This window comes from Hippopotamus amphibius, chromosome 5, assembly GCF_030028045.1.
Source record: "Hippopotamus amphibius kiboko isolate mHipAmp2 chromosome 5, mHipAmp2.hap2, whole genome shotgun sequence".
Classification (NCBI taxonomy): Eukaryota; Metazoa; Chordata; class Mammalia; order Artiodactyla; family Hippopotamidae; genus Hippopotamus; species Hippopotamus amphibius.
In genome coordinates, this window is record NC_080190.1 from 126,745,051 (window position 1) to 126,889,229 (window position 144,179).

General features: G+C 39.8%; 1 protein-coding gene across 1 annotated transcript; it reads right to left on the reverse strand.

The window, feature by feature from the left end:
* Positions 1–21,710: 21,710 nt before the first annotated feature.
* On the reverse strand, positions 21,711–113,558 carry LOC130854289 (uncharacterized). The gene is made up of 19 exons (XM_057736997.1): positions 113,446–113,558; positions 110,887–110,965; positions 107,370–107,445; positions 106,521–106,597; positions 106,392–106,423; positions 106,095–106,224; positions 96,155–96,258; positions 94,181–94,357; positions 91,451–91,663; positions 84,912–85,089; positions 71,856–71,987; positions 65,073–65,272; positions 55,613–55,687; positions 43,154–43,286; positions 42,276–42,427; positions 39,212–39,366; positions 27,059–27,117; positions 26,693–26,737; positions 21,711–22,003 (listed from the first exon to the last, which is right to left on the reverse strand). The coding sequence occupies exons 1-19, from the start codon at positions 113,485–113,487 to the stop codon at positions 21,711–21,713; spliced, it is 2,352 nt and encodes a 783-aa protein (XP_057592980.1). The 5' UTR covers positions 113,488–113,558.
* Between the last annotated feature and the right edge of the window lie 30,621 nt (positions 113,559–144,179).

Below are 144,179 nucleotides of genomic sequence, written 5' to 3' on the forward strand. Positions count from 1 at the left end.
GAGGTCATAGCTAATGTATCAACACAACGCAGAGTCCGACCAGGTTGCTTGTATTTTCCAGCTGTATAAACTCAGCGACTTTTTTAAACAAGTTCAACTAACGTGACACAGTTTCACAGGGTATAAAATACAACAGGTAAAGCCATTCAGCATAAGGTGACTCAAGTCATGAGTATGAAAGGTGTCACTGGGTTTTTCTTTTTTCTTGCTTTTCCTTTTTTCTTTTAAGACTTCATTTTTTCAGAGCAGTTTAATGTTCACAGCAAAATTGAGGCGAGGTACAGAGATTTCCCGTATACCTGCTGCCCCCATACATGCACAGCCTTCCCCATGATCAATATCTGCCACCAGATGGTATCTTTGTTACAAATGGTGAACCTACATGGACTCACCATAATCACCCAAAGTCCATCATTTACATCACGGGTCACTCTTGGTGCTGTATGTGCTATGGGTTTGGACAAACGTATAATGACATGTATCGGTCATTATGGTATCACACAGAGTATTTTCGCTGCCCTAAAACCCTCTGTGCTTTGCCTATACAACCCTCCTCACCACCCAGCCTCTGGCAACCACTGATTTTTTTTATCTTCCTAGTTTTGCCTTTTCTAGAATGTCATATAGGTGAAATCAAACAGAATCTGTAGGCTTTTCATATTTGCTTTCTCACTCAGTTATATGTGCTTAAGGTTCCTCCATGTCTTTTCATGGCTTGATAGCTCATTTCAGTTTAGTGCTGAATGATATTCCACTGTCTACATGTACCGCAGTTTATTTACTCATTCACCTACTGAAGGACATTTAGGTTGCTTCCAAGTTTTGGAAATTATGAATAGAGTTGCTATGAACATTTTTGTGCAGGTTTTTGTGTTAATATAAGTTTTCAGCTCCTCTGGGTAAATACCAAACAGTGCAAATTCTGGGGTGTATGATAAGAGTATGTTTATATTTTTAAGAAACTGCCAAACTGTCCTCTAAAATGGCTGTACCATTTTGTATTCTCACTAGCACTGAATAACTTCTATTTCTCCACATCCTCACCAGCATTTGGTGTTGTCAGTGTTTCAAATTCTGGCCATGCTAACAGATGTGCAGTGGTATTTCATTATTTTAATTTGCATTTCTTTGATGACACATGATGTAGAGCATCTTTTCATATGCTTATTTCTCATCTGTATGTCTTCTTTGGTAAAGTATCTGCTAAAGCCTTCTGCCTGTTTTTAACCAGGTTGTTTGTTTTCCTATTTTTGAGTTTAAGAGTTCTTTACATATTTTGAAGGAGAGTCCTCTATCAGATATGTGTCTTTTTGACATATTTTTTCCCAGTTTTTGGCTTATCTTCTCATTCTCTTGACAGTTTTTCATGGAGCAAAAGTTTTTCACTTTAATGAAGTCCAATTTATCAATTATTTCTTTCACAGATTATGCCTTTGGCATTGCATCTAAAAAATCATTACCACACCCAAAGTCACCTAGGTTTTCTCCTATGTTATCTTCCAGGAGTTGTATATTTTTGTGTTTTACATTTAGAGCTATGATCTTTTTTTGCGTTAATTTTGTGAAGGGTGTAAGGTGTGTGTTTGGATTCATTTTCCTGCATGTTGGTTGTCAGCTGTTCCAGCATTATTTATTTAAAAGACTATCTTTGTTCCATTGTATTGCCTTTACTCCTTTGTCCAGGATCAGTTGACTGTATATTGTTCTATTTCTAGGCTTTCTGTTCTGCTCTATTTGTCTGTTTGTCTACTTATCCACCAATAGCACATTGTCTTGATTACTGTAGCTTTATAGTAAGTCTTGAAGTCTGGTAGTGTCAGTTCTATAACTTTGTTCTTTTCCTTCAATATTGTGTTGGCTGTTCTGGGTTTTCACCTCTCCCCATAAACTTTAGAATCAGTTTGTCAGTATCTACAGAATAACTTTCTGGGATTTTTATTGGGATGGCCTTGAATCTATAGATAAAGTTGGGAAGAACTGACATCTTGAAAATATCTAGTCTTTCTATCCATGAACATGGAACATCCCTCCATTTATTTAGTTCTTTGATTTCATTCATCAGTTTTGTAGTTTTCTTCATATAGTTCTTATACATATTTTGTTAAATTTATACATCAATATTTCATTTGGGGGGTGTTAATATAAACTGTGTTGTGTTTTTAATTTTAAATTTCATTTGTTGATTGCAGATATATAAGAAAGCAATTGACTTTTGTATATTAAACTTGTTTCCTGTAACTTTGCTATATCACTCAGTTCCAGGAGGCTTTTTGTTTGTTTGTTTTGTTTTTGGCTAATTATTACAAATTTTCTATGTAAGCAATCATGTTATCTGTGAACAGTTTTATTTCATCCTTTCCAATCAATATTTTTTTCTTTTTTTTGTTTTAATGCATTTGCTAGGACTTCTAGTATATAATTTTGTAAAGCAGTGATGAGAGGGGACATCCTTGTCTTGTACCTGATCTTAGCGTGAAAGTTTCAAGTTTCTCATCATTAAGTATGATGTTAGCTGTAGTTTTTGTAGATATTCTTTTTTAAAAATTTTATTTTATTTTATTTTATTAAGCTCTTTATTGGAATAGAATTGCTTTACACTCTTATACGAGCTTATGAGGTACACCAAAGTGAATCAGCTGTATTTACGTACATATCCCCATATCCCCTCCCTCGCGCAACTGACCCCACCCTCCCTGTCCTGGCCCTCTAAGGCATCACCCATCATCGAGTTGATCTCCCTTTGTTATACAGCAACTTCCCACTAGCCATCTATTTTACAGTTGGTAGTATATGTATGTCTATGCTACTCTCTCACTTCATCCCAGCTTCCCCTTCACCCCCCATCCCCCCAACCCCATATCCTCCAGTCCATTCTCTGCATCTGCATCCTTATTTGTAGATATTCTTTATCAAGTTGAGGAACTTACCCTCTATTCCTTGTTTACTGAGAGTTTCTATCAGGAGTACATGTTACATTTTGTGTAATGCTCTTTCTGGATCTGTTGGTATGGTAAGTTATTTTTCTTTTTTAGTTTGTTGATGTGATGGATCACATTCATTGGTTTTTGAATATTGAACCAGCCTTGCATACCTGGGATAAATCCCACTTGATTGTGGTGAATAAATAATTTTATAGATTGTTGAATTCAATTTGCTAATACTTTGTTGAGGATTTTTCATCTATGTTCATCAGAGGTATCGATCTATAGTTTTCTTTTCTTGTGGCTTCTTTGGTTTTAGTATTAGACTAATGCTGACCTCATAGAATAAGCTAGGAAATATTCCCTCTACTGCTATTCTTGAAAGAAATTGTAGATAATTTGTACAATTTTTTCCTTAAATGTTTGATAGAATTCATCAGTGAACCTATCTGGGCATGGTACTTTCTGTTTTGAAATGGTATTAAGTATTGATTAAATTTCTATAATAGATATAAGCAATTCAGATTGTCTATTTCTTTTCTGTGTTTGTGAGTTTTGGCAAATTGTGTCTTTCATTGAATTGATCCATTTCATCTAGGTCCATCATTTTTTAAAAATTTTTTTGGACTTCCACTTTAGTGAAAAGTTGAAAACTCAATTTTTACTTACTCCAATGCTAGAGCCTGATATTCAGATTTAATGAAGAATGTCAAAGAAAATAATCCTGCTGTAATATATATACTTCATTTGAAAGATAGCTTGATGTTATATATAAATTAACAAGGCATAATTAATAAACTTTTATTGAAATAATATTCAGAAGTTGGTTAAAAGGTCTTAGCAGGGAAAAATTAGAGATGTTTATAAAAACTCTGTATCCAGGATGATCCAAAACATTTTCAGTATTAGTTTTTCCTCAAAACCCAGACATTGCCGAAGTACCTTGTTGGTTTTGTCTGTTTTGTCAGTGCTCTTTAGATGTTGATGAAGATCAGAATAACATCAGCAGCTTTTCAGGCTTCATAATCATATGCTCCAAAGAGGAAACCCAAGTATCTGTATTTAAAAGCTCCACAAATGTTTCTACTGGCACCCAAATTTTGTTAACAATTCCATGTGCATTTGAAAGGGAGAAAGATTCTGTATTATCAGGGTGTAGTGTTTGATATATAAAATGTCTACCTTACTTATTATGTTGCTTAGATATTTTAATATAACTGCTTACTTTTGGTCCACTTGACCTGTCTTAAAATAAGAGTGATGCATTAAAGTCTCCTATTATTAGTGGGTTTCTATCTAAATCCTTGCATCTCCTTGTAGATTTGCTTTATATTGGTGGTTGCTCTGTATTTTGATGCATTAATACTCACAAATGTTTTATCTCCTTGTGGAATGAAATTTTTATGAAGTGTTCTTCTTAAATTTCATTTCATGCTTTTTGGCTTCGATGCTTTTTCTTAATATTGCAGCTTTTGTTACCTTACTATTTCTTTTTGCCTGGTAAATCTTTGTCCGTACCCTTTTTTTGTTAGGTTTTTTGAACCAGTGAATTTTAAGTGGTTCTCCATGTGCTTTACCCCACATTACACACACAACAGACTCAGATTATTAGTATCAAAACTACCACCTACTAAATGAATACTTCCTATCCTTCTAGGGTTATACAGTCAGATTACTGGTTTTAAAGTCACTTGGGACAGTTCCTCATTAGGTGGTCACATCATGCAGACACACAGGTTCATTCATCTCATTTTTTCACTTTTAGGAGTTACTTTTTTAATTAAATGTTTTTAATTACATAAAATATTTATATGTTTTCAAATCAAAGCATCAAAAAAGCTTAGTTTCTCTTCTGGACTCCTCTGACGTAGCCCCTCTCTCCCACATATGTAATTATTCATTATCTTATAGTTTTTCTTTCAACTGATTACTTTTCATATAAGCATATATATGTGTACATGTATGTGTGTACATATGTGTGTATACATATATACACAGATATATTCATAAAGCATGCCTTGCCTTAAATAAATAGTAGCACACATGTTTTTCTCTACTTTTTTTTCACCATATAATATATCCTGGAGATCATTTCATAATAGTGTATAGAGATGTACCCCAGTCCTTAAAAAACTAAGCAATTCTCTTAAAAAACTTATTCAACAACATCCTTCCCTGAATAGCATTTGGGGATGATACTGTGTAACTCCATTATTTTTCACACATCTTTTCTGGACCCTTGGTTTTCTTAGGCAAGTCCTCATAGTTGTATCAAATGCATTAGCTGTTACTAGAGTCGGGGTAATTTTCATGGTCCTTAGGAAACCCCTCATAAACCCTGGTATTACAGGGTAGTATTCACCATTTCTTTTTCCTATGTTCACCTATGATATCTAATTGTCTTATCAATACTTTCGAAATTTTGTCCATGTGTCTCTCTCATCCTCTTCATGAGACAGTGAAGGAGACATTTATATAGAGTCCCAATCCATGGATTAAATATATCCCCAAGCTAGCTATGAAAACTGATTTGAAAAGTGAACTCTGATTATACTAAAAACTAAGCCAAAGTTTTCAGTAAGTTTTTTTTTCAAATAGTATTTTGTAGTTTTGGTTGCCTGGCACATTAAAGAAGATCAGGGAATGCTCAGCAAAGGGATTAGTAAGGCTGAGTTTGGTGTTGATAGTTTTATGTTTTGGAAGCACAAAGAAGCACAGAGAAAAATGAGCTGAGACACAAAGATCTTTTATCCCTTGAGCTTCGGAGGCTGCCTTGCTCTTATAGAACAACGCCTCCAGCGCACCCTGATCCCTGTTGAAAGGTCCACTCATCAATGGCTATAAAAGATTTTGCTTTAGCCAGTCCCAAGAGAGAACGGTGCATCCTCTCTCTGAGTACCTAAAGCATTTTTTATCTATACTGCTTAACGGGGTGCTAACTCATAAAATTTCTGGCTTCTTACCTGTTTCATGTGTAAATGCCCTGTCTCTTCAATATGATTGTTTCTTATTTCATAGTTCTGCGCCCTTCAGAGGTCTTAGCAGAGTAAAAAATATTGTGCGTATAATAGAATATTTTATATGTTATGTATATGGTGTGTGTATATATATATAAAGTATATAATAACTATATAAGCACTTGCTGAACTACATTTACATAAATAATATCCTTTGAAGACCCTGTCTTTACAAAGAAGGAACAATTTGGTCTTCCTAAAATGCTATTGAGAAACTGAATGAAACATTTTGTTTGGGTTTTATCCTATCTTTTTCAAGCTTGATAGGGATTGTCTGGTCTCCCTACTCCAAATTTATATTTGAAGGTATTTCTCATTTCGTTTCTTTTTCTCATTTAAAAGCCTGTAGTGTTAAATGCCTAACCCTTTCTATTGAACATTATGAATAAGTGGTCTATTTATAAAAGTAAATTCTTACTTAAAGGTTGGTTTCATCTAAATCAAGACATATTAAAAATGCCCCAGCTGTTGTTTACTATTGTCAAAGAAGAAGAAAATAAATATTATTCCAAGGCTATTTTACATTTATTATTTAGAAGTTCTTTTTTGAATGTTACTTTCCTTTCTCTTGTCACAATATAGTTATTCTCTTCCCAGAGAAAATGGAACATTATGTTTCTTAGAACATCTTATTTTCCCCACTGCTTGTTGGACCTATATACATTTTTAAAATTTTATATATTATCTTTAGCTCTTTAGTGACTATAGTTCCATAATAACTTACAAAAAAGAAATACATCTACTTACCCATATAAATGAGCTCAGAGATGTAGAGAGTTGGAAAGAGTGTCACTCTCACCTTTACAACAAAAAAAGCCTAGACAAACTGTAAATTAATAACTTTTCTTGAGAACTAACCCGAAAAACTAACCTAAAATCTAGAGAGAGACAGGTTTCCACATAGAGAAACAGGACCTAAATATTTCCTTATCCAGATGCCACCAGATTTCAGGTAAGTCAGTAAAATAATTCACCTAGAAATTTTCAACTAATTGCTAAAGGCCAGGTGTAAACTATAATAAGAGTCTTCATCTTCTTGCAGACTTTTACTCCAGGAACCCCATTAGGCCTTTGCAGGGAAGATTAGGGAGAACACTAAGAAAGATTGCCTCCTGGTGCTCAGAGGAGGATGAACCAGTATTAAAGAAACACAAGGATTTCTGTTTCCACTAAAAAATCACCACACCACAAAACTGTACAATAAAAATCACAAGATTTCTGGAAAACGTTGAGGTTGGGGAACAACACTCAAAAACTTCATCAGTGACATAAAAAAAGGATAGGAACCTAATCAGAGTGGTAGTAAGTTTTATACATGTTACAATGGTTAAGAAATATGTAAGTACTACAACACATGTTGCACTTAACCTTGAAAAGACATGACATTTACTTGTGGAAGGCGTGTGTATGGAAAGAATTGCAGCTTGTGAGTTATGGTCAAGTGGTGGAAGAAGGGTTATCAGAAACTGGAAGGAAATTTTTAACACCAGATATAGACAGATGTGACTTATAACAGAGACAGTGAACTGAGATAGTGGTAGATGCTTGAGAGGGGTGTGTGTGTGTGTGTGTGGTTTCTACACTCCTATGGGACCTGCTTCAGCTGGGTGGAGTTTTCTGTATTCACCGAGTGTTTCCCGTGGATGTCTTGTACATAATATAAGCACACGCGAAACTCTAGTTATGCTCAAATTATTCCTTAATATATCAATCGTGTTGGAACAAATTCACATTTTCAAAACAAGTGTTATAGCCAAACTCATTATACTTTATTTCCATCTTAACATGTGTCATTACATCTACTTCTTATTCTAATTGCTAGTCTCCATGCTCATGATGAGGTGCCCTTCCCCTTTATGAAACCTATTCTTCCAAACGTGTTTTTGGATGTGGTTAAATCAGTGGGTTCCCCTGTCCTTCAAGGGGTCTGACGCTAACACTTACGCCACCTCTCTTCAGCAACCCAATGTAAAAAAAAAAGCGTCTGCCGGACACTTTCTCCTCTCACTGAAAAATGGACAATTTCCTTCTTTTTCTGTCAAAGTCCTACTCTTTATCCTGTCGCGCCCTCCGTCTAATCTCCTGTTTCTCTTCAACTAATAAATGTAAGGGGAAAGCCTCCCATCTAGAGCCACCATTTCTCTTCACACCACAGCAGACTCTGTAATTCCCCATCAGCTCTCTCAGTAATAGCCTCCTTTTTGGCAAATTCATCCCTTTTCTTTCCATTTTCAGGCCCCATTCCTGTACAACTTCTGGTTGCTGATCACTGTTTTATTTTCCCAAGGCAGCCACAGCAAAGCACTGCAGACTGGGTGGCTTAAAACAAGAGAAATGTGTTCTCTCACCATTGTGGAGGCTGGCAGCCTGAGTCCAGGTGTCAGCAAGGCCGTGCTCCACCTGAGACCCTGGATGGGGTCCCTCCTGCCTCTTTCTAGCTGCTGGTCGTGGCCATCACCCTCAGGTTCCTTGGCTCCCAGCCACCTCCCTCCAGTCTCTGTCATCACAGGCGTCTCCCTAGGTGACCGTCTTCTCAAGGTCCTGCCTTATTCCAGTATGACCTCTTGTTAATTTACATCTAGTCACAGCTGCAAAGACCCTATTTCCAAGTAAGGTCACATTCACAGATACCAAGGGTTAAGATTTCAACATCTTTTGGGGGATATGTCCATTGTTATGGTCACCTATTCTTTCTTGAAACTCTCTTGTTCATTTGCTTTCCAAATGCAGTAAAAATATTTTTAAAGTTCTGAGTGTTTACGCTGTGCCCTCCTCTGTGCTGAACATTTTACATCCATTTTATATATTCCACACAATCCTCACAAGTCTTAGATAGGTGCAATTATTTTTGCCCATTTTACAGAGCATAAAATTTTAAATAGCTGCTCACAAATACACAGCCGGTCGAGCAGCTCAAATTTGAATGTAGAAGATCTGATCCCAGCACCCATGCCTATCACACCCCTTTGACCAGCAACCCAGGATCACAACCACTGGGAACATTAGGGCTTCACTGCTCATCCTAGAAAACACGGCTGAAATAGAGTGATGGGAGGAAACCCCCAACTGCAAGGGTTTAGGAGAGAATGAGAAGAGAAAGAGGCAAAGCAAGAAGGGTAAATTAGTATTTCAAAAGGTTTGCAAAGAAGGGGAGGAGAAAGTTCAGTCGTTTAAGAGCAGAATGAGGGTCATTTTTAGAAGAGGGAAGACATAAGCACATTGGCAGACTGGAAGCAAGGGTTAAATAGAAGCATCCTGAAGAGGTGAGAGGAATAAGGCCGCTGATGAAACACCATCTTGAAAGACAGAAGCGGACATGATGAAGGCCACAAAACGCAGCGCCGGTCTTTGCAAAGACACCATTTCACCAGGTCAACAGAGAGGCATTAGAGAAAAGTGTTTTTTTCTCTCGTGTCTCCACTTGACTAAACACCTAACATCTATCTCAGAGCAGACCTCAGCAAACGCCCTTTTTCTCTTCTCCCCACAAAGGCTTTTGGCCTCTTAATTAAGGAGAGGGCCAAGCTGTTCATTTTCTGGCATTCTCCCAATAAATAAAACTTGATTACTTTCTGCGGCCAATAGTCTTTTTGTTCAATATGTAGCCATTCTGAGAAAATGTATTCCCTCTGAAAAGTGGTTACCTTCTTTCTGTAATTTATTCTGTGTTGGGGTTTTGGTTTCTGAAGTTTATTCTGTATTTAAGACAAACACTTCTTCCGGCTTTTCTCAGTAAGAATTCACAGGTGAAAATCTGGTGGTCAAGATGTAGGTGTCATTCAAAAATACTCCAACTTTTGTGACTGGGGAGAAAGATCCAGGTAAATTGTCCCCAGGAGCTGCCATCCACAGGAAAGCCGGTTGTGTCGGGGGCCCTGCTCAGCGCTGCAATTCCTGTGCGCCCGATGGAACCACGGAGAAATATCATCAAACTCCAAGTTTCAAGTCCACCAAAAGATAAACAAACAAACAAACAAATACAAGGAGAAGAAGAAGGTAAAGAAGGAGGATGGAGGGGAGGAGGAGAGAAAAGAAAAATATGAAGAAGAAAGTCATAGAGTTGTGCCAAAATCAAAATGACATGCCGGCATCCATTTAGCTAACGGCTAATAATTTGTAGCTCCACACAGACATCTAACCTGTAAGCACTGAAAAGGCCCAAGATAAGCATTCCTGCTCTTACGTGCACGCTCACTGCTGGGCTCCAGCCCCGCCCACCTATTCTGGGCTCCCTCTGCTGCTTCCTCCTACTCCAGCCTCCACACGTGCTTCTGCACGGACCCCATGCCAGCAAGAGCCGCCCACCAGCCATCTGCCAGGCTGCCTTCCTGCCCTCATTCATCTGAAAAAGTATCTGAAATCCCACCCCATCAGGAAGACTACCCCAATCTGTGGGCAGGGTTTTAAGAATCGGCCTCAGGAAAATAAAGACAAGCATGTTTTATACGTTATATAAAGTACTTTCATTGTGAACTCTTTCAATCTGTATGATAGCATTATAAGGTATTATTGCACCCATTTTACAAAGGAGGAAATGAAAGCTTAGAAACAGTAAGTGGTTTGTCCACATTTCCTAGAGAGTAAAGGTCAGAGTTGGAACTCAAATATCCGTCTTCTAATTCCTGCCGGTATAAATCGTTCTTAAAAAGGCACAAATGTATGACGCCCTCTATTCTAGGAACGTAAGGGATATTCAAATGCTTGTGCAAGTGCCCTGTGAGCTCATAATAAATATTAAACCTATTCATCTATACAATTAATTGCCTTCATACAATAGTAAACCAGAAGCAGGAAACTGCTTTCTAGGAGTGAATGGCTTAGGCAGACTTTTCCCAAGCAACACAGAGCACTATTTAGTGTTTCAATGTGCAAAAATGCAATAAAAAGCTCAGTTAAATCTCTGGGCAGGTTTTTAAGTAAATAATAACCATAGAAGATACATGGGATTCCTTTACGATGCCCTCAAGGTGAGAAAGATCACAAGGGAAATTTAACACTGAGTGCCCCAAGAGACACGCGCAAATATTAAACAAATTTCAGCCAAGTCATGCTTTCAACATGAATATTCAGGAGTGTCTCCTCTACGTCAGTCAATGGATAAGATTCAGGAATTGGCAACTGAATAAGGTCCAGTCCCTACAGTCTAGGAGCTCCTCTCTGTCAGCTCTCTTTAAACTTTCTGCCAAATGGACTCTCTGTTTTGATTTTGTCTTGGTCATTTTTCTGAAGTTGTCTCATTTTTCTCCAGCCTGGCTGTGAGTGACATTTCAGGTGCTCCTCTAGGGTTGCCTCCATATTCTATGGAGGGTCACTGTCAAAACTACTGCAAAGCCTACGTTATCTTGCAAGCCTTTTTGTGAAGGAAGAATCTTTCTCTACTCTCTATACCATCCTACAGTCAAGTTCACCTTCAAGACCTCTGACTGGTTCAGGGGAACATTACAGTTGCCCTACTGCCATATACAACATGAACCAGTTATAGAAAAGGGAAATTGTATCATGAGATAGTGTTTCAAAACTACTTGGCTGGTAGCTCTTAAATTTCATGGATTTGGTCACAAGACATATGATAGGTGCGAAGGCACATTTACATTGGGCCAGTTCTTATTTATCTTCAGCAGATTATAGAAATCACAGCCGTAAATAGAAGATTTCATAGAGGACTAGAAGTTTCAATAAAATAGAACAAAATGTGATAAAGGGGAGAACAGGACTTCTGGAATGATGTATGGAGGCCCACTCCTCCACAAAGGCAATAGCAAAAAATGACTGAAATCAACATTTCAAGAGCTCTGGAAATTAACCAAAAGCTTGCAACACTCTGAGAAGCACTCATTCAATGAAAACTCTAAACCTTGGTAAGAACAGAAGGGTTTGTCCACTGTAACTTGATCTATTTCCACTTCCCTCTCACCAGTTCCACAATATCCTTAAAAACCAGCAACCTTGCAACCACAGTAGCTGTGAAAGCCAACAGGAAGACAGTGCACATTCAGACACAGCAGAGTCAAGCTACTGAAAACCAAAAATAGAGAACATCGAAAACGGCAAAAGAAAACAACTCATTACATACAAGGGGTTCTCAATAAAATTAACAGCTGACTTATCCAAAAACCTCAGAGAGCAATAGGCCGACATCTTCAAAAGACAAAAGAAAAATTGTCAACCAGGAATTCTACATGCAAATTAAGACATTCCCAAATAAAGAAAAACTGAGAGAATTCATCACTAGCAGAACAGCCTTACAACAGAAACTAAAGGGAATCCTTCAGGTTGAATTCAAAGGATACCAGAAGTAACTCAAACCCATACCACCGAGAAAGTTAAAAAACAACCCACAAAATGGGAGAAAACATTTATAAGTCACATATGTGACATGAGACTCGTAACCAGAATAAATAAAGAACTCTTAAATTCATTAGTAAAAGGATAAATAATCCAATTAAAAATGAGCAGAGAATTTGAATAGACATTTCTCCAGTGAAAATATACAAATGTCTGACCAGCACACGAAAAGATGCTCAACACAGTTAGTCATTAGGGAAATGCATATTAAACCGCAGTGAGACATCACTTCACAGTCACTAGGATGACTAGCATCAAATGACAGACAATAACAAATTCCTGTGAGAAGGCAGAGAAATAGGAGCCCTCAGACACTGCTGGTGAAAATGTAAGAATGTTTCAGCCACTTTGGAAAACAGTGTGGCCATTCCTCAAAATGTTAAACCTAGTTACCAGGTGATACAGTAATTCTACTCCTAGGTATCCACCCAAGAGAAGTGATAACATAAGAGGGTGGATGTTCATACGAGTATTATACCAATAATGATTCCTATTAGTAGCTGAAAACTAGAAACAACCCAAACGCCCATCAGCTGATGAATGGTTAAATAAAATGTGATCTATCCATACAATTAAATATTAAGCATAAAGCATACTTCCAAATGTTATGCTAAGTTCTAAAAAGCCATGCATGGAAGACTCTATGTTGTAAGAATCCTTTTATATGAATTATCTAGAATAGGCAAATCTATGGAGATAGAAAGTAAATTACTGATTTCCAAAGGCTGGAGAATAGGAGGTTGGAGAGTTACTGCTACTGCATATGGGTTTTCTCTTGGGGTTATAAAAATGTTCTCAAATTAGAGCATGGTGATGGCTATACAACTGAGAATACACTAAACACCACAAATTGTACACTTTAAACAAGTGAATGTTATGGTATGTGAATTCATCTTCATAAAGCTCTTTCAGCAAAAAGGTAAGTGAAGATAACTTACATAGATGCACAGTCATATACTGTAGCTTGCAATAAGGTGCTGAGATATTTTAACTAGAAGATATTAAATACTACATATGGCAGAAACAGATACCCATGATTTGGGGTGTGGAGTAATGATTTAATAACAATCAAAATTTGCCAATTACTATGTTCTGCTAGGCCCTGTGCTACAAATTAGACACTTTTACCAAGTCCTTTGTCAGAATGGATCAAGAGAATCCCATTTCTCAGAATTTGTCATAAGGAAATAAGATAGCTTTGGTTAGAAAAAAGAAGAAACTAAGGTTAAAAAACATGTTTGTTACCGCACTGTTTATAATAGTAAAAACCTAGAAGCCATTTAAATGTCCAATAACAGCAAAGTGCTTCATCTACCTACAGTAAATACAGTGGTAAATTTCATATATGCAGTATTTAATCAATAAAAATTATAATCGGGAAAACTAGCTCCTTGTTTAAATAAGGGGCTACAAAATTGCTTATGTGCCACAATATTAATAGCAAACATTCAATGATTTATTGAGCATTTCAGATTCTGCACTAAACACTTTCCATGGAGTAATTCATTTAATCCTCATGGTAACCCTTTGAGGTAAGGGATATTCAGGCACATACAGATAAGTAACTTGTAGAAGTCACCACGATAGTAAGAGGTAAAGCCAGCCTTTGAATCTTGGCTGCCCGACGCCTCAGACCATGTCCTAGCCATGCGGCTGGACCACCTTTCCAGCCTAGTATCATGCTCCAGGGATATGGACAAGGACCAGAAAGGATCTTCCAAACGTAAATATTTGACTTGATGGCAGGATCAGGAGTATATTTTTTCACTCTAAACTTTCTAAAATTCATATGCTTTTTGGCTTTATACAAAGAAAAAGTGGGGGAGAAACAAAAATCTTGTATTCCTGCCATTATTCTTGTTTCCCAGCTCCCTCGGGATAAAAGATTTCATGTTTACCAGGAAAATGTAATGCAAATGCAATACCAAAACAAATAAACAAAAATATTCTCTATTCCATCTTAGAGAATGTATATGGTAACATGTCTTAGTAAGAAAGTTATATCAATTTTACCTTGAATATATCTGCACTGTTGGGGTTAAACAGCTGGTGTTTCCCAGATCCCAAAATAATAGGACCTGAACATCTCATTTCTCCATAGACATAAAGGGATACTGTTGCCGTGGTGCCGGCATTTTCAAGATCCCCAGTGACAACAATCACCTTCCAATCTCCCTCTGCAAAGGAAAAAGGAAATCAATATGAAATTGTGGAGGGAAACCATATTGATATTAGGAAATGAGGAATTCTACATAATCTACGTAGTTATGAAATGAATAATTTGTGAAGTCAAGAAGTATTAAAATCATTGCTAATCATGGACTCCCTTTGGGAAGGTAGCATGTGGAAAAGTTTTGGCAATATCATAGCATTTTAATAAGCAAATACGCAGTGTGCTTTTCATGACAGATATTTTGGAGGAATTTAGCGCTAGATGTTTGGCTGGAAGATTTAGGAGTCTATTTAGGCATCACTGTCAGATCTTTGGGTGGGAAGGGATGACAGAAATGCTGACAGCCCGACGTGAAGGCATTATTTACACTAGGAGTCACCCTGTCAAGCCGGGGTGAGTGGCACAGTTTGGAGATCCTAGCAGAATCATGGTGACAATGCGGAAGACCTAAAAACAAAGAGAAAAGAACTGAAATTTTTTTCAAGGAAAAATACTGGAGTCCCCTAAGGGATGGAATGTTGTGTGTAGGATCTAGCAAAGGAAGTTGGGTTTGGGAGAGGGAGGATGAAGAAAAGGTGTGTTTGAAATAAAGACAACGTATCATGTAAGCAGAATGGATAACAGCTCCTGCCCTGGTGGTGCTGGGAGCACAGGAAGGCTGAGCGGGCAGAGCATGACAGAAAACATCTTTTTCAAAGATCTACGACTTGTTCTACGATTGTTTAGCTGGAAAGACAAATTGAGATGGTATTTATTTGATCATCTTGTGCACTTTGGAAAATTACACCATCAACCCCGCAGCACTAAACCCTCTGACGCTGAGCTCACACCAGGCAGTCAAGCATAACAGCGGATGAGGTGCTGTCGGCTGGAAGTCTATGCAGGGCACACGCTCTACTCATCACGGGTCATCCCTGGATTGCAGGGGCAATTTAAAGATGTGTTTGTTGTTATTTCCAAAGGCTCCACGAACACACAGCCTCGTGTGTATTTTTTACCTTTTCAAAATGTGATTAAGACCCACCACCATCCTGGACACCTGAGTTCTCAGCAATGCCTCCTCAAAGACAGTATCTTCCCTTTCAATACATAACACTATTCTCCCCTCCTAATGTGTCCACAAAGATCATTCGAATATCTCCAATTGTTTTAACACAACTCGTGTCAAATAAATTTTACATAATGTTACATTTGATAATGAAGACAGAGCCTTGGTGCCAAAACACCCAGGAGCGCAGAACTGAGAGAGGAGCCCTCGGCCCCTTCTACCCCCTGGCAAGTGTGCTGTGAGGAACTGCAATTCATGTGGGAAAATAGGAAACATGCAAATTGCACACTATAATTCCATTGAGAATCCTATCACGAATCAATTCTTATAGAAAGCTTTCCCCCTGGGCTTTGATGCATAATTCAAGAGGTTAAAGAATCTTTTCACTTTTTTTTAAATCTTTCCCATCTCATCCTCATCTCCTTCCCTGCCACCTGAGCCTGCCCTGGGACCTGGCTTTGTGCTTTCATGGGGAGAAGTTCAGGAATGAGTTTGCACATCAGCTTGGATGTCTTGTTTACTAAAATAGAGACTGACAACAATGACCCATGGATTTACATAACACCCTTGTGTTCTTCCCTTTTGGAATCAGCATGTCACCAGGATGGGAGCTTTAAAGGTAGACTAATGAAATGTCAAATATAGTGATTTTTGTTGATTTTCAAGTTTTCTTGGGCACAATTTTCTTTTCTACCAGTGGACAAAAGTATTTTCCAATATTTCTATAGTATACTTTTAAAGTATGATCGCTTAACTTCTCTAAGAATGTGTCAGTACCTAAAATACAAAATAGGAACATTTGTAGAAAATAACATACAGGAACACTCTGAGTCTATATTTAAAAGTTCTACTGTCCTGAGAAACTGTTTATTTTTATCACAGTTAAAAATATGTTCATAGTTTTTGTATTGCTTATAATGTGCCACAGTTACAAGTTTTTTTTTCTGTCATTTGTGAAACTTTCTTCACCAAATGAGTTCAGGTATTGTCTATACAAGTTTCTCTTTTTTTTTTTTTTCTTTCCTTATAGCTGCTATCTATTCAACCCCAACGAATCACACCCCAAAATACTGTTATCTGCTAACCCCTTTAGAAATCATTTCTATTAACTCAAAACTCCCAAAGGAGAAAAAGAATTTCATGTAATTGAAGTCTAAATATTTATCTTATATTTACCAGTGTTTTGAAAGGCTTAAAAAATACCATTGCTGATAATCTACCTCAGACTGTCCCATTTCATTCTCTTTTTGTTGACTTTCAACCTTAAATTTGGGAAGATATTATAGCAGAAGCCACCATTTGAAGAAATCCTATCACAGAAAAAAGAAACGTTTTCTTGGAGATTTCATCCTAGGAGGTTTATTTTTCATTCATGTTAAAAATATTTTTAAAGTGTTCTAGATACACTGTATGATCTCTAAATAGCCCATAATAAATTTGGATTTCTTGTCAATAAGGAAGTAAGGTTTTACAGGAAACTGTAAACAGGTTTCACTGTAACAATGAAAAGCATATGCTCTGTCGTCTGACATTCTTATGCAGCTAAGGGCAATAAGTACAGATACAGTTGCACTAGAAAACCCTGAACTTGAGGGTACAATGCTATGCCAATAATTGGAATTCAATAATACTTGCTAACCAGCTGGGTTACAGATAATAAATGTTCATGTTATGTACAAGTGATGGACATTCAAGAAGCTCTAAGGGACCATGTGAGTCAAATTAGTAACTCAGAGTCAACAGAGTTTATAGATCTTACCTAACACCAAGTTTACTGGGGATTCACTAGCAAACCACAAGCTAAGCATCCTTCCTTTGGAAAGATCATAGACCAGGGTTGGCAAATTATGGTCCGCTGGCCAAATCCAGCCTGCCGTCTGTCCTTGTGATTAAAGTGACACTGAAACACAGCACCCTTATTTGTTTTTGTTTGTTTTTTATTTTTTTTATTCGCTGCGTTGGGTCTTCGTTGCTGTGTGTGGGCTTTCTCTAGTTCCGTCAAGCAGGAGCTACTCTTTGTTGTGGTGCACGTGCTTCTCATTGCAGTGGCTTCTCTTGTGGAGCAGGGCTCCAGGCTCGTGGGCTTCAACAGCTGTGGCGCACGACTTAGTTGCTCCAAGGCATGTGGGATCTTCCTGGACCATGGCTCAAACCCATGTCCCCTGCATTGACAGGCGGATTCTTAACCACTGCGCCACCAGAGAAGCCCCCCTAATTTGTTTATGGACTGTCCCCAGCTGCCCTGTCCTACAGCAGCAGGGTTGAGTAGTTGCCACAGAGACCATATGGCTTGCAAAGCCTAAGAAGCATATTATTTGGCCCTCTGTCATAAAAGTTTGCTGACTCCTGCCCTAGATGACCAATACAATTCAAAAACATCCTCTCCAGCCTGCATGACAACACCGGTTCAGATTGAACGTGTGAGATATAAACCATGCATGCAGAGCTATTACGCCCCATTGATTTATCAGCTCATGTAACGGTTTCCAAGCATGCCCCCATCCCTAAATAGGTTTATTTACAATAGGCAGCCTGGACAAACCAGGCGTATCCTGCTGTGTCATGCTGCATTATCTCCTTGATAACTCCCAACTCACCTGCTCTTCTGCAGTGTGACCGTTCTACTGCTCTGTAAAGAGGTGGAGTCTACTTCCCTCCCCGTGAACCTGGGTTGCCCTTGGCCAATACAAGGCAGCAAAAGCAACGTTCTGGGACTTGCGAGTCTAAGTCAGCCTGGATCTGTTAGAACACGTCCTTGAGGTCCCAGGAGGCACACAGCGAGGCCTCAGGCAGGTAGGTAACTCCAGGTGAGCACCCAGTGCCAGGAACCGACAGCACAGGTGAGCCCCCGGGGAAGTCCAGCCTTGCACACACACTGCAGGACTGTTGGGCTGAAATCATAGGAGAGGTTCCAGGCAAATTCGCCTAGTGAGCTGCATCAATCTAATGAAAGATAACAGTAAATCGATGCTTCGCGCCACTAAGTTTTGGGGTGGTTTCTCTTGCACAGAAAATGGGAACGGCTGTTGAGAGCATTTCACAGACAGGAGCTCTCATGATCTTTTTACTTATAGACACCGCCTGTGCTTTTCCCTGGAGGTCGGATTGTTAGCATGTATGCAAGGGATTTGACTGAGGAATCTCTTTCATTTCCCAGGTAAAGGGAAAAAATAGGTTGCAGGCCTGCTGTTAACTTTTTCCTTTCCAAATTTTCTTACTAATTAGGAGTTTATTTTCAGGAAGGCATGAGCCAGTTATTTTAGTGAACAAAGTCCCTGTAGCTGGTGGAGTTCAAAGCCCTTCCTCAGATCTGAGCATTTCATCTTTACTTTATTCTGTGCATTCTGTTACAGGGGTTCATGCACTTGACTTTGTGGCTCAGAAAATTGCTCCTGTGGTTGAATATAGAAATGTCTGTGTCTCCACGCGTTTTCGGTTACTTGGCAACTCTCCGCTGAATGAAGAAACGTAGGGAGGATGCGTGTAAATTATGCTCGTGCCATGTACTTGTCTGTTCACACACTGAGGGGAAAACTTTTCAAGCTGCCTGCCGAGAAGTCACACAAAGCACAGTAAAAATTATGGGACAGGAACACTTTGCCTGATGACGCACACACAGCAGCGCACGCCCCTGACACGTACCCGAGCATCACGGGAAGATGCAGTGAGGGTAACAAAACCCAGTGCACCCCCGTGGGCCTGGTTACGGCCAGGGAATGTGGGCTCAGCCTACAAAGACAGGTACCACCACATAGGAGACGCTTGCGGGGCACCTCCTTGGTGGAGGGGGAGCGGCTGGCAGGAGAGAGGGAAGAGAAAGAGAACTGCGGGCCCTAAATTAACCAGATCCACCCCCTCCCCAAAGTCCCCCACAGGAGGGGTTCCCCCAGACTCCAGGTGGTGAATCCAAGAATTCCTTCCACCCACAATCCCTTGGCTCCTTGAGAGAGGCCAGAATAAATCAAACTTTCTCTATCTTTCCTTCCACAGAGGTATTTTAACCTCACTTACAGATTGGCAAGCCTGTCAAATACTTCTCAGTTCTGCTCATAATACTGAGGCCCACTGCCCACAGCACCACAGCCTGGCCCCCGGGCCCCTCTCGCAGGATCGCTTTGCTTTGCTCCACCCTCCAGCGCTCCAGGGGCAACGTCCCACCTCCAGGCTGGGCCAGGATGGCCCTCCTCTACCTCTTCTCCTCCCCCACGTGGTGAACACCTTTCACTTCAGGCTCAGCTCCTCTAAGGCACATTTCCAGATGCCTTTGCTGGTCACTAGAATGAAGCCTTCTCCCCCTGCCTCTCCCGGACCCTGGGCACACTTCAGCTCTTAGACGTGTCAATGAACACCACCTTTCTGTGCCTCCCAGCCCCTGAAGGGCCCATTTTGATCTTCAATGACCCTGTGTCCCCAACGCCTAGTACAACACCTGGCCCACAGCAGCCTCCCAAACAAAACGTAAAAGATTCATACAACATCTGGGGGGCTGCTAAGAAGTATCTTGAAAAGTAAAGACCTCATGGGTGAGGAAGGGCATTCAAGGTATTATTAAGACTGTTTCAGCACAACATAAAAATAGTTCTCAATTAACAAAGAACAAGTCTTCCTGATGATATGTCCTTAGTGTCATTTTTTGTACAAAGGACAAGGACATTGTTATTTACCTCATAATTCATCTTATTAGCACAAAGATAATAGAAACAATATTGACCTTGTATGGCCCAAATTTGGAAGGCTGTGTAAGTATATTTCGGTGATATTGGCAAAGATACTGTAAACAAGACAAATTATTACTTTATTTTAATTTTGATAATTTTATCTCCAAACAATTCTATGTATATAAGCACATAAGTCCTTCAGAAGACAACCTCATAAGAGGATCATGAGATTTTTAAAATATTTTTAAGTACTTTACAAATATTTTTATTCTTCCAAGAGATAAATATTATTAATCCTATTATACACACAAAGCAATAGAGAAATTCCATGCTGACTACCACAGGAGTTGGGATAAATTTGATTCTGAATTAGAAAGAGTTATGCTTCCTAGAATAAAAATGGTTTCAAACAATGCTTAATTTTCTCCACTTTAAGTCCAGAAAATAACCATAGAACACTATCAGCAGTGAATCTATGAAGTATTTCATATTGTTATTGGTTTGGGGTAAATCTTTCGTCGTTTCTCTGATTCTGTTCAGTACGTATCGCTGTGGTAAAGGACACCCGGGTTCACAGGCTAAACGCAGGAGCAGCACAGCAGACCGTGGACATCGGTGCAGCCTGCTCCCCACTGCAGCCCCGACGCTGGTCCAGTGCAGCTGCTGCCAGATGCTCAAGACCCACGATACATCTCATCACCAGGGAAACGAGTTTAAAAATGAGCATCTACTGCTCACATAAGATGCACCAGGGTCTGTGTAAGTGCTTTATAGATGTAATCTTACCTAATCCTCACAGCACCCTGATCATTTCTATCATTGTCTCCTTTTTATAAGGAGGAACTGAGGCACAGAGAAATACAGTGATTTCCCCAAGTCATGCAGGGAGTAAGTGTGCCGACAAGATTTAGAATCCGCACTACTAACCAAGATGCTCAGTAGCCTCTCTGCATGCCGGAACCCGTTCCATGTCACTGCTCAGGTGGAATGACTGTTCTCTAGGGACATTTACCACGAATCCCCTGCCCCTCTGCATACTATATCCAGCCCCACTTCAAACCTTGATCCTTGTTGACAGGGAAAACAGCATCACAGTTAAATGGCCAGTTCCTATCAGGTGCCAGGTTCCCTGTGACAGGCCTCAGCCTGGATTCCAGCTTCTCATTAGGGGCATTTCTGCCCCAGCATATCCTAAATCTCCCTCAAACTTACACTTGCTTCTAAAGCTCCCCGCGCCCCTCTGCCTCAACTAACCACCACCTTACCTCGGCTAACCTAGAGGCCTTACCTTGCCTCCCTCTGAGCATTTGCTAACAATTCTGAAGTACTTCTCATCCCGACCTCCAAGCAATTTACTAGGTCCAAACTACCTTCAGAACCACATCACTGTGTGCCAGTCACTAGAACAGCAACCCATGATCTTCATTTTACTTAGAATTCATGCCCTGACTGATGTCTACATGAGCTACCCTCTACCAGTTCTGCTGCTGTGGTCATCTACTGCCGTGCAACAAACCATCCTAAAACTTAATGACAACACAACAATAATTACTGCTTTTCCTGATGAGCCTGCAGTGTGGGGTAGATGTGGCAGAGAAGGCTCCTCTCTGCTCCACACAGTGTCAGCCGGGGCACTCTGCCACAGATGCGAGGGTCTGCTTCCAGGATGGCTCTCACACGACTGGGAGCTCCGCCAGGGCTCAGGGCAGAAGCCTCCGCGCCTCTGCAAGCAGACCTTCCTGCGTGGTCTAGGGCTCCCCATCGCATAGGGGCTGGGTTCCAGGGACAAACATCCCCAGAGAGAGAGGCAGCCAGGCAGGAGCAACAGCGCCTTTCAGGACCTGTGGTGCAGAGCAGAAACGTCACTCAATGTAACTGCTGGTACACTCACTCAGGTCAGGGAGTCTCAAGGTCTGGCCAGGTGATTCCACCTTTTGATGGGGAATCGGCAAGGTTCTGGAAGAGTATACGGGACAGGAAGTGTTACAATCGCAAGCATTTTTAGCACATACGGTCTGCCTCATTCCAACACTCCTCAGCTCTTTTTTCCAACAGAACCACTATTCTCTAGTTCAGTGGATCCCACGGGGATGATTTTGCTTCCAGGGGACACTCGGTGATGCCTGGAGGCATGTTTTATGGTCAGAACTGGGGTTGAATGTTACTGGCATCTACTGGGTAGAGGCCAGGGATGCGCTAAACATCCTATAATATACCTGACAGTCCCTCACAACAAAGCAGTATCCAGCCCCAAATGTCAACAGTCTCAAAGCTGAGACACTTTGCCTCAGATTAAGTAAGAACCATTTGGTTAATTTATTTTGCCCCAAACTGTAGTATGCTATCTGTGAATTATCTCTAAATACAAACTGGTTGAGCGTAGGCTCTTTGCGGCAATGTGTCTGCATAGCTGTTGGATACTCTGAGTGAGGATGCTGGGCTTCCAGGATTTCTGTGTTATTGTCAAAGCCATTCCATTCCATTACTGTGCTGAATTATGGGTATTTTGTCTGAGTCAGGGAAAGGCGTGGACTGATGTTCTAGAATCAATGGTGTGTGAATGACTAGCCAAACACGGGCTATTTAATAGCAGGAGAAAATGAGGTGAAAGCCAAGCAGGGGCCTGGGAAGCCCTGCGGCCTCTTCCCAGCAGACCCACAGCCAAGGTTCCGGCACTGAACAGCGAGTCACGGCAAACACCTGGCCTCTGGTGAGGAGAGTGCTCTGGGCTCACCCTCCTCCACAGGCTCCAGGCCTCTCCCTGAGCATCAGCCCCCTGGAGTTTGATGATCCCATTTCAGGCTGTGTATGTCGGCCCAGTGAGGCAAAGCCCAGCGTGGCTTCTCCGGCATGTCCGCTGCACACACTGCAAGCACTTCTCTGAGATGCTGGTGCCTCGGGCCCCCCGGTTCCCAGGCACCCTTTGCACGTCCTCCTCTCCAGGAAACCAGACCGACACAGGCAGGAGATGCTGACATTGAGCGCATTCCTGTCCACACAACACAAAACACTGCACCGGAAGTGATCAGAGCAGGGGCGATCCCAAGCCATTAGGTTTGGGATGCAGGGTGATCCTATAGGAGAGTTCACGTTCTCAGTTACATTTAGCTGAGGACAATCATTAAATTTCTCTTTCTTCCCCAGAGCAGATGCCACAGGGGTAGTGAGGCCAGTGAGCATGTTTGGAAAACAGAATCAAGAAGAGAGGAAATATTTAATACGTTTACCACAGATAATCCACAGGTTGCTAATAATCACACTACATTGGCATTGCCTATAAACCATGAGTAAGTGCTCCAAGAAGCTCCAGTCCCTCAGGTCAGAAACCCTTGAGGGCCTGTAGGAAGCAGAGGCATTTAACAGGAAGCAGTTTTGTATAGTGGTTAAGAGCTGAGTTTCATTTACTAATTGCTTGACTTAAGACCAGTTTCTAATACTTCTGAGCCAGATTCTTCGGATGAGATTTTTAAGCCCTCACACTGCAACACCACTAAATTCCGAATAAATTGCAAAAACAAAAACAAACACGGAAACTTTTTAGTACATTATATCATCCCCAAGAAAGTTAAAAAATCCCCTAATGCCAAATAATAATAACAATCAAAGGGGCCATCAGCAGAAAGCGGTGGCGAGCAGTCCCAGTCAAGAAGGTGAGCTGCGGGGGGGTCAAGGCCCCCGGGGCCAGGAGAATGGGCGTGGGGGTGGGGGTCGGGCTCCAGAGAGGGTGGGAGCCCGATTGGTGACTTTGAGAGTGAGCCCAAAGTCACTGCACCCTTAGTGAACGGCTGGCTAGCAAATAACTGTTAGCCAAGGAAGTTCAGCAGAAACACAATTTGTCTCCACAAAGGTTCCGGGTGGAAAAGAGATTAATATGGATAATCACAATAATAATCTCCCCTGACAGAAACATCCTCTCACTTGGGTCTGGAGTAAAGTTGAAAGGTAAAGATCCAAAAATATGGCCTAATAAGTTAGAAAAATAACACAACAAAGCAAATCCAAAGATATACATGATATACACACACACACAAACACACACATTCTTCATGTCTGGGGGAAGTTAGAAGAAGTTCCTTTAAAGCAAGAACACCACAGACTACGGAGTCAAGCCATCTGGATTCAGATTCCAAATCTGCTATGTGCCACCTGTGTGACTTTAGGCAACTTCAAACAAACAAATAAACCAACGTCTCTGTCCTTTAGTTTCATCACCTGTAAGATGGAACCGTGATACTATCTACCTCATGGGTTCTTGTGAGGATTATGTCAGTGAATGTATCTAAAACACTCAGCCCCAACACAGCAAATCCTATACGTGTTCACTACTAATGTTCCCATTACTGCTTCTCCACATTGTACCAGGGACCTAGATAGCATCTTAGGGCAAGAAAAGGTGCACGGTTATTCACAAGTGACATGGCTGTTTTTCCAGATCATACAAAAGTATGCCGAGAAAATATACTAGATTGGAATTAATTTAAGTGTACTTATAGAATTAATATAAATTTATTGGCATTAATAACAGGGTTTAGTATAGTGGCTCGCTATAAGAGCGTTACACAGAAGGCACTGACAAGTTAGAAAATTTAATCCAACAGCGTACATTAAAAATATTATCTTGGGACTTCCCTGGTGGCGGAGTGGTTAAGACTCTGCACTCCCAATGCAGGGCGCCCAGGTTTGACCCCTGGTCAAGGAACTAGATCCCACATGCATGCTGCAACTAAGGAGACTGCCTGCCACAACTAAGACCCAGTGCAACCAAATAAATAAATAAAAATAAAACAAAACAAAACAAAATAAACAAAACATTACCCCGTGACCAAGTCCAGTCTAACTCAGAAATGCAGCTTTACTACAGCAATGATTTTACCTATAGAATTATAAAAACTTATGTTTCTAAGGTGACCAGGTTTGGGAAATGTGTCCTAGATAATTGCAGGAGTTCATTGAACGTGGCACAGAGTTAGCAATGGTACCTAACTGTACTGAGCACAGCTGACTCCTTCCTTTTCCTTTCCTTCTACCATTACATTGAAATCGCATCTTGGTCTACTTTCTTCCGACTGCAGCAGCATAAAAAGGCGTGAATTATGTAAACATGCTTCATACACTTTCAAAATCAAAGACTCAAGTTTGCTCTTCAAAACTTAACCACAGTGGAGCCCTGCCTCCTCAGATTAGACCACCTAACTTCTCAAGGTTCTTGCCACACCATAAATTGGCTTATTCATGTAACTGTAAGACTATCAGTGAAGTTCTAGAATCATATTGAAACAGAGCAGGGACCCCACTTTTGGAAACAATATCCCAAGACATATTAAAGATTATATTCTTCAGAATTTAAAAATGAAATAAAATAAAAGAGGAGCATTCACAGATAAATAATGACGGTGTCTCACGAACTAAGGTCTGTGACTAATCCACATTTGTGCTATAAAAAACAAAGATGTTTTAATGAGGCCATAAGAGTAAACTAAAACCACAGAAATAAGAACCAAAAAAATCTTATAATACTTTATTTTAATCAAAATTACACTGATAAACTATATCTACTGAACTCCTGGTAAACACCTCTGCAGTATAATGTAACTTCACTACATTCGGTATCACCTGTATTGATTACATGGCTAATATTATTAACAAAGGAATTTCAACATTTTCATGCTTAATTAGAATCTTCAGTTTAAAACTATTAGCCTCTATTATTCATATATGCCCTGCCAAGTTATGGAATTAACGGATAATTTTCTACTTAGAATGTCATTTCAAGGGCTTCTTGTAAGACACAGATCTTTTGAGACCTCTTAAAATTACGAAGAGATTCCAGAACATTAGTAAAATTCTGTCCATATTGGTACATGCACAGCCTTTCCTCTATAAATAACTAAGAAACAAAAGGTAAAATATAAGCCGAAATGCAAGCTCTAACAACCATAAAGCAGATACTAATCATCAGCGTGGACACGACGTCCGCAGGTCAGCAGCCACCCTAGTCAGCTCAGGGCTGCATGGACATAATAATGCAGCATTCGACGGCGCCTAGTTTCAAATTACCACACACAGCACAAACATTTTTGAAAACATAGAGATTTGCTGACATGCGTATTAGGAATCTGTATTTATCTACCTCACTCAGATCAGCTTTAAAGTGGCAGGTTAATTTTAAGAGGATCTAATAGCAAAAGCTAATCTCAGAAGACTTAAAAATAAAACTGAGAAACCAATATGCAAAGCTAGTGGTAAAAAAAAGTATAAATTAATAGAAATTAATCCTTTGAAAAATAATTATTTCCCCCATACATTTAAATTATTGAAGGGAAAATGCATTTGTGGCTAAAGTTGCTTAGGTTCATTTCTTTATAAATCAAACTATAATTTAATACCTGTTTCTGTATTCATTTTAAGTATTTTTAATCAATAGTTTAAACTCAGTAGGAATATATTAAAAATTGTACAAGGCAGCTAGTCTTAAAACAGAAATAATTATTTCAGATGATTAAAAGACAAAAAGTGGCAATAACATTTACCATTTGCTTCCTCTTGTATTTTAGGTTGATGATTTACTTGCATTTCTGCAAAAATACAAGTGAAGTGCAGTTAATAATAGATCTGTCTGATGACATTATAAGTGGGAGAAAAAAAATAAAGGGTGACTTTAACTCCTACACAGGAGCAAATCCTTGGGTTGATTTTTAACTTATGGGTGGTGTTTGCATTGCCAAGACACACCTTACACATGCTTCTACTTTCACTGTGAGGAACAACTGGAAATCTGATGCGAAGGGTAAGCTACCGAAGGGGACACCCTGGGGGCACCTGGGGATGTCCCGGGATGTCAGCTGTATGAAAATCATCTTGTCCTTTCTTCTACTGAAGCTGTCGTTAATCCTCACCTTGAAGATAAAGTTCGATTTCTGAATGAATTATCCCCTGAGACATAAAGGGAAGCCATCTGAGGAAAAGAAAAAAAGAAGGAAGAAAAAAGGAGAGAAAATTAATTTTTGTTTTTCTCCATTTTTACAATAAGTTTGATTCTGCATTAATTTTGAAAGTTAAAAGGTAACTATAGGAATAGCTTTTCATAAAGTTAAACACAATCCAATCTATGGTGTACTCATTACTGTGGGAAAATGATACCATAACTATGGTTTGAAGAATAAAACGTCTGAACTGCTAGGCCTGCTGGCCATCTGCTCACTCCTTGTGCATGAGCACTGGTAAAGGCAGCCAGGCCCCCAGCGGGTCACTGCTCACGACAGGGTTGTGATGAGGCCAAGGGTGGGCCTGAGACTCTGAGCTTGACCCCCGACTCGGTCAGAGAGTGGCCACCCCTCTGTCTGAGAGAACCTGGCACAGAAAGGTAGATGCCACTATTTCAGTTCATCCCAAGTGGAGTCTCTGTCTTGCTTTCACATAGCTTCCTTTAGTTGCTTTTCCTTGGCATCTCCAAAAAAGAAATGTGCTTACGGGGAGTAGTAGCTCATCCTGGACGTATCCCCCTAAGCCAGCCCAACCTCCGTGTTAGAAGCAACATGTGCAGAAGAAAGCAACATGAGCTCAGAAAACCAGCTTCACAGCTCCTGGCCTTGCAATGTGACCCCCTGGAAGCTCAGTCTCCTTGACTAGATTCCCTGCCTCGGAGCTGTGGTGAGGCTGCAAGGAATAGCCATGTGGAAACACTGCTTGTCCCACTAAGTGGTACATGAATGTGACCTTATCCCACAGTAACCGCAGGATGGTGATCCCACACACCTTCCACCCATCCACCCAGGCAGCAGACATTCAGCAAGAGCCTTCTGTGTGCCAGGCACCTGCTAAGTGCTTCAGACACAAGAACAAGAGTGACAAGGAGCCTGAGCAGAAGGAGCTTCCAGTGTAAAAGAAGAGAGGAACGTGCAAAGGTGTGACTGTGCAGTGTGGTGCATGATGTAAGAAATGCTTGCAAGAGCTACAGAAGCAGCGAAAGGGACAGACCATCTCTGAGTGGCCAGAATGGGGAAGGACAGAGAGTGAAGAACAAACACACTTCAACAAACAGGTGCTGACTGAGCTGACAGCTGGATGGTGAGCAGGTGCTTGACAGGCAGCAAGGTCAGGAGGGCACTGTGGGGAGAGAGGACAGCATCATGAGGGAACGTGATGGCTTGGAGAAAAGATACTGCGGGGCGGAGGCATAGGAGGCTGCTGGGAAAGACACGGCAGGGTGGAGTGGGGGGAGGAGGGCCGTGGGCATCACTGAAGTGGGGACGGGGGGCGGATCCTCGGACCTGAGAATGTCAAGGAATTCAGAGGCCGAGCTGTGGGACTTACTCGACCACACTGGCCTTGAAATCACTGGAGGATGCTCACAGGTGGGGTTGAAAGGGGGCCTGTGAGCTCACACATCCTACTCAGCTGTCGGGACTGCTCTTCTCTGCACCCTTCAAAGGCAAGGAGAGACCTCATTTCCTTCTGACCACTCAGCTCACTGCATTCTTTCTCTTCCTCCTCTGGAATCTAATAACATATCATTTATTTTATGCATTTATTTAGCCCCTTATTATGCTATCTTGCCCTGTATCCATCTTTGCAGCTAGACGACTGTTTCCATAGCTTCCTTCATAGGCCAGGACAAAGGAGGTCATCTTCGTGGGTAAGAACACAGGCTCGGGATCTGATGTGGAGTCAGACTGCCAGGCTCTGACCCCGATGGCTGACCCACGTCCTTGAGTTCTCCAAGCCTCAATTTCTTCATTTGTAAATTATAATGATCTACCTACACTATAAGGATGACGGATTAAACATACATATTTAAATTTATCCTCTGACATGTGCTGACATGTGATAAATGGTCAGTAAACACCAGTTACTAGTATATTTTCTCTCTGCCAAACACAGTGCCTTGCACACAGTTGGCATCACAGCAGATGTAATTCAGGTGATTGCCATCCCCCACCCCAGCCCCTTTTCAGATGTTTCATAAAGAAATAAGCCTTGGAGAGCAAGGTCTGTACAAGAGGACCTGCCTCCCATCCTAGCCGACTGCAGGAGAGATTAGTTAATCAGATGTTCTCTCTTAATATTTTGACCTAATAAGACACACAGAAACTGTGATCCAAGCACGCTGCCCAAGGAGGCTTCACAGTGCCGGTGTTGTCAAGACCAGCCAGTGCTCTGGAACCCGCGCCAGCTGTAAGCCAAAGAGATGGGTGAGAAGAACATTCCAGAAGAAGATGGTCTCCAGAGAGAAGGATGGAGATTTGAATCAAGAGACATCTTGAAAATCCAGAGAGTGACTGGCTGTCTGCTGACTCTCTAGTTTACAAAGTTGAGCTTTATTTCTTAAAGCTGGATTCCATGACAGACACTTTCAAAACTGCCATTTCTAAAATTAGCTTTAATGAATTTCTCATCCTTGCAACCAAACCAGGGTTTACTGACTGACCGATTAACATTTAAAAAATCATACTCTAGTCTTGTCTTTTGTTCAGTCCACTTATGGAAAATCTCTTCTATGATTTCTGTTTTTTCAGAAACTACTGGACTAAAGCAACATTCTGGTCCTGAAAGCCACAGAGACCTCTGAGCACTAGATATCTACTGAAAATAACTCCCTCTCCATGCCTCCAGGTTTTGATTCTTAAACACTTGAAATCATCAGAACTGTTAACTCTTAATTCCTTTCGGTGGCCATCATTTCTATGGAATTCCTAAAAAATAGTTTCATATTGCCATCAGATTTTCCTTGTGGACCATTTCTAACGAACAGAACAGGATAGATTTTAGCTGCTCTAGATGAGAGTCATTTGTAGGACACACATATTTTCTTCTGTATGTGCCTCTATCTACCTGCCCACACATGTCTGCACCCATCCTACAATTTCTACCCGGTCATATGCTGCAGAGGTAGCTGAGTGAACTAGCCAAGGCCAGTCATTGAGGACCGTGAACCAAATTCTACATCAGGACATGAATAGCCCCACAAAGTCAGTGCACAGATGGGAGTATTGGAGCAGTGAGCCTGGAGGGAGCCAGGGTGACAGTGAAGGAACGGAATCAAAACACCAACAGCAGGAGGTTTCTAGCCCAAGAACACCATACACATTATGCAGCCACAGCAGAAGCTCACTTCAATCGCCCCAGACCACAGGGAGCTCCTTTTCACTGGGACAACAAGGAAACACAAATACAGAAACAAACAAAATTTCTCTAGCCTTTCATGATGAAAGCAGACAGCCATGGAATGTGTTTGTGTGATGCGGCCCTAAGACACATGGGTTGTCTTTGGTGGGGGTGGGGGGCATAAGAAGGTGGTAGAGATTAGATTTTGCCTGAGATACATTTCAGGTCTGGCAACCACTCACTCGTATTGAAAATGGCAGAAGAAACACTAAATGCTTGTACGAAGGTTCTGTGTCTCCACCCCCATCCGAAAAATGAGCAAGAGTCATGCCTGCGCCTCATTCTGTCAGCTTCCACCAACACCACTTGTCACTTTCGTCCCAAGGAATGGCTCAAGCTGACAAAGAAGAGCACAGAAACCTGCAGCAGCACACATACATGCTCAGAACAGCAAGAAATGATTAATAGTGGCCTCTTTCAGGAAAAAAAAATCAGTAAAGTTAAATGATTGCTCTCTGTCTCATGATAATTTTTATTATTCTCTCTCCCCTATAAAAATAGTATTTTATATTTCTGTACTTTATCAAAATTTCAGCATCCTTTCTCATCTACGTTATTCATCATTTCCCCTCCTTTCCCGGAAATGGAAAATAAAATCATTTGTACATGGGCTGAACTATTTTGAAAGTAAACAAATACATAAACAATTTTTAATGACACATCTGAGGATGTTACAGAGGGAACTCAGATTAAGTGACCTCTGAGGTTTCTTCCAACCTGGGATTCCATTGTGTTTTCAATTAGTTCCTCCCTCCTTTCCTGACATTCCCTCCTTCCTTCCTTTTTTCTTTAAATACTGGCCAAGTCCCTACTTGGTGTAAGAAACCATGATGAACAATAAAAACAAATGTACGTGAGTGACCCTGCCCTCAGGAAGCTTATCATCTAGTATGTGAGACAAAGGCGTTCACAGCAACAGTGGCTGCCGTCCTGTGTCAGTACCACGCAGAGATCTCAGTAAAGGTGGGAGAACTTCCAAGAGAGCAAAGATAAGCTCCCTTCTGGTTGGACAAGAGGAGAAAGCTTCATGGCATGGACAGCACTTTACCCTGGGCCTTGAAGGACAAGGATTTCCTCAGTAAGCAGAGGAAAGAATAAAACAAGCTAAGACCTGCGAGGTAAGGCCTGGGAGAATGTCTAGGGAGGAAGCAGAACATCCTCTATGGGGAGAATTGGGAAGAAAGCCCAGAGAGGTTGACGGGGACGCAGGAGGGGAGCATTCATCTTAAACCTGGCACCAAGCTTCACACATGGCTGGCCCAGGTGTGCAAGTTCCCTTGTCAAGTGTAGTTGTGCCAAAGAAGGGTGCTGTTTACACAGGGCTGCCCCTGGTCTTCCCCTGACCCTCTGCACATGGGATGCCTTCCACCCTGAGATGTGTAGGACTTAGTTTATGAGTCACTCACACATTCGACCACTTAGCACATACTACCTGAGCACCTACTGTGTTCTGCTGTAGGTTTGCCCCACAGACACTGGAGGTCTTTGACTACAACCCCTTATGGTCACGGACCTTCCTGTGTGATTTTCTTGGAATAACCTTGAGAGCTGGCACAAAGCCATCAAGCAAGGAAATTGCTTTGTGAACAATCATGGTGGGATGGTGGGGAGGTGACCATCAGTCTTACTCCTGTTCAAGAATCTCTTGCATCAAGATGCAGCCCTGCTAGTGCTTGAAGCTTCAGAGATGAAGCATAGAAAACACACCTCCCCTGTGAGACAGTGAAGGCAGAGAGGTCCCCATGGCGGTTGACCAACCAGTAACTTCAGTTTTTCCAGACTGAGACATCCTGAAATTAAGCATGTTTTACTTACATATTTATACCAGTGGGACCTCAGACTTCTTTTTTAACTCCTGTGCTAATTCCAAGTGTCACTCTTTGGTACTATATAATACTTACAAATGAATATTCAGTGATAATTTTGTTTACACATGACAGTGAGATTAAGACATACTTAAACCTTTTATCCTAAAATTTGTATAGAGACACAAAAGACCCTGAATAGCCAAAGCAATCTTGAGGGGAAAAAAACAGAGCTGGAGGAATCAGACTCCCTGACTTCAGACTATACTACAAAGCTACAGTAAACAAGACAATATGGTACTGGTACAAAAATAGAAATGGAACAGGATAGATCAATGGAACAGGATAGAAAGCCGAGAGATAAACTATGGTCAACTAATCTATGACAAAGGAGGCAAGGATGTACAATGGAGAAAAGAGAGCCTCTTCAATGAGTGGTGCTGGGAAAACTGGACAGCTACATGTAAAAGAATGAAATTAGAACACTCCTTAATACCATACACAAAAATAAACTCAAAATGGATTAAAGACCTAAATGTAAGGCCAGGCACTATAAAACTCTTAGTGGAAAACATAGGAAGAACACTCTTTGACATAAATCACAGCAAGATCTTTTTTGACCCACCTCCTAGAGTGATGGAAATAAAAACAAACAAGTGGGACCTAATGAAACAAAAGCTTTTGCACAGCAAAGTAAACTATAAACAAGATGAAAAGACAACTATTAGAATGGGAGAAAATATTTGCAAACGAATCAACAAAGGATTAATCTCCAAAATATATAAACAGTTCATGCAGCTCAATATCAAAAAAAAAAAAAAAACCAATTAAAAAATGGGTAGAAGACTTAAATAGGCATTTCTCCAAAGAAGACATACAGATGGCCGAGAGGCACATGAAAAACTGCTCAACATCACTAATTATTAGAGAAATGCAAATCAAAACTACAATGAAGTATCACCTCACACCGGTTAGAATGGGCATCATCAGAAAATCTACAAATAATAAATGCTGGAGAGGGTGTGGAGAAAAGGGAAGCCTCTTGCACTGTTGGTGGGAATGTAAATTGATGCAGCCACTATGGAGAACAGCATGGAGGTTCCTTAAAAAACTAAAGATGGAATCACCATATGACCCAGCAATCCCACTGCTGGGCATATACCCAGAGAAAACCATAATTCAAAAAGACACACGCACTCCAGTGTTCACTGCAGCACTATTTACCATAGCCAGGTCATGGAAGCAACCTAAATGTCCATCAACAGACAAATGGATAAAGATGTGGTACATATATAAAATGGAATATTAGCCATAAAAAGGAATGAAATTGGGACATTTGTAGAGATAGGGATGGACCTAGAAACAGTCATGCAGAGTGAAGTGAGTCAGAAAGAAAAACAAATATCGTAGATTAACACATATATGCGGAATCTAGAAAAACGGTACAGATCAACTGGTTTGCAAGGCAGAAACAGAGACACAGATGTAGAGAACAAACATATGGACACCAAGGGGGCAAAGCAGGGGTGGGGTGGGGGGATGAACTGAGAGATTGGGATTGCCATATATATATTACTAATAAAAAAAGGATATCAAATTTTACACTTTATATGTAGTTTATTGTATGTCAATTGTATCTCAATAAAAGTCCTTAAAAAAAAAGAAAAAAAGTTATTATGATCCGGAATAAAAAAAAGGGGTGGGGGCATATTTAAAGCTTTTAGAGTCCATGTTCTAATTTCCAGTCCCTCCTTTCATGTGATTTCCCCCAGGCTTAGGTATCTTCATGAACACATGTGCGTCGGTTTAGTTGAACACACGTGCAATTCTAACCTATTCTATTCCAGGAAATGTGGTGGGGGCTGAATGTAAAACTAGAAGCCAATCGACCTGAGAGTAGGAAGAGGTGGGCTAGACATGAACACAGAATGTGATGAGGAAGTACCAGGTTAGTGCTTTGGTAAAGGATTACAGGGAAGCAGCACTTGCCCAACCCGAGGCTGCGGGGAGGGCTCCGGGCAGAGGGGATGCCGCTTTTGTTAATTCCCAGTAAAGACACCATGAGAGCCTGCGAGGCTCCAGGCACCAGGGAGGAGCAGGAGTGGCGAGCTCAGATGGTGCAGCACCAGAGGAGAAGGGCCTGGAGCTGCCCAGGGGCAGAGAAGAACCATCTGCAGCCTCCTGGCCTGACAGCCCCAACATGTGACCAAGGCTGGCTCCAGCTGCAGGACAGAGAGCCAGCCCAAGGGTGGGGGGCAGCCTTCCCACCCACCTCTGCTCAAACGCCTGCCTCAAATGCCTGCAGGGAGGTACGTTATCTTAATGGCGCAACAGACCCTCTTTCCAACAATTAGTAACAAGGCGGAGAGGATCACGAAATGCCTGGGGTGGGGGCAGCAATCCACCTGCGGAAAGTTTCCCGGACATGCTAAAGGTCTGTGCTGTGCATAGAGGACACCTTCTCAAGTCTTCTTTCCTTCCATTTTTACATAAAGGAAATGATCTCAATCTTTCTCAAAAAAAAAAAAAAGCCTCCTGACTAGAAATGAGGCTGGAACACTTTACAAGTGTTGGCTGCAACCTCAGCCCTGGGGTCCACTATGCAGCTGCCCGTCCTCCCTCCTCAGGGCAAAATGCCTCGGGTCACCCCACCTATCACTATGAGGACAAAGCTGGTCGCACGGCTCTGCCCTGACAAGTCCAGTCAGGTAGTTTTCTTAGACATCATTTATTTGTATTTAACTTTCCAGTTCCTGCACCCGTAAATCCCCTCCTACTTAGAATTGCCCGAGGTAGCTTTATTTCAAACAACCTGCTCACACACGCTCACGTCAATGCCACTTCCCAAACCAGTCAGGAGGAATGGAAGGCGGCCCTGGGGGCTTCCTGGTCACGAGGCTGCAGGACTTTGCTGCTAACTGTCTGCAAATCTAGACCCTTCTGGGTCAAGTGGGTGAATGAACATATTCATAAATGACACTGTTCCTATTAAAAGGTAGATACTAACTTCTTTTAAATGATTTCATTACTAAAGGTCTACACACACACATATACAGGCATGTGTACACAATACCATAACTTTGATGACAAACGGAAAAGTCTAGAGGTCCCTACTGTAACGCTAATAAATTTGCGGTGGATAGTGCATCGTGGGGTCCACTCGAGCAGTACCCTGCACTAAACAGTGCCACCCCAGGCTGATGTCCACTCAGAGCCGCAGGATGTGACCGTACTTGGAGACAGGCTGTTTGCAGATGTAACGGATTAAGATGAGGTCGGACTGGAGCAGGGTCGGCCCTCAGCACCAGGGTCCGTATCAGAAGAGGAGAGTGACGCAGAGACACACGGATAAACGCGACGACGGAGGCGGAGGCTGGAGTGAGGCCGCTGCAAACCCAGGAGCACCAAGGGCTGCGGCAGCACCCGCCCAGCAGCAGCGCCACAAGAGGCGAGGAAAGAGTGTCCGCCGAGACTTCAGGGCCCTGCCGACCTGGATTTCAGACTTCTGGCCTTCAGAGCTGTGAGAGAATAGGGTTCTGCTGTGTTCAGCCACCAGGCTTGCAGTGTTTTGTGACAGCATTCATAGGAAACTAATACAAATAGTAAAAAAAAGAATGTTTACTTCAATTCAGAGTTGGCTGAATGTTTGCCTGATGCAAATGCAAACTTTGCTCACTCCAAGCCTTATGTATAAGAGGTAGAAATGCAGTGCTGTATTGCTCTATCTACATTTCTGCACAAAAGGCAGAAAAATAAAATCTTCAGGTATAGAAATAAAAAAAGGCATAAGGAAGTGGGTCTTCAATGGAAGAGGAGATGCAAATCCTCGAAGGAGAAATGTCCTCTCTCTGTTGCTGGGCTTCGTATTTTGGCCAAGCCTCCCCCCTTAACTCATAAAAGGAACAAACCCTTGTTGGGCTTTCTCTCTGCCCCAGTTCAGCTGTGCTGTAAATTCTTGCCCTTGAGGAAGCTTCGAGGAACACGACTGAGATTTTCTTTCCTTTCCTCTCTGAAGTGCACCCCTGAGCATTTCTGCTGCCTGTGCCCCAGAACTCATTCCCGCAATGAGTGCACTCAGCAGCCCAGCTTGGCTGCCCCCCCCCCCCCCAGGGTGAGAGGAGATCAGGAGGTCCAGGTCCTGCCACAGCACCAGTCTCCTCGCCCGTCACAGCAGCCTTCTAGGCTGGCACCTGCCGCACAGGGAAGCTGTCCTTGACCCTTCACGCGCAGAGAGAAGGCTCTGATGGCACAGGAGACCCCGAGTGGCTTGCAGAGCAGTCTGTTTCTGTTGTAGAAAAGACATGCTGTGCCTGAGAGTTAATCTTGGTGCCGCTGCTCTTCTACTTCTTTAAGAATTAAGGAAGCAGGACCTGCCTTGTCTCTAGATGGACAGGCAGGAAGGAAGGATGGCCACAGCTCGCTTTCTTCATCAGGTGGTGTGTGAGTGAGCGCTGGCTGCCATTTCCTCAGGACGTACCACGATGTGCAGAACATGGAATATCAGCCTGTTATGTCAAGATGGTACGTATCTGTTATGTTACTTTCGGTTGCTTAACGTATTTTATCATTAAAGTTTTTTCAGCCACAACCCACTGAAGCTAAGTTAAGCTGTTACTTAGGTCCCTTCCTTCCAGACAAGGCCACACTGGCACAGTACAGACATGAGCTAAGGGAGTGCAGGAGGTGATATTGGGGGCAGGGGGGATGTGGTGGGCAGCCCCAGTGGTGGGGGCGGGGGGGGTAGGCACAACAGTGATGAACAAATCTAAATTATCTCCAGGAGATTTCACAGGCAGAAGGACTCAGCTGTAAGACGGGTGGACCTACTTAGATGGTCATACTAAGTGAAGTGATCCAGGCAGAGAAAGACGAATATTATGATATCACTTATATGTGGCATTTTAAAAAATGATACAAATGATCTTATTTACAAAACAGAAACGGACTCACAGACATAGAAAACAAACTTACAGCTACCAAAGGGAAAGGGGAGGGAAAAATTAGGAGCTTGGAATTAAAATATACACACTACTATATATAAAATAGATAACCAACAAGGACCTACTGTATAGCACAGGGAACTATACTCAATATCTTGTTATAACCTGCAATGGAAGAGAATGTAAAAAAAGAAAAAAAATATATATATATATACACCTGAATCACTTTGCTGTAAGCCTGAAACTAACACATTGTAAATCAACTATATTTTGATAAAAATTAAAAATAAAAATAAATTAATCAGCTGCATTAATGTGATAAAGTCTATCAGAACTTAAGAACCTAAGAAGAAAACGCTAGATGAATCACCCCCTCTGATGTGGGGAATAAACACAGCTGCCCACCAGCCCCCAGGGTGCCTGGTGCTGGGGGTGGGAGTGATGCTGGAGCCTCTTCAGTGCACTTGCCACTCAGCAGACGGAGTGTCTGTGCTGCGCTAAGTTCTGAGTAAGCACCGGAGGAGAGAGACACATTGCTACTCAGGACAATCAGCTCACGTGAGTGGCAGAACCTGAATGGGAACAGGGTGGGCGGGATCAGGACATGGAGCAGAGCAGGGAAGGGCACCCTGAATGGAGAGTGGCACGCCCTGAGGGCCAGAGGTAACACACTGAGATCTGCAAGAGGACAGTCAGAAAAGCAAATTGGAGGGGAAAGAAATGGGGTCAGCTGGTGTAAAGCCTTGAATGGAAAGATCATGAGGGTTTTGGTTTTGTTTTTGGCTTTGATTGGCAATGGGGATTAATACAGATTTTTGAACAGGAGGATAATGTAATTCAAACACTGCTTTAGGAACAGTATTTTCCCCCACATTTTTCCTTGAAAAATTTTGGGGCAAAACTATACAATATAGTGCTAGAAAACAGAAGCTGTAATAGGGCAAAGGAAGCATGAAAAAGGAAAAGATAAACCGGAGTCCTAGTGAAGCTTAGTACAGCAAGTGTCCAAGCACAATCAGCCTGGAAGCCGTGAGCGGGTCGAGTGGCACAGAAAGAACCAGGACCATCAGAAGACGACTCGGATCCAGGCTGGGGAACAAAGACACTGATGAGGGTGGAGGAAGCAGCAGCAGGGGAGGGGACGAATTAACCAGGAACGCTGAGCAAGGAACTGACCGCACTTGGCGCCTACCAGGGGAAGAACTGCCGAGTCTGCCGTGGTTCCCACCGCTGGTTCACCGCAGCCCCACCAACCACCTTTGTCTTTGTAGTTTTGGAGTATTTTTAGTTGAACTGACATTGTTTTTTGCCCCACTTTTTGCTCAGTAATTAAAGTTGTGATGCTTTTAGCATCTCCAAATCTGTCCCCTTGAATTGTCCAAAGCCCCTGTTTGTGCCTCATTGCCTGTTGAGTATCTGTTTGGAAAGAAGGCTCTGGGGCAGTCCCCAACTCTGAAGGTCCAGAATTTCAAAACAGAGCCCAAGGATTCTCACTCCGGGTCCACAATAGATTGGGTTTTCATGGAGAAACCTGTCCTGTTATGCGTCTGGGCCCCATCCTCGTCCCTGGCCGGCTGAAGCAGGGTTTCCTTGAGAAAGGAAAGGATCTAGAGAGCAAGGCTTAACCTCAAGGCTGTAGGGTCAGGTCAGAAATGGAGGGAGTTGCTTGTGGCTTTTTCCTTATGAGGCTCAAGGGAAAGCCCGAGTTGTCTAGGTTTCCATCTTTGTCTTATGTCCTGAGAGTTCTCTCTAAAATTCTCCTTAATTCAGTATGAAATTATTAGAACACTACCATTTTAGTAATGTAAAGAGACTAACATTTAAACAAATATTCTCACATTTTAGGTAGTAATCTCCAGTGTTAAACTTTTGGTCCTTTTGTGCCATGAAGCATGTTGAAATAACAAGAAATTACAAGATAAGATTTCCTTACAATGCTTAGCAATAGATTATTTACTTAAACAGTCAATGAGTGATGCATGATGTGGATACTGGGGAAATGACACAATTCCATGCACTTAAACACAAACACACACACACTCACACAGTCACACACACTCACACACATACACACACACACACACACACTGACACACACACTACAGTGCACTCTCCTGGCGCAGCCTGGGGACAGCGCTACCTTTCACAGGGGAAGATGCATGGGGTCGCAGCTCCTGGCTCCCTGACCACCACCTTCTCGCAGTACCAGTACTGAGACTTGTCGCAGGCTTCGCAGCGCAACAGCACCTTCTGCAGTTTCCCAAGCGACACTGCTTCCACTTGAAACGTATCAACCTGGTGCCGGGGACAGAAAAAACCCCCCAGAGAAAGCGTGAGTCCAGCACAAGGCAGATGCAGGCAATAATACAGCCCGAGGCGTGCCCAGAGCCCCACGACACTGGCGCAGAGATAGTGCTGCTACAGGCAGCACCAAACGGGGTAATAAGGAAAGAAAAATCAGCAAACTACTTTTTTATGTATTAATGATGTATTTCTGGCTATGCTTTTTTCTCTCCTGGAGTTTTATTTCCTCCACTGTACTGGTGTCCAGTGTAACACATAAACAAAGCCTATGCAAAGGCCTCCAGCCTGGGGCTCTTCTCTCGCTTAGATTCCTGCCCCCAGGATGCAGTTTGCTAGGTGGTCAGGTGGCAACCATCGGGCCTAATAGCACAGTGATGCTGGTTTTCCTTGAGGTGTGGAGGAACAAACCCTCTTTCTCTCCCTCCCTCCCCTCTTTCCTTTCTTCCTTCCTTCTCTCCCTCCTTTCTTTCTCCAATAAATCCTCTCCTACACCTCTGCTGCAAATGACATGAAGCAAATTCTCGGGTTTGTTCTGAAAGAGCATCTTGGAACCTTGATTCCTAAATAGAGTCATTTTATCATGTCAGAAACTCACTGAGGATTCCAGAGACGTGGGACATAAAGTAGGTGCTGTGCTGGTTGGAAAAGAAAGGACTCCTCACACATTACATCCTCAGTTTCCTGCTGAGAATAAACCACCAGAGATCCTCGGAGGGAAGGGTCAGGAATTTAATTAATTAAGTCTGAGACGTTCCCAGAAGTAACAGTTGACTGTTAACAACTGTTCCACTACTTTGTGGTGAAAGTGCGAGCCCAGTGTCGCTTGTGCTTCCGTGTGGCACAGGCTGTCCTAACAGCTGCCTGCATGGCTACCAGGGTGCATTTCAGTTTGGTATTTGAAGGTTGCAACACCTGGCTGTCAACTGTTGTTGATGGAAAGGCTGTGCGTGTTCCTGGTGTCCCCGCACAGTTTCGTCGTCATTGTTGTCACCCTTCTGCATCCCCACTGTGCTTCATGAGAGAGGTTTCCTGGCACATGTCACCTGGGGTGGCAGATACAACTGTCCTTGGGACCACTGTGGATCCAGGATGCAGGCATGCTGACAGCTCTCTGTCTCGACCCCTACGCCTCACTGATGCTTCTCCTGAGGGCTTCCCCGGTGGGGTGTCCGCAGGGCTTCTCTGAAGGTCTCCAGCAAGGAGTCCTTGCGGCCACAGCACAGTACTGTCCCCACGCAGGCTTTTCTCCCTTTCTCTTCACTTTTCCCACTCCTTCACACCACTCTGGGATGCCCTCCCAGATCAGGTACCCCAGCCTTATGTTCTGCTTCGAAGCAAATCCAAATGAGGACACCTCAAGGTCAAGAAGGATTGCCTGAATCAGCCTTCTGGTTTCTTCTTGTTTCTTAAAGTACCTTTGGTTTTGAAGACAGAATTAAACTAGGTCTGGTGTGTGTGGCTGCCTTTTGATTACACAGCTGGACACTATGTAGAGAAAATGACAACAAGCAGCCCAGCAGTGGCCAAGGACGTGAGCTGTGGCTGGTGTGCAATCACTCTGGCCATAAACTAAAGGACCGTTGCCACGGTTTCTCACTGCAGAACTCTCAAAACCATCTGGCATTTCCATTACATTCCATCCATTGAGAAAAAGAATAGAAAAATCTAAAATGAACAAGGGAAGAAAATCTCTTCTATCTCTGATTCTAAACTTTAAAACACAGCACTAGACTATACTTTTTACTGTTTTCATACACTGATTGCAATTATACTCCCTGTTCAATTTTGATTTCAATCTATAGTACACCCTGCCCACTCTCTGGGAAATGCTGTACACGGTGATGAACTGAAGATGATTCACCACGAAGATGACTTGTGAAACCTTAGCCCGTTATTCCACAGGGTGCCACAGAGGCAGACCCCCCAGCAGGACCACCAGGTGGGAGGGTCAGAGCACCTGGGGTTAACGGAGAGCCAGGAGGACACTTTAGGGGATAACTTCACTGATCACTTGGTGTAATGTTAATAATAATATCACAGCACCTAAAACTATGTTTCCGCTCAAAATTAATTCACTTGTGACAGCAAAATTAGGTGTAATTTTGGTTTTTTTCTCTCATTGTGATGAAGGCTTCTCTGTAATCTGCAGTGACAAATAAAAGGCTGAGCTGAGCTTTAAGAGCTCTGATGTCTTGAAATATTTTATGAACCTCAATTACAAAAAGGCCTGAGAAATAGCACTCTCAAACTGGTTTAGGAGTCTTCTTTCTTGAAAATATACCCTCACATAATCCCTATCTTAATCTCAGCCCCCCAAACAGCACTTTTTTTTCTATATATAACAAAATTTTGAAAATTAACTGGATTGACTATATACATCACTGTAATTCTTCAAACATCTACGATATGGAAGGACTCACATGTACATAAGGGACGAAAGGGACTCCGAAGGGCTTTAAGATATGAGAATAATATAGTTGGCTCCATTCAAGATGTTTTAAAGAAAGGCTAGTATGTTACCCTATGAAATATCCTATAATGGCCCTTCTATGACTTGACCTTTTAGAATAAGCCTTTGTACTTCCCAATGCCAACAGGGTATGTTCACATATATTTTTCCCTGATATAATCTAATTTTTTTCTTTTTCTTACCCTATCACTCATTTTTAATGTCTTTTTCTTTGTTCTATTATTCATTGCTAGTATAATGTGTCCCATTTTTCTTTCAAGAAAAACTTCTAAAACAAAGCACATTAGGAAGTCAGGTCAGGAAAGCTTGTGCTAAAGACATTCTAAAACAAAAACTTGAAGGATATCAAGGCCTTTTCAACTTTCAATCATGCACGGAAACCTTTGGAGACATTACTAAGAACACGGGAAAGTTATTTGTGAAGACACACCTGTCCTCTCTGAAATTTTACTGGCATGTTGGACTTGTACAGCAGTCTCAGGCCAGAGTCTCCCCTCTCCCCGTAGAGACACAGGGACACTTTGGACTCGGTTTCTGCTCGCTTCAGTTGCCCAGTATGGACGTCAACAATGTATCTCACTACTGACAAAGCAAAGGGGAGATAAACAGGAAATTAATCACCTGGGAATTCATGCAGACAGAGCCCAGACCCACATGCCATGGTACAATAAAAATCATTGTATGAGAACTCCTCTAATCTGGACTTTCTGTATCTATGGAGAGATTTTTGATTATTCAATTATTAATTTTAATTAAAAATGGGCATTTTTACACCATAAGCAAATGCTCTGAAAAAGCAAATACCTTGAAAAAGCAAATAGCTTTTTCAGAAAGACAAATAAAATCCTTTTTTTTAAAAACAAAAAGCTGTTCCTTTATGTATGACATAGGAGGATATTCCATGGTTAGTATTTTATTGGCAAGGGTGACAATATTATTGTACGTGATGTTTAAAGTTTAAAATGATGTAAGGTTTGATGAGGAAATATATCAAAAGTGAAGTGGTGACACGAGGTGGCCAAGTGGCCCCAGGCAAAGCCAGATGAGATGCAGACATGACTTCTTCCATCTCGTAGCCTCAGCCCCTGTGACTGTACCTGGACCATAAGGATCTTTTTAAGATTATGTTTAATCCCAGATCCACCAGGGACTCACACTGTGATGCTGAAAAAGTCACTTCTCAATGTGTCAAACAGCTCTCTTAGAAGTAGAACAAAGTATTCCGTAACTAAATAGTTCAGAAGTAAATCTAAGCAGCTATAAAACATTTATACATGCAATAGACACTCCCGAAGATTGATAACACACATGGAAAAATAGCTTGTCCTCCTTCCACCACAGGAAGCTCACAGACAACGTCCCTGTCTGCTTGGATTCGAGATAACCACACATTTGCTGCAAAATCCAGGGTCTTCTTGCTCTTCATATGCTGCATGGTCACCTGCGAGTAGAAGGAACAATGACCAAATTGTGTGGTTTCCAATTCCCCACAGAACCCAGAATTCAAAATACACCCAGGGTTGCGGGAACATACTATGCATCCTGGGGCTGTTAGCAGTACCAGCAGTGGGTGCTGCTTTTTAGGCAATTATTATTTGCCGGGTATTATGCTAAGTGATGTGTTTTAACTATATCCTTTAACCATCACCAATTAAATTAGTTAATTTCTTATAACTTTATAGATAAGAAAATTGAGATGTGGAGGTTTGAAATGGATTCTGTCTGATTCAAAGCTCTCAATTCTACTTACAGCAGTTGCTAAAAAAGCAATCTACAGGAGGGACCCCAAAAGAGATTTTGTGTTCATCTTCATCACCATAGCAGCACCCAGCAGACTTCTGTACATTTCCAGTGCCTTATAAATGTGCTCATGATACCTGCAGACTGTAGCCCTCAGCTGCCACAGCCCTTCCTGGTGCGGTGAGCTGCCTTGGCCTCCTTGCTCACTGACCCTCAGTAGACCCATGGGAGCTCTTCTCCTTTGGTGCCTATTTCACAAGAAGGCACCCATCCCTTCATGTCTCAGCAGAGGACTTCCTGAAGGAATTTCACAATCACCTGCCTTTCCTCCAATCACAGTGGACCAAGTGTTCTCCACCAGTTCATCTCCTAAATAAGCCTCTGTCCTCCTGTATTTCCTTGGCCCCCTGGCCTTAGGAGAGGCCCCACCATTTCCCAGGTGGTTCATCCCTGGCACTGGCAGCCTCTTCCCCCTATAATCTGGTCATACTGACCTATTACGGTTTCCCAACCTAGCCACCTGCCTTCTCACCTCAGAATCTTCACACACATTTGAACCTTGGCCTAGAACAGCTTTCCTCTGACTCATCACCATGTCGAATCTAATCACACAGCTCAGGTGTAACCTCTTCTTAGGGCCCCCAGTCTGGTTAGGTGACCCTACATTGTGATCCTTTGCAACCTACTCACTCATGACTGTGACTTAACACCTGGTATCTGACTGACTGATGGAAGGGACCAAGTTCTACTCATCTTGTGACTTCTACAAGTTTCCACAGGGCACAATCACAAAGTTGTGTGTTGAATAAATAATTAAATAAATAACAAAGTTAAATGGATATTTGCCAACACAGGAAATAAAACTAATCCAGTCCCCCCTGACTCTACTTGGATGACCAGCCAGTACAATTTGGGAAGACAGAACAAGGCCTCCTTTGCCTCTCCTACCCTGAGTCAACATGAAGTAGATCCTCCTGCATCCCCCTCTCTTCTGGGCCGCACTCCAAATTCTCTAGCTCACCAGTCAAGAGATTCATAAACAAATACAAACCCCTAACTTCAGAAAAAAAGACACCTCCAAAGTCTTGGGAATCCAAAGCTATCCTCTAACCTTTCTTTTGCTAATCCCATCCCCAGTAAAGCTCTCAGCACCTAGATTCCTAGTCATAAAACACTTGCGTGCTTTCTGTGAGATGGTTCGCATTCTGATCTCTCATAACATCAGACAGGAACACATAAGGAAAAGGATATTCATTTTTCTAAACTGCAGGGCCCAGCACTGTCCTAACCCCTCTCCATGGGTTTGCCTCTTCTATTAATGTCCTCCCTATTTGCCCCTCAGAGATGACCCTGTAGTCCTTAGGGCCTATCTTTAATGCCAACCAGGACACCCAATGGGGGAAGGATCAGGTCCAGGCAGGTGGGAGCGAGGGCCATCACTGTGGTGGGGGCATATCCACCCAGGGGGGCAGGGTGAGCTGGCCTCCCTCCTCCTTGGCCCAAGCTCCACATCTTCCTTTCCTGCCTGTTAGGATTGAGACTAAATGCAGTTACTAACCAACAACAATTACCACCATCTATATTTATATCCTATTTTGTTGTATGAAACACCCTTCACATGTATTATTTAATCCTAAATTTGATCTTATCTTTTCCTGGAGGAGAAATGATATATAGCCAAAGTCAACAAACACATCCTTGTGACTAGTTATCACTGGACACTGGATAAAAAATACAGAATGTACTAGGATGAGAAAAGTTGAGGAAAATGCTTTGAGAAAACCTACTCTGAAATATCACAAGCCTTTTTTGAATAAAAGAAAAAATACTTTTACTCTTATTATGTATTCAATTTGTCCAATGCTTTTTTAAAAATACAACTAATAAAGGCAACTAGTCACCAACACATTTTGAGGGCACTTAAAGTGTTTACGGTGTTCTATGAGATCTGGTACTGGGGGTGGAGGTGTAAGTACCAATGCCAGTATTGGTGCTTTCTTTCTGGAGTTGGAAATATGAAAAGAGAATAAGGCTTAAAGGTGTCCTCAGAGAACACTCCAAGCATTGTTGCAAAGCAGATACAGAGTCAAAGCTTGCTTCTCAGTCTCCTTATTTCTGTGATGTTCCTTGTGATAACACTCTATTTGTTACAAGGGTTGTACAAGGAGGATCAAGTATAGTAATTGCAATTGACTGAGGGCTATTAAATGCATGAAATTATCTTTGGTTCAAATAAACTGGCACAACTTTTAGAATGTTTCTGTAAACTGCTGGAGTCTTTTGAAATTACACATTTCACTGGAGATTTTGTGAGAAAAGGAAGCTGGTGCTTCCTGCTGTTCATGAACTAGAACATCCTCAAAAACAAACTATTTTTCTTACTGCATTTCAGAATTTGCTCTTTCTCTTTTGCGGTTCTTTCTAGAACCCTGAAGTGAAGAAGTAACTGAAAGTGAAAAGGAATTAGAAATATTTATAAGATGCCTTAAAACTTCCAAAAATAAATAAATAAAGCAATTTCTTACAGTTTAGCTAATCTCAAGACTGCCTAGAGCTCACATCTAGTAGTACTAATTTTAAAATAATAACAAATATATGAAAATCTATGCCTCACTTCAATTCAAAGGCCCAGAAGAATCAAGAAGTTTCTAGAGAGTTCTTATTTCATATGAGTCAATTTATCCAAGTCACATGTAACACATGCTACAAAGGCAGCCCAGTCACTTGGAGAGAGCACCAGGCCAAGGGTGAGGAGGAGGGGCTCTAGCCTTCAGGCTACTAACTCTGGGTGACTCAGCCAAGCCTCCAAAACTCTCCAGGCTTTGTTTCTTCATCTGATTTCTTGTTTCATACCATTATGGTTGGAAAAAAATGCTTGCTACGACTTCATTCTTCTTAAATTTATTGAGACTTGTTTTGTGGACTAACGTGATCTATCCTAGAGAATGCTCCATGTGCGCTTGAGAAGAATGTGTATGCTGCTGCTTTTGGACAGAATATTCTATATACATCTATAAAGACCATCTGATCTAATGTGTCACTTAAGGCTAATTTTTCCTTACTGATTTCCTGCCAGGATGATCTACCCATTGATGTAAGTTACCTACAGTCATTGCAATGCTGTCAATTTCTCCTTTTAGGTCTTAATATTTGCTTTATATATTTTGGTGCTCCTGTTTGGGGTAGATATATATTTAAAAATGTTATATCTTCTTGGTGAATTGAACACTTTATCATTATATAATGCACTTCCATGTCTTTTATTACAATCTTTATTTTAAAGTCTGTTTTGTCTGTTATGAATACAGCTACATCAGCTTTCTTTTCATTTCTTTTGCATAAATTATCTTTTTCCACCCCTTCACTTTCAGTCTATGTGTGTCCTTATATCTGAAATGAGTCTCTTATATGCAGCATATAGATGTCTTGTTTCTTTTTTTTTTTTTTTTCTTTTCAGCCACTCTATGTCTTTCGATTGGAGAATTTAGTCCATTTACATTTAAGGTAATTATTGATAGGTATGTAATCATTGCCATTTTGTTAACTGTTTTCTGGCTATTTTTGTAGTCCCTCTTTGTTCCTTTCTTCTCTTTTTGTCTTTCCTTGTGTTTTGATGACTTTCTTTAATGTTATAGTTAGATTCCTTTCTCATTTTCTCTTGTGTGTCTCTTTTAGGTTTTTGCTTTGTGGTTACTGTGATGTTCACTATAACATCCTATGTATATGACAGTCTATTTTAAGCTACTTAGCAACTTAAATTTGAACTCATTTCAAAACTCTACATTTTTACTCCCTGACTCGACATTTGGTTTATGTCACATTTTATGTATCATTTTAATTTCACATTTTATGTATCCCTTAACTAATTATTGTAGCTTTAGTTAATTTTACTACTTTTGTCTTTTAATCTTCATCCTAGTTTTATCGATGATTAACCCATTATATATTTACCTTTACCAGTGAGATTTTACTTTCATATGTTTTTTTATTATTAATTAGTGCCATTTCTTTTCAGCTTAAAGATATCCTTTTAACATTTCTTATAATCTAAAAAAATGATACTGATGAACCCAGTGACAGGGCAAGAATAAAGATGCAGACGTAGAGAATGGACTTGAGGACACGGGGTTGGGAGGGAAGTGAAGGGGAAGGTGGGATGAAGTGAGAGAGTAGCATAGACATATATACACTACCAAATGTAAAATAGATAGCTAGTGGGAAGTTGCTGTATAACAAAGGGAGATCAACTTGATGATGGGTGATGACTTAGAGGGCCAGGATAGGGAGGGTGGGAGGCAGTCATGGGAGGGAGGGGATATGGGGATATATGTATAAATACAGCTGATTCACTTTGGTATACCTCAAAAACTGGCACAAGAGTGTAAAGCAATTACATTCCAATAAAGAGCTAAAAAAAAACAAAAACAAAACAGAAAAACAAAACAAAGCAAAACAAAACAAAAAAAAACATTTCTTATAAAGCCAGTTTAGTGGTGATTAACTCCTATAGTTTTGCTAGCCTAGAAAACTCTGTCTCTCTTTCAATTCTGGATAACTTTGCCAGATAGAGTATTCTTGGTTGAAAGTTTTTTCCTCTCAGCACTTTGAATATATCATGTCACTCTCTCCTTGCCTGAAAAATTTCTGCTGAAAGTCTTATGGGATTCCCCTTATGTATAACAAGTTATTTTTCTGTTGCTGCTTTTAAGATTTTCTCACTATCTTTAACTTTTGACATTTTAATTTTAGTGTATCTTGGTGTGGATCTCTTTGGATTCATCTTATTTGGAACTCTCTGGGCCTCTTGGACCTGAATGTCTGTTTCCTTCCCCAGGTTGGAGTAGTTTGCAACTGCTATCTTTTCAAAGAAGTTTTCTGTCCCTTTTACTCTCTTCTTCTTCTGGGACCCCTATAATGTTAATGCTATCCTACTTTATGTTGTCCCATAGGTCTTGCTATCTTCACTTCTTAAAATTCTTTTTTCTTTTTGCTTCTAAGTTTGAATGAGTTTCATTGTTTTGTCTTCCAACTTATTCATTTTTTTTTACCTCATCCAATATGCTGTTGAACCCCTCTAATGCATATTTTAGATCAACTGTTGTATTCTTAAGCACTGTGACTTCTGTTTGGTACTCATGTTTTCTACCTCTTTGTTGCAGTTCTCACTGCATTCATCAATTCTTTTCCCAAATTCAGTGAGCATGTTTTTTGACCATTACTTTGAATTTTTATTATGTAGATTACTTATCTCCATTTCATTAAGGTCTTTTTCTGAGTTTTTATCTTGTTCTTTCATGCAGAACATATTCTTCTTTCCTCATTTTGCTTGATTCTCTGTGTCTTTGTATTGGGTGAGATAGCTACCTCTCCCAGTATTGAAGGAGTGGCCTTGTGTAGGTGATGGACCTTATTGTTCCAGCTTGTCTTAGCTCTTGGTTGTCTCTCAGACTTGTGTGATTGTCTGAGTAGCCTGGTTTTTCTTTATAGGTCCCTGTTGCTGAGAATGTGCCAAGACCTGTCAGTGTTCCAAGGGAGGGATCTCATTTAGCACCTAGTTTCAGGTGATTGGAACTCAGATGCTGAGGTAGCAGCTTACTTTGTATGCAAATATATTTAGTCCTGTTGGGTCACAACAATAAACACTGCTGGCCTCCAGACCAGGAGATCTGGAAATGTCCCCTGGGTGAGTTTACAAGTTCCTTTCTGGGAGGTATTGTCACGGTGTAGCAAGGCCAAGGAGTAAGCAAGGATGATGTCTCCCTGCTCATGTTCCCTGAGAGCACCTCTGCAGATTCTAGATGTGCAGCAGACCTGAAGCCTGTCCCACAGGCTGAAGCTCCGGAACAAGTAAACAGCCCTCTTTCACAGGAAGAGTGGGTGAGGGTGGTTTTAGTCTGCTGTCTGTGCAGTGCCCTGGGAGTGAAGCCCCCTAAGAACTGTCTTTCCAGTTATGACAATCCTGTGGAGCCCAGGAATGCCACCCCCTTGGCTGCCAGGGCCAGGTGATCAAGAGCTGTCCCCCGTGTGGACTGCACATACCTGCCACTCTAGTAAGGCAGCTGGAGAGCACAGGGAGAGGGACACACTTCCTAGCTTCAGCAAGGCAGCAGGAAAATGCCTTGTCTGTGGGTGCCCATCAGCTTTAGCAAAGAATCAGGCAGATGTCATGACTGTGTGTGTGTGTGTGTGTGTGTGTGTGTGTGTGTATGTGTGTGTGTGTGTGTGTTCACCAGCCCCAATGGGGAGTGGTAAGAGTGTTACAATCACCTGTGTTTGCCTGCTTCTGTGGGGCAGCAGGACAGTGCTGTGAGCACTTGTCGCTGCAGGCCTTAGTAGGGAATTGGGAAGCTGCCATGTCCACACACTCCTGCCTGTGCTAGCAGGGTAGAGGGAGAGTACAAAAACGGTGTGCACCAGTGCCTTCATCCCTGGAGAGTCCCAACTGTCCCCTGCCCCTCCACTAGATGCTTTAAGACTAGCAAATGAATCCCCTTCACATAGAGTTTAGGTGCTTTTCAAACTGCTGCTTTTGTGCTGGGTCCCAGGCAAGTGAGATCACATGCAGGTCCTTTAAAAGGAAAACCAGCCCTGTTTGTTTCCTAAGCCAAATGTCTTGGGGGCTCATCTCTCTGTGCAGGTCTAGGAGAAGCTCCTCTAGGAGAAGCCCTGGACTTGTGAGTTCCCTCCCTATTGAAGGATGCCATGCCAGAGTTAGGGTTGTTGGCTACCTGCATCTTTGCCTCTCCTACTCGGCCTGATGTGGTCCTTTCATACTTTGTTTGGAGGGGCAGTTCAGCTAGTTATCAGAGGTTTTGCAGAGGGAATTGTTCCTCTGATATGCAACTGGAGATTTGGTGTGTCTGGGAGGAGGTGAGTTTAGGATCTTCCTGCGCCACCATCTCAGGTGGTCCCCCTCCTTTTTTCAATATTCAAAGTTAATTACTATATAACAGTATTCAGTTAAAGCCATTTTATTTGGGCTCCAACCTATCTCTTACCTGGAATCAATTCAATGACTTGGATTAATAATTTATATCTGTATTTTGGAAGCTAGCTAGCACAATTGCTTAATGTGTATCGCTGTGGCTGAAATAACAAGTCATACCTCCAAAGACGTACCTAAAGTGTAATCAAGGAAAAAAACTCTCAAATTTTGAATGATATAAAAATCTACCACTAGACCCCAAACTGCCAGAGCACCACGAAATGAGGCAGGTAGTCCCTCCTGAAAATCTAAACGTTAAGCAAAAAAGCAAGTTTTCACCCATTTTAACTTGGGATACTAGGAATAATTTCAACAAACATGTGTCAGAAGCACTGGCTCCCCCAAACAGTAAAGTCCCGGAAGTGCTCTCATTACACATCACTATTAGCTATAAACAGTTCATCATTATCAATGAGGGAAAATCCCTCATGGCACATGTCCTAATAATGGCAGACTTTATAGATTTTCTCAGTTCACAGAAGGTAGCCTTTGATCATTATAGAACCAACCATTCTCTTTTTGAAAACAGTATTTCCTTTTGGCTCTCAGACTGAAGCTTCATTTAGTATACCTCTCTATTAAAAAAAAAAAAAAAGAAAAACCCAAAGCCCTGACTTTTGCTTTAGCTCTGAGACAAAGCTGCCAATTGTGAATTCTATTAAAAAAAAAAAAAGTCAGCATGACTGAGAAAAAAATGCAAGGATATTGAGGTTCAAAGCCATATCTTCTGTTGGGATACATGTGGGGGGAAAAGGGTGAGTTTCCACAATATTTTTTCATTGAAACATACATTCATTTCCCCTTTAGGACAAGCAAATAAATAAAATGCTTAAGGAACAGCAGTGTCCCTATCATATGAAATATTCAGCATTTGTTTTAATTTTCTGAATGAATAGAAAGAATTTTAGGAATGGCTTCAATAGAAACTAAAGTTCATCCACTGAGCTCCCCCTGCTGATTTACAGCAGCAGAAATTAGTCGTTTTACAAGGAAATATTACCATAAAGACTCACTCTTGCTTTCTTAGAAACCTAAAATTCCTGGATTATGCTAAGAAATTTCAACCAAGTAGTTAAATACATGTCCTCAAATAGCTAACTGGAACTGCCATAAGGTACTACTTACAACTGCCTTGTAAGTAGTGAATTAACACGTCAGAATTCAAAACTGAGGTTGTAACACCTCAGTCAGGTTACCCACCCTTTCTGCTCAGAATCTGAGAGAATGGAAGTCAATTAGCTCCTTCAATAAATCTTTTGGAAGATAGATGTAGTGAGACAGGCATTGTCATGGAGATATGACAATTAAAATTAAAACACTAAGGAGAACTAAACCACAATCTGGTCTATAGTTGGATTAACTGTGGAATGAACTCATTGAAGACGAGAGCTACATTGTAGCCACACCAGCACTTGGACTCCCAGCAGAGCTCCTCCTACATGGTGGGGGCTCCAGACGAACCTGGTGAAGTACTTTGAGTATGAGTACAATTGTGCACGCCTATGTGTCTGTGCTATTATTTATTTTAGCACCAAAGTCCAAAAAGGAGACATCCGTTGCTCTCTTCCTCCCATCCAGACACATTGAAATATAAAAGGAAAATTAACTTAGTCCTGTTCTGTCCTAAAATATAGAGCTAATTAAGTAGAGCTATGCTAGTCCCAGTTAAAAAAAGGTGGGGGGGGAGTCCTGTAAGAAGAGGGAAATATTGATTAAGAAGAATGTATAGAAGTTGTAAAGATCACGGCATTGTTCTCGGGGCAATGCATAGAGAGAGAGAGAGCTCCCCGACCAGCTGTGAAATTCTGAGAAGAAACAGAATGGCTGGAGTGTAATTATCAGACAGAAGATGGTGGTCACAGACAGATTCCTTTCTAGGAATCCAAGACGTGGTGACGGAGGTCTGTAAGTCAATACATTTATCCACTGACTCCACCTAAACAAGGTCAAGCAACTTGTGTCTGACAAATTCTAGGCTATTAAAATATCATTCAAGCACGAGGAAACCACTTCTGCTTCCCTTTCCCTCGTGGGGGAACAAGCCGTTTTCCGCATGTAATTTTACAATAGTTCATGATAACCCATGTGCAGCACTGATTAAAAACAGGCCATCTCCAACCAGCCTTCCGCACCCCATCGCTCCCTGCTCTGCCCTTGTTCACACCTCTCCACGCTTTGAGGTCCTCCTTGTCCACAAACCTGTCCAGCTCCTCTAGGACACACGTATCTCTCTTACTGGAAACCTACTGTGACTAGGACCTGAGCACGCAGCTCAGCCTTTCACTGCCCCTTACTCGGTGTACATTAGCTACTTGATCGTCTTCCTCCACCCACACTGAAAGCAGAAACCATGGCTGACTCTAATTTTGTATCATTGCAATAGCTAAGCCAGACCTGTGGCGAGTCCATCATGCTCTCTTGGATGTACCATTATAACCCAGTGATTCACCTCACTGTTTCCAGGTTAAAGATGGTTCCTTGGGAACGTTTTGGTCACCTCTCCCAGAACTCTCCATGGGCCTGGAGAGCTCAGAAGAGCGGACCAGACATTAGCTAGTCATTTTCCAAATCATGTAAATTATAAACCCTTCTATATCATTAGCTATGATTGAATTCATATAAACATGTCATATTTTCCAGTGTGGAATTGTTATATAACTGAGTCAAAGGTAACCTCTGTATATTGGCCCGTAAGTTGATTATTTCTTCACTGCGGACTGAGACCCATTAGCTCAAAAACCCACTGGCAGCAAACTCAAATTTTATAACTTTAAAAACAGCCCAAATGATTTTCTCCACAATAAAAAAAATAGCCCAAACAAGCAAATCTGTTGCAATTCAGAGCCTGCCTGCTTTGCACGCCCCAGGAAAACCTCATCCAAAAGCTATTCCCTTGAGAAGATAGGGCCTTGTTATAAGGCCCCAATCTGCTGTCCTTTGGAGCTTGGTGACACTGAGACATCCCACTGAGAGACCTCACCTAGACATATAAGCCCCCCTCCCCAGGTTTTCCTCTCTCCTGAGAGCTCCTCTGCCCCCCTCCCCTCCGAGTAGGAACCCGCGCCTTGGCCTCTGGACAAACGCCTGCTATGAGGGACACCCCACGTGCAAGCCTGGCAAGGCCTTACGCGATACACTTGTGTGCGCTACTGCTGCTGCCTCCTGGTCGTGTGTTTTTCCTCGATTGGCCCCCAAGTACCTCAAACCTCTATAGTAGTACACAATATTCTATATTCATTTCAAGGGATGTTAATAGATTTTACCTGCACAATGTGGTCCATTGGTGAATTTAGTTTGGAAATGCTGTTAGATTTCTTTACCCCAGAGCATCTCAGAGTCTTAACCATAATAACTTGCATTGCAAATCTCCACGAGAGGAATGAAAAGCTAAGTGTTTCACCATGGAACTATTTACTGGACCACCTTGTGCAGGCAGAGGCCTGGCCAGGTTCAGAGTCCTCCCTCCCCCAGTGCCCCTGCCGGGGACCCTCTCCCCTCCAGCTGGAGGATCACTGCATAGTGATATTGCTACAGCCCTGCACACTCCTCTCACTCCAGGGCCCCTACTACTACAGGCCAACAGGACCAACAGGTAGGTCTTTTCTAAAATGTTCTGATTTTCCCAGTAATTCACAAGTACAGAACTTGTAATTTTGCTAAATTTTGTAGGTTCTGTGGGTTTTGCATCTTCTTAAAAGGTCACCTTTTGTCTCTGTTTTGAACCCTTTCAATGCTTCTGACCAGAAAAACTTTCAAACCTCCATATGGTTTCCTCCTATTCTCACCAGCATTTAGCACAATGCAGGGCATATATTAGGCTCTCAGAAAATACTTCTGGCCTAACTGGCTGGAACATATTTACCTGCTCCTATACTGTAAGAGTGCCAGTTTTCATTATATTAGTTACATGCTAAGAAATGCCACAATAAGCACTTCAGCAAATTTAACATTTTCTCATTTACTTTCATTATACGATCAAAGATACAAGGATAAAAATCAGAGATAAGATTGAGACATTTTAAATGGAAAAATGATAAAGTTCCTAGATGCTATCAGTGATTTTTCAAAGTTTTAAACCTTAAAATTTTTTAAATAACATATCGTAACATTCCTGTAAATGAATCAGTGACAGACCCAGCATTTAAAGCTAGAAAGCAGAGATGTTCTATGATTCAAACCATGTTATCTGACTCTATAATAACTACCTCTTCCACACAGAAATCTCATGGTTTCTAAGAATTTAACAGCTCTCTATTTCTGAAAACAAACATAAGGCTTATGATGGTGCTTAAGACCTCAGTCCCCAGAGCCCAAAGTACAGTAAAACCATCTTTAAGTGACTTTGGTTCAAATTATTTTAAATATTTCAAATTATTTAACTTTATTGAGCCTCACTTTCCTTACCTACAAAATAGGAATACCAATGGCACCTAAATCAAAGAAAGAGTAGCTGTTAGGCAACAGAAATAGGACAGTATGTGTAAGGCGGCTGGCATAGGGTGAGCACCGGGCAAGCACTTCCTGCTGCTGGTGCTGCTTTCATTGCTGCTGTTGAAGGCGGGGTTCCCACGTGCTCACACAGCATGGTGCGACTTCATTAAAAGGGCGAGATACATGCACATGTACATATATATGTACTTTTACACATATAGCATTTATATATGTAGGGGTGTATGTGTGTGTTTGCATGTGTGTCAGGAGAGAGAGATCATGAAAGAGATTCATAGAAAAAAGATTTGAAGAAAATGAACCACCCCAGCGGTCATCTAATGATCAATGAATAACTACTCATTTCTATTCTTATACTTTATTGTATTCTTTAGATCTTCCATGAACAGAGACTGCCTTTGTAAATACAACTATGAAAATGCCATTTTTAAAAAATTCTTGAGGATGACCCATATTTTTTGAAGTGTAATATCCACAAAAATTTTGTTCACATTTTGCACAATTAGGGAAATATGTTATCTTTCTCACTGCTTTAAGAATTCTTATTTCTTTTCGTAACAGAATAACTGTGAAGCACACAATGAAAACATTACCCTCTGTAAGCTCCACTCGGTCCCATCATGTCCTATCCTTATCTTATATATGTTTCCAATGCTCCTTATTTCGACCTGAATGAAATGAAAAGAAAAAAAATCAGAAGAATGTTTTAAGTTAAACACGTTAAAAAATTCTTGCTCTTCTTACTACACGCATTTTTTGTTCCTAGTAGTTAAATAGCTCTCAGAGACTCTTTCAGAGTTTAGAGATTAAGCCCTCTCTGGAAGCTATTAAGCCCTCTCTGGAAGCTGTTGGCCCACAGACACAGAATATGCGACGGAAAGATCATGAGACTTGACAAAACATCTGAAGAAGGAGTCAGATGAAAGAACAGGATAAAGAGCGTGCACGTGCTCAGCTCTCTGACTACCACGCAGTTCTCACTGGAAGCCAACGTCTTCCCAGCTCAGTTCCAATGACAGAAAGATGTGCTCTTATTTTAAGAAGAAAAAAAAGCAATTTTCATCAAAGCTAAATATAGCTATTTCTACAAGCTTAAGGAAAAGTACCAGTGAGTCTAGAACTTCCTTCTACTGTGAAAATCCTCTCAGTTAGACCCATCAGCTAAGACACAGGTGTTTAAAGTTCCAGGAAGAGAAACAAAGTTGCGCACAGAGCTTGTGCACCCGCTTTGTGTCTGACGTGGTCCGAGAGTATCTGTTATCCAGGTGGCATTGTGAGAATCGACTTTGGAATCACTTTGGACTCAGCTGGTATCCTAGATGTTGTGATCTGGGGAAAATACGTTGTTTTACATCTCTGGTCCTTAATTTCTTTATCTGATCAATAGACAATGTCTACTGCATACAATTTTCAGTTCAATTAAACTAATGTTTATTGTTTATTTAACACAATAATGTAGGAACTGTGCAAAGCCACGAGGTATACAAAGACGAAAGTGATGGCATAGTTCCTAACTCAGAGAAATTTAAAGCTTTAGTGAGGGAGATAGATATATAAGCAGACATTTTCAGTATAATAATATATGTCTGGGACATTGAAATGCTAGAATTCAAAAGGACAATACACCACCATGTTATTTAATAATTTAAATGAAATAAGTCACATAAAGACAAATACCACATTATATCACTTATATGTGGAATCTAAAAAAATAATACAATGAACATTATGGTACATGTTTCTTTCTGGATTATGGTTTTCTCTGGGTATGCCCAGTAGTGGGATTAGTGGATCATATGGTAGTTCCATTTTTAGTTTTTTAAGGATTAGTGGATCATATGGTAGTTCCATTTTTAGTTTTTTAAGGAACCTCCCGGGGGCAGAGTCAAGATGGCAGCGTGGGAAGACACGGAGATCACGTCTCCCCACAAATAGATAGGTTGCCGGAGGCCAGCGGGGGACCTGAGGCCCAAGAAGACAAGAGGAACTCCGGAGAAAAAGGATAGGACTTGGAGGAAGTCAGGGGGGCGGGGAAGGGGAAGCCAGACAGGACTGGCGCCCCTGGGGGGTGTCTGGCTGAGGGGGGTTGTTACTGCCTGGAGGGACCCTTGGGGGCTGGGGAGATCAGGAAACCGCAACTGGGTTTCTCCTGCCCAGGAGGAGATCCCCCACCTTTCAAGGTCCCTCCGGGCTGTTGGTCCTAGAAGTACAGGAGGGAAGCGGTGCGGGGAGAAGAAGAGGGATGGAAGGGGGGAGGGACCCTCTGGGATCAGAGGATGAGGGAGGAGTGGAAGACATTTACGCTGCCCACTAGCCCAGGAAGCCTTCTGGCCTCCCAGGCCTGGTCTCCAACTCTCCAGGGTTCCCACCCAGACGCGTTGGTCCCAGGGGTGTTGGTCCCAGGGGCGTGGGAGCGTGGCAGGAGAAGGGGAAAAGCGGCAGAACAGTGGTGAGATGTTCCAGGATCGGAGGACCAGGGGAGGTGTGGAGGACCCTTCCCCAGCCCACTTGGGCCCAGCAGGCCTGCTAGACTCCCGAGTCTGGTACCTCAGTCTCTGGGGCCCTCTCCACCTGAGTGGGTCATACAGGTGTGGGAGGGAGGGAGGAGAGGGGAAGAGGAAGAGAGGCAGAGAGTGGTGGGGGAACTTGCAGGACAGGAGAATCAGGGGAGACACTGCAGGAAATCTTCCTACCCACTTGGCAGGGGAGGCCTGTGGTGCCCCCAGGCCTGGTCTCTGGTCCTCCAGGGGCCCCTCTAGGTCTCAACTGGTCCTAGGGGTATAGCAGGAAAGCAGGGGAGAAGAGGAGAGGTGGGCAGGGGAGGGGGCCTTCTGGGATTGGAGGATCAAGGGAGGCGGGGAAGGTATTTCCCCTGCCCACTAGACCTGGGAAGCCTGCTAGGCTCACAGACCTGGTCTTTCACACTCCAGGGCCCTCTCCAGCTGCTTGGGACCTAGGAGAGTGGGGGGTGGGGGAGAGGAAGAGAGGCAGACAGGGACTCTATGAGACTCGGAGATCTGGGGAAGTGCCGCAGGTGTTACCCTAGCCCAGTTGGCCCTAGGAAGCTTGTTGGGTGTCAGAGTCTGGTCTCCTGCCTTCCAGTGCCCCCTCCAGCTGGGAGAGTCCTAGGGGAATAGGAGAGAGGGGGTGAGGAAGAAGAAAATCCAAGGGGGAGGGACCCTACAAGATTGGAGGACTAGCAGAGGTGCCAAGCATTTCTTCCACCAACTCAGGCCCAGGGAGCCTGCTGGGTACCTGGACCTTGTCCTTTGCCCCCAGGACCAGAGGCATTCCTGTGCCCCTCTGCCTCATTGGGCCTAAGCCCCATTCCCCACCAGCCCCAGAGCCTTTTCTAAGCATAGGCCCTGCCCATTGCCTAACCAACCCCCGCTGCTGGCCCTTGCCTAAGCCTCGCCCCCACAGCCAGGGCCTTTTCTGGCTGTTTTTTTTTCTTTTTCTTTTTCTTTATCTTTTTATATTTTTTTTCCTACCTCCTCATTTTGGCTATTGCAGTTGTTTTACCTTCCAGTTGTTGCTCCATCTATTAAAAAAAAAATTTTTTTTCTAACACATCTATTATTTCCCTTCTATATGCTGCCTACAAGAAACCCACTTCAGACCAAGGGACACATACAGACTGAAAGTAAGGGGATGGAAAAAGATATTCCATGCAAATGGAAGTCAAAAGAAAGCTGGAGTAGCAATACTCATATCAGAAACATCAGACTTTAAAGTAAAGGCTATTACAAGAGACAAGGAAGGACACTACATAATGATCAAAGGATCAATCAAAGAAGAACAAATAACAGTTGTAAATATCTATGCACCCAACATAGGAGCACCTCAATACATAAGGCAAATGCTAACAGCCATAAAAAGGGAAATCAACAGTAACACAATAATAGTAGGAGACTTTAACACCCCACTAACATCAACAGACAGATTATCCAAACAGAAAATAAATAAGGACACACAAGCTTTAAATGACACATTAGACCATCTCAACTTAATTATTATTTACAGGATATGCCATCCAAAAACTACAGAATACACTTTCATCTCATGTGCACACAGAACATTCTCCAGGATAGATCACATCTTGGGTCACAAATCAAGCCTCAGTAAATTCAAGAAAACTGATTTCATATCAAGCATCTTCTCTGACCACAACGCCATGAGACTAGATATCAATTACAGGAAAAAACTGTAAAAAATACAAACACATGGAAACTAAATAATAAACTATTAAACAACCAAGAAATCACTAAAGAAATGAAAGAGGAAGTTAAAAAGTATCTAGAAACAAATAACAATGAAAACACAACCACCCAAAACCTATGGGATACAGCAAAAGCAGTCCTAAGAAGGAATTTTATAGCAACACAGTCCTACCTCAAGAAACAAGAAAAATATTGAATAAACAACCTAACCTTACACCTAAAACAGTCAGAGAAAGAAAAACAAAGAAACCCCAAAGTGAGCAGAAGGAAAGAAATCATAAAGATCAGAGCAGAAATAAATGAAAAAGAAATGAAGGAAGCAATAGCAAAGATCAATGAAACTAAAAGCTGGTTCTTTGAGAAGATAAACAAAATTGAGAAACCATTAGGCAGACTCATCAGGAAAAAAAGGGAGAAGATGCAAATCAACAGAATTAGAAATGAAAAAGGAGAAGTAACAACGGACACCGCAGAAATACAAAAGCTCATGAGAGACTACTCCAAGCAACTATATGCCGATGAATTGGATAACCTGGAAGAAATGGATAAATTCTTAGAAAAGTTCAATCTTCCAAGACTGAACCAGGAAGAAATAGAAAATGTGAACAGACCAATCACAAGTATGGAAATTGAGACTGATTAAAAATCTCCCAACAAACCAAAGCCCAGGGCCAGGTGCATTCACAGGGGAATTCTATCAAACATTTAGAGAGGAGCTAACACCCATCCTTCTCAAACTCTTCCAAAATATAGCAGAAGGAGGAACACTCCCAAACTCATTCTACGAGGCCACCATCACGCTGATCCCAAAACCAGGCAAAGATGGCACAAAAAAAGAAAATTACAGGCCAATATCCCTGATGAATATAGATGCCAAAATCCTCAACAAAATACTAGCTAACAGAATCCAACAGCACATTAAAAAGATCATACACCATGATCAAGTGGGGTTTATCCTTGGAATGCAAGGATTCTTTAATATACGCAAGTCCATCAATGTGATATATCATATTAACAGATTGAAGGATAAAAACCATATGATCCTCTCAATAGATGCAGAAAAAGCTTTTGACAAAGTTCAACATCCATTTATGATAAAAACTCTCCAGAAAATGGGCATAGAAGGAAATTACCTCAACATAATAAAAGCCATATATGACAAACCAACAGCCAACATCATTCTAAATGGTGAAAAACTGAAAGCATTCCCTCTAAGAACAGGAACAAGACAAGGGTGCCCACTCTCACCATTATTATTCAACATAGTTTTGGAAGTTTTAGCCACAGCAATCAGAGAAGAAAATGAAATAAAAGGAATCCAAATTGGAAAAGAAGATGTAAAATTGTCACTCTTTGCAGATAACATGATATTATACACAGAAAACCCTAAAGATCCTACAAGAAAACTGCTAGCACTAATCAATGAATCTAGTAAAGTAGCAGGATACAAAATTAATGCACAGAAATCTCTTGCATTCCTATACACTAACAAAGAAAGAGCAGAAAGAGAAATTAAGGAAACTCTCCCACTTACCATTGCAACAAAAAGAATAAAATACCTAGGAATAAACCTGCCTAAGGAGACAAAAGACCTGTATGCAGAAAGCTATAAGACACTGATGAAAGAAATCAAAGACGATACAAACAGATGGAGAGACATACCATGTTCTTGGATTGGAGGAATCAACATTGTGAAAATGACTATACTACCCAAAGCAATGTACAGATTCAATGCAATCCCGATCAAATTACCAATGGCATTTTTCACACAACTAGAACAAGAAATCTTACGATTTGTATGGAAACGCAAAAGACCCTGAATAGCCAAAGCCATCTTGAGAAGGAAAGACGGAGTTGGTAGAATCAGGCTTCCTGACTTCAAACTATACTGCAAGGCCACAGTGATCAAGACAGCATGGTACTGGCACAAAAACAGAAAGGAAGATCAGTGGAACAGAATAGAGAACCCAGAGGTAAACCCAAGCACAAATGGGCACCTTATCTTTGACAAAGGAGGCAAGAATATACCATGGAAAAAAGACAGCCTCTTCAGTAAGTGGTGCTGGGAAAATTGGACAGCAACATGTAAAAGAATGGAATTAGAACACTTCCTAACACCATACACAACAATAAACTCCAAATGGATTAAAGACCTACATGTAAGGCCAGACACTATCAAACTCCTAGAGGAAAACATAGGCAGAACCCTCTATGACATCCATCAAAGCAAGATCCTTTTTGACCCACCTCCTAGAATCATGGAAATAAAATCAAGAATAAACAAATGGGACCTCATGAAACTTAAAAGCTTTTGCAGAATGAAAGAAACCATAAACAAGACAAGAAGACAACCCTCAGAATGGGAGAAAATATTTGCCAACGAAGCAACGGACAGAGGTTAATCTCCAAAATATATAAGTAGCTCATGCAGCTTAATACCAAAAAAGCAAATAACCCAATCCACAAATGGGCAGAAGATCTAAATAGACATTTCTCCAAAGAAGACATGCAGATGGCCAACAAACACATGAAAAGATGCTCAGCATCACTAATCATCAGAGAAATGCAAGTCAAAGCCACAATGAGGTATCACCTCACACCAGTCACAATGGCCATCACCAAAAAATCTAGAAACAGTAAACGTTGGAGAGGTGTGGAGACAAGGGAACTCTCCTGCACTGTTGGTGGGAATGTAAGTTGGCACAGCCACCATGGAAAACAGTTTGCAGGTTCCTTAAAAAACTAAAAATGGAACTACCACATGACCCAGTAATCCCACTACTGGGCATATATACCCAGAGAAAACCATAATCCAAAAAGACACATGTACCATAATGTTCATTGCAGCACTCTTTACAATAACCAGGACATGGAAGCAACCTAAATGCCCACCAACAGATGAATGGATATAGAAGATGTAGCACATATATACAATGGAATATTCCTCAGCCATAAAAAGGAATGAAATGGTGCTATATGTAATGAGGTGGCTAGACCTAGAGTCTGTCATACAGAGCGAAGTAAGCCAGAAAGAGAAAAACAAATACTGTATGCTAACTCATATATACGGAATCCAAAAAAAAAAAAAATGGTACTGATGAACCCTGTGACAGGGCAAGAATAAGGTTGCAGATGCAGAGAATGGCCTGGAGGATACAGGGTTGTGGGGGCAGGGGGTGAAGGGGAAGCTGGGACGGAATGAGAGAGTAGCATAGAGATAGATACACTACCAAATGTAAAATAGATAGCTAGTGGCAAGTTGCTGTACAACAAAGGGAGATGAACTCGATCATGGGTGATGCTTTAGAGAGCCAGGAGTCACGAGAGGGAGGCGATATGGGGATAAGCTGATTCACTTTGGTGTACCCCAAAAGCTGGTACAAGAGTGTAAAGCAATTATATTCCAATAAATAGTTTAAATAAATCAATAAATAAATGAAGTTACAGCAGCAAACAAAAATATATAAATAAAATAAAATAAAAAATAATTCAAATGAATATATATGCAAATAAGAAACAAACTCACAGACAGAAAACAAAGCAGTGGTTACCAAAGAGAAGGAAGGGAGGAGGGACAAGTTAGTGGTATGGGATTAACAGATACACACTACTATATATAAAATGGATAAACAACAAGGATATATTGCTTAGCATAGGGAATTATACCCATTACCTTATAGTAATCTATAATGGGGTAAAATCTGCAAAACTACTGAATCCTTATGCTGTACCCCTGAAAGTAACACAATATTGTAAGTCAACCTGACTTCAATAAAAAAAAATTAAAAGAAAATAAAGGATGCAGAAAACATTAGTGTATAACTGAATTACCTAGGGATCCTGTTAAAATGGAGATTCCGATTCAGTCTGTCTGGCATGGGGCCTAAGAGCCTTCACGTCTCACAAGCTCCCAGGTGATGTCCATGCTGCTGGCCCAGGGTCCACAAGACCCTAGACTCCTGGGGGCTTTCAACCCCACCCCTGATCTCTGCAGGTGAGGCAGTGGCTTAGAGCTCTCACTCCACAGTCAATAGGAACGTGTGCTGGCGCCATGGGCCAGGAGAGGGCCCTTGGTGACTGTGACAACACCCACTGTTCTCAGAGCACCACCCACCTCCCAGAGCCACTGCCCATCACACACACAGTCCCAGACAGTCTTTCAATCCCACGAGCCTTCTGAGTAAATCTAGTACTACCCACCTCCCCTCTTCACTAGGAAGAAAATCAAAGGTTAGTGAGGATAAGCGATCTGTTTCAAGGTCACAGAACTAATGAGTGTTCTGTGTGGATTTGAACCTGGCCTCTATAACTCCAAGACCTCTGTTCTTAACCAATTTACTACATTCTCCACACGTCAATAGGATTTTTTAAATGTATATACATTTTCTCTTTTAGTCATCAGACTACCTTGGAATGTAGGGGAAAACAGAATCATTTCCTCCATTCTATATGTAAATATAACCCTGGCCTGGAGAAAATAAGGGACACATTCAAGGTCACACAGTGAGTACCTGGAAAGCTAGGGCTCCGACCCAGCTCACCTGACCTGCAGTCGAATGCTGCACCTGGGATTCTCAACCTGGGTGGCACCTGAGAATCACCTGGGGAGCTTCTAAAAGCCTCAATGCCAAGGCTGCACCCAAGAATCGGAAGCTCTGGAGGTGGAACAAGGAGGCTTTGGTGGTTTTTAAAGCTCCTTGGGTGATTCCACTGTGCAATCGAGACTGAGAATCCATGCTGTCCACTCCAAGATGGGACCCTGGTGACCCTAACCAGGGAAACCTTGACAGCATTTGCCAATACATTAAATGCATGACCACAAGGTGTACTATAGGTAATAATAGATTTCTGCAGAGCTGCCCAGGGATCTAGCAGGAACATATGTACACTGGGTTCTAAACAATCATTGTCAAATAATCTTTTGAAATGTACATGTTGTATAAGGTATGACTGCCTGGGAGTTGGGCCAAAATGCTCCTTCGTGACTGTAGTCTTGACTAAAAACTTAATGATTCCAAAAGAAGAATACCAGGCTCAGATCTGAAAATCTATAAACCACGTGGGTATTAGTGATGGCCAGGCACTGCAACCTAAGCAGCCTTGGCTTCCTGGTGACTTGAGTTGGCCCCAATCATTCCCTACTCTCTGTCCAGCCTTAGGACACAAAGGAACATTCCCCAGGGAGAACAACTGCCTTTGAACAGTGCAGCAAAGACCCGTTTAGATTTCACCCATGGGGGTGGGGTGAATTAGTGAAGTGGAACGTATTTGTCCAACTGAAATTTGTCCAATGCCCTGAGGAACCGAGGGAGGTGACCAGCGATACTCAAAAGAACGCAGCCTGGTGTTCTTGGATGCCGAGGAGAGAGAGCTAGAGAGAGCTTTGAATGAGCACTGGCAGAACCTCAAAAAATGGCCTCTGAAGACGCCAAGAAAATGACTTCATACCCATACAGCTCAGCTGAGCAACATCTAAGAGTACATGCACGCATCTAAAAGAGGGGTTTTCATCATCAGAACAGTCTCTAAATGGCTAATAATCCAGTTATAATTTGAATTGAGGTTGCTAGTTTATGGGGCCAGTTTCAAACCAACGGCCTAACATGAGCTGTTTTTAAAGAAAGCAATTTTCTTCTACAACTTTCCTGCCTTACATAAGATATGTAGGGGGGAAATGCTTCCTCTGACAATTACAATAGGCATTAGGACCACTCACGGGGATTCTAATGGACCAGAGGCTTATTTGATACAGGATCCACACAATCACAGCCTCCCTGTTACAGAAATTATTTCAAAATGCTCATACAATCACAGGACAGCCAGTGCCGCTCACCTGAAACACATCCTCCTGTCTGGGAAGGAAGAGCTGCTCTGGGCTGTCCTTGCTGAGAGGGAGAGGTCCAGCGACCCCCTGGTCTCCATACACCCAGAGTGTGACGCCGGCCCGCGTCCCTGTGTTTCCCGTCAGCACTAACACCTTCCATTCATCTTCGAACAGGGGCGTCTCATGGTTTTGGGGAGGTCTGATGTCTTCTATGGGGAAAAAGGCATCAGTAGCACATCAGATGCAATATCAGGCTGACAGAATCCTTTGTTACCTGGAGCCCAAGGACATCGACCCTGAGTGGGGAGGGTGGGGGCTGGGCAGGGAGGCTCTGAGCCGCTGCAGCTCCCAGGAGTTGATCTGTGTTGTCTCCTCACAGCAAGATTCTGGGCAACTGAAGCTCAACTACTGAAGCAAATTACATTAGAGCGTTCACACCTGACACGCCCGGCAATTCTTCACTTGTCCTCAACACGACAACACGGGTACGTGCTGGAACCTGCAGGTTTTTCATAGGCTGCCTGCTCCTGGCTTACAGATTTTTAGACAGAACTACTACAATATAAATTAACAAAAATGCAATTAAAACATGTTTTCAAATGACATGTAAAAATGGCAAATGGAAGAGAGAACATCTTTTGAAATATTTCTGGAAAAAAAAAAAAAACACTGGAGAGGGCAGTGAAAGCATCTGGAACCAAAGGTAGGACTGTCACACACGCAAATGGTTTCTGAGGTGGAGCAGGCTAGCCTGGGGGCCTTAGGGGGCGGGGGGGGGGGGGACCCGGGTGGGGGGGGCCCGGGCTGCTGTCTCACCCAGCAGCAGCTGCAGACTCCAACATCACCAACGGCCACTCCTCGTTCGTAAGAGATGCTTAGGAAGGGAGGGCCCATGACCGCTGCCGCCTTCTTTGCATTCGCTTTAGTCTGTTGTCTCCTCTAAGGAGACCTTGGGTGCCCAGCTACCCTGCACTGGCTGTCTGGATGGTCCCAACAACCTCATGTTAGCTCTTCACGGACACTTAGAGGCAGAAATATTGCAGACTTAGGAAATGAGACAGATCTCCCCATGTCAAATGGCTAAAAGGAAGCCAAGACTCTTCCTACCTTTAATTCTGTAGCTTGAAAGTACAGGCAACACTAGGCAGCACCTAGGGTCTCACTGGTACAGCACCAACAATGATGACAGCAAACCCAGCAAATAATGAGCTATTTCCTGCTCTAATGAAGAAATGTTAAAATAAAAACTACACACAGAAAAAAATTTTAAGCCCTAAGAAAGAACTGGAATTCATTTTTAATCATTGCTCCTTCTTTACTGTCCTGGGTAATTTCTGTCATTATAGCAGCAGATGTTTTTTTTCCCTTCAATTATAATAATAATCACCATTTATTAAGCTGCTACTATATAGCAGGCTCTGTGTTGAATGCTTCATATTCACGTCTCATCCCAGGAAGTAAGTCAAATCAGGATGTCCATTTTAAGATGAGAAAAAGAGACAAAGGTTAACTGACATGCCCGAGTCATGCAGTAAGGAAAGGGGATGTCACACTCCAAAGCCTCGGTGCCTAAACAAGCCAGACAGGTGCTGGGTGCCTCCCTAAACACGGTTCCCCAGGACACGAGACCCTTCACTCTGTGCCGAGCACTGTCCTAAACACCGAACATGCAGCATCACATCAACCTTGCTCACTCCCACACTATCCCAAGAGGCAATGAGCCCTATTGAACGGGTGGAGAGGCTGGAATTCAGAGGTTAAATCATCTGCCCAGAGCTACACAGGCAGCAACAAAGAACTAAACTTGAACCCCAGGCATGCAAGAACGAGCCCCACTGCCATCCTTGATGAACTATCAAAGGTAGCTGTCCTGGGGAAGATTACAGAAATTTGTCCAGCAAAATTTGCTGACACAATCTAACGTGCAACACCCAAATGCTGGATGTGAACACAGGACTGCTCTTCTCACCGTTTCTAGTCAAGCACCACCAGGAACCTCAAAAACCCACTTGGAACCTCTCCAGACCCGAGACAACAGTGCAATTGGACCTCTAGTGAGGAAAACTCCACAGCACCTCTGTGAGTCCTGGAGAGCAGCCAGTCAGTAAGCCAAGTCAGTAAGAGACGCTATAGGAGGCTAATCATTTACTCAGTATCTTAGTCATCAAAAAGGATTATTTTTACTCCATTCAAAAAAAGTTTATGTAGCTCCTACTATTTTCCTGGGCACTGTGTGAGGTTCATGGCTCTCTAAATATTAATGTCAGGGATTAAAATTTTGAAAAATAATGAGAATCTCACCCTGGAGATACAAGGTCGCTAGTGGGAAAGGCAGATATATAGATATCTGATTTCAAACAGGCAGACACACTCATAGAAAACAAAAGCAATGCTATGAAGTTGAGATGTAGCAGAGAGCATGGGAGGTTTGACAGTGGAGGGCGGGCAGGAAGGGTGTCACAGAGGGCACTGCGTGCTGGACGTATAGGATGAATCAGAATTTTGCAGAGAGACGAAGGGAAGAGCATTCCAGGTGGAGGGAACAGCATGCCCGCATGTACAAAGGCTTGAAGCAGCGGACACAATGGAAGGACCACACGTGGTGACATGTGCTGGCAATGACATCATAGAGATGGCATGTGAGAAGAGGAGAGACAGTGGGATGGTGGACGGCACCAGCAGGTGGGGAGGGAGTCAGGACACCGTTGTGCAGACACCATCTGCTAAAGTCTGGTGGTGAAGTGAGCGGAGTATTAGAAACACCAGTCTGAAATGGTGAGCTGTATGGAAGGCCAGCGAACACACAATGAACAAGGAACAGTGAACAGACAAACAAACCCTGGAGTGGGGTCAAGAGACCATGGTTACTTGGTTTTAGCTTTTGGGGTGTGTGAACTTACAAGTATGTACATGTGCATGTGTGTGTCTGAGTTTAGCTTGTTTGTTTGATTTAATCTACAAACAAACTGCTAGTCTCCAAAGCCTCTTCTTCCTGCTCTAACAATTTCACAAACATAAAACATCTGCACAAAGAGCACATCGTCAGAGTGCACTTAGGTTACAAACCTTGATGACTTAAAATGGTATAATCTATAGTACAACAATGTATCAAAGTTTGTGCTGCTATCAATTAAATATGAATTCAATCTAATGCCCTGATCTTTTGGAAATGAACCAAAGTCCATTAGTCTCAAACCATAAATTTATCCATTTGAGAAACATAAAAGCACTGGCTTTTGTTGACTAGGGGTTAAAATAGTCTCCGCTGGAAGAACATTTGATGGAGACTGGATTCGTTGATGGGCTCCTTCAGGGTGTTCCTGAATGAAGTCTCCAGTTCTGAACAGACAAGACTAGGCAGATGTTGGTAATTCTCAACACTAATCAATGGGTACACAGAGAGTCACTATTCTATTCTTTCTGCTTTTGTATATGTTTTAAGTTTTCCATAATTAAAAATTCCTTTTAACAAACAAGATTTCTTCCTTGAACTCTGCTTACCAGAACAAAATCCAATGTAGCCCTAAAGGAAGGTGCTGCAAGTTTACTGAGCGTTGCTCCTCTGTTTACTACTACAAACCCACCACTTCCTGTATACAAGGTACTGTGAGTGCTAAGTCTTGTCTCCCTTTGATGTAGATGAGAACAGCTCCGTTTTTCTTTTTTAATAAATGAGCATTTTGAATGCAGAGGACAGGTTTATTTTATCTGTAACATCTAACCCCCTGAACTGTGAATGAACATCTTGCCCTATCCTGAAAGTACCCTGACAAACATAATCTCATTCTTCAGGAGCTGATAGTTGTTTCTGATGTCTCTGAAAGTATGAAATAAGTTTTCTGAAGTATTTTTTAACTAACATTATTTTAATATGAATGGATAATATAACCCAAATCTATCTAGCATGACAGCTAAACTGCAAAACCAAGAGGAAGGCATTTCTTGCGTGAAACAACTATTAACTACAGTTTGATAGAGGGAGAAAAAAGACAAGTAAAGAGAGTCATGATCTAATTACTCAGCAATGGATGAGAGTCTCTAGGTAACACTAGTACGGGAAGAGATTTTTTTCCCACCCAAGCCATGGATGCTTATAAAAGTCATTTCTACTGCAACCAAAGCAGGCAAAGTTTAAACAAGTCATGGGCATTTGGTATACGGCCTTCGTATTAGGAGAGCTTTATCATCTGGAGTTCCAGGATTTCATGTCCAAATCCAGAGTCTGTGCCGTGTGGGCATTTAGAATAGCCTTGTAAGTTACGCTCAGTCTCCTTTTTCTCTGTTTTGGCACACTCTCCATTTCCACTGCATCACCACCAACTATAATAAAGAGGTCACACATCATTGTACAATGAATTAATGACTTAAATTTTGTTTTGTGTCTAGCATGCCCTAGATATTTTTATTCATCTCATTTACCCATTTTTAACCCCATACTTCTGTGTAAATGTTCAATGCTTATCTGGCTCACTGACTGAACTTCAAGAGGTCAGATGTTTTGCCCATCACTGTATCTCCTTCCATCTGACATTTAGTAGGCACACAACGCATACTTGATAATTTATTAAATTAAAGAATGATTTGGACAGGTTTATATTTATCATGAAGCCTAATTTTATCATTTTTGAAAATTACTTGGTCTGCCTTGCCTCTGTATACAACTTACACTGTCCAATTCTGGAAAATTTAACAATGGCATCAGATAAGGGATTAATATCCAAAGTATATAAAGAACAACTCAATAACAAAAAAAATTCAATTTTTAAAATGATAGGAACTATAGAGACACTTTCCAAAGACATCCAAATGGCCAACAAGCACATGAAAAGATGTTCAACATCACTAATCAGCAGGAAATTGCAAAAACAAAATCACAATGAGATATCACCTCACCCCTGTTAGAAAGGCTATTATCAAAAAGACAAAATAACAAATGTTGGTGAAGATGTGGAGAAAAGAGAACCCTTGTTCACTGTTGGTAGGAGTGTAAATTGGTGCAGTAACTATAAAAAACAGTATGGAGGTTTCTCGAAAGTTTACAAATAGAACAGCTGTACCACTCAGCAATTCCACTTCTGGGTATTTACCCAAAGGAAATGAGGTTATCAAAGAGCATATGTGCTCTAATGTTTATTGCAGCATTACTCATAATAACCAAGAAGTGGCAACAAGCTAAGAGCCCCTAAACAGATAAATGGAGAGCAAAAATGTATATAATATGTAAATAATAATATACATAAAATATTATTTGGCCATGAGAAAAAGAAATCCTGCCATCTGCAACAACACGATGGACCTTGAGGACATTATGCTGAGTAAGATAACTCAGACAGAGACAAATATGATATCACTTACACGTGGAATCTAAAAAAAGTTGAACATGTGAAAACAGAAAGCAATATGGTGGTTACCAAGGACAGAGGTAGGGAGTAGGGGGAGAAATAGGAGAGATATTTAAGGTACAAACTTGCAAATAAGATCTGGAGATCTCATGCACATTATGTGATTATAGACAACAATACTGTTTATTATTATAAACATCAAACTGAGACTAGATCTTAATTATTCCTGTCACAAAGAAGAAATAAATATACAACATGATGGCAGTGTTAGCTGATGCTACAATGGCAATCATATTGCAATATATAAGTGTATCAAAGCAACATGTTGTATACCTTAACTGTAAAGAAAATTAACAATGGTAACGTTTTTAAATGTTACTGTCAGAACAAATTTGCATAAAATATGTAGAAGATTTTCTCTTAAGCATTTTGCTACTCATAAAAAAAAAATATTCCTAGAAATTTCAGCTAGCATACTATTTTCAACCAAGGAAAATTTTACTTAAGGTGGCCTTCCCAGATTTTAGTGCCCTTACTTCCTGATTAAATTCTCCTTCTGTGAAAAATTTAACCAAGTGCATGTTTCTCATGCAGCGTGATTTGTCACATTGCTCCATGGAGTCATGACATGACATGGAAATACAGAACTGGGCCAAGTCCAATGCAACAAAACTCAAAAGGCTAACATCCCTTCCCCCGGGTTGATGTGACAGTATCCCTGGGTTGTCAGCAAGCAAGAGACATCTATTTTCTGTTACTGTTTGAGAGAAAAAGAGAGCACATCCAATAACTAATTTTCGAAAAGTACTTTTTTAAAAAGATAAAGTTGTATCTGTCTCTCAAGATGGGTTTTAAAAAAATGGTTCAGAGACAGTGGTCACTATTTCATTTTGCTCAAAGATGACTAGATTCTGATGCACAGAATTTGTCAGATATCATTCATTTTACTTCTCAGTCAGATGGAACAGAATACATTTAGGAGCAAGAAAAATAAACAAACATACTAAGAGACAGAAACTAAAAATCCAAACCTCTGAGGCCTAGAGTGCTTTATTCGTGACTCGGTTTCTATATCAGGGAAATGGAGGAGGTTATTTTTGTTGTTGCTTAGACTTTGGTGAGAATTTGATATTATTCATAAGACATATTTATAAAATATTTTGTAGGTGATAGTCCAATATGATGTCATAATTTAATACCCTTCCTTTCAAATATTGTTCTGGAATGAACATTGAATTCAAGAGAAAAAAATAAGCACACTGTAAAATATACATATTCTTTGCAATATAAAACCAAAGCATGAAACAGTAAGATAACATCTTAAAAGCAAGTTCATGTGGTATAAGGTAATCTATAATATAAAAATAATTTGGTGTTCTCCCTGAGGTAGCCACAAGAAAAAGCAGTGCAGACAAGCAAACTCAAAGAAGAAAAAACAGCTGTTCCTTACTTGCAGCTGAAGAAAGTAAGGCTCCTCTGGCCTCGGGTTCTGGTGGCATTTCTTTCTGGTTTTTTGACTCAAGGAACTTTTCCTCCTCTTGGCTGGGTGTTGCAGACATATCCGTTGGGTTTTCTCTGCCAACTGAAATGAAGATTTTAAAAGATTCTATCCTCTTAAAACCACTTGCTCCTTCTCATAAAACTCTCCATATGTTCAGCTATGCAAGTTTAAGTTTTACTATTGTTTCCACTTCAATGCCTGGTCAAATCTCTTTGCTCTGCATTACATAGTTACCAGAAAATGATTTTTATACTAGCAGGTTGCACATGAGTGGTATTCCTATTAAATCTATTCACTGCTTTGTAAATCCAAGCAATAACTTAACGCCACAGTATGAATCAAATGACATATTCAAGATGTTTTTCTTACAGATTCTAAATGGGAGTTCCTTTGATAATGTACATTGCTTTCATCTAAAGGGAAAACTGCCTAAACGTCATTCAAACAATACTTCATGTGACTTTAATGAACTTTGAGAATCAAAGAAGTATACATATACCTAAAAGTGAAGAAAACATTAGCTATTTTTCTGCCTTTTATTCAGAAGCAAGTTGTTTTGGGGTCTTCTTCAGAAATAGATGTCTCCAACCTAGCTGAATAACTACGCCAGTTTTACAGTATATGCTCATGAGTGCTATTTGTATTTATTATTTCAAAGTTCAAGTTGTCTACATTCCATTTTTAAGGATCAAGCATAGTACAGCCATTTTTTTTCAATTTTTTTGCATGTTTATTAACAAAATTAAGTTCTGATACTTAATCAAATACACTTTATAAGACATCAAAGTTTTTCCAGGATATTTAGTTGGATTTTTATAGTCTGAAAAAATGCTCTTGTTTATTCTGGCTACTTTTTTTTTTTTTTTAGCTCATTATTGGAATATAATTCTTTTACACTCTTGTACCAGCTTTTGAGGTACACCAAAGTGAATCACCTGTATTCATACATATATCCCAATATCCCCTCCCACCGGTGACTCCCTCCCACTCTCCCTGTCCTGGCCCTCTAAGGCATCACCCATGATTGAGTTCATCTCCTTTTGTTGTACAGCAACTGGCCACTAGCTATCTATTTTACATTTGGTAGTGTATCTATCTCTATGCTACTCTCTCATTCCGTCCCAGCTTCCCCTTCACCCCCTGCCCCCACAACCCTGTATCCTCCAGGCCATTCTCTGCATCTGCAACCTTATTCTTGCCCTGTCACAGGGTTCATCAGTACTATTTTTTTTTTTTTTTTTGGATTCCGTATATATGAGTTAGCATACAGTATCTGTTTTTCTCTTTCTGGCTTACTTCGCTCTGTATGACAGACTCTAGGTCTAGCCACCTCATTACATATAGCACCATTTCATTCCTTTTTATGGCTGAGGAATATTCCATTGTATATATGTGCTACATCTTCTATATCCATTCATCTGTTGGTGGGCATTTAGGTTGCTTCCATGTCCTGGTTATTGTAAAGAGTGCTGCAATGAACATTATGGTACATGTGTCTTTTTGGATTATGGTTTTCTCTGGGTATATATGCCCAGTAGTGGGATTACTGGGTCATGTGGTAGTTCCATTTTTAGTTTTTTAAGGAACCTGCAAACTGTTTTCCATGGTGGCTGTGCCAACTTACATTCCCACCAACAGTGCAGGAGAGTTCCCTTGTCTCCACACCTCTCCAACGTTTACTGTTTCTAGATTTTTTGGTGATGGCCATTGTGACTGGTGTGAGGTGATACCTCATTGTGGCTTTGACTTGCATTTCTCTGATGATTAGTGATGCTGAGCATCTTTTCATGTGTTTGTTGGCCATCTGCATGTCTTCTTTGGAGAAATGTCTATTTAGATCTTCTGCCCATTTGTGGATTGGGTTATTTGCTTTTTTGGTATTAAGCTGCATGAGCTACTTATATATTTTGGAGATTAACCTCTGTCCGTTGCTTCGTTGGCAAATATTTTCTCCCATTCTGAGGGTTGTCTTCTTGTCTTGTTTATGGTTTCTTTCATTCTGCAAAAGCTTTTAAGTTTCATGAGGTCCCATTTGTTTATTCTTGATTTTATTTCCATGATTCTAGGAGGTGGGTCAAAAAGGATCTTGCTTTGATGGATGTCATAGAGGGTTCTGCCTATGTTTTCCTCTAGGAGTTTGATAGTGTCTGGCCTTACATGTAGGTCTTTAATCCATTTGGAGTTTATTGTTGTGTATGGTGTTAGGAAGTGTTCTAATTCCATTCTTTTACATGTTGCTGTCCAATTTTCCCAGCACCACTTACTGAAGAGGCTGTCTTTTTTCCATGGTATATTCTTGCCTCCTTTGTCAAAGATAAGGTGCCCATTTGTGCTTGGGTTTACCTCTGGGTTCTCTATTCTGTTCCACTGATCTTCCTTTCTGTTTTTGTGCCAGTACCATGCTGTCTTGATCACTGTGGCCTTGCAGTATAGTTTGAAGTCAGGAAGCCTGATTCTACCAACTCCGTCTTTCCTTCTCAAGATGGCTTTGGCTATTCAGGGTCTTTTGCGTTTCCATACAAATCGTAAGATTTCTTGTTCTAGTTGTGTGAAAAATGCCATTGGTAATTTGATCGGGATTGCATTGAATCTGTACATTGCTTTGGGTAGTATAGTCATTTTCACAATGTTGATTCCTCCAATCCAAGAACATGGTATGTCTCTCCATCTGTTTGTATCGTCTTTGATTTCTTTCATCAGTGTCTTATAGCTTTCTGCATACAGGTCTTTTGTCTCCTTAGGCAGGTTTATTCCTAGGTATTTTATTCTTTTTGTTGCAATGGTAAGTGGGAGAGTTTCCTTAATTTCTCTTTCTGCTCTTTCTTTGTTAGTGTATAGGAATGCAAGAGATTTCTGTGCATTAATTTTGTATCCTGCTACTTTACTAGATTCATTGATTAGTGCTAGCAGTTTTCTTGTAGGATCTTTAGGGTTTTCTGTGTATAATATCATGTTATCTGCAAAGAGTGACAATTTTACATCTTCTTTTCCAATTTGGATTCCTTTTATTTCATTTTCTTCTCTGATTGCTGTGGCTAAAACTTCCAAAACTATGTTGAATAATAATGGTGAGAGTGGGCACCCTTGTCTTGTTCCTGTTCTTAGAGGGAATGCTTTCAGTTTTTCACCATTTAGAATGATGTTGGCTGTTGGTTTGTCATATATGGCTTTTATTATGTTGAGGTAATTTCCTTCTATGCCCATTTTCTGGAGAGTTTTTATCATAAATGGATGTTGAACTTTGTCAAAAGCTTTTTCTGCATCTATTGAGAGGATCATATGGTTTTTATCCTTCAATCTGTTAATATGATATATCACATTGATGGACTTGCGTATATTAAAGAATCCTTGCATTCCAAGGATAAACCCCACTTGATCATGGTGTATGATCTTTTTAATGTGCTGTTGGATTCTGTTAGCTAGTATTTTGTTGAGGATTTTGGCATCTATATTCATCAGGGATATTGGCCTGTAATTTTCTTTTTTTGTGCCATCTTTGCCTGGTTTTGGGATCAGCGTGATGGTGGCCTCGTAGAATGAGTTTGGGAGTGTTCCTCCTTCTGCTATATTTTGGAAGAGTTTGAGAAGGATGGGTGTTAGCTCCTCTCTAAATGTTTGATAGAATTCCCCTGTGAATGCACCTGGCCCTGGGCTTTGGTTTGTTGGGAGATTTTTAATCAGTCTCAATTTCCATACTTGTGATTGGTCTGTTCACATTTTCTATTTCTTCCTGGTTCAGTCTTGGAAGATTGAACTTTTCTAAGAATTTATCCATTTCTTCCAGGTTATCCAATTCATCGGCATATAGTTGCTTGGAGTAGTCTCTCATGAGCTTTTGTATTTCTGCGGTGTCCGTTGTTACTTCTCCTTTTTCATTTCTAATTCTGTTGATTTGCATCTTCTCCCTTTTTTTCCTGATGAGTCTGCCTAATGGTTTCTCAATTTTGTTTATCTTCTCAAAGAACCAGCTTTTAGTTTCATTGATCTTTGCTATTGCTTCCTTCATTTCTTTTTCATTTATTTCTGCTCTGATCTTTATGATTTCTTTCCTTCTGCTCACTTTGGGGTTTCTTTGTTTTTCTTTCTCTGACTGTTTTAGGTGTAAGGTTAGGTTGTTTATTCAATATTTTTCTTGTTTCTTGAGGTAGGACTGTGTTGCTATAAACTTCCCTCTTAAAACTGCTTTTGCTGCGTCCCATAGGTTTTGGGTGGTTGTGTTTTCATTGTCATTTGTTTCTAGATATTTTTTGACTTACTCTTTCATTTCCTTAGTGATTTCTTGCTTGTTTAATAGTGCATTGTTTAGCCTCCATGTGTTTGTAGTGTTTACAGTTTTTTTCCTGTAATTGATATCTAGTCTCATGGAGTTGTGGTCAGAGAAGATGCTTGATATGAAATCAATTTTCTTGAATTTACTGAGGCTTGATTTGTGACCCAAGATGTGATCTATCCTGGAGAATGTTCCATGTGCCCTTGAGAAGAAAGTGTATTCTGTAGTTTTTGGATGGCATGTCTTGTAAATATCAATTAAGTTGAGATGGTCTAATGTGTCATTTAAAGCTTGTGTGTCCTTATTTATTTTCTGTTTGGATGATCTGTCCTTTGATGTAAGTGGGGGGTTAATGTCTCCTACTATTATTGTGTTACTGTTGATATCCCCTTTTATGGCTGTTAGCATTTGCCTTATGTACTGAGGTGCTCCTATGTTGGCTGCATAGATATTTACAATTGTTATATGTTCTTCTTGGACTGATCCCTTAATCACTATGTAGTGTCCTTTCTTGTCTCTTGTAATAGTCTTTAAAGTCTAATTTGTCTGATATGAGTATTGCTACTCCAGCTTTCTTTTGACTTCCATTTGCATGGTATATCTTTTTCCATCTCTTTACTTTCAGTCTGTATGTATCCCTTGGTCTGAAGTGGGTTTCTTGTAGGCCGAATATAGACAGGTCTTGTTTTTGTATCCATTCAGCCAGTCTGTGTCTTTCGGTTGGCGCATTTAATCCATTTACATTTAAGGTGATTATTGATATGTGTGTTCCTATTACCATTTTCTTAATTGCTTTGGGTTTGTTTTTGTAGGTCTTTTCCTTCTCTTCTGTTTCCTACTTAGAAAAGTTCCTTTAGCAATCGTTGAAAGGCTGGTTTGGTGGTGCTGAATTCTCTTAACTTTTGCTTCTCTGTAAAGCTTTTGATTTCTCCATCAAATGTGAATGAGATTCTTTCCAGGCAGAGTATTCTTGGCTGTAGGTTTATCTCTTTCAGGACTTTCAGTATATCCTGCCACTCCCTTCTGGCCTGCAGAGTTTCTGCAGAAAGACTGGCTGTTATCCTTATGGGTTTTCCCTTATATGTTATTTGTTGCTTTTCTCTTGCTGCTTTTAATACTTTTTCTTTGTGTTTAATTTTCATTAGTTTGATTAATATGTGCCTTGGTATATTTCTCCTTGGGTTTATGCTGTATGGGACTGTCTGTGCTTCTTGGACTTTATTATTTTCTTTCCCATGTTGGGGAAGTTTTCCACTATAACCTCTTCAAATATTTTCTCAGACCCTTTCTTTTTTTCTTCTTCTCGGATGTCTATGATTCAAATGTTGGTGTGCTTAATGTTGTCACCAAGGTCTCTGAGAATGTCTTCCATTCTTTTTATTCTTTTTTCTCTTTCCTGCTCTGTGGCAGTTATTTCCCCCAGTCTATCTTCCAACTCACTTATTCGTTCTTCTGCCTCAGTTATTCTGCTGTTTATACCATCTAGAGTATTTTTAATTTCGGTTATTTTGTTGTCCATCACTGTTTGTTTGCTCTTTAGTTCTTCTGAGTCCTTATTAACTGTTTCTTGTATTTTCTCTATTTTGTTGTTGAGATTTTGGGTCATTTTTACTATCATTACTCTGAATTCTTTTTCAGGAAATTTTCCTATTTCCTCTTCATTTATTTGGTCTTGTGGGGTTTTTTCCTTCTCCTTTTCCTGCATGGTGTTTCTTTTTTTTTCTCATTTTGTCTAATTTATGGTATTTGCTGTCTCCTTTTCCTATGCTGCCTAGTAGTAATTCCTCTTGCTTCTGCCCTCTGCCCTCTGTGGTGGGGTTTGTCCAGTGTCTTGAGTAGGCTTCCTGGTGGGGGGTCTGGTGCCTGCTTTCTGGTGTGTGGCTCTGTGTCTTTTCTCTCTGATGAGCAGGCCCATGTCAGGTGGTGTGTTTTAGGGTATCTGTGAGGTTAATATGGCTTTAGGTAGTCTGTGTGCTGATGGGTGGGTTTGTGTTCCTGTCTTGTTTATAGTTTGGTGTGAGGTGTCCAGCACTGGCAGTTGCAGACAGTCAGACGAAGCCGGGTCTTACTCTCTGATACAGGGCTCCGTGAGAGTTCTCTGCAGTCAATCGTCCCTGTGTCTGAGGACTCCCTAGCAGTCTAGCAACCTGGATTCAGTGCTCCCTTCCCAGAGCCTCCTGATGAGTAGTCCAGACTTCAGAGGTTGCTTGCCCTGAGCAGCATCGGAGAGCATGCAGACCAGGAAGCCCTGAGGAAGAGGAGGCAGCAGAGAAGGGGCAGCCCAGGCCTGCGTCTGCTGCAGCTCCAACCCCTCAGCAAGGAAGCACTTCTGTGAGGAAAGCCCTCCCGCTCCAGGTGCCCAGCCATTTTTTAATGGTAGTAATTCATACTATGATTGTCAGGTTTTAGAGACCTCATCAGTAACAAAAAATATAGATGTCTGATTCTACATAATAATAAATAATAGCAGCTACTTCTTGATACCACAATGCAGTCAATAATTTAAGATGATTCATAAAATATGTGTTGGCATGAGAAGGCATAACGACCTCATAGGTATGGCTAATGGGAACTGGCAACACTTAGTCACGTGGAAGGCTGGCACAGACCATATAATACTAGCATCTGAAGGACTGCCCACGACCACATTGTCATTTATATCGTATTACATCATTTCAGACAATAATAAGCTTGTAAACATCAAATCCTATTAAACATAAGTTTTTCCATATGGTTTATTTACAGTGCAACACATAGACGCTGAAGATTGATGCTAATAAAGGAATTTTAAAATATTACAAGGAAGATCAGAAATAATGAGAAATATGTCCACTGAGGATAAACGAACACTTGGAGAGGAAAACAATCAAAAAGATTCCTAAATATAATTTAGGGTCCATTTTATTATTGTCCAATTAAGGAACCCATAAGTAAGTGTCTACATTATTTATAAATAATATAGAAATCCAGGACTTACAAAGACAAGATAAACTCTTCCAGTCACTGCCATAAGCATAAGAATAAATGAACACATAAGACATAGCTTTGACATTGATGGGCTTGCAGCCCAGAAGGAGAACACATAAACAACGACCTCTGATAATATACTGGTGAGTGCTGTAACAGACACATGCACAGAGTGCCTCGGGAGGACAGAGAAGAAAACAATTAATGTGCTCGCCTAGAAATTAGAGGCAGTCACAGAAAGGGTTGCACTACATGGTCAGCCTAAGCAGACTGTGAAATGGGACAAGGATCTCTCATCTCTCTACCAGCCCCTGTACTGACTTCTCAAGAGTCTACCTCATCCACAAAAACAATGTTAATATTTTATTATAAACACAATAGTTACCTTAATAGAAGGAAACTCAGGGCTTGGAAGATATTTTATGGAAAGGTCTTTCAGGACCTTGTCCTTCTGTACAGAAGGCTGTATACTCTGCCTTTGGGCTAGATGGGCCACAGATGGAGGCCCAAAACCCAAGTACCAAAAGGCCCTCCAGTGGATCCACCACCTACTTTGAATTGGAGTAACTCTCACCAGTATGCTCTCTTTGTCACACTTTCACAGGTTCAAAAGGAATGTGAAAATATATCACCCATAACATAAAATAAAACCTGTGATAAAGGTCAAAAAAACAGAATTGTCTAGCTGGAAATACAATCAAAATGTATGTATTACACAGATAGCTGGAATTAAATGATTAATTTATTCACTTCAGCTAGTGACTCATTATATCCAAGAGCTTAGTAGTATTGAGACCCACCAGACAAAAAGACTACAGTTCTATGATGTGAACCAGTAAAAAAAAACTTTTGTTTTATTGAATACCAACTATTTAAAAATGAAAACAGATAAAACTTACAAACTAGCAATGGATCATTTATTACAGCGTATGTGTTTTAAATCCACAAAGTCTATCTTATTATCTGAAATATATTTTTCCATATTTTCCTAAATAAGAACATAATATACATACTCAAGATCTTATGAATTGAGTATATAGCAGTATTTCATTTACATTTTGAAACGTGGATGATCTTAGAAGACTAGAAAATGAATTTTCCAAACATATTTTAATAAAAACTTCCTAAGTCTTGAACCTGAAATTCCTCTTAGTGTAATAAAAAATGTAATATCTGAACCACACCTTTGGTGCTGAATTTTTATGTTACTAATACCCAGAGCCTCACAATCTGTATACAGAGAATGGCTAATACCATAAAACGTGCTGGAATTAGAGCAAGAGGATTGTTATGCATAATTATTGTGTATGATTTAAGTCTCTGTTATGATACTTATAAAACTTGGATATGTTCACTACTACCTCAATGTTCTAAAAAAAATTAACAGGACATTGAAGTTAATAAAAAGTCACAAGTTACATTGATTAAACATTCTGTAAATAATACCTGGCAGCAGTGTGGCCTTATCTGGAACAGTAAGAATGAACAGAACTTTCAAATCATCCATATCCCCAGATAACCCATTGGGAACCTTGTCCATGGGTGCAACAGTAAGCACATGAAGTCGAATCTCTTCACACTTTTTCCTGTATCTAAGGTTCTGTAAATGTAAATTTATGAAAGAGCAAATGAAGAGGTTTTGCCACACCAGCTAAACAGTAGTGGCATAAATGGCTTCTATTATAAAGTCTCAATACACAATTAATTAATTAAACCAAATCCTAACCAAATTGTTGATGAAGAAACCAAGTCACAGAGAAGTTAAGTAATTTGTCAAAAAGATTAAAAGAGAAAATGAGAGGTATCTCTTGTCTTCCAGGAACCCATCAACTCTATTTAAGCTGTAAAAGATACACCGTAATGAAGCAGAGCAGAAAACAACAGAAACTGAAAACAGAAAGTCAATAGAGAAAATCAATGAAACCAAAACCTGGCTCTTTAAAAAGACGAATAAAATTGATAAGCCTCTAGTCAGGCTAACTAAGAAATAAGTGAAAAAACACAAATTCCTAACATCAGAAATGAAAGAGGGGGCATCACTATATATCCTATGGACATAAAAAGGGTAATAAAGGAATACTATGAACAACTCTATGCCCACAGATTTGATAACCTAGATAAAATGGACCAATTCCTTGAAAAACACAATTTGCTTAAGTTCACAAAAGAAGAGATAGACAATTTGAATAGGCCTATATCCATTAAAGAAACTGAACCAATATTTAATAATCTTCCAAAACAGAAAGCACTTGGCCCAGATGGTTTGCTGGAGAATTCTATCAAATATTTAAAGAAGAAATTATACCAATTCTAATTATCCAAAATTTCTTTCAGAGGCTGAAGGCAGAGAGAATACTTCATAACTCATTCCATGAGGCCAGCACTACCCTAATACCAGATCAGACAAAGGCATCACAAGAAAATAAAACTATAGACCAATACCTCTGACTAACACAGATGTAAAAATCCTCAACAAGACATTATCAGCAAATTGAATCCAACAATCTATAAAAATATCAATACACCAATATCAAGTGGGATTTATCCCAGGTATGCAAGGCTGACTCAATATTCAAAAATCAATTAATGTGAGGATTCTTAGGTCAATGAAAATACTTTGTAGATACCGCAATGACTGATGCATGCCATTATACATTTGTCCAAACCCACAGAATGAACAACACCAAGAAGGAGCGATAATGTTAGCTACAGACTTTGAGTGATTATGATGTGTCAATGTAGGTTCATGAGTTTGTAACAGGTGTACCATCTCGTGGATGCTGATGCATGTGTGGGTCAGGAGGTATACGGGAAATCTCTGTACCTTTCCCTCAATTTTGCTGTGAATCTGAAACTGCTCTAAAAAAATACAGGCAGACCTCATTTTATTGCACTTTGCTTTACTGAACTTTGCAGATACTGCACTTTCTACAAATTGAAAGTTTGTGGCAACCCTGCACTGAGCAAGTCTATTGGTGCCATTTTTCCAAGATCACTTGCTCACTTCACCTCTTTGTGATACATTTTGGTAATTCTCACATTTTAAACTTTTTCATTATTATTATTATTATATTTGTTATGGTGATTTGTGATCACTGACTTTTTTAAAATTTTAAATCAGCTTTACTAGAACAAAATTTACATATAATAATTTCAGTGAGTTTCATCAAATAGTAGGTCATATATTTACATCTAATCTGAGGATAACCTGTAAGATCTAAGCATGATACCTGATGGTCCAAAGTCAGGGCAAGAAGAGCTCTCTTCCAAGACACGCCAAGACAAGCGAGAACCTTTAGGCAAATTCCCCACAGAACTGACATCTAGTGCCAAAGCCCCAATTCTCATTGCTGAGACAGCTAGAATTACTGTGGGACATTCAGACTTAAGATGTCTATTGTTATCTAAATTGAGCAAACAATTCCAGTTCTGGTAATTTGTGCTAAGAAAAAATTTTAGACTACTACAAAAATATGTATGTACATGAATGATCATCCCAGCATTGTCTGTAACAGCAAACACAAAAAAACAACAAAATATCCAACACCAGGGGATTGGTTAAATAATTTGTAATAAATGCATCAATGCAACTCATTTGAAAATATGGTATAAATCTGTGCACTGATGAAAATCTTTTTTAAAATAAAAAGGCAGATAAAATTGTTTTACATACACAAGACTGCAGCCCAATTTTATGTTAAAAAATGTAAATACTTTGAGTATATTTATAGAAAAAGGTAGATAAATACATATAACACAGAGTTTCATAGAAAAAAAAATCATGAAAAGGCAAACCTCAAAATGTAAATAGCTTTTATCTCTGGATTGATTTCTACATGAGCAAATTTTCAAAAATTTCCAAAATTACATGTATTACTTGTATAATAAAAATAATAAAGGGAGAAAATTGATTATATAAACAGATTACAGATGTCTATCAATCAATTTAACCAACATAGCATCGAAAGAATCAGTCCCAGCTATAAGCTTTTAAAGTTAATTCACATCACTGGGCATATTCAATTATTTTTTTCAAAAACATTATCAAATAATGAGTGCAGTTTCAAAACAATAAAAATAGTATAGTTACTTTTCAAAGTGACATAAAATGATATAACCCATGTTTTTCAGTGTCTGGCATAAAATAACTGCCCACAAATGTCAGCTATTATTACCAAAATAAGAATTTGCATATGCAGTTACTCCTTTGAGCCCCACCAGCTCTCCTGGGGAGAGGGGGAAGGTATTGCTGTCGTCTGGATTACGCAGACACAGAAATCAAAGTTCTCCCATGTGAGCTGGCTTAACCAAAACTACACAGCTGGCCTACAGAGAAGAGAACAAACCATCCCCGTTCTGGTGAAAGAACTACCTTGTAGAGCCTGTAGAAAAGAATAACTATTTCTATTGGTCCTATTGGTACTAGTACTCTAAATTGACAGACATGGCCTTTTATTATCTCTCTTGTTTATTGCCACAACTTATTTTTCTCCTACACTTCTCCTTTCCTACATTATTGCTGTCTCTTCTTCCTCATCTTTTCTCCACTGCCCCTTCCTCTGTGTCTGCTCTCCTTCCTCCCCGTGCTCTTCCAGCGCAGCTGCCCTCCCCTGCTAGCTATTTTTCGCTGCTTTCTCTCCTGCTCCACCCTGGATCTTTCTGCTGTCTCTCAAGAGCTCCAGAGACAGATGGCAAACCCATTCTGTTGAGTAGGAGTGCCACTCTGTGCCAGCCTGTGGGAAATGGAGGGTGGAGGACGGGTGGCAGTAAGTTAAGGTGTAGTAGCCCAACAATTTGCAAAATTTTAAATACGGCAACTAAAGGCAGAGAAGGAATTGATGCCGGAAGCACAAAGAACAGGGCCAGATACACCCTCATGTTAAATCAGGCTCATTATACTCTAATCTTAAACTATCTTCTATAGGATATTGTACAGATATAGATATATAGATATAGATATAGTACCCTAAAGATATATATTATATTTAGATATCAGCCATCTGACAGGATATATATTTTAAAAACTTACAGAATTTTATATGTCTCCACAGAAAGCATAGGTAGACCTTGTTAAGAAAAGAGAAGTTAGAGTCAAACTAAGAAAATCATCTAGATTTTGATTAAACCAAAATCCATGGGACTAAATCATGTAAAAATTAGATAGCAAACTGAATTTTGAGATAATTTAAGAACACAATAGAGTTACCTCATTAACCTTTGTTCAGGCAAATACATTCTAAGCTTAAATTGTTTAAGTAAAGTCCTCAGATCCTTACTTCACTTTGCTAGAGAAGCCGAGCTTAAATGAGAAACCAGTTTCAAAATATTCACATTTCTGTCCCATCCTTAGACTTTTCTCCCGAATCCTATTTTTAATTCAAATCCCATTAGTGTTGATCTTTTTATTTCCTGTTATATTGTGAACATTAAAAGTTAATAGTAACGAAGCTGAGAATGTTTCTAACAGCCCCATACCGTCTCGGTGTATATGGAGACATCCTTAAATTACAAAATACAAGTGCACATGTGTGCAGACACACATACGCACAAATGCACATCCAATTTAAAAAACTATAATAAAGGAGCTTAATGTAGCAAAAACTCTATACCTAACATTAAATATCTGAGAATATGAGGTAAGTGTCTTCATTACGATTTTTTTCACTGCTTCTAGAATAACAAATAGGAGAGTATGATGAGATCATCAGACACTGTACACAGACCATCACAAAGCAAACCAAAATGTAAGTATTTCAGGGTAAACGTACATTTGATGACTTGTGGATAGAAGAAAACATTCCCATTCTCGGTATAAACAACTGGTTTTGCCTGTCCATCTGCCTGAAGTCCGACAAACAACCCTGGGCTCTTCGTAGATTCCAGGCTTATACATGCATTTTCCAAGTTCTTCTTAATTTTAAAATGACAGTCAGTGTCTCCTGTACCCTACAATCAGTAGAACATTATTTCATAAAAATGAGCAACACTGAAGGACAGAATTTAGAACCAGTCATTTCACGAGAATATAATTTTGCTTCATTTTCAAGTCCTCATGAAAAATCTAGACGCTTTTAGCATAAACTGCACTATGTGCTTCGCCCGGTTCTGTAAGATCCAGAAACAGAGGCCATGTGATTGGCTGAGCAAGTGGACAAAGGGGTCTGAACCTCAGAGGAGCGTCACGCAGGCAGAGTGCAGTGTGTGCTAACTCACTCCAGAGCTGCTCACCTCTGTAAGCGAATAAGGGATGCTGAAATGTGAGATTTCCCTTTTGGAAAGCACTCCAAAATAGTGATGAAAAAGAGGGTAATTCTTACAAGTCCATGTACATTTAAACATAAACCCATTTTCAACAGTAAACAGAGTTTACACAAATTATTCAAGGACTGTAAAGCAAAACATTCAAGAATTAGACGCCTAGGAGTAATCTACACACTTTTCAGATCGTCAAAATCACCTCTCTTATGGCATTTATAATCTAATATTAGAAGACCTTTCACTTTTTCACCGTTTGTTGTTTTAAAAAGTTTTCTTGTAAGATTTAGGAATACTAGAAAATAAGTTTTGTGAGAATGAATTAAAATTTCCAGTAGCGTCTATTATTTTATTTGTAAAAGATAACTGCATTCTGATCTCTGCCCTCCAATGTGAGTTTCTTGTAGGTAAGAACCAAATGTCTGTTTGTCCGTCTCCCTCTTATAATATAAATACAAATTAAGCAACTTCTACCCTTTGTTCTTATTATGGATATAATAAAACTCTGGCTTTGATTTGTTCATGGCCTAGTAGAGGACACAATGACACATGCAAATAATAATATAATACATAAGGCCAGCATGACAAAGGTAAACTCCTTAAGTTTGGGGAGAGAAAAGGCACTAAACTCAGGAGAATAAAGAAGAAACTTAAATGTTTTGTTAGCTCTAAAAAAAGTTCTCTGCTTTGCTAACTTCTAATCTCATAATTTCTTCATGTAATGTCTTTTCCTCTCTTTTTGATAATGAAAAATGGGATTATTCCGTGTAAAATTCACCATTCCAGGTGATAGGGTTTAGGACACAGGACCCCAAAATATGGCACCTTGGTGTACTGCATATTTCAAGCTGGCAGGTACAGGAAGGATTTGCTGACCTTCCCCCCAAACAGGTCATAAGACCCTCATGCAAGAGGTGTCCTCCCAAAGCATCTTTATCTCCAAAGACAGGGACTTCAATGGGCAGGTCTCACTCTGTCCCCAGCTCACCACGCTTCGCTCATACCCTCCTCTGTCCTCTCACATCTGTCCTCGACTCTCCACTCTTCATCAGACCAGCGTAAGAACACTCAAGTTTAACCACTGCTTCAGGTCTTCACTCTGTCCTTCTTAACAAGGACGACCCATAGGAAAAACTAGTTAACCAGAGCCTAACCTTTTTAGGTTTTATCAGAGCCCAACTGCACTAGGGGAAGGTAATTATCCAGCTCCAGCCCCCTCTAGCCACCCCAGAACTGGGAAGCACTTGTGAAGTTCACAGTCCAGAGGTGATGAAATAAAAATTCACATTTTAAATCAAGACGAGAAAGATTTAAACACAGAACGTTTTCTCTGCCCTTTGACTTTCTCTTTCCCCTCTAGTGCGCATTGTGCATCTTCACTGCGCATTAACCAGGCCTCCCCAATGGCAGAAATACCTGCTAACAATAAAGATCAACTTTTCTCCTTCTGGTGCTAGCTTTGTAAGTCTTTAGAAGATAACATTTCTTTCTCAATCCTGTAAGGGGTCATGATGACCCACCACTCCCTCTGTATGTGCAGACATCTTTGGTGAACTTTATGTAAAATGCCAATATATAATTTCCTTTAAAGATAGCGATTAGTGCAGAACTGACTGGTCAGAGGACCTGGGGAGATAGTGGGCTGCATCTAATGGGAGCAGCTTCTTAGTTTAAATACTCATGCCTGACCTTATTAATGTTATTAGCTATATTACTTGCATTCTGCCTATTTTACGAGATTATTGCTTCCTGCATTACCAAATGTGTGACTAAGCCTCAGATAAAGTTAGGGATAACGACGCAACTTGAAACAATTAACCAAACATATAGTTCTATAAGATCAATGATTGTAAGTGGGAAGAAGCAACAAGAGGAAACCATTTCCTGGACCACGACAGACTAGCAGGACCAGCGGCCCAGAGGCTTTTGGTTACTGTTAATGGGGCCTAGTCCAGTAACAGCACTGACTGGCTTATCGGCGAAATCCTCACCTGACCTGGGAATGAGCATCGCTAGCCCCGTGGGACAAATTTATCATGAAATGCATCCCAAACCTTGGTCAAAATTAAGACCAAAAAGAAGGGGATTGCAAAAAAAAGAATGTGACCTACAACACCCCCTGAAAGGAATTCAGGACAAAGGTCAGGATGAGGCACTCTGTGCTCCAGGAAAACTGGCAGAACAGACCTTTGGATGGTTGGGTATTTTCAGGAGAAATTTTTTATGAACCTGGATTTTTGCATCTTCCCATAGTCAGAACAGCACTAAGACCACTAGCTAAGATGCCTGTTCCTCGTAACTAGCAACGACCTTCTGCTAGGCTTCAAGCTCAACTGCACATACCCCTCCTCCAAAGTCACACTTACACTGACCTCCCCCCTTACTCTTTGCAATAGTTCTCAGAGCTCTCTGACACACCGTCTCCTGGGCTACAGTCCTCAGTTTGGCCCCAATAAAATTTTCTATTTCTTTCTTAGATTGACTATTGATTAACTGTTTCATTGACAGAGACATAGGCCCACTAAAAACATAATTTATCTTTACTTAATAAAATTAAGTAAGACTTTCACTGAATTTTTTACTTTTCAACCCTCTGGTCTAACTTTGTATGTACCTAGCCCATCTATATGTTTCATAGGCAACTTCAACAAAATATGAATAGTCTTTAACTTTGTAGTGATATGCAAGTGTAGAAATATATTTTGAGTGAAGAGGCAAAATTAGATAAATCTGAGATGAGAAAATCATTCCTTGTTTCTCCATACTAAACCTCTCCCACAAACAAGGATTCTGCCAATGTGCACTGCCTTTGGTATACTGGTCACTCTTCAGCTTGCCTTTCCCACAATCCCTACATCTTTTATCCCTCTGTATTGATGTTTAGTGACAGGTTCCACCCATGTTGTTTTGAGGCTTGTTTTTCTTTTTCAAATGAACAACCTTACGGCTGTTCCTGGTGAATGGCATGCTGTTTGAATGCATGCTAACTTGAATCCCTACCACATCCAAATCTATTGCGGTGATTTCCTCCTGCGGCATAACAAGTTTATGGTGACAGAAATAGAAACATTTGTTATAGGATCAGTATCACTTGGTTTAAACATAAGTGTTTGCCTATAAGAAATGTTCTCAAATATACAATGGCAGACACATTGGAAGCATTAATGGTTTTATTCAATTCAATTTATACAATCAGCATTTGTGGAATAGTTCGCAGGACTGAGGCACTGTTAGGTATTTAAGGTGTAGTAACATGGCCTGCATCTTAAATTCCTTTGGAGATTGGAAGCCTTACCAAAGCCTCCTTGCGAATAAGGGTGATTAAGATAATTGTTACCATTCTATTTTGAAAAGTAAAGTCATTCTAGCCCAGGGATTTCCAGTCAGATACAGTGAAAGTGAACAATAATATGCCTGTTGTTATGCATCAATACTATTTCCTAAGAGCAAAAAAGCACAGGCATTTTGACTAAAAAGACCCACTACCAAAATTTCAGATGGAGAATTTTAGTCAGACGATCATATCAATGAGTCACTAAGCAAGTTATAATATAAAGAAAACACTATGATGAAAGTAGCAGAAGTAAAATATAAATGCTGAGAGTTCTGTGCAGGCTCTTCTCTATGAAAGTACTGTTAAATAACAAAAAAATCTACTAAGTACACCTTAAAGATCCAATTGGCCTTTTGAGTGATTCATGAACCAGGCAGCATCCCATGTAGCAAGTAGAGGGGAGCCTCAGAGGGCTGCAGAGAGGGAGGGGTTTTTAAAGGCAAGACAAGGGAGTCATAGACAAAAAAATAAAAAAGATGACTTCAGATTAAGTCATCTCCCTTTGGAGACAAGAGGGTCTTATTAGGTGGGTTACTTCATCTTCCTTTAGGGGATGGAGAGGGCCCATGTGACAGGTGACCACACTGGAGCCGAGGTAATTTCAGAAAATTCCTGACCGACCAGTTAAGACTACATTTCTGGGGGAGGGTAAAACTTCAGTTAGGTTAGGTATTGAGTCCAGTTTGGTGACATGGTCTAGCATAAATGTTTTGGGCCTGTGGTCTTCTTTTTAATAATACCAACATAAAAGTGAAACACCAATGTTGTTTAGATGGTAGACGCCATCAGGAGGTGGCCACAGCATCCTCCAGCCATGATGTGGGTCCATATGCACAAAACAGGTGGCCACGGGGCATGCAGGAGGAGCCCTCACTGCCTCTATGTCCCATGACTGTACGTGTGAGAGGTCACACCAAGGGCCGGTCTGTGCTGTGCCCAGTGGGTAAGAACATTAAATTTAGACTAGAACTGTGTCCGCTCTGGCTAATCTGTTCACAACACCAAAGGAGTCCTGAGATCATTTCCATGGATCCGTTTTAGGTAAAGACATGCCACTGTTGTTTGTTTGCCTGATTCTTCATTTTGTTGTGTGAGTTCAGGGGCTAAGGATGTCATTACAAATACAAGAAAGCTAGTTCAGCCTTTTCCATGCAATGGACATCGAGGGCATGAGTATTTAGAGTGGAGGAGACAGACACGAGATTCTGCTACACACTTGCGGAGGGAATTTCCTCACTTGGAGGGACAAGATAAACATCACCCTGAGAAGGAAATGGAAGAGACAGAGAGGCCCCCCTAGACTGGAAAGGGAGGGATGGAAGGACCCCAAAAATCCCCATCCACCCAGAGGATGAGCAGCTAAACGGGAGGTAACTGAGCACAGAGCTTTGGTTGCCACGGAGGGAAGACACGGGTTTCCAGTGGTGGCCCATCCCCACTATGGGGTGACCCTGATCTGTGTCTCCACAAACTCTCCCCTGCAATTTCGAAACACACACACCCCAAGACCGGTGTCATGCAGCGACACACCATCTGCCTCCCGGTGCTGAACAGTCCAGCAAGCTCCAGGAGAGAAAGGCCTGTCCATTCTGTGGATGCTCTGTGGTGACAGGAAGGAAAGGTGGCTTCTGGTGCTCCTCCTGCAGGGGGACTGGGTGTGAAAGCTCACTCTCAACCATTCTGGCCATAGCAGGGGTGTCACCTGTTTTAACATCAGTCCACTCACCAGTTTAAAGGCCATAAACAGGACACTCTGTCTCTTCACCGTGGCTTCCTCTTCTGTGAAATGGGATGGAGCCCACTTCACGATCTTCTTGTGGGTTGATCTAGGACACTAATTAATGTGTGTGTGCTTTTCTCTTTGCTCTGTGCACATTAGTGCAGCCCATCTGCAGCGAAGTCAGGGACACAGAGCACCATGAATAGTCTAAGCCTTCCCTCTTCCCACCCCCAGAAGCTCACGAAAACTCTCCCAAACAGCTAGATGCCACACTGGTAAGGACAAAGAGGAGAGGTAGCACCTCCAAGTTTATCGATAAGATACAGTTTAAACCAAACCATCAAACAAGAACAGATGAGCAGAGCATTAATAGGTGAGCTAAAGAGGTAACTGTGTGCGCCCCTTAACCTGTAGGAGATTTGTGAAAATATAAAAGATGTTATGCTAGTTGCTTTCCATGCCCTCTCCTAAGTCTCAAGATGTTAAAGAAGAACTCCTAATATTTAGAACTTAAAATTACTTCCTTACTCAAGGAACAGGGTTTCCATTGGCGGAAATTCAGGCACCAAAGTAAGCAGTTAAGGAAATACTGTTGAGCTGGGACTTTCCAGAGCCTTGGTTTTCAGAGTGTAGTTTGTGGACCAACTCATCAGCAACAGCTGGTTGCTTGTTAGAAACGCAGACACACAGGTGCCACCACAGTCTATCTGAATCAGAATCCACTTTCTAACACTGATTCCAGGTGATCTGTATGCATATTACATTTCAGAAGCAGTGTCCGAAGGGTCAGGACCCCCTCTAATCACACCAAGTACTCCGCTACCCTCCCCACTTATTAAAAACACCAGGTCAAGGGGGGCCACCATATACAACATCCAATTTCCAGAATGTTCATAGGTTAAAACTAAAAAACAAAACACTCAGCAAGTAGCACTCTCGTGTCTATTATTGGCAACTGTCTTAAACATCTGCTGAGAAAAATACGAGCAGACGCTTACTGTTCCATCACACCGGCCGTCCTTAATCCTCAGAAACATCCGCGCATTTTTCACACTTTCAAACATGCAAATCCCAGAGCCGATTTTATGCACTTTCCAGTAGGATTTTTCAGACAGCTTTCCCACGCCAGTGCAGCTCCCATCCGGCTGGAGACACAGGGCCTGGCACAGGCTGGTGGCAAGAAGAACCACGGCACTGCTGAGGAACATGCCCTTCGGAGCAACACACAGAACAGAAAGGCAGTAAATGACAAACCCACGTTTGGCTAGAGAAAGATGGCAATAGAGCCCTTTCTCTATTACAGAAGTTGCAGTGATCAGGTTCTTACCAGAAGCTTGGTGGAAAAAAAATAAGCAAAAAAAAAAAGGAAATAAATAATTTAACCACTATGCAAAGCTAAACAAAACTAAAGAAGGTTGTCTGGTTGACATTACGATTTACATTAAACATTATTCACTGAGAGTGCAAGAGTCAGCATCAGATGCTACAGAGATTTAAAAAAAAGATACAAAACCGACAAACACTTCTCTTAAGAAATTTACAATTACTCTAAGCAAATAATTTTAATACTAACACACAGCAGAATAAAAATAGTGTGGTATAACAGTGTCTGAATTTTTAAATGTAATCCATGGATATTAGTTAAATATATGTATGTATGAATAAATGAATGAATGAAAAGAGGTATCAACGACAACTAAGGCATGTTTAAGTAAATCCTAGGCAAACAATAGGTTAAGACGAAGATACAAAAAGTTCTTGAAAGTTAATTAGAAATATACTAACACTGTAGAGAACTGAATAAAAGAAACAAATACACAAGTCACAAGACACAAATGATGAATAAGCATAAGGAAAAGTAATCTATACTAGTAATTAAAAAATAATCAGCTAAAATTAGGCGTTTATTCCTCTAGAAAATTGTCAAAGTTTCTTTTAAGGACTGTACTCAACACCAAGGTCAAGATATAAATAATCTCCTGCCCTGTCGAAGGGAGCTGGGTAGTAAAGAAAGTATGTGGGGGAGAGTCAAAAATTATCTGCACTCTGGTTATATTAAAACTTCTATAAATTCTGCAGCCAGAGTGCAGATAATTTTTGACTCACCCGCATAATTTTACCAGGAGCTGTCTGGCCTTTGTCCTAGGCTTCTGAGAGGTAGCCTCCAACCCTGGGAATGCTGTGCCTAATAGGAGTGTCTTTATTTGCTGGGGGCCCTGTGTCAGCCAGGTAGTAAAAATGTGACTTAGGGTGGGAACTTTGCTGACCTCCTGAGAAGCTGGAGACTGAGATTGGCCACATGGATTGCCTACATGCAGGACCCTAGGAAAGACTCCAGGCCCCAAGGCTCCGGTGAGTTTCCCAGGCTGGCAACACTCCACGCATATTGTCACATAGCAGTGCTGAGAGAGTAACACCATCCTGATGCCATGGGAAGAAGACAGCTACAGATTCCACATTTCGTACTTTTCCTACACTCTGCCCTCTACACCTCCTCCTTAGCTAATTTTAATCTGTATCCTTTCTCTGTAATAAATCATCACCATGAGTATAACTGCACTGAGTGACTTCTGAATCATTCTAGTGAGTTGATGGTGGTCTCAAGGACCCTTAACTTTAAAGTTTGTGCCAGAAGTGAGGGTGGTCACGTCAACTGTTCCTTCTAACTTCACAATTGCTTTAAAGAATCTGCCTGCCAATGCAGGGGACATGGGTTCGATCCCTGGGCCAGGAAGATCCCACATGCCATGAAGCAACTAAGCCCATGTGCCACAACTACCGAGCCTGTGCTCTAGAGCCTGTGAGCCACAACTATTGAGCCCATGTGCCACAACTACTGAAGCCCGTGAGCCTAGAGCCCATGCTCTGCAACAAAAGAAGACACTGCACTGAGAAGCCCATGCAACGCAATGAAGAGTAGCCCCTGCTTGCCACAACTAGAGAAAGCCCGCACACAGCAACGAAGACCCAACACAGCCAATTGATAAATAAATAAATAAATCTTTTGGAAAAAAAAAAAAATGCTGTTTGCAGAAAGTTAATAATATGATAAAGTATTTACCATATAGTAGGTATAAAAACTTTGGAAGACAAACTGATTTGATTCACAGTCCATCATTTACTAGCTATGCGGTAGTCAAGAATCTTAACTTCTCTGAAACTATTTTCTTCACATTTAAAATACAGATAACAATACCTGTCAGCATTTTTATGATAATTAAATTTAGTCTTGTATGTGGTGAAGCTCTCAGTAAAATGCCTGGCACAAAACAGGCAATCTCAAAAATGATAGCTACTATATTAATATACTGTTATTTTTAAGATAAACTAGCAGACACATACTATAAAGAAGGAACTATAAGGATTATGAGATGATCACATGTGCAGCACTTCAAAGGGGGTCACTATTCTGTTAGAAAAGTTAAATATATGTATGTTTGTTTGACTCAAATGTAAGATTCTCTGACTTTTTATTTGAAATCCCCACAGCCATAGTTTTCACCTGCACGTTCAGCCAGATGTCAGATGTGACTCCCAACAGGTTAGTGCTGCTGAGGCGGCTGTCCCTATGGCCAAGGTCTGGGTGAACAGAATGAGCACAGGCATCAAGGCCCCAAGTGGGAAGAGATCCGATGACTCCGTCACGACTCCATTCCAGAGTTTTCCTCAACAGCACTAATGAAAACAGGTTTAACAGCATAAACGCTGATGACTCCCCTCCAGCTTACCTTGACAAAAACCACAAACTCCTTAGAAAGGTCGGCACAGCCTGCTGACGACTGATTCGATATTTTGCCGTGACGATCAAAAATGACCGTGTGCCCTGGAACTAGTGCTGACTCCAGAAGGGCACAGCGGTTGGGCTGATAAAGAACCCGCATCTCAGTGGAAGCTGCACCACTAATCTGAAAAAGTAAGGAAAAACAAAACAAAACAAAACCTCTGAATTAGCCATTGAAAAGAATTAAGTTGAAAATGTGTGGACACTGCACGTGTGCACAGGTGCCCTGCACTCCACGGAGCCCTTGACCTTGCTACATCACGTCGGCCTCTGTCTTCCAGTTCTTGTGATTCCCCAGCCTGATCTCCAGTGTCTTGCTCCAAGGACCTTCTCTCGATATCTCAGAAACTATGCAGAGTGTAGAATAGCAATAAAAATACCCCAGTGGCAGGGTAATTTAATGAGATGTTAATGTGTATTTTATCATTATTTACTTTTCATTTTTTCTTTTCTGTCTTCCTGACTCAAGACTATTTGGGACCAAAAGCTGAAATGAACAGATGTGCACTACTAGGTTCTGCTTGCAAAAAACTAAACAAATCAAGGAGGTTATGCTACAGGGAGACATTTCTGGTTTGGAGTACTGTTTCAGGTCCTACCCCATCCCCCCTCACTGACCCAGGAAGGCATTTGGCCCTGAAAGTAAGGACTTATTGGTGCCCCTTGAAAGGCTTGGTCCATGACACAAAGGCTACCAACCTCAGCAAAGTTTCCTTGTGTAAGGATGGCAGGTAAGCCACAGAGCTATTTACCATTAAGAAACTACCTGATATCTGATGAGTCCATCAGCAGTGACCATGTGGACTGAAGCTAAGGGAGTTGTCACCAGCTATTCTGAGACCCCATACCCGGTGAAATCTCACATGCAACAAGATGAATCTCATAATAACTAAGATGGAATCTCTCTCCAACCTAGTGGGATAGGGGCTCAAAGATAAATTGACTTTAGGAAAATAAAGTAATAGAACATTTCTGAACTCAATTTAATTGAGTAGATTCCATAGCCACTGCATTCATATTTATTAAATTCTTATTGACTAGGACCTTAATTAAGCAGAATGTGATATAAAAATACAGCATGGGGTAACTTTCTTAAGTGCAGAGCAAAGAAAAGTCTTAATAAAGGAAATGTAGCCTGAATTTCAGTCCTACAAATTATATGGGTTTTTTTCAATAGCCATTATTATCCTTAAGTTAAAAAACATGCTATGAGTGAAAAATCATTGCGTAAAATTATGTAACATTATATGAGAAAGCTGTAGAATGAGAGCTGGAGTCAGATTGCCTGTGTTCAATTCCTGCTTCCACACTCACTGGCTATGAGACCTCGGGCAATGCACTTGGTCCTTCCCCACCGCAGGCTCTTCTTCTGTTAGAAATGGATAACAATGCACTCTCCCACAGGTCAGAGATAAAGGCTAAATGTTATAACACACATTAGGCACTTACATCAGTGCATGTTACCCTATGCTTTCTCATTTTTCAAAATAAATAACATGCATGTATTTTAAAAAGACATTTTAAAAACCTTTATATATTAAAAGCTACTTTTCAAACCTAGACTAAGCAATCCAAAGCATAATTATGTAAAATTATTGGGGTTTTTTTCCCTAATAATATGGTCCCTGAAGGGGCCTTTGAGAAGTCAGACTGTCACCTTTTGGAGGCTCACTAAAATTTTGAATGTTATCAGAGACATGGTCTACTTTTTCTTGTCTAAATTCCGATTGCAGAAATTTAGGTCCATTTACTCATGCAAATCTCAAAAATTAATGAGACAAAACAGAACAATGAAAAAAGCGAAAGTAAAAGCCAAAGGATAATACAAATTGATAATCTTCTAAAAGTGCCTTATGCAGAAATATATTATATATGGATACAGTATGATTGAGAAAAGGCAAAAAGAAAAATTGCTACGTACCATTCCAGTGACAGAGCCATTGTCAAGAGCCAGAGAAAGATGCCTCATTTCATGACTTTGGAAAATGCATACATTTCCTTTGTTGAAAATAACATCAAAGAGACCTATAAAACGTTTTAAATATTAGCAAGTAATTCATGCTTTTAAAGCTTTTTTTCTTATGCAATTATACATTGAAACCTCCTAATAATACATTTTATAATATCCCTCAGCTAAATGTTTTTAATTAGTCAAAAGGTAGAATGCCAGTAACCTTTGATAGTCTACATGTTGCTTAGTAATTGGGTGGAATTTCCAGGGAAAATCTCTAAGGCCTCCTTCCCATGCTCATCAGTAAGCCCCTGAGACAATTCCCCAGCCCCCAAATAACACTCAGTGGAACTGTTTCCAGGAAGGTAAATTATCCTAGTGTAAAAACCCATTTCCATTCTATAAGTCTCAGAGACTTGAGGTAAAATAAATTCATGCATTATAAAATTAAATATATATTATTTGGGCACTGGTGACTGGTTTGTATGATTATGATGATAAAAATTATGTCATCATATATTTGATTGTTTTTAGCTTTCAGTATACTTTTACATGCCATTTTATCTTGAAATGTAAGCTTCTTGAGGGCTTGAATTTTTATCTACTCTGTGTATAGCTATATACCAGCACTCAGAACAGTGCCTAGAACACAATAGGCACTCAAGAAATATTCTTTAGATAAGATCACTAATTAGGACTTCCCTGGCAGCGCAGTGGGTGAGAATCCACTTGCCAGTACAGGGGACACGGGTTTGATCCCTGGTCCAGGAAGATCCCACATCTGCAGAGTAACTAAGCCCATGTGCCACAACTACTGAAGCCCATGCAACAAGAGAAACTACCGCAATGAGAAGCCTGAGCACCATAAGGAAGAGTAACCACTGCTCACCACAACTAGAGAAAGCCTGCATGCAGCAACGGAAGACCCAATACAGACAAAAAAAAGTTTTTTAATAAATAAATAAAATTTTAAAAAAATTTTTTAAAAAGATTACTAATTAGATCCCCAAATACAAATACTGCTTGATCTCATATGTGAAATCTAAAAAACAAAACAAAATAAAAACAAACTCATAGATACGGAGAACAAATGCATGGCTGCCAGAGGGAGGGACTAGAGGGGCAGGCAAAATAGGTGAAAGGAGTTAAGAGGTACACACCTCCAGTTACATAACAATTAAGTTACAAGGATGTAATGTACAGCACAAGGAATATGGTCAGTAACACTGTCGTAATTTTGTACCGGGACAGATGGTTACTAGACTTCTCATGGTGACCATTTCATAGCATTTTCAAATGTCAAATCATTATGTAGGGACTTCCTAGGTGGCGCAGTGGTAAAGAATCCACCTGCCAATGCAGGGGACATGGGTTCGAGCCCTGCTCTGGGAAGATTCCACATGCCACGGAGCAACTAAGCCCATGTGCCACAACTATTGAGCCTGTGCTCTAGAGCCCATGAGCCACAACTACTGAGCCCATGTGCTGCAACTATTGAAGCCCATGCGCCTAGAGCCTGTGCTCCACAACAAGAGAAGCCACTACAATGAGGAGCCTGCGCACCACAATGAAGACTAGCCCCTGCTCGTAGCAACTAGAGAAAGCCCATGTGCAGCAACGAAGACCCAACACAGCCAATAAATAAATAAAATTTAAAGATAAATAAATAAACAAATAAAATTTTTTTAAAATATCATTATGTAGTATACCTGAAACTAACACTGTATGCCAACTACATTTCATTTTAAAAAAAAATAAGGGCAAGTGTTCAAACTTGTTGAAAACAAAAAAATTAGAAATCTCATTTAAATTATAGAGTTAATGAGTTAGCCACCATGAGTAAGCAGTTTAATATAAGAATGGAAAGATTATTTCATTTTAAGAAAATATATTTCTTCAAGTAATGTAACTTAACTCTAAGTCCAACGTAAAAAAAAATTATGAATCCAGTAGATGCCAAAAATAAGTGTCTTAATATTTAACATTTATTTTTCATTTTTAAATCATCTTAATCGGATTCTTAGTAAAATTAGAACTAGATTACTTTCTTTTCACTCTACAGGACAAGTGTTTTAGAATCACTAACCACATCACACCCAACAGGGGCCCTCCTTTCCCCACGCCGACATGCACACTCCCTTGCACTGTGGCCAGAGGACAGGGTGCAGTCCTAGGCTGGTGGCTAAAAGGAGCTGTGTGTTCAGCTTGGCCTTTCCATCACAGGGGAGCATCCTTCACGAAGGCCCTTTCTCTTGTGTTCTCTGACACTGATGAGGGCAGCCCCCATAGGGGACCCTGCAGTTACCCAACACTGTTTGGACCTGGGGAGGTAATCTTGTCTTATTCTGGGCAGAGTTAGCAAGTACTGTGAGCTCATATTATAGAGCCAGTACCCCCACCTGATTCCCTCAGTAATAAAGGTGAGATTTGGATTTCCATTTGTCAGTGTTCTGTATCTTATTTCTTAACTGATTCTGTACACAGGAGTGGAAGAAAATGGTATTATATATCAACGCCTTTTCAAATACCCAACTCTTAAAAAACAATAAAAAATCCCACTAAAATTAATTACAAAATGAGAATGTCAATATTACCAACATTATTTCACTTTCCTAAGGATATTCTTGCCAGTGGAAAAGTGCTTAAAGCCAAATCAATAGATATAACTATTGGGAAGTAGTAGATAAATTTATTATATTTGTAAAACCTGAAAAAACCCTTTAATTAGAGTGGAATAAAGTGGTATGGTATGATTCAAGATAAATGTGTATCTAGACCAGTGCCTGATATGTAACAGGCACTTAATAAATACTGAATGAACAAAACATATAAAAACTATGGATTTCTGTATATTTGTATATATGTTAGCTCTATAATGCAAAAGGGGCTTATTTACAATAGCAATCAAAAGCCTTGGAAAAACACTAACAAAATGATGTAGTACCTATGTGAAGAGAGGAAATACATACACACACACACACACATGAACACACACACGCGTGCACACACACACACACACACGGAGTCCTGAATTAAAAGACAGCAAACTCCTACAGAAAAAAACTGAATACTGTGAAAACATCAATTCCTTCTAAGTTACTATACAGATTTAATGTAATTTTAGCAAAATTTCCTTTAGGATTTCTCTGGAATGATGAAAGAAAGCCAATTTGTAAGAAAAGCCATAAACATTAACTCTGATCAATCTCTGTGCTGTAGTCTGAGTATTAGACTCTCAGGTCACTGTTGGACATTTCAAAGTGCCTCTCACCCTCGGCTCAGGTGCAGCTGCTGGAAGTTCCTTGGAAGGGATGGGTCCCGGCCTGTCTTCCCCCTCCTGGTCTCCCTGTCTTTCACCTCCATCTACCAGCTGAGGTTGGGAGGTGATTTACAGTTCATGTGAGTCTCCGTGGAGGCAGCACTGCAGCCCTCCTTGGGCAGTCACTTCCATTTCTCCATCCGACCACACAGAGGTCACAGTGAGTCACGAGTAATGAGATTAGCATCCTTCTAGCACCCTCAACTGCCTCCTGGTACTGGGGGACGCTATCTAAAGATGAGGCCTTTTGCACCGGGCAGCGTCTGGGGTGTCCAGATGCCACCTGCTTACGTGTTCCATCAGCACTTGGTCCAAAATCATCGGAAAACCCAGGAATCCATGCCTCAGATTCAAGAGAAATTAGGGCTCAGGTCGACTTCTGACCACTCCTACTTTGTGTCCCTTCCTAGAGGCCTTCCCTATGATCTAGTGGCTCTAGGTCCACTCTTCTCTTGCAATCCAACAAACAGCCCGCCTGAGAGAAGACACCAGTGTATCACAGGAACAAGCAGTCCCTAAGCAGTGGTCAGTGGTCAGCTGTGAAGTCAGCTGGCCACACTTCTGTAAATTCAGTCAGGAAGGACACCGCAGGCCCAGCTGGAGTGAAAGTTTGTTAGACCCGCACAGCAGGCAGCAGGGGCTGCGGGTTCCTACTGGGTCACTGACCCCGTCCCATGCAGGCAATGCAGAGCAGGACTAGGTAAATGGCTCTGGGTCACATCACAGCTGAGGACTCTGAGCTGTAGGAACTCCCCATCTCACTCGGGCTGCTGGCAAACCTGCCCAGTCTTTGCCCTCAGGGAGATATTACCTTCATCATCTTAGACAACAAATGTTCTCTGGGGAGAGGAGATTTTACTATCCTTGAAGGTCCTTAGGGAGGAAGATATTCTTTATCTTGCAATATCTCCTTATATAGACACCTTAAAGTAGCTGTAGAGAGCTTTGCACAGGAGACCCTAGTTGCATAGAAATTCGAGAGATACAAAAAGAACTGTCTCCTGACAGCTGCTCTCTTCATCACACACCTCCAGACTCCACAGGGTGTGGGACCTTCCACTCCAGTGGGGAAAGGGGAAAGGGAAAGGGCCTAGTGCCAGACCTCTGTTCTCCAGTCCCAATTCCCTTTATATAAAACTAGTCAAGTCATGATGCAAATCGTGGATTGCGGACAGGAAGGGCTCAGTTCACTATTTTATTTACATCTTCCTGTTATACGTTATCTGTTGTTTGGTTGGTTGGTTATATTAAGCTCCATTTAACCAGATGGCAAAGTGAAATCACACCTTTGTGAGAAGTGGAAAGGGTTGTCCCTTCCTCAAAACAGTTTATTGCCTTTTTGTTAGAAAATTGTTAATAAATCTATAAATCCATAACAATTACAAATGTGAATTATATCCCTACTGTTATACAGTACACAATGACTTATGCTATTTTTAAAATTCGTGGTAAATTAATATAACATAAAACTCACCATTTTAACCATTTTAAATTGTAAAATTCACCAGCATGTAGCACATTCACAGTGCCGTACAGCTTCACCCCTATCTAGTTGCAGAACGTTTCAGTCACCCCAAAAGAAATTCTTTTCCCATTTAGGTTGTTATGTGACTGAGCAGAGTTCCCTATGCTATACAGTAGGTCCTTGTTGGTTACCCATTTTAAATATAGCAGTTTGCACACATCAGTCCCACGCTCCCTAACTATCCCTCTCCGCCACCCTTCCCTGTTGGTAACCATGAGTTCTTTCTCTCAGTCTTTAAGTCTGTTTCTTTTTGTAAATAAGTTCATTTGTATCATTTTTTTAGATTCCACATATAAGCGATATCATACATTTCTCTGTCTGATTTACTTCATACAGTATGACAATCTCTAGGTCCATCCATGGTGCTGCAAATGGCAGCTTTTTTATGCCTGAGTAATATTCCATTGTATATACGTACCACATCTTCTTTATCCATTCCTCTGTCCATGGACAGTTAGGTTGCTTCCCTGTCTTGGCTATTGTGAATAGTGCTGAAATGAACATTGGGGAACATGTATCCTTTTGGACCATGTTTTTCTCTGGATGACATCTTAAAACACCTTTCTGGCTGGGAGAGGGACTGCTCCTCCCTAAACTAGGCAATTCTTAGAGGCAGCAAAAGGCCCAGACTACAGCATGTCTTTGATATGCAAGCTAACCCTTCCAGAGCCACGCCTCCTCTTTCTGGCCACAGGCAATTATCTTCTGACTTAATCATGCCAGAGCCAAGTACCAGGCAACCAGAGAACATCGCTATAGCCCAGAGCTCAATGAAATTATTCAAACTAGCCAATCCTAAACTGTTTACCTTGCTCTTCCTTGCCTTTCCTGTGGAAACCCTAATCAAGGGGTTTGTTAGCCTAAGTGCTTCCTCCCTCCTCTCTCCTGTCTCCTGACCACCTTGATGTTTTTCTATGTGGTCCACACTATGTGTCGTGCTCCGGACTCTAGGACTTGTGCGTATGATGGATTTGTTTTTCTGAGCCTCTCCTGTGTCTTTTCTTGTGGCTCTACCTGACTGACCATCTCATAAAAAAATTCAAAACACTAGTCCATTGATCTATATGTCTATCTTTATGCCAGCACCACACTGTTTTGATTATTGTAGCATTGTAGGAATTTTAAAAATCAGGAAATGTGAGTCTTCAAACTTTGTTCTTCTTTTTCAATATTGTTTTGGCTTTTAGGGGGTCTCTTGCAATTCCACGCAAAATTTAGGATTTGTTTTTCCAAGTCTGCAGAAAAGGCTGTGGGGTTTTGATAGGGATTGCAGTGAGTCTGTAGATTACCTTAGGGAGTATTGCCATCTTAACAACGTTAAGCTCTCCAAAACATGAACACTAGAAGTCTTTCTACTTGTTTCAGTCTTCATTAATTTCTTTCAGAAATATTTTATAGTTTCAGTGTAGAAAAACTCATTGAATATCCAGGATACCCCAGGTACCAATGCAGAACATAGAAGGGAAGCAGCAGCACGAGAAAGAAGATGAGGATTCATATTAGAGGCAGAAGAGACGCTGCCCTCCCCATTCCTGGCCGTAACTTAGTGTGGAGGGAAGGTGGAGCTCATCTTGCAGCTTAAAACAAATATTTATTACCTTACCAGCCTAGGACAGAAATTTGGGAGCAATTTATCTGGGTGAGTCTAGGTCAGGGTCACTCATAAGGCTACAGTTAAGCTGTCGGCTGGGGTGGTGGTCACCTGAATGCTTGGCTGGGGCTGGAGGGCCCTCCTGCAAGGTGGCCCCTCACATGGCTGCTGGCAAGAGGCTTCTGTTCCTCGCCAAGTCGTCCTCTCTGCAGGGCTGCTTGATGGCCTTATGACAGGGCAGCTGACTTCCTCCAGAATGAGCGACGCAAGAGGGGGTACCAGGAGAAATCTGTAATGCCTATTTTACCTGGTCTTGAAAACCACACACAGTCACTTCCACAATATTCTGTTTGTTAGAAGAAAGTCACCTAATGCAGCCCATACTCAAGGGGAGAGAAATAGGCCCTACCATTTGAAAAGGGCAACATTAAGTAATTTGTGGACATATTTTAAACCCTCCACAGTGAAGAATGCGGCCGCCTCTCCCTCATGCGTGCTTCTGACATAGCACCAAATAAGCACTCAGCCTAGTGCAGCCACTTACCCAGATCCACAGACAAAACAGAAAAACTATGACACGTTAGAGATTTCCAGTGATATGCTCGGGAGTACATTTAAAACTGCGCGCTTAATCCTCTTAGGGATGTAAGTCAAACAAATCTGAATTTAGATTATAATTTTTTTAAAGTACAACTATAAATTGAGAAAACTATGTGAATCTGTATTTTATAGTAAATCTTTTGAAATTTCAGGGAATGTGAAGTCTGTGAAACTGGCCCCGACGTAAGTAGCCATCAATGGTTTAGAGCTAAAAACTCATTTGCTTTGGTTGTCTGGTCCTCCCTTTCAGTTCTAGGATCCCACACGAGAGACAGAAGATTTGCTTTTCATCGCCATTGCCGATGTTGGTACAGTGTTGTTTTTAATACTTAACAGCTTATGGTCGTAAAAGGAACACCCAATCGTATCTCAATGATCTTCTCACATTGAGTGTCTGCTTCTAGGTCCAGTATTGCCAAGAAATGCTTCAGTAGCTCTCCTGGAAATGAGCATTCTAACTCTCCAAGTATGGAAATAGCTAAATTCACAACCAGCTTGATAACGAAATAGAAACACTGGTGCCTGGTGATAAAACAACATTTTTTGTGGAGTGAAAATCGTAAGCCAATATATCTGAGACATATTCTTCAAATCCTTCCTTGAAAAGATGCCCATGGTCAGCACTGTTCATCACCACACTTTCCAGGCAGGCATGTGCGCACTGATTCACGGGTGCGAGTCCACGGACACGGCGCGTAACACCAGGAAACGACGCTGCAAGTAATTATCACACACAGAAGACCTCCTGTTGCACAGATGTCAGTTATGCTGAGGAAAATTACTCATACTTTCCTGCACCTGCCTGTTTTAGGACTGCTCATTCTACTCTGTGTATTACAGGCCTAGCATATTTAGATGCTGGGAACATGTAAGGGTAAAAATTTCTCTATTTTCATCATCTACCGGTGAGTTCGTTCTGCACAGAGACTCACACGCCTGGTACTGGCTGCAGGACAGAAATCTAGCTGCGGCTGTCAGAACACAGCTTTTTCCCAGGGAGCCTCTCTGCATAGCTCTGTGGGCTTATTCATATCATATCGTGAGGGCTGGCTGCCAAGAAGGATTAATCCAAGAAGTGGAGGTAGCAGGTGCGGATCTTGGGAGTTCCAACGTTGCTTCATCTGCATTCTGTCAGTCAAAACCCGTAGAAAGGGCTGACCAGCAGGTATGAGGAAGTCACTCCTCTTCTTGATGCGGGAGTGGAAGTTTCCCTTTATAAACCAGCTTGTTGGGATAGGTGTTAGCAGACAGTTCTCCCTACATCTGTCATTCTCCTGCACGGTCCAGTCCCTCTGAATAAAGGCATTTGCAAAACGTTTGTACACGGAAACATTCCCGCATAGGAAAGCTTAGATACCTGTCTCTTTCTCTCCCTCTCTTTCCCTCTCTCTCAACATCTCAGGGAAGTAAAGATAAAGACCTTTCCTTCCCTTCCCTGGAGAAGATTTGCTTGCATTCCAGAATAATGGTAGGTTCTTTCTGTCTCTTCTTTCTCTGTCTCTGTCTCTCTCTCTGTTTCTCCTTCTCTAGAATGAAGAATGGGCAACCCCGTATAAGATCAGCGTTTCCTACCTTGGGGATTTCTCTGCTTCAGTGCACCCACCCGCATATGCAGGTAACATCAGGCTCTCACTTCATGATGCTGTGGGATGGGGAATTGGGAACCAATGTAAGGTGTTGCTCTGACTGCTCGTGTGCTCTGAGAAATAATGATCCTGGTCTTTGACTCAGTGCTCTCGTGTTTTCTGTAAGTAGCGCAAAACTTAGATCCTTCACAGTTTCCGATTCGACAACGGGAGACATTTTTGAGACCACACTGGAAATACAATCTACTCTTGTCTATTCGATAAGCAAAAAGAGCATCAGCACTGGCAGCAGGGGCCCCATGAGCCGGCTATGAAGCCCATTCGACTGATCTAAGTATATAAGTGATCCCAAATGGGAACCAATAGGTAAGAAAAACGCCTAAGAAACGGGCTCATTTTGAAAAGAGAAGCTACTAGGACATATTCTTAGATTCCCACATATTTTCATAGAAGAGAAAGTTGGATTATTCTCTGGGATCTCTATTGGGAGGTGGAGGTTACATTTTTAAGAAATGCTATAGGCTAATATCTCATGCACATCCTAGAGGCTATTTGAACAGCACAGTCTGTAACAAAGTACAGCAAGTTTACATCCATAGATGAAGCAGGCAAATTGTGTTTAAATAGTGAAGGTCAAAATTTCAAGAGGAGCTGGAGGTTTGGGTTCACAAAGCCTACCATTACTGGTTCACTCCTTCTTCATCAATTGTTGTGGTCACGGCTTCATGACATGCTGATGTTAAACCACAAATCCAATTTCTCTTTGCCTAGCTTTTCCTCTGTACTTTCATTATGACACTACAAACAACCATTATTAGAATTTTTGTACATGCTTGTCTTCTGTATCAGATTATGAATCTCTGGAATTCAGAATAATGTCTTAGTTATTTCTGTGGCCCTCAAATTATTTAACATGGTGTTTTAATATAACAGGCACTTGGTACTCAGTAGAACGAACTTAATTCCTTAAATGGCCACACCATTCAAGAGCTACAACTGCTGTTTTTTATGAACACTCTATGCTAATTGCCTATATTTTACTCTTCAAGTAAGTAATACCAAATAAGTGGTTTCATGGTGTACTATCTGCATAACTGTATTGTCTGCCCAGATTTAAAGTCTGCCATCTATTGACCATTTGTATTAACATAGATAGTAAATTACTTAAATGGTTTAATACTGGTATAAAGCCATCTGAAAAATAAGCAAAATTCAAAGGGGTCTAGAAATCTGCTTTCCTCCAGCTCCCCAAACTGCCACAGCACCACCTGCTTCGCTGGTGACTGTACCGTATTTATCTGTCTCCTCTCCAATCGCATCAACTGTGCCATCTGGGTGCAGACGAACAAACCCTCCCGTTAGCCTGTTGTAGAACTGAAGAGTATTTCCTTTCATAAACTTCCAGCTTTCTGCAGCCCACTAAACAGAAAAACAAAACAAACAAAAAACACCCATATGAGAAGACAAAGAGAAGAAATTACTAGGAAACACCCCTTACTAAACATCATATACTGTCTTAACATACCAAATAGCTGTTTGAACACTGTTTTGTACCAAGTAATTTAAGGTCAAAAGTAAAATCTTACTGTTTCTTTTCTACTAACTTCCAGCTTCTGCCCTGAGGAAATAAAGGAGAGAGGGGACCATTAATTTCAGCAGAGTCATGCTTTCCTCAACCACGAAACAGAATTTTCCAGGAAATGCCTGACACTCACTTGCAGAGATGATACTGTTATCCCTGGCATACAGTTCTCTGACAATTTTACCATCATCTTCCCCTTGATCCAGCCATCTGTGGAAAGAAAAGCTTATCAAGGATACTCTGAATTTATATATTTTCACTAACCACTGGCAATTATCTAGCCAAGTCAGAAATAATGGATAACAGGAGTTAGAAAGAGCCATAGACACCCAACTGGCAAAAACAAACTAGAAACTGGAAAAGGAAACACTTCAAATGATTATGAGAGTTCAAGGGAGATAGAAGAAGCTGCTAACAGGTAAGGATGACATGTTTTTCCCTAAACCACGAGTGAATTACTCAACCAGTTCGTCCGCCAAGGTTGTAGATTTTACATCCACTAGACGAATTACTTTATCCTGTTCTTTGGCCACCAGCTACAAGTAAAACTATAGCCAGTTATTTCATGTATGACTATTACTGGTTGTAAAGAGAGTGTTGAAAGAAAGATCAACCCTATCACTACTATTGGGACAATAACCCAAAAATCAAAGCCTAGTGACAATAGGTCAGCAACATCATGGGTATATAAAAAGCCACATGCAACATTTATTTGATGTAGAAAGAGAAACCATATTTTTTAAATCTGTATTAGTTTACCAAAAAATATTTAAATTTGTATCATCAGGAATGATGGTAAACATAATAGATTTCCATCTAAATAGAAGAAGCAACCCCTAAAGTTAATGTTCAAAAAAGTTACCCAACAAAGCATCAATGACCAGGAATGATTGCATAAACGACCCATTTCTACAAAATACATGAACTTGGAACTGACTAATAAGAAATGAATCTGTTCAAGGTAAAAAGCACATCTACAAACCTGTGGCAGAAAAACACGTATTCATGGTTCGTTGTGGGGTCCTTGATTACAATATCATCAAGAAACCAGCCATTTCCTAAACACAAATTAAAGAAAGAAAAACATGGTGCATATATGTATGGACCAGGTGTTACTGGAAGTTGTGAGAAAGAGGCCGGCCCTAGCTTCTAAATATATAAAGGTCTTGTGCACCTTTAAGCTTTAATGCTTCAAATAAAGCAAGACACAAGAAAAGTAAGCTGTAGAGGCATTTAAAAATATTTGTTATACATGTAACAAAAGCACAGCATATTTCAAGGCTTTGTGTTTTATATCTACTTCAATATGATTTTCCAAACAGTTGAAAATAGAACAATTCTGCTATTGCTCTTGATCTCACGAATTGCATTTGTAATCCTGGACCTAACATCTTGCAAAAAATATATATCTGATGAGTTAGCAATACTGTTGATTTCCAAAACATATACACATAGAAACTTATTAAAGTTCAAATCTGGACCAAGTCTATATTAATTTATATATTTTTATATAAAATATAGAGAGAGATAATATATATAATATATATAAATAATACCATATATATATATATGCTAGAAAAAGAGTAGTCATTCGAAACTCTGCCCAAGAACACAGAATGAGCTGATACACATGAAAATAACAATCTTTTTTTAAACATTTAATTTTATATTAATTTGCAGATTGGAGTTGGTTAAAATACAATTTACTTTTATTTATAGATAAGATGGAATATTTTAACTCTTCATTGTGGTTTTATTATACAAAGAGCCAGCTCAAATATACCCTTCTTTAATGAAAACTCCTTGACTTGCTGAGGTAACACTCATCAGCTACAAACTCTAACACAGCACACTTTGATGGCGGGGCCTCTTCCTACTCCTGGACTTCGTCCCTCACCGCACTCCCATCACTGAGCCAGGCCACGGTCCTCACACTTCCCTAGATCAGTGGTTCCCCAACTTTAGCAAGCATCAGAACCACCAGGAGGGGGACAAAGACACAGATCGCTGGGCCCCACGCCAACCTTCTGACTCCAAAGGCCTGGGATAGGCAACCTAAGGTGACCAAATGCCCCAGTTTGCCCTAGACAGGCAGGTTTCCTAGGATGCAGGATTTTCGGCACTAAAATCAAGACAGCCTCAGGCAAACGGGAATGGTTGGGCATCCTAGAAGAGACCACATGAATTAAATTTTAACAAGATCCCATGTAATGCTGAAGATCAGGAACCACATTTTGAGAACCACCACCTGGATCTGGAGGGTATTACGCTTAGTGAAATAAGACAAATACTGTGTGATATCACTTACACATGGAATCTAAAAAATAAAACAAACAAGTGTACTTAGCAAAACAGAAACGGACACAGGTATAGAAAACAAACTAGTAGTTTCCAGTAGGGGTGTGGGGAGGGGCAAAATAAGGGTATGGGATTAAGAGGTACAAACTACTATGTGTAAAATAAACGAGTAACAAGGATACGTTGTACAGCACAGGGAATTACAGCCCTTACCTTGAAATAACTTGTAATGGTGTATAATCCGTAAAAATACTGAATCACTATGCTGTACATCTGAAACTAACATAATATTGTAAATCAACTTCAATTTAAAAATGTAGCTTATAGCTAGGTTTTTTAATTTTTAGTTTTTTAAGTAATAAAAATTTATATTTGGCCATTTTATTGATTTTTTAAGATGTATTTGTCATCTTCTATTAAATCAATTTAAAATCTGGTTCAGGTCTGATTTATCTATTATTGTGACATTTATTAAACTGTATTTAAAAACTGTCATCATTAACGCATTTTAATAAGTGTCTTCCATGTTAGTGTTTTCCAAAATGTTATATCTATTATATCCTTTTAATTTTTCCAGATAAATAACAACTTTAACAGCCTTATTGAGAAATAATTTACATATGATTCAAATATTTTCTCCCATTTGATAGGCTGCCTTTTCATTTTGTTGATAGCTTCCTTTACTGTGCAGAAACTTTTTACTTTGTTGTAGTTGCACTTGTTTAATTTTGCTTTGCATGTCTTTGCTTTTGGTATCATATCCAAAAAATCATCACCAAGAATGAAGTCAAGGACCTTATCACTTAGTTTTCTTCTAGGAATTTTATGGTTATGGTCTTACATAGTTTCCTCCTTAAAATATACACAAAATACAAATGTATATTTACTTGCTGTATTTGTATTTAACATCTGCTACTGAAATGTAAAAAAATCTGATGACTCTCTATTGATAACTTACCGTCGAATGTATACCTATTTGCCATTCATAAACAATCGCATGTAATCCTCACATTAACTACATGAGGATTAACCTTATTTTACACAGCATAAACTGAAGCTCAGAGAGGTTAAGTGATTTGCTCAAGACCAAAAAGTTGACAAGTAACAGGGCCTGGATTCAAATCTATGTCACTGACTTAGATTCTAGTGTCTTCTTCACTAAATCACAATGATACCTCAGTTACTGAAATTGAATTTAGTGGGTAACTGGGAAAAGCAAAATTTGGAGAAAAAAAAAACAAGATATGAACTTTCAATTAGAAACAAGAAGCAAAATGATGTGCCTAACTTTTTAGGATTTAAAATCATCTAACCAGCTCTTGGTAGACTCAAGGGCAGGCATTCCATCTTGGTCATCCTTGTATTTACCATAGAAAATACTCAGTACAGCACTTGATACACAGCAGGTCCACCAAAAATATTTACAAAATTGAATTCACTGTCATGTGAGTGTTAGCTGTTTATTGTTGCACCAGAGCATCCACTGTCCTACAGGCCTGCCTGAGAGGCATCTGACTCCCTGCAGAAATGGAATATCACTTGACTTAGTACTTACTGTGGATCAGAGCCCAAAGTCTATAAAATTAGTTGTCAACTGACAGAAAACAAGACACAAAAGGCTTGGGCCTTTGAACCAGCTTTGTCACTTGGCTAATTTAATTGTTTAAACACATGTCCACTATATACTGGTATGAGAACTTTGTTCTTAACATTTTGAAGGTTTTATGTTAACACTTAAGTAAAAGAGTTTGTCATCTTGTTTGATGCTTTAGGGTTTTTTATCCTTTTTGTGGTATGTGTACTTTACTCTTGTCTTTTGTTAAAGGATTTTGTTTATCTAATGGTGATCTTATATAGTAGCAGAAAACGAAGATACGGGTCACCTCACAAAACTGAAGGAGAAGCATGAAAAAAATGGCAGCAGAAAACACAGCTGAGACAGGACAGTCCCTTCAAGGTGCCACTGTTGGCACCACATTCATTAGCACTGGAGGGACTATCACTCTTGGTGGACACTGCCACTGTGTCCACCGCTGCTGTGTCCACCAGCAGCTGCTGGAACATTGTCACGTGCTTCAGATAGTCAGTACTTAGAGATCAGTTTGTTACGGTTTCACACACTTATTTTCTAGATTTGTACAGGGCTTCACATGAATAGATGGAATCAGACTTTGAATACCTACCTCTGGAAGGACTCTTACCTGGTCCAAGCCCATCATGACCTATGACAATCTTGTACAAGTTCCCAAGGTGCACGGCTTCTAGGGAGAAGGTGTCAATCTGTAACAAATCAAAAAAGTATAGTTGGATCTAGACTACGAGTCTGATTTCTAATAAGAGTATAAATTAAGATGCAGCAAAAATCCATTGTGAAAGGGATTAAGTTCATTCAGTAAACAGGCAAATCTGTCTAAATAAGAAAGTAAAGGTAAACAATAACAATTTATAGGACAATAAATTTTCTAATTTTTTCTTGCCAATTTTTCATTATTAAAGCATAATTTGAGGACTATCTACAAACGTTTTCAAATAATGATAATATAAATGTAATAATGATAAAATATACTAAAAGTTTCCATTCATTTGAATACAACAAACTCTTACTGTCCTGAAAAGAATTTCTTTAGCAAAGTTTATGGGCCATTCACAAAAATAATGCTTCTAAAGTAATTTTAGAACATTGATGCAAAAATTATTGAAGTTTATAACATTGATCTGAAGTCCCAATGCACTGCTACAGTCAGAACTCTTCATGCCTGTGTGCCAATGCTTTACGTCTTCAGAACATGGGTAAAGCGAGGAGCCCGGAATTCCTCAATAAAACCAAAGATAACGATACAGGTTAAAAAGTAAGAAAGATACATGATTTAGTATAGCAGTTGAAAAATAATTAAAAAACAAAAAATAAGCTTTGCATTTATACTGTGTCTTATATGTTTTGAAATAGTTTCACATACATTTTATCCTTAAAAGTCACTCAGTGAGAAAAAAGCATATCCGCTCTACAGATAACAGTGAGGCACAGAACCAGCATTAGAGCTCAGTTCCTCTGATATGTAATAATACTACCTTCCTTTGCAATCACTCTGCCTCTCCGTAAGTGGACTATAAACAATACAAATAACAGATAAAGCCATGAGCATTTATTTACCAAAAAATGCAGTCAATGCCTGGTAAAGGTTAATGAGTAACACTGCCATTCCTTTATTCATGAAAGAGGTCTGCCAGAAAAGGAGGACTTTCTATGTGATAATACAAAATACAAGCAAAGAAAACTGTGAGTTACAATATTTATGATGGTTAATGTAGAGAATGCTAAGAAAAAAAGAGGAAACAAGTAATGAAAATATGCTGAGATAGTCAAAGCCTATTTGGATCATCAAAAAAAGCTGAGATAACTATAATGTAGTGGGCTTGCTATAATTTACTCAGTTTTAAGAAATTAAGTATTACTTACATATTAATATTAGTAAATAATAAAAATAATGTAATATATTTAGTTTCTAAATTAGACAATGAAAGTTGTTATACAACTTTGAAAGTTGTTGAACAACACAGGTTTGAAGTTATACAGGTCCAGTTACACATGGATTTTTTTCAAGAAATATGCACTACAGCACTACACAATCATCACAGTTGGTTGAATCCTCAGATGCGGAACTGCGGACATGGAGGGTCTGTGCAGATTTTCAGCTGTGTGGGGGTTAGTGCCCCTAACCTCCTGGGTTGCTCAGGGTCAACTGTATATAGTAATCCTCGCTTAACAATATAAAGGCAGGTGTAAAAATCAGACAATTGGGAATGACTTCAGCAAGCCGGTGGACTAGGGAGAACCAAGCCCTCATTCCCCATGGAGACGCCATTCTAACCACAGTACATGGACTAGAAAACTTCTGTGACAGCTCTGGACGCCAGATGAGAAGCTGCAGCACCCAGTCCAAGGCACAATGAAGAAGGGACTCCATCAAAAGAGGCAAGAAGTTCGTGACTTTTTACATGCCTGTGCCCCTCCCCCTACTTGGCATGTGCAGCACAACTGGGAGGAAACATTCCACACCTGGATCATCTCTTGGGACAGAAACAAAAAAGCAGACCAGGCATACAGAATTCTGAGTTCTCTGGTGGCTGCCTGAGGAACTGATTTCTCTCTCACTTGACTCAGAGTACTAATAGTAACAGCAACGTGGTTTGGAAACCAGTGAAAACAGAGCAGAGTTCTTTGGCATGTGAGAGCTACAGAGACTGGGCAGCACAGCAGGCAGACATGATGTGGGGCGGGGAGGATCTTGTGCAAGAGACTGTGGGCACGGGAGAAAGAATAAGAGATAAATACAGTTAAAAGCACATATACAAGCCCAGAGAAGACATGCAGCCAGAAAAAGTTTGATAGGCCCCAGAAACTCTACCAGGCTCCTTGGTGAAGGTCTTCCCCAGCACAAAGTCAGTCCTTTAACACTGGGTGAGACAGTTGTTTTTTCAAATGCTTACGTCTCAACAAAAGATCACAAGGCATATAAATAAAGAGTGAGGATGGCGGCGAAGTAAAGAGACGTGGAGTGCATCCCTCTCCACAGATGCATTGGGAATGCACGGAAGGACGCAGTCATTCCCACAGAGAACCAGCTGAACACCAGCAGACGGCCTCGGACACCAGAAAGGGCTGCGGGGAGCCCGACATAGCCGGTAGGGAGGCATCTACGAGGGCTCAAAGAGGGTGAAGCGGCGGAGCTGTGGCAGACGGGAGGGAGTGAGTAACATACGGAGGGTCCGCAGCGCAGCTCAGCGTTCCCGGACCGAGACATCGATCCGCGGCTGAACGGAGGGTCCAGGAGCGGGAGCGTGGGAACCGGAGAGCTGGTTCAGGGTGAGAAACATTGTTGCCGGTAGGGTGACAGACCGAGAGGACAGGAGGGAGGAGGTCCGCGGAGAGGAGTGCCCGTCCCTGAGAGCTGCCCGGCCATGATGGCGGCTGCAGGCTGCAGGCTCCCGGGCGGGGGGGAGGAGCCGCGCGCATAGCCTCTCCCTCTCTTTCCGAGCCTCTGCAACAGGCAGTGGAGAGACGCCCTGCAGGCCACCTAAGGCGCTCAGGGATAACAAGCACCCTCAGGCACTCGGGCGGGGCTAGATTAAAACTCCTTGCAATGCCAGCAGCAGGGAGGCTGCCAAGAGAAAAAAAAAAACCAGCATCAAAAAGAAAAAACCCCGAGAGAGGCCCAACTCTAAGACTTTCTGTGTACGCCTGAGCCACCAGCGCCCTCTGCAACAGGCACCTCCAAGCCTGACTGAAACAACAGTGCGCCACTGCTCACTCACTCCCAGGAGAAGGAGCCACTATTGTACCCTCTCCCTCCCCACACACCAAGGCTTACAAATGAACAATAAAGGAAACTCTGCTGGTCACAGAATAACGTAAAAAAAAAAACCCAAGGCAAGGAGAAGGACACTTACAGCTGAGATGCTAAGGAAACAGAAATAGTAGTGTCAATACCTATTGAACTGGTCCATTCTGGGATCAGTTCTGGAATTTTTTTTCTTTTCTCTCTCTCTCTTTTTTTTTTTTTTTTTTTTTTTTGATTTATTAAATACGATCTTAGCCCTAAGGGATCTACAAGTTTTATAACATAATTTTTTAAGGATATTTTTTATTCTTTTTTTTTTTTTTGCCTTTTTATATACTTCTATATCTAGCTAAGTTTTTGGTAGTACGGAGAAAATATCTCTCATACTTTCCTTTCATCCCTATCTTTTTTACACTTCTATTCCTTTCTTTTTCTTTGCATATTTCCAACCACATTACGCTCTTCTGTTCCCCTTTCTTCCAGCCATTTTAAGTGTATTTTATCTTAACATACTTATAAGCAACACTATCGGTCTGCTCAGACTCCTTGCTCTATTCTCCAGATGATGCACTGCCTTGGTATTAATATTAGGCTTTTGTCTTTATCTTAGTTCTTAGTACACTTGTCTAATTACATTCTGAGAATCTCCATTCTCTCTGGTGGTACTCCAGCTCATTTCTATATTTGATCCTAGCTTACAAAATCTCCCTGGATTGATGTTTGTATGTGTAGGGTGTTATTTGTTGTTTGTTTGCTTTTGCTTTTGTCTCTGATTTGTTCTGTTTCAGTTGTCAATTTCTGCTGGGTTTCTCTTTGAATATCTGATAGCACACTGGGGTTCTGTCAGGTCTTTCTAGAGCCTTATGTCCTAACGGATTCAATAATTGTGTGTCTTATACATGTATGTGTTTCCTAGACTAAATATTCGTTTAATCCAATACCTGGACATTAGTCTGAGGCTTGGACAGTCTTCTATAAACACCTCTATCACCAGGACAAGCAACCCCAAAAGCTTGGACAACCATGAGGAAACAAAGAAACCCCATGCAGGCAAAGGAGCAGGAAAAAAACCCACAAGACCAAATAAATGAGGAGGAAATAGGAAAAATGCCTGAAAAAGAATTCAGAGTAATGATAGTAAAAATGATACAAAATCTCAATAACAAAATAGAGAAAGTACAAGAAACAGTTCATAAGAACTCAGAAAAACAAACAGCAATGGATAACAAAATAACTGAAATTAAAAATACTCTAGATGCTATAACCAGCAGAATGACTGAGGCAGAAGAACGAATAAGTGAGTTGGAAGATAGAATGGGAGAAATAAACGCCACAGAGCAGGAAAAAGAAAAAAAAAATAAAAAGACTAGAAGACAGCCTCAGAGACCTCAGTGATAACTTTAAACGTACCAACATTCGAATTATAGGCATCCCAGAAGAAGAAGAAAACAAGAAAGGGTCTGAGAAAATAGTTGAAGAGGTTATAGTGGAAAACTTCCCCAACATGGGAAAGGAAATAATTCACCAAGTCCAAGAAGCACAGAGAGTCCCATACAGAATAAACCCAAGGAGAAATACACCAAGGCACATATTAATCAAACTAACAACAATTAAACACAAAGAAAAAATATTAAAAGCAGCAAGAGAAAAGCAACAAACAACATATAAGGGAAAACCCATAAGGATAACAGCTGACCTTTCTACAGAAACTCTGCAGGCCAGAAGGGAATGGCAGGATATCCTGAAAGTCCTGAAAGAGAGAAACCTACAGCCAAGAATACTCTACCCAGCAAGAATCTCATTCAGATTTGAGGGAGAAATCAAAAGCTTTCCAGACAAGCAAAAGTTAAGAGAATTCAGCACCACCAAACCAGCCTTACAACAAGTGCTAAAGGAACTTCTCTAAGTAGGAAACACAAGAAAAGGAAAACACCTACAAAAACAAACCCAAAACAATTAAGAAAATGGTAATTGGAACACACATGTCAATAATCACTTTAAATGTAAATGGATTAAATGCTCCAACCAAAAGACACAGACTGGCTGAATGGATACAAAAACAAGACCCTTCTATATGCTGCCTACAAGAAACCCACTTCAGACCAAGGGATACATATAGACTGAAAGTGAAGGGATGGAAAAAGATATTCCATGCAAATGGAAGTCAAAAGAAAGCTGGAGTAGCAATACTCATATCAGACAAATTAGACTTGAAAGTAAAGACTATTAAAAGAGACAAGGAAGGGCACTACATAATGATCAAGGGATCCATCCAAGAAGAACATATCACAATGGTAAATATCTATGCCCCCAATATAGGAGCACCTCAATACATAAGGCAAATGCTAACAGCTATAAAAGGGGACATTGACAGTAACACAATAATAGTGGGAGACTTGAACACCCCACTTACATCAATGGACAGATCATCCAAACAGAAAATAAATAAAGACACACAAGCTCTAAATGACACATTAGACCATCTCGACTTAATTGATATTTATAGGACATTCCATCCAAAAACGACAGACTACACGTTCTTCTCAAGTGCACACGGAACATTTTCCAGGATAGATCACATCTTGGGTCACAAATCAAACCTCAGCAAATTCAAGAAAACTGAAATCATATCAAGCATCTTCTCAGACCACAACGCCATGAGACTAGATATCAATTACAGGAAAAAAACTGCAAAAAATACAAACACATGGAGGCTAAACAATTCACTCTTAAACAACCAAGGAATCACTACAGAAATCAAAGAGGAAATCAAAAAATATCTAGAAACAAATGACAACGAAAACACAACAACCCAAAACCTATGGGACGCAGCAAAAGCAGTTCTAAGAGGGAAGTTTATAGCAATACAGTCCTACCTTAAGAAACAAGAAAATGATCGAATAAACAACCTAACCTTACATCTAAAACAACTAGAGAAAGAAGAACAAAGAAACCCCAAAGTGAGCAGAAGGAAAGAAATCATAAAGATCAGAGCAGAAATAAATGAAAAAGAAAGGAAAGAAACCATAAGAAAAATAAATAAAACTAAAAGCTGGTTCTTTGAGAAGATTAACAAAATTGATAAACCATTAGCCAGACTCATCAAGAAAAAAAGGGAGAAGATGCAAATCAACAGAATTAGAAATGAAAAAGGAGAAGTCACAACGGACACCTCAGAAATACAAAACATCATGAGAGACTACTACAAGCAACTATATGCCAATCAATTGGATAACCTGGAAGAAATGGATCCATTCTTAGAAAAATACAATCTTCCAAGACTGAACCAGGAAGAAATAGAAACCATGAACAGACCAATCACAAGTACAGAAATTGAGGCAGTGATTAAAAATCTCCCAACACACAAAAGCCCAGGACCAGATGGATTCACAGGTGAATTCTATCAAACATTTCAAGAAGAGCTAACACCTATCCTTCTCAAACTCTTCCAAAATATTGCAGAAGGCGGAGCACTCCCAAACTCATTCTACGAGGCTACCATCACCCTGATACCAAAACCAGGCAAAGATGTCACAAAAAAAGAAAACTACAGACCAATATCACTGATGAATATAGATGCAAAAATCCTCAACAAAATACTAGCTAACAGACTCCAACAGCACATTAAAAAAATCATACACCACGATCAAGTGGGGTTTATCCCTGGGATGCAAGGATTCTTCAATATACGCAAATCAATCAACGTGATACATCATATCAACAACTTGAAGGATAAAAACCATATGATCATTTCAATAGATGCAGAAAAAGCTTTTGACAAAGTTCAACATCCATTTATGATAAAAGCTCTCCAGGAAATGGGCATAGAAGGAAATTACCTCAACATAATAAAAGCCATATATGACAAACCAAAAGCCAACATTGTTCTCAATGGAGAAAAACTGGAAGAATTCCCTCTAAGAACAGGAACAAGACAAGGGTGTCCACTCTCACCACTATTATTCAACATAGTTTTGGAAGTGTTAGCCACAGCAATCAGTGAAGAAAAAGAAATTAAAGGAATCCAAATTGGAAAAGAAGAAGTCAAATTGTCACTCTTTGCAGATGACATGATATTATATATAGAAAACCCTAAAGACTCTACCAGAAAACTGCTAGCACTCATTGATGAGTTTAGTAAAGTAGCAGGATACAAAATTAATGCACAGAAATCTCTTGCATTCCTATACACTAACAACGGAAGAGCAGAAAGAGAAATTAAGGAAACTCTCCCATTCACCATTGCAACAAAAAGAATAAAATACCTGGGAATAAACCTGCCTAAGGAGGCAAAAGATCTGTATGCAGAAAACTTTAAGACATTGATGAAAGAAATCAAAGACGACACAAACAGATGGAGGGACGTACCATGTTCCTGGATTGGAAGAATCAACATCGTGAAAATGACTGTACTACCCAAAGCAATTTACAGATTCAATGCAATCCCGATCAAATTACCAATGGCATTTTTCACAGAACTAGAGCAAGAAATCTTACGATTTGTATGGAAACGCAAAAGACCCCGAATAGCCAAAGCAATCTTGAGAAGGAAAGACAGAGTTGGTGGAATCAGGCTTCCTGACTTCAAACTATACTACAAGGCCATAGTGATCAAGACAGTATGGTACTGGCACAAAAATAGAAAGGAAGATCAATGGAATAGAATAGAGAACTCAGAAGTAAGCCCAAACACATATGGGCACCTTATCTTTGACAAAGGAGGCACGAGTATACAATGGAAAAAAGACAGCCTCTTCAATAAGTGGTGCTGGGAAAATTGGACAGCTACATGTAAAAGAATGAAATTAGAACACTTCCTAACACCATACACAACAATAAACTCCAAATGGATTAAAGACCTACATGTAAGGCCAGACACTATCAAACTCCTAGAGGAAAACATAGGCAGAACACTCTTTGACATACATCAAAGCAACATCCTTTTTGACCCACCTCCTAGAATCATGGAAATAAAATCAAGAATAAACAAATGGGACCTCATGAAACTTAAAAGCTTTTGCACAGCAAAAGAAACCATAAACAAGACTAAAAGGCAACCCTCAGAATGGGAAAAAATAATTGCCTATGAAACAACGGACAAAGGATTAACCTCCAAAATATACAAGCAGCTCATGCAGCTTCATACCAAAAAAGCAAATAACCCAATCCACAAATGGGCGGAAGACCTAAATAGACATTTCTCCAAAGAAGACATACAGATGGCCAACAAACACATGAAAAGATGCTCAACATCACTCATCATCAGAGAAATGCAAGTCAAAGCCACAATGAGGTATCACCTCACACCAATCAGAATGGCCATCATCACAAAGTCTGGAAACAAATGTTGGAGAGGGTGTGGAGAAAAGGGAACTCTCCTGCACTGTTGGTGGGACTGTAAGTTGGTACAGCCACTATGGAAAACAATTTGGAGGTTCCTTAAAAAACTACAAATAGAACTACCATATGATCCAGTAATCCCACTACTGGGCATATACCCAAAGAAAACCATAATCCCAAAAGAAACTTGTACCATAATGTTTATTGCAGCACTCTTTACAATAGCCAGGACATGGAAGCAACCTAAATGCCCATCAACAAATGAATGGATACAGAAGATGTGGCATATATATACAATGGAATATTACTCAGCTATAAAAAGGGATGAGATGGAGCTATATGTAATGAGGTGGATAGAACTACAATCTGTCATACATAGTGAAGTAAGTCAGAAAGAGAAGGACAAATATTGTATGCTAACTCACATATACGGAATCTAAAAATGGTACTGATGAACTCAGTGACAAGAACAAGGAAGCAGATACAGAGAATGGACTGGAGAACTCGAGGTATAGGAGGGGCCGGGGGGTGAAGGGGAAACTGAGAAGAAGCGAGAGAGTAGCACAGACATATATATACTACCAACTGTAAAATAGTCAGTGGGAAGTTGTTGTATAACAAAGGGAGTCCAACTGGATGATGGAAGATGCCTTAGAGGACTGGGGCAGGGAGGGTGGGGGGGACTCGAGGGGGGGAGTCAAGGAAGGGAGGGAATACGGGGATATGTGTATAAAAACAGTTGATTGAACCTGGTGTACCCCCAAAAAAATAAAAAAATAAAATTAAAAAATAAATAAATAAATAAAGAGTGAAACATGGCCCAACCAAAGGAACAAAATAAAATCCCAGAAACCAATCCTGAAGAAATGCAGATCTCTGAACTTCCTGAGAAAAAATTTAAAAGAACTGTATTAAATATGTTCGATAAGCTGAAATATATCACACAAAGTCAACTAAACAAAATCAGGAAACTGGTGCATAAACAAAATACAAAAGTGAACAAAAAGAAACAATAAGAAAGCACCAATCTAAAGTTCTGGAGTTGATTAATTACAATAACTGAATTGAAAAATTCATTAGCAGACTTAATCAGGCAGGAAAAAAAAGCAAAATTGAAAACAGCTCATTTGAAATCATCAAAATGGGAAGAAAAAGAAACAAAATGAAGGAAAGTGAAGAGAACCTACGGGATTTATGGAATACCCTCAAATGGAACAGTATATGCACTGTAGGGGTCACAGAAGGAGAAGACAGAGAAAGGGGCAAAGAGCTTTTTTTTTTTTTTTTTCTTTTGGGATTATGGTTTTATCTGGGTATATGCCCAGTAGTGGGATTACTGGATCATATGGTAGTTCTATTTGTAGTTTTTTAAGGAACCTCCAAATTGTTTTCCATAGTGGCTGTATCAACTTACATTCCCACCAACAGTGCAAGAGAGTTCCCTTTTCTCCACACCCTCTCCAATATTGGTTGTTTCCAGATTTTGTGATGATGGCCATTCTGATTGGTGTGAGGTGATACCTCATGGTGGCTTTGACTTGCATTTCTCTGATGATTAGTGATGTGGAGCATCTTTTCATGTGTTTGCTGGCCATCTGTATGTCTTCTTTGGAGAAATGTCTATTTAGGTCTTCCGCCCATTTGTGGATTGGGTTATTTGCTTTTTTAGTATTAAGCTTCATGAGCTGCTTGTATATTTTGGAGGTTAATCCTTTGTCCGTTGTTTCATAGGCAATTATTTTTTCCCATTCTGAGGGCTGCCTTCTAGTCTTGTTTATGGTTTCTTTCATTCTGCAAAAGCTTTTAAGTTTCATGAGGTCCCATTTGTTTATTCTTGATTTGATTTCCATGATTCTAGGAGGTGGGTCAAAAAGGATCTTGCTTTGATGGATGTCATAGAGGGTTCTGCCTATGTTTTCCTCTAGGAGTTTGATAGTGTCTGGCCTTACATGTAGGTCTTTAATCCATTTGGAGTTTATTGTTGAGTATGGTGTTAGGAAGTGTTCTAATTTCATTCTTTTACATGTTGCTGTCCAATTTTCCCAGCACCACTTATTGAAGAGGCTGTCTTTTTTCCATTGTATACTCGTGCCTCCTTTGTCAAAGATAAGGTGCCCATATGTGTTTGGGCTTACTTCTGAGTTCTCTATTCTATTCCATTGATCGTCCTTCCTATTTTTGTGCCAGTACCATACTGTCTTGATCACTATGGCCTTGTAGTATAGTTTGAAGTCAGGAAGCCTGATTCCACCAACTCTGTCTTTCCTTCTCAAGATTGCTTTGGCTATTCGGGGTCTTTTGCGTTTCCATACAAATCGTAAGATTTCTTGCTCTAGTTCTGTGAAAAATGCCATTGGTAATTTGATCGAGATTGCATTGAATCTGTAAATTGCTTTGGGTAGTACAGTCATTTTCACGATGTTGATTCTTCCAATCCAGGAACATGGTACGTCCCTCCATCTGTTTGTGTCGTCTTTGATTTCTTTCATCAATGTCTTAAAGTTTTCTGCATACAGATCTTTTGCCTCCTTAGGCAGGTTTATTCCCAGGTATTTTATTCTTTTTGTTGCAATGGTGAATGGGAGAGTTTCCTTAATTTCTCTTTCTGCTCTTCCGTTGTTAGTGTATAGGAATGCAAGAGATTTCTGTGCATTAATTTTGTATCCTGCTACTTTACTTAACTCATCAATGAGTGCTAGCAGTTTTCTGGTAGAGTCTTTAGGGTTTTCTATATATAATATCATGTCATCTGCAAAGAGTGACAATTTTACTTCTTTTCCAATTTGTATTCCTTTTATTTCTTTTTCTTCACTGATTGCTGTGGCTAAAACTTCCAAAACTACGTTGAATCATAGTGGTGAGAGTGGACACCCTTGTCTTGTTCCTGTTCTTAGAGGGAATTCTTTCAGTTTTTCCCCATTGAGAACGATGTTGGCTTTTGGTTTGTCATATATGGCTTTTATTATGTTGAGGTAATTTCCTTCTATGCCCATTTCCTGGAGAGCTTTTATCATAAATGGATGTTGAACTTTGTCAAAAGCTTTTTCTGCATCTATTGAAATGATCATATGGTTTTTATCCTTCAAGTTGTTGATATGATGTATCACATTGATTGATTTGTGTATATTGAAGAATCCTTGCATCCCAGGGATAAACCCCACTTGATCGTGGTGTATGATTTTTTAATGTGCTGTTGCAGTCTGTTAGCTAGTATTTTATTGAGGATTTTTGCATCTATATTCATCAGTGATATTGGTCTGTAGTTTTCTTTTTTTGTGACATCTTTGCCTGGTTTTGGTATCAGGGTGATGGTAGCCTCGTAGAATGAGTTTGGGAGTGTTCCTCCTTCTGCTATATTTTGGAAGAGTTTGAGAAGGATAGGTGTTAGCTCTTCTTGAAATGTTTGAAAGAATTCGCCCATGAACCCATCTGGTCCTGGGCTTTTGTGTGTTGGGAGATTTTTAATCACTGCCTCAATTTCTGTACTTGTGATTGGTCTGTTCATGGTTTCTATTTCTTCCTGGTTCAGTCTTGGAAGATTGTATTTTTCTAAGAATGTATCCATTTCTTCCAGGTTATCCAATTGATTGGCATATAGTTGCTTGTAGTAGTCTCTCATGATGTTTTGTATTTCTGAGGTGTCCGTTGTGACTTCTCCTTTTTCATTTCTAATTCTGTTGATTTGCATCTTCTCCCTTTTTTTCTTGATGAGTCTGGCTAATGGTTTATCAATTTTGTTAATCTTCTCAAAGAACCAGCTTTTAGTTTTATTTATTTTTGCTATGGTTTCCTTCCTTTCTTTTTCATTTATTTCTGCTCTGATCTTTATGATTTCTTTCCTTCTGCTCACTTTGGGGTTTCTTTGTTCTTCTTTCTCTAGTTGTTTTAGGTGTAAGGTTAGGTTGTTTATTCGATCATTTTCTTGTTTCTTAAGGTAGGACTGTATTGCTATAAACTTCCCTCTTAGAACTGCTTTTGCTGCGTCCCATAGGTTTTGGGTTGTTGTGTTTTCGTTGTCATTTGTTTCTAGATAATTTTTGATTTCCTCTTTGATTTCTGTAGTGATTCCTTGGTTGTTTAAGAGTGAATTGTTTAGCCTCCATGTGTTTGTATTTTTTGCAGTTTTTTTCCTGTAATTGATATCGAGTCTTATGGAGTTGTGGTCTGAGAAGATGCTTCATATGATTTCAATTTTCTTGAATTTGCCGAGGTTTGATTTGTGACCCAAGATGTGATCTATCCTGGAAAATGTCCCATGTGCACTTGAGAAGAACGTGTAGTCTGTCATTTTTGGATGGAATGTCCTATAAATACCAATTAAGTAGAGATGGTCTAACGTGTTGTTTAAAGCTTGTGTGTCTTTATTTATTTTCTGTTTGGATGATCTGTCCATTGATGTAAGTGGGGTGTTCAAGTCTCCCACTATTATTGTGTTACTGTCAATGTCCCCTTTTATAGCTGTTAGCATTTGCCTTATGTATTGAGGTGCTCCTATGTTGGGAGCATAGATATTTACCATTGTGATATGTTCTTCTTGAATTGATCCCTTGATCATTATGTAGTGTCCTTCCTTGTCTCTTTTAATGGTCTTTACTTTCAAGTCTAATTTGTCTGATATGTGTATTGCTACTCCAGCTTTCTTTTGACTTCCATTTGCATGGAATATCTTTTTCCATCCCTTCACTTTCAGTCTATATGTATCCCTTGGTCTGAAGTGGGTTTCTTGTAGGCAGCATATAGAAGGGTCTTGTTTTTGCATCCATTCAGCCAGTCTATGTCTTTTGGTTGGAGCATTTAATCCATTTACATTTAAAGTGATTATTGACATGTGTGTTCCAATTACCATTTTCTTAATTGTTTTGGGTTTGTTTTTGTAGGTGTTTTCCTTTTCTTGTGTTTCCTACTTAGAGAAGTTCCTTTAGTACTTGTTGTAAGGCTGGTTTGGTGGTGCTGAATTCTCTTAACTTTTGCTTGTCTGGAAAGCTTTTGATTTCTCCCTCAAATCTGAATGAGATTCTTGCTGGGTAGAGTATTCTTGGCTGTAGGTTTCTCTCTTTCAGGACTTTCAGGATATCCTGCCATTCCCTTCTGGCCTGCAGAGTTTCTGTAGAGAGGTCAGCTGTTATCCTTATGGGTTTTCCCTTATATGTTGTTTGTTGCTTTTCTCTTGCTGCTTTTAATATTTTTTCTTTGTGTTTAATTGTTGTTAGTTTGATTAATATGTGTCTTGGTGTATTTCTCCTTGGGTTTATTCTGTATGGGACTCTCTGTACTTCTTGAACTTGGTTAATTATTTCCTTTCCCATCTTGGGGAAGTTTTCCACTATAACCTCTTCAAAGATTTTCTCAGACCCTTTCTTGTTTTCTTCTTCTTCTGGGATGCCTATAATTCGAATGTTGGTATGCTTAATGTTATCACTGAGGTCTCTGAGACTGTCTTCTATTCTTTTGATTCTTTTTTCTTTTTCCTGCTCTGTGGCATTTATTTCCCCCATTCTATCTTCCAACTCACTTATTCGTTCTTCTGCCTCAGTCATTCTGCTGGTTATAGCATCTAGAGTATTTTTAATTTCAGTTATTTTGTTATCCATTGCTGTTTGTTTTTCTGAGTTCTTATGAACTGTTTCTTGTACTTTCTCTATTTTGTTATTGAGATTTTGTATCATTTTTACTATCATTACTCTGAATTCTTTTTCAGGCATTTTTCCTATTTCCTCCTCATTTATTTGGTCTTGTGGGTTTTTTTCCTGCTCCTTTGCCTGAATGGTGTTTCTTTGTTTCCTCATGGTTGTCCAAACTTTTGGGGTTGCTTGTCCTGGCAATAGAGGTGTTTATAGAAGACTGTCCAAGCCTCAGACGGCTATGTCAGGCTCCCCGCGGTCCTCTCTGGTGTCCGAGGCCGTCTCCAAAGAGCTTTTAAGGACATACAAATTCAAGATCAATGAACTTGAACTAAGAGAAACCTAAAGAGACTGAAACCAAGACACATTATAATCAAATTGTCAAAAAGCAGCAAGAGAAGAGTGACTCATAATCTACCAGAGAGCTTCTATAAGTTTATGAGTCGATTCCTGAGCGGAAATCATCAGGCTCGAAGGCAATGGAATAATATATTCAAACTGCTGGAAGAAAAAGCTGCCAACCAAGAGTTCTATATCAGATGTAACTGTCCAAAAATGAAGGAGAAATTAAGACTCCCAGATAAAACAAAAGCTGAGGGAATTTATTTCTAGTAGACTGCCCTACAAGAAATGCCATAGGGAGCACTTCAAGTTGAAAAAAAAAAAAAGGATAATAAATATCAACACAAACCTATATGCACTGGAGAAAATACTTGCAAATCATATGTAAGATAAGAGATTAACACCCAGAATACATAAAGAACCCCTACAACTCAACAAAGAAAGAAATAACTGATTTTAAAATAGCAAAAGACTTGAATAAACATTTCTACAAAGATGATATACAAATGGCCAACATGCATATGAAACGATGTTGGCCTAACTTAACATCAGAGAAACACAAGTCAAAACCACAGTGAGACAGCACCTCACACCTGTGAGGATGGTTACTGTCAAAAACCAGAAAATAACAAGTGTTGCCAAGGATGTGCAGCAACTGGAACCCTTGTGGGATGTAAAATAGTGCAATCACTATGGAAAACAGCATATTGGTTCCTTAAAAAATTAAAAATAGAACTTTCACATGACCCAGCATTCCTACTTCTGAGTATATATCCAAAAGACATGAATGGAGGGTACCAAAGAGATATTTGCACACCCACTACATTACTCACAATAATCTAAAGTTTGAAACAACCAAAATGTCCATCAACAGTTGAATGAAGAAAGAAAATGTGGTGTATACACACAATGGAAGATTATTCAGCCTTACAAAGGAAGGAAATCCTGTCGGATTCTACAACATGAATGAACCTCGAGGACATTATGCTAAATGAAATAAGCCAGTTCACAAAAAGACAATCACTGTATGATTCCAGTTATATACCTAAAGTAGTCAAGTTCAGACAGGCAGGAAGTAGAATGGTTGTTATTAAGGGCTGGGGGAAGGGGGGACGAGGAGCTGTTGTTTACTGAGTACAGAGCTTCCTTTTTGTAAGGGGAAAATTTTCTGGAGATCTGTTACACAGCAATGTGAATATGCTTAGCACTGCTGAGCTGTGCACTTAAAAATACAGCCGACCTTTGAACAACATGGGCTTGAACTGTGTGGGTGCACTTACACATAGATCTTTTTCGATGGTAAATACTGCAGGACTACACAACCCACGGCTGGTTAAATCTTTGGGTGAGGAACTGTGGATAAGGAGGGCTGTACGTCGTACGTGGATTTTGACTGTGTGGAGGGACAGCTCCCTAACCCCTGGGTTGTTCAGTGATGAACTGTAGTTAAGACGGCAACTTTTATTTTATGTTTTTACCATAATTTGTAAAAAATCAAAGGACTTTTTGTCACTTACTTGTCCTCTTAGAAAACTGAAGGAGCTCGTCGATCGAAAGAGTTGTCTGGAGCCTGTATCTCCCTTTTCCCCACAGATAGAAACGTAGACGTTTGCTACCGTCCCAGCATTCCACAGCTCACCTGTTGCCACGTGCACCTCATACATGGTCACTGATGACAAAAGAAAAAGAAGCTTTACATGCCAAGTATTACTCATATGATAGAAAACTTACACGTATCTAATCAAGAGCTCCAGGTCCAGGCAAGATGGGGTAACACAGTCCACTCAGTCTCTCTCACTGAAAACAGCCATAAAATCTTGACAGGATGTGTGGAGCAGCTACAGGAAGGCTCTGAAAAGTAAAGAGTAGCAGGAGAATTGGGGAATAATACCAGAATTATCGACGTTTATGTATATATATGCTTATATATAAGAGAAATGAATTACAGCAATGATACAAGGGATAAGAGAAAAAGAATAGATTACTTTGTTATGAGCTATTCACATTACTCACGAAGACGTAGTATAACTTGAAAGTGGTCTTGGATTAGTTGTAAGTGTATATTTGCAAACTCTAAGGCAACCACTAAATAAAGTTTTTTCAAAAAGTGTAAGTGATATGCTAAAAAAGGAGAGATATAAAGTGATTTTCTCAACTGAATGCTCATTTGAAGCCACAAAAGACAAAAATAGGAACAAAGAATAGAAATAAAGATAAAAATAGGAATAAAGAATAGGAATAAAGATAAAAATAGGAATAAAGAATAAAAGCAAAAAATAATAAATAAATAAATAAAATTTAAAAAAAAAATAAAAGCAACAAAAAGAAAACAGTAGCAAATACAGTAAGTATTAATCCAATTATATCAATTATTACTTTGAACATCAATGCCTTAAAAGAACCAATTAGAAGACAGAGATTGTCACAGTGGAACAAAAAATAAGACCCAAATATATGTTGTCTACAAAAAACCCAGTTTAAAAATAAATACACACATATATTAAAAGTAAATTGATGCAGAAAAATACACCCTGCTAACACTAATCTAAATTAAGCAAAGTAGCTATATTAATTTCAGATAGAGCAGATGTCAAACAGGAAAAGTTATCAGGAATAAAGAGGGCATTACATGATAACGAAAGGGTCAGTTCTCCAAGAAGACATGATAATCCTTAACGTGTACATGCCTAACATAGAATCAAACTACATGAGGCAAAACTGATAGAACTGCAGGGAGAAAGAGATGAATCCCCTATTATCATAGCGGAGGCTTCGGCACCCCTCTCAGAAATGGACAGAAAATCAATAAAGACATAAGTGAACTCAATAACACTATTGGTCAACAGTTTATAATACGCATCAATAGATTACTTCATCCAACAACAGCAGAATACACATTTTTCCCAAGCTCACAAGGGATATTCACCAACATAGACCACAGTCTGGACCATAAAATACACCTCAACAAATTTAGAAGAACAGAAGTCATACACTGTCTGCTCTCAGACCGCAGTAGAATTAAACTAGAAATCAATAACAGAAAGATAACTGAAAAATCTCATAACATATGGAGATAAAATAACACACTTCTAAACAACACATGGGCCAAAGAAGAAATCTCAGGACAGATTTTTAAATGTTTCGAACTAAATGAAAATGAAAAATGAAAATACAACTTATCAAAATTTGTGGGATGCAGAAAAAACAATGCTGAGAGAAAGTTATAGCATTGAATACATTATTAGCAAAGAAAAACGATCTAAAATCATCTAAGTTTCTACCTTAGGAAACTAGAAAAAGAAGAACAATTTAAATACAAAGTAAGCGGGAAGAATAGAAATAAGACTTAGAGCAGGAATCAATGAAACTTAAAACAGGAAATCAATAGGAAAAAATCAATGAAACCAAAAGCTGGTTCTTCGAAAAGATCGATAAAATTGATAAGCCTGTAGCCAGGCTAACTAAGAAATAAAGAGAAAGAGGACACAAATTAGTATGATCAGAAATGAAACAGGGAGAACCACTACAGATCCCTTGGAAAATTTGAATGGTAATAAGCGAATACCATGAACAACTCTATGTCCACAAATTTGATAACCTAGATGCAGTAGACCAACTCCTTGAAAAACGCAGTATGCCAAAACTCACACAAGAAGAAACAGAATTTCAACTTTGTTAGATGAAAAAAGTTCTAAAGATCTGTTTCACAACAATAAGACTAAACTGAAATGTACATTTCAAAATGTTTAAGACAGTAAACTTAATGTTATGTATTTGTTACCACAATTTAAAATACACACACACACACACACACACAACCTACTTGTATAGCACAAGGAACTTTGCTCAATACTCTGTAATAACATAAATGGAAAAAGAATTTGAAATAGAATAGATACATGTATATATACAACTGAATCACTTTGCTGTACACCTGAAACTAATACAACACTGTTAATCAACAGTATATATAAATATATAAAATTTAAAAGTTTTGTTTTAAATGAGACATGAAGAAGCAAAAGCGACCTCTGCATCATTACCAGCAGTAGGTAGAACAGGGCGCCCGGCAAACGTCTCCTCCCAGGTGAAGGGGTGGGTAGAGGAGGAAGAGTGTTGAGAAGAATACTCGTAAATATTGAGGAAAATGCTTATGAATGGTGAGAACACTGCTCACACAAGCCTCCTCTTTTCAGCAAATGGAACTATGCATATCTTTTCAAAAGTTAAAAATTTGACTTCAGAAACTTACACCTTACTTAAAAACCACAAAGGAATCGTCAGTCTTTGAAAGTGTTTCAGCAGCTTACGTTCCCCATTAAGTTATACAAGTTATTATATACCTAAACCTAATATTAGATTCTGTGACATTGTGGGGCTTTTCTTAATCTTCACATAATATTTATTATCATTTATTCCTTTAGAAAACTAAGACATCACATGTTTAATGGAAAATGTTCTGAACTGGAGGAAAATCTGTTTTTATCACTTGTCCATTTAATAATTCTCATATATCCTTTTCCTATTCTCTTCCAAAGCAGAAGTCAGCAGACACAAGAGCAAACAGCTCTTATGGACACAGTCACTCTGAATTCTTGTGGCCATAAGTAGTGACTGTCTGACTCTGAGCACAGTCTATTTCTCAGCTACACGAGTCCCAAACACACCTCTGCCAAAGGGCCAAAAGCTTAGAAAGTCATTGAGCAGTTCTGTTTTCATTTCCTAATCAAATAGATAAACTTTCAAAAATAAGGCTAAGCCTGATAAGGAAAGCATACATTGACTTGCATTTTTTAACCCAGGAATAACTTCACTGGACATTCAATTTTCTCATGACCTTCTAAGAATTAACTTTCTTTTTCAGTTAAGCGGCATTTGAGCTGACCTTCCTACAGGGTTAACTGTTGACAAGAACATATTCCTGAATGCTAGTATGTGAAACAACTAAAAAATATTTAGATGCAGCTGTCACACCAGCAGAGGCAATTGGTGAGAAATGAGCAGTTCCTTACTCATTCATGCATTCAATTATTCATTTACTCAACATGTATTGAACTTACCTGTCCTCCAGAATTTAGGCAAACACGTTTTATTTGTGCTGACTGGAGTGAGCCTTCCCTACCTGGAAGGATGGGCTGCCCTTTGTTTAAAACAGGAAATTCTCGACAGATTTCCCCATCCTCTTGATCCCGTGCCAACCATCGTCGAACAGGTATATAAAACTGTCTTTCATCATTCATGTCCCACAATTGTATCTACGATAGTAACAATATTACTTGTAAAAAATGTAAGAATACTTTATCAAACAGTCAAATAAAAGTTTTCGTCCAAGCCTGACACTTAAGAAGGCCTTTTCCTTTTTTAAGTCACAGTTGTTGAATACTTGACAAAAGAAGTGCTAATTTCTTCTTTTATTGCCATCTCAAGTACAATGGCATTTCTTTATTTTGAAATTTTTCTATTTCTAATTTCTCTACATTGAAATGCTAAACATGCCAATTTCCTCCCAAATTTTCTCTCATCAATATTTTCCTATCGAGAAAGAGATATTTACAAATTTAAAAAATCTATTACTTCCCTGTTCCAACCTCTCAGTAATGAATTTTTTCTTTATTTTAAAGTGATTTTCTAGAATATTAGCATGAGCTTAGATTTCATGCACTATAGATTCAAATTGATATAGTTCCCTCCTTGGGTCCTTAGCAATTAATGAAATCAAGCTGGAATTATTTATTTGGCTAACTGTTATACCATATTATATCTAATCCATTCGTTCTGACTTAAACAAAGATGTTAATAAACTCTGGTAGGATCAGATGAATGTCAAAAATCATCAAAAAGTAGGACTACGCTTTTCAATTCTAAGATCTAGCCTTTCATGAGTAGGATACTATTACTCTTTTAAAAGTAAGGTGAGGTATGGTTTTATCTGTTAAGTTAATCTTACTGTCTTTAAAATGCCTTAAATCAGAGATTTTCAACTCTCGTGTGTTTAGGAAATCATGTTGTTATAAAAGTAGATTTTTAGTCCCTAAACTTGCCATCTCTGTGGGTCTTGGTAAGGCCTTGGAATCTGTATTCATAAATTCACATCAAGAGCGATTCTGGAGCAATCACACTTTAGGAAGGCTCCCCGAGAACCGCACAGAATTACTGTTGGTTTGCAAGGCTGCACTGCTGACACCACTATTTGATCTGGTTTTTTAATCACATTCCAAGGTGGATCACTTGAGTAATACAAAATAAATCACATTGTGAAATGTTTTATTTTGTAATCTTCCTTAACTAAAGAATCCAGATTAAGTTCCTAAAAGCAATGTGATTATTTTACGGACAGTGGAAATGCTGTATCACTATTGCTATAATAGACTCAGTGTTTTAATTCAAATCCCTTCAAGTTATAGGCACAAGTTGGCTTACTTAAAATTTCAAACTTCTAAACTGTGTTTCAGGAATTCAACAGAAAAGCCTCAACCCACTATCTAGCATCTTAATTTTGCCAAATAGGTAGATTATATATGGCTGCTATATAATCAGAATAAGACTTTGGATCATGAATATCTCCTCTTCACTGGTAAGCACTAAGCACGGAGTGAGGTAAACCTCAGGCAAACATGTGGCCTTGAAGTGAGAGAGTACTCGCCATAGACAGAAAGACACAAAGAATTGTCAGCCCGAATTTTTTGTCTTTCCTTTGCAATATTATATAATTCCTTCAGATCACTTAACCACTGTCTCAGTTTCCCAGCTTCATAATGAATATAATATTGCTTACTGGTTACTAATCAAATGAGATTAGCACTAATTTTCATAAATAAGCTTACTAGGAGAGAAAAAGTAAAAGATATTATTTTCACGTATGATCACTTACATACCAATTTGAGTACTATACTTCAAAAGCTCTATGTATCAACAGAATAATAAAGAAAATTATTTCATATAGAAGCCAGCAAGTAATTTTGAAATCTAACATCTACAGAAATCTAACATCTACATCTGTATTTTCATAAAGTGAGTTGCATTTTTTCCTTCTGCTTCAGGATCTTTTGTGACTTTAATATAAAGAAGATGCCATTATTAACAACTGTATATTTCTGCTAATGAAATAAAAAATAGGTTTTTAAGGGATTACTCATCTTCCATTAATTTTTTAATTTTCCCATATATTATAAAACTGTAGAACAAGTTTGACGAGAATATCAGGGGTTTGACTAGGTGTTCTTTGCATTTTGAGAACTTCTTTAAAGATTATTTCTTCTGAAATACGCCATACACAAAAATGGGTTACAGACTGCATGATAACCAATGTTAAAGGCATGCAATATTGGCAATCACAGTAATAGACAAAATTTTAAATTCTGAACAATGTAGACAATTTAAGCCTCTTTTTGCTCCTAGAAGTGCTCAGGGGACATTACCTCACTTTGCATGAGTAGACTAAATTTGAGGGCTGGCATTCAAGTCCAGTAGATAATTATTTCACCAACACAAATGGGCTATTTTACAGCCCTTCTGATGCAGGTAACATCCACCTGGTTTTGTTTTCATCACTGCTGCAACTGCATCAAGAAGCCATGTGAGTTTGTCCAGCGAACTAAGTATTTTCTTTTCTTGGCAAAGAGGTGAAAGGAGGTTGTTTGGTTGAGGTGCTTCCCTCAATTAATTAGGGATTAAATTAATAAGGGCACTTATTACTGATACTGCTGCCTTGAGGAATACACTGACTAAAAAGTCCAGGTTTTACTGCATCAACTCACAGTAGGTGTGAAATGCCCCCTTGAGGTTTGATTCCTAAGCAGAATTTACGAGGATCTTACAAAGGTTGGGAGTATTGATATTACTTTACCGCTTTACAGTGCCAGGAAGGGGAGGGTCCAGTGTTGGTATGACCAATACGAATCTTAAAGAGTGTTCCAATGTCTCCAACCTTCACCTATAAAGGAAGCAAGAGAACTCCTTTCAATGTAATTTAACAAAATCCATTTTTAAAACTTTATATTAGGACATTATATTTTGATAAAGTAATCAGTCTATCAACAAGATCTTAGAACTATAAAAATTTATACACCTAATGACATAGTACCAAAAATTCATGAAGGAAAAATGGAGAAATTGTCTATAATAGTTGCTGGAGACTTTAATACCCCACTTTGAGTAATAGAAAGAACAACTAAACAGAAGATCAGTAACAAAGTAGAGGCTTGAACAACATTATACACCAACTAGATCTAATAGACATTTACAGAAAGTTCCACTCAACAACAGTAAGAATATAGTTTTCTCAAGTGCATATAGAACATTCTCCAGGATAGACTATATGTTATGTAAAAAACAGGTTTTGAAAATTGAGTAAGACTGAAATCATACAGAGTATCTTTTCTAACTACAATGGAATGAAACTAGAAATAAATACAAGAAAGAAAACTGGAAAACCCACAAAAATGTGTAAATTAATCTACATACTCTTAAGCAACAAATGAGTCAAAGAAATTGTAAGGGAAATTTAAAAATACCTTGAGATGAATGAAGAAACATACAAAAACATAGTGAATATGTTGAAAGCAGAGCTTAAAGGGAAATTTTAGTTGTAAACCCATAAAATATGAATGTACTTAAAAAAAGGAAACTATTTCAGCTGAATGTCTATCAACGAGACTGGCAAGCTCACTATGAGAGAAAATTTCTTTGGAGATTTTGATCCAATAAATCCAGAGACTCTAAGGAGATGGAGAAGGTGGAGGGGGAGGAAAAGGGAGGGAGAGAGTGAAGGAAGAAGAGGGTGGGGGTAGGTGGAAAGTTGAAAGAGGAGGAGGAAGAGGAAGAAAAAGGAGGTTCTCAAATAACCTAACTTAACAACTTAAGGAACTAGAAAAAAGAGGAGTGAACTAAATGCAAAGCTAGCAGAAAAAAGAAAATAATAGACTAGAATGGAGATAAAATAGAGAATAGGAAAACAATAGAATCAATGAAACCAAAAGTTGATTCTTTGAAAAGAAAAAACAACAAGATTGACAAGCATTTAGCTAGCCTAAGGGGAAAAAAAAGAAAACTCAAATTACTAAAATCATAAATGAAAATAGGAACATTACTACTAACCTTACAGAAATAAAAAGGATTATAAAATAACATTGTGGACAATTTATGCCAGTAAATTAGACAACCTAGATGAAATGGACAAATCTTTAGAATCACACAAACTATCAAAATGTACTCAAAAAAAAAAAATAGAAAGTCTGAATAGGCCTGTAATAAGTAAAGTTACTGAAGCAGTAATCAAAAACTTCCCAACAAAGAAAAATCTAGGACAGTTGGCTTCACTGATGAATTCTACCAAATACTTAAAGAAGAATCAATACCAACCTATATCAAAATCTTCCAAAAAGTAGAGGAGGTGGGAACACTTATTAACTCGTTCTACAAGATCAGCATTACCCTGATACCAAAGCCAGACAAAGATACAACAAGAAAAGAAAACTAGAGACAAAACCACTTATAAATATAGAGGCAAAAATCTTCAACAAATACTAGCAAACTGAATCCAGAAGCATAAAAGAAAGATTACACATCCTGACCAACTAGTATTTATCCCAGGCATGGAGACTGGTTCAACATACAATATCAATGTAACACGCCACATGAATAGAATGAAGAGAAAAAAAAAGTCACCTCAATTGATGCAAAAAAAAGCATTTGACAAAATCCAACACATTTTCATGATAAAAACACTCAACAAACAAGGAATAGAAGGGAACGTTCTGAACATAATATAGGGCATCTGTGGAAAACCAGCAAATAATATCATACTTAATAATGAAAGACTGAAAGTTTCCTCCCAAATGAGGAAAAGACAAGGATGCCAGTTTTCATGACTTCTAGTCAACACTCTACTGAAAGTTGTCAGTATAGCAATTAGGCAAGAAAAAGAAATTTTAAACATCCAAGTTGGAAAGGAATAATAAAACTATCTTTATTCATAGACTATATGATCTGATATATAGAAAGATTACACACACACACACACACACACACAAAACCATTAGAGCTAAAAAATGAATTCAGCAAAGTTATAGTATACTCCAAACACAAAAATCACAACACACAAAACAACACAAAAAAATCTGTTGCATTTCTATAATTAGTAATGAACAATATGAAAAAAATTAAGACAACAATTCTATTTACAACAGCATCAAAAAGTATAAAAATCTTAGGATTAAACTTAACCAAGGAGGTGCAAGACTTACACAAGGAAAACTGCAAAATATTACCAAAAGTAAATAAACATAAAGATGTCATGTTCATGGATTGTAAGGCTTAATATTGAAAAGATATCAACACTACCCAAAGTGATCTACAAATTCAGTATATAATCCCTATCAAAATCTCAATGGCCTGTTTTGCAGAAACGGAAAACCTGATCCTAAAATTCATACGGAATTGCAAGGAGCCAGAAATAGCCAAAGCAATCTTGAAAAAATAAAAACAAGTTTGGAGGACTCACAATTTCTGATTTCAAAACTTACTACAAAGCTATGGTATTGAAAACTGTAGGGTACAGGCATAAAGATAGATACATAGATCAATAGAATTGAAAAATAAACCCTATGCATCTATGGCCAGTTGATTTTTGACAGTGGCATAAGGTTATTCAAAGGAGTAAGAATAGTCTCTTGGAAGCTAGGACAACTAGGCATGCACATATAAAAGAATGGAATTGGACTTTACCTCATACCATATATAAATTTTAACTCAAAATGGTTCAAAGAACTAATATACAAGAAAACATAGGGATAAATCTTTATGACCTTGGATTTGGCAATGTTTTCTTAGATATGACACCAAAAACAAAAGGAATAAAAAAATAAATTGGACATCATCAAAATTAAAAATTCTTGTGCATCAAAAGATACCATCAAATGAGTGAAAAGACAACTCACAAAATGGGAGAAAATCGTATTTCTGATAAGGGTCTAGTATTCAGAATATATAAAGAACCCTTACAACTCAACAACAAAAAGAAAAACAACCCAACTTAAAAATGGGCCAAGGATTTGAATAAATATATATCCAAAGAAGATACACAATGGCCAACAAGCACATTAAAAGATACTCAATATCATTAATCATTAGGGAAACATAAATCAAAACGACAATGAGATTCCACTTCATTCCCATGAGGTTTGGCTAGAATTTTTTTTTTCAAAAATTGACAGTAACAAGCGTTGGTGAAGATGTGGCGAAACTAGAACCCTCATGCACTGACAGTGGAAATGTAAAATGGTGCAGTCACTGTGGAAAGCAGTTTGGTGGTTTCTCAAAAAGTTAAACATAGAATAAGCATATGACCCCAGAAATGTCACTCCAAGATATACATTTTAAAAAAAATAAAAAACAAGTAGTTCAAAAAATATGACTTTCACACGAATGTTCATGTCAGCATTATTCACAACAGCCTAAGTGTAGGGGAAAAAAGCAAATATCCATCAACAGATGAAGGGATAGACAAAATGTGGTATTTCCATACAATGAAACCTCAGCCATAAAGAGGAAGGAAGCACTGACACATGCTATAACATTGACGGACCTTGAAAACATTATGGTAAGTGAAAGAAGCCAGACACAAAAGGCCACACTTTATATGATTCCATTTATATAACAAATCCAGAATTGGCAAGTCCTTAAACAGAGCGCAGACTAGAGGTTGCTAGGGGCTGGGGGAACAGGACTTGGGAGGGACGGCATAGGGAGGTTTCCTTTCAGGGTGACTGAAACACTCTGGAACCAGGCAGTGGTGATGACGGAACAATACTGTGAATGTACTATATGCCACTGGATTGTTAACTTTAAAATGGTTAAAATGGTAAGTTTTGTGTTGTAGACTTTACCACAAAAAAAAAAAAAAGGAAAGGAAAAATCTATACAAAGAAACTATAAGGAAAAAGAAAAGGAGAGGGGAAAACAAGTTTACTTAAAAACCCTTACAATAATACAATTCATGAGAATAAATGAACACTATGATCAAAATCAGCAACAAATGACTAAAGTTAATGAGGCCTACAAAGAAGACATAGATGTAGCCATCCCGGGGTCAGGCAGGAGAGGGCAAGACAACAGAAACAGCTGAAATGCTGCTGGTGGTGCTCAGAGAAGCAGAAACATCAACCTATGAAAATGGTTTCCTGAGGGACAGGAAGGGGACAGGGGTTATAGGTGCTCCTTTCTTACCACAGAATTCACCCTAAATTTAATGGTTTAACCCTACACCACGTGAAGGTATAATTTGATTTAAAGGTAAACTGGAAACGATAAAATTGCAAAACAACAACAAAAACAGCTCAGACTCTTCTGGTACAGTCACCTCTAAAACTATTTCTTACACATGCAAAATAACAACAAAGTCTTCATTTTTTATTTTTATTTGTTAATGGCCATTGACACAAGAAAGAGTTTCTTTAAATACTGACTCACATACGAAGTATGGAAATAGTTCGAATTAAACTGTAAGTTTCATTCCAAATGGCTCAGCCTCTCCTGTGCCATGTGTGGGCCGAGTACACAGGCTGTGGTAAAGCAGACACTGAGGACCACATGGAAGGGTAGCCAGGGAAGACTGAAGATACTTAAGGATGCTTTTTTCTGATTGTGATTTTATTCTCTGTCTCTATCCAGTTCTAGACGATCCATCTGTACATCCAGTCATTGGTTCCACGGACAATATTAAGTACCTGAAGTGCAAGGCACTAGACTCACATCAAGTCCTGCCTTTGACTGCGAGTCCTTCTGTCTCTACTTTAACAGCACGGTCCTACTCTCCCCTGCTTGCTCTTCACTACCACTGTTTCTCCCTAGATCTTCATTTCAATGTGTCTAGCCAAGACCTAATAACTTGATGACAACTTCTTTGCCTTCCTTTATTTGATCATTTATTTTTCCCTTTTTCAGCTTGACTTTGAGGCTTGTCTGTTACAGCCTCAGACAGAAAGGCACAGCCCTTGCTCCTGACAGCCACGAGTACAGAAGTGACAGCCGTTGCTCCTCCAGTTACTTCTCTCCAGCTGTTGTCTCCTATCGTGTTGAATTACTTTGGATTGATCTGCTACAGGACACATGTTGTCATAATAGGAAGCAGTCAACTGAATAGACTTCATTCATTCTGAAGTACCTACTAGCTGTGTCCCTTATATTATCAGGTTTTACTCAGCTTTATCACTTACGGTAAACATGTCCTCATGGCCATCCTGAAATCGAGCTCCATCTGTCCCATAAAGATATATGGGGGCTGAACTTCTGTGTTGTCCATACAGTGTAATGTAAACCTGTGAGCTGGTCCCTGCATTTGGCAAGTCACTGGTGATTATGGAAACTTTCCAGTTACCACCTATAGAAGCACAGATAACACAGAGAATTACAACAGCTTATAAAAGTGGACAACTCAGAAAAGCAGGTCATTGTAAAGCTGGGAGAGTTCAGGACAGGCATAACTTACTCTTCTCCATCTCCTCCAGAAGAGCGCTGTAACACAGGGTTTAGATTTGGTTTTTTAAATACTCAGTAAAATGACTATGTCCTACAGTGTAGCTGGGAGAATATTTCTTAGAAGATCTTTAATAAGGCTGTCATAGCTGATCATGCCTGGACTCCAAGAGTCACTATATAAGTTCTCTTAAGTTCCCAGCATTTTAACAAAATACCTCCAATAGTCTTAGCTCTGACATATTATATTGGGTTGGCCCAAAAGTTCATTCAGGTTTTTCTACAACATCTTACAGAAAAAATCTGAACAAATTTTTTGCCAACCCAATATGTACATTCAGAATTATACTTTTTAAGATCTTTTGAGTTTAGATGTTATTTTCCAAAATAAAAAATTATGTAATAATTTATATAAACATAAAAATTGGAATCAGATAAGTTAGAAGGAATTTCAAAAGTCATTTGGTACAATTTCTTCACGTACTGTTTTAAATATTCCTAATTAATAAAGTAACTGAGTTCCACAAATGTTAAGTAAATTTTGTATCACCCAGTAACAAATAAAAACAGTGCTAGAAAATATATGGTTCCTGGTGAACATAACTGAGATGAACTAAACATCATAGCACATTGATAGTGGTGTATTACTTCCTATGATTTCAATTTAATTTTGCCTGGTTTCTTTGAAGTGAAAATCAAGAGTCGATCAATAAGAAAATTGAAGTAGTGAGAAATTAGGATAACACACTCAAGCTTATATTAAAGAAGAAACAATGTGAGGCAGTAAATTGAAAACTATGGACTTAAATAACATTCTACTCTTTAGACTGTGATTTCCTCTCGCCCATGTTTGAACTAAAGTGTATTTCCCATCTTGATCATTTAAATAGCAATCAAATTCTAGATTTAAATTTTACTCATATGGTACAATAAATATATGTTAAATGAATGTCTGTTTAAAAATCTACTTTAAAATAGGAAATTCTAATTTATTTTTGCAACACACGATAAAAAGCCACATTAAGCTAGCAAGTCATCTTCATAGACAGTTAGTAAATAAAAACAGCATTTTAAAAAATTGAAAGAGATGAATAGGCTATCTTTAACAATGGCAGAAGCAGCTAAATTGCAATTACAAACTACAGAGCTGGGAAAATTCTAGCTGTTTTCTGTAGAATAACTATTACGTTAGTGCCTGTTTGAATAAAATGAAATAAAACTCTTCAGCTTTTGATCTCTTAGAAATGCAGCATGAGAGTTAAGGGGAGAATCAATACTTGCTAAATGTACAAGGACCAAATCAATAGGTAAAGAAATTGCATTTTCCAACAACTAAGATGGAAAAGGAAGAAAAGGATAGGAATAGAAGTAAAAATGAAAATAATGAAATATGATGTCTGTTTACCACGTGTTTTTGCACCTCTTTAAATCAGTAAAACCTTAAGCTCGGGAAGGAGTGTTGTAAAAACTGGAGTAGAATCTAAAGATCATGGACCAAGACTCATCTTTTAGTTTATAACCTCAATCAATCGATAGCCAACAAGTCATTGAGTCACTACTGGGTGTCCAGTGTCATAGGAGGAGTAGATGGGAATCACAGAATGATGTCTTGGTTATCCATCAGCCTGTGATCTATATGAGGTAGGAAGGCCAACACATCAAAAAGGGAGAAAATCAGAACATTCTTAATGTAAGATTTTGGTGAATTGAGGCCAGGTCACGGAAAAGTCAGCAGAATAAAAATTTTTTATTTTAATTTTAAAAAAATAACTGGCCAGGGCTTCCTAGGTGGCACAATGGTTGAGAATCCACCTGCCAATGCAAGGGACACGGGTTCAATCCCTGCTTCAGGAATATCCCACATGCCACAGAGCAGCTAAGCCTGTGCGCCACAACTATTGAGCCTGTGCTTTGTAGCCCATGAGCCACAACAATTGAGCCCATGTGCCACAACTACTGAAGCCCACACGCCTAGAGCCGGTGCTCCGCAACAAGAGAAGCCATGGCACTGAGGAGCCCACGTGCCACAACAAAGAGTAGCCCCTGCTCACCACAACTAAAGAAAGCCCGCACGCAGCAGTGAAGACCCAACACAGCCAATAAATAAATTAAATAAATAAATAAATTTATTTAAAAAAAAAATAGAAGCCAAGAGTGAGACACGATTTCAGGGATTCACAGGGCACACAACCCAGCTTGCTCAGCAACACTATGGGAGAAAGAAGGTGAGTGGACAAAATTCTAAAAACCTTCTTAATATTCACACCCCATTAGGCCCCAATTTGAAAGAGTGGGTTGAAGGGGTGAGTAAATGGACTGGAGAAAATGCACTGAGTGGACAAATAGCTTGATGAAAGATTCAAATTACCGTAACATACACAGAATAGCTAGAAAATTTCAATAGCCCTTTCTCTATCTTGTAAAAACTAACAATTAAAATTTATAGTTAAGTTGTTTTCGCAAAGAATTGCAGGCCCAGATGGTGAATTTTCTACCAAACCTTTAAGAAACGAATAACGCCAATCCTACACAAATCCTTTGGAAGAGCTCCTAAGTCATCATGTGAGGCGAGCATTACTCTGATACCAAAACCAGACAAAGACGTAATAAGAAAACTCCAGAGCAGTAACCCTCATGAACATAAATGAAAATATTCTCAACAAAAATATTAGGAAATCAAGTCAACCACAACCTTCAGGTTTATCCCAGGAATGCAAAGCTCTTTAACATTTAGAAATCAATAAATGTAAATCATCACATTAACAGAATAGGAGAACAAGTATCTGATCACTTCAATAGATAACAAAAAAAAAGCAATTGGCAAAATTAAATACCCATTCATGACAGAAACTTATTATTGGAAATGATGAAAATGAGAAACACCCTTATTAGAAACTCTAGTAAAGGCAATTCCTGTCATAAAGTGGCAGAGAACTCAACTGAACTGTGCTCTATTATTCAGTGGAGGAAATAGTACTTACAGGTGATGAACTTAAATGTTTACCTGAGATTTCCACTCAAAATGTGGAAGGTGTGCCCTGGTTTCTCCTTGCTGCTTATGGTAAAAGTTCAAGAGGAAGAGATAAAGTGAGGAAGGAATTGTTAAGCAAAAAGGAAGCAGCACTGGATGATCTGGAAAATTCTCAACCTATCCAGGTATCTTGTTCTGGAAACAGAGCCAAGGGCCTGTGACTTACGGACCCATTGAGCCATCTCAACAGAAGCCAGGAACAGAGATGAAGTTATCCACGAGGAGATCTGTGGAGCTGGAGAGATTTTGTGTCTAACGATGCGGACCCCCCACGACACGCACAGAAGACAAACAAGGTTTTCAAGAATTTCATTCCAGCAGACGAAAAGGACAGAAATGGGATGAAATAAAGGAAGAATGACTCCAAGGGTCAAAGACAGTGGAGTCACTGCCCTGGTGGGCTGAGAGGGTGGGGCTGCCACCCTGGGGGGCCTGAGGAGGGGGCTACTGCCCCAGCAGGGCCCAGTGAACAAAGCGGTAAACCAGAGAGGGTTATTCCAGGCCCTGAACTCTAATGGAATTCGCTCTGCTGAGTTTCAGACGTGCTGGGGACATGTGACACACAGCCCCCCCCCCCCCTTCTATTGTCTCCCATCTGGAATGGGAATATCTAGTTTATGCCTATCCCACCACTATATTTAGGGAGCAGATAACTTGTTTTCTAGTTTCACAGATCTGTGGATGGAGAGGAATTTGGGCCCAGGATGGATGACACCCAGTGTCTCACCCATACCTGATATAGATATCAAAATGGGATTCCAAACTTTTTGAGATGATTATATGATATTATATGATAAATGACATTTTGGACTTAAAGTTGATGCTGGAATGATTAAGACTTTGGGGAATGTTGGGATGTGATAAACACATTTCGCATATGAGAAGGGCATGAATTTTCCAGGATCAAAAGAACTATTGTGAGTTAAACTGTGTCCCCAGAAAGATACATTCCAGTTCTTACTCCGGGTACCTGTGAATGTGACCTTATTTGGAAATAAGATCTTTGCAGATGTAATTAGTTAAGGTGAAGTCACACTTGAGTAGGACAGGCTTAGTTTTTTAAAAAGAGAAGAGACACAGAGACAGAGACAGAGAGAAGAATGCCAGCAGAGATTGGAAATTTGCAGCTTCAAGCCACAGAATTCCAACTTCTAGCATCCAGAACTGTGACAGAATAAATTCCTTTTTTTCAAGACATTCTGTTAATTGTCACAGCAGTATTCAGTCACAAAAAGTGACTATTTAAGCAAACTGTTATGTAAATGAATATAACTCAGCAATTAAAAGACATAAACTACTGATACATAGAAAAATTTGGACGAATACCAAGCTTTATGCGGATTAAAATCCTAGCCACTAGAGTATATACTTTATGACTGCCACAAGAAGTTCTTGGAAAGGCAACCTTATTTGTAGTAACAAAAAGCAAATAAGTTCTTTCTTAGGGCCAGGGACGGTGGAATTTTCTGCAAACAGCATGAAGAAATGATTCGGAATGTTAGAAGTATTCTGTGTCTTGATCGAAGTGGTAGTTCTACAGGTGAACTCAGTTGTTAACTCATCACTGTAGACTTAAAATGTGGGCATTTATGTAAATTATACCTCAATACAATTGATTGTTTAAAACATCAAATAAACAAAGACTTGTAAAAGCCATAAGTAAATTGGTTAAGTTGGTGAGAAAAAAACTGCCACACAAATGAAAAAGAGCTAATTTCTTTCATTTGCAAACAGCTCATACAATTAATAAAACAAAACTCACATGGATTTCCCGGGAGAAAAGTGGGCAAGAATATGAACAAGAAACTCATTAAAGCACACAAATATGTAGCAAAGAAACAGAAAATACATCAACTCCCTTAAAACTAAAGAAAGGCAATAAAACAATACACTGCTTTTCATGCATCAGATTGGCAAAATCTTTAGTGTTAGGATGTCTAGTGCTGTGAGAGTGGGCCTTGTCACACACTGTTTGGCATCAGTGTGGTTTCCTGCACCTTTGTGAAGGGCAGTTTGGCAGTATCTATGAAATTCACACTTCACATACCCTTTGATCTAACAGCCTAACTTGCTATAATTTACTGTACAAATACACTCACAAGGATGCCAAACTATGTGTGAAAAAGAACATTCTTCAAAAGACTCCTTGCAATAGTGACTATTTGGACACAGCAGTATATCTTTTACTACAAAATAAGTTAAAGAAATAATGCAACAACTACAATGAAATGCGAGACGACACAAGAATTTTAAAAGAATGGCTAAAGCAAAATATGGCACAATTTGAATACTACGTTCTCAAGTGTGTAAGTAAAAAGGATATGCATAGAGAGATATATTTACACGTG

Coding starts and splice junctions, on each gene's coding strand:
- LOC130854289 (XM_057736997.1), bottom strand. CDS start 113,487: ATGTCTCGGTCCGGGAACGCTGAGCTGCGCTGCGGACCCTCC. Junction 107,446..110,886: donor TCATGATGGGCTTGGACCAG/GTAAGAGTCCTT, acceptor ATTTGTGTTTAG/GAAATGGCTGGTTTCTTGAT. Junction 106,424..106,520: donor TAACAGTATCATCTCTGCAA/GTGAGTGTCAGG, acceptor TTATTTCCTCAG/GGCAGAAGCTGGAAGTTAGT.